This window comes from Pteronotus mesoamericanus, unplaced genomic scaffold (assembly GCF_021234165.1).
Source record: "Pteronotus mesoamericanus isolate MK-2021 breed Mesoamerican mustached bat unplaced genomic scaffold, CSHL_Meso_final scaffold_533, whole genome shotgun sequence".
NCBI lineage: Eukaryota > Metazoa > Chordata > Mammalia > Chiroptera > Mormoopidae > Pteronotus > Pteronotus mesoamericanus.
The window spans coordinates 2,643,711-2,765,606 of record NW_026555320.1 but is presented as its reverse complement, the minus strand read 5'-3'; the positions used below and the strand labels follow the sequence as shown (position 1 = coordinate 2,765,606).

The 121,896-nt window shown below is 54.5% G+C and overlaps 8 protein-coding genes across 11 annotated transcripts; 6 read left to right on the top strand and 2 right to left on the bottom strand.

Annotated features, from left to right (window-relative positions):
- The first annotated feature begins 11,119 nt into the window (after positions 1-11,119).
- On the top strand, positions 11,120-14,360 carry LOC129087652 (putative serine protease 42). Its single transcript, XM_054594597.1, has 5 exons — positions 11,120-11,327; positions 11,643-11,799; positions 12,145-12,407; positions 13,263-13,423; positions 14,124-14,360. Exons 1-5 carry the CDS (start codon positions 11,120-11,122, stop codon positions 14,358-14,360), a joined length of 1,026 nt encoding a protein of 341 aa, XP_054450572.1.
- A 3,808-nt stretch (positions 14,361-18,168) lies between these two features.
- LOC129087651 (serine protease 44-like) lies at positions 18,169-21,569 on the top strand. The gene is made up of 5 exons (XM_054594596.1): positions 18,169-18,511; positions 18,809-18,965; positions 19,608-19,896; positions 20,619-20,750; positions 21,336-21,569. Exons 1-5 carry the CDS (start codon positions 18,169-18,171, stop codon positions 21,567-21,569), a joined length of 1,155 nt encoding a protein of 384 aa, XP_054450571.1.
- A 2,423-nt stretch (positions 21,570-23,992) lies between these two features.
- Positions 23,993-36,333, top strand: LOC129087650 (putative serine protease 45). Its single transcript, XM_054594595.1, has 6 exons — positions 23,993-24,083; positions 30,347-30,373; positions 33,924-34,071; positions 34,501-34,775; positions 35,601-35,764; positions 36,100-36,333. Exons 1-6 carry the CDS (start codon positions 23,993-23,995, stop codon positions 36,331-36,333), a joined length of 939 nt encoding a protein of 312 aa, XP_054450570.1.
- Positions 36,334-43,206: 6,873 nt separating this feature from the next.
- On the top strand, positions 43,207-50,279 carry LOC129087649 (putative serine protease 46). Its single transcript, XM_054594594.1, has 5 exons — positions 43,207-43,288; positions 43,940-44,117; positions 44,253-44,512; positions 45,263-45,426; positions 50,025-50,279. Exons 1-5 carry the CDS (start codon positions 43,207-43,209, stop codon positions 50,277-50,279), a joined length of 939 nt encoding a protein of 312 aa, XP_054450569.1.
- A 1,825-nt stretch (positions 50,280-52,104) lies between these two features.
- On the top strand, positions 52,105-57,235 carry PRSS50 (serine protease 50). Its single transcript, XM_054594593.1, has 6 exons — positions 52,105-52,189; positions 52,268-52,549; positions 53,697-53,859; positions 54,833-55,116; positions 56,407-56,573; positions 57,005-57,235. The coding sequence occupies exons 1-6, from the start codon at positions 52,105-52,107 to the stop codon at positions 57,233-57,235; spliced, it is 1,212 nt and encodes a 403-aa protein (XP_054450568.1).
- A 2,300-nt stretch (positions 57,236-59,535) lies between these two features.
- On the bottom strand, positions 59,536-66,121 carry TMIE (transmembrane inner ear). The gene is made up of 4 exons (XM_054594550.1): positions 66,023-66,121; positions 62,860-62,977; positions 59,903-60,060; positions 59,536-59,622 (listed from the first exon to the last, which is right to left on the bottom strand). The coding sequence occupies exons 1-4, from the start codon at positions 66,119-66,121 to the stop codon at positions 59,536-59,538; spliced, it is 462 nt and encodes a 153-aa protein (XP_054450525.1).
- A 6,847-nt stretch (positions 66,122-72,968) lies between these two features.
- Positions 72,969-92,007, top strand: ALS2CL (ALS2 C-terminal like). Of its 4 annotated transcripts, XM_054594788.1 has the most exons (27): positions 72,969-73,002; positions 73,424-73,496; positions 74,474-74,599; positions 75,346-75,538; positions 75,927-75,992; positions 76,464-76,641; positions 77,121-77,252; positions 77,949-78,068; positions 79,540-79,598; positions 79,743-79,809; positions 80,255-80,451; positions 81,454-81,519; positions 81,931-82,029; positions 82,131-82,292; positions 82,974-83,085; positions 84,275-84,352; positions 85,199-85,329; positions 86,469-86,642; positions 86,756-86,852; positions 87,060-87,217; positions 87,666-87,734; positions 88,609-88,782; positions 89,768-89,810; positions 90,578-90,639; positions 90,756-90,905; positions 91,163-91,259; positions 91,656-92,007. In XM_054594788.1, the coding sequence occupies exons 3-27, from the start codon at positions 74,497-74,499 to the stop codon at positions 91,728-91,730; spliced, it is 2,862 nt and encodes a 953-aa protein (XP_054450763.1). In that variant the 5' UTR covers positions 72,969-73,002; positions 73,424-73,496; positions 74,474-74,496; the 3' UTR covers positions 91,731-92,007. The 4 variants fall into 4 exon arrangements, with proteins under 4 accessions (XP_054450763.1, XP_054450764.1, XP_054450762.1 ...); XM_054594789.1 differs by lacking the exon at positions 72,969-73,002 and having other exon boundaries at positions 73,421-73,496; positions 74,462-74,599; positions 88,654-88,782; XM_054594787.1 differs by lacking the exon at positions 72,969-73,002 and having other exon boundaries at positions 73,421-73,496; positions 74,462-74,599.
- Positions 92,008-101,244: 9,237 nt separating this feature from the next.
- On the bottom strand, positions 101,245-108,912 carry FAM240A (family with sequence similarity 240 member A). The gene is made up of 3 exons (XM_054594525.1): positions 108,855-108,912; positions 102,742-102,887; positions 101,245-101,377 (listed from the first exon to the last, which is right to left on the bottom strand). Exons 2-3 carry the CDS (start codon positions 102,882-102,884, stop codon positions 101,245-101,247), a joined length of 276 nt encoding a protein of 91 aa, XP_054450500.1. The 5' UTR covers positions 102,885-102,887; positions 108,855-108,912.
- Positions 108,913-121,896: the final 12,984 nt, after the last annotated feature.

The window sequence follows — 121,896 nt, the reverse complement described above, 5'->3', positions numbered from 1 at the left end:
CCCCAGCTCCCAGCTAACTGGGATAGGTAGTGAGAACCCTGTTCCAAGGGGTGTGCAAGCAGGGGCGAACCAATTCTAGTCGGGGAGGCTCCAGGATGAGTTCTTGCTCTGGGAGAGATTGGAAGCACTTGGGCACCCCAAGGTCAAGGGCCCCCCTGGGAGTTTTCATGAGAGGAAACTAAGGTCCATGTTGTATGTTTCCATGAAGCTCAATTTTTATGCATCTTCAAGGCCTACCTGTCTTCTGAGATCACATTCTGCCCACTTTTTTTTTTGCCTTGAGATTTTCCTTTTGTTTTCAAAACAATGAAGGGATAGCTGATGGCTCTTGTTTTCCATGTCTTTAAGTGGCAAAATGAGGTCTTAGAAGTCAATTTTTAAGTTTTGAGGAAATGTCTGTTTTGTCCAATCAACATCTTCCCAAAGCCCTGGATACAGACTCTTGGATGGGGCAGACCCTTCCCAGGCCCAAGACTCCTTGGAATCAACCCGTCTATCCACACATCCAGACATCCATCCATCTGTCCATCCGTCCATCCATCCACCTACCCGCCCGTCCGTCCGCCTGCCTGTCTGTCTGCCTGCTCATCTAGCCACCCATCCAGCCATTGTGTAATTATCAGGTGCCGACTGTGCTCCATTCGTGATGACTGGACAACGCGGGGCCCTGCCTGTTAGGATGTTAGGATGGCGCAGGGGGCAGCAGGGGCGGTGCCAACGAGCCCCTGGGATCAGCAGTAACCGGTGAGGTCAGGGCTGGGGGGCGGGGCACGCGGGGGAAGGTGCCCCTCTCCCTTCGTTGGAGTACCTGGGATGCCGGAACTCTAAGTGTCCCCAACCTCGGGATGCCCATTCCAGTCCCCACCTCTGGAGCCTGCAGTGGAGAGTGGAAAGCCAGTGGCGGTGACCTCTGGTCTCTGGGGACAGCACCGAGGGTGGGATGGCACTGCTGGGCCACGAAGGCAAACCTTCAAGGGTTTCTGGTCCAGGGAGAGAAGCAGTGCTCGGGGCTGAGGGACGGGAGGGGAAGCGGGGCGCCTCCCAGGAGCTTCAGGGGTGTGCTCTGCCTGGCCTGGCCGGGGCGGAGGGACCCTGGGCTGGAAGTTCCCAAGAGGGAGGCACACCCGGGCCCCACATCTTTGGGCCGAGGGAGCTGCGGGCCAGCCCGGAGCAGCTGCCTCTCTCAGGGGCCCAGGCTCTGGGCAGCCCATGTCACATGGGCGCCTTCCTTGTGGTAAGGGGGCTCCCTGGGGGTAGACCTGGAGGTATGGGCAGGCCCTGGGTCCCCGAGTTGGCTGTGGATGGCGAGGACCCTCCAGGACCCCATCACAGGACACCGCCTGTCCTCCTGGGCACCTGAGGATCCAGCAGTCAAGCCCATACTCAGAGTGGACAGGCCTGGCTGTAGGGTGAGCAGGCGCAAGATGGTAACAGGGTGTCAAGAGTGACCTCCCAACTCAGTTCCCAGTACCACCAGGTTGCCTGCCTCACCTGGGCTCCTGCCTCCGTGTCCCCTGTGGTCAGAGTCCCTCCCCGAGGGGGAGGCCCTGACTCCTGCAGGCTGCTTTCTACCCCCGAGCCGCACCCAGCGTAACCCATCAGCCCACAGTGATTGTGTGGCGACGATGCTCCCAGTGCTTCTCCAGCTGCCAGGGCACTGCAGTGGCCCCACCGGGTCTCGCTCCGGCCTCAGGCCAGCTCCCAGGCCCTCTGTCCTTGTGCCTTGGCCCGTGTGTCCAGACCTGTCTAATGGCCCCTGAGAGTGAGGAGGCCCCTCATCTCATTCGCCAACAGCGGGTACTGTGCCTGCTGGCCCCAGACTCTGACCTCAAGTTGGGCAAAGGGGCCTTAGAGACCTGGGCCGACCTCTTTTCCGGGCCAAGTCTGACGAGCTGCTACTGGCTTGAACGCTCCCTGCGACAGGGAGCTCACCCTCTGTTGCCCCAGGCCCACTGGTCGGGGCAGCTCTCTGACGTTGGACAAACTTCTGTCCAGGGCCTCTCTAGCTCCCCAGACTCCGGAAGCAGGTCCTCAGACCTGTTTCTCCCTGCGCCCGGCCCCTCGGAGGCCCGCTAGGCTGACCCTCGTCCTCCTAGTTTCTAGGTGGGCCTTGCCTTCTGTAGAACCGCTGACACAGTGTGGGGGCTCGGTTTGTTAGGGCCCTGAGCAGGCCAGGGACCCTGGGAGCTGACTGAACGCCTGCTCCAGGAGCGGGGAGACAAGGACTCCCTGTGCTTTGTGGAGGGGGCCCCTGAGGCCACCTGCGTGGAAGGCGGCCGAGAGGGGCGAGGACGGCAGTGTTGTGGGAGGGTGACGAGGGGAGCACGGGAAGATCTGAGCTTGAGGGGAGGTGAGTTCAGGTGTCGCCTGTGAGAGGAGGCCCCTGCAGGAGCCCCGGGGCTCTCTCTCAGCCTCAGTTTCCCTTCTGTGCTGGGCCGGAAGAGTGGGAGCCCCTGGTGTTCTGAGCCCTGGAAAGGCCCCTTCTGGACTCTGAGCTTCCGGCTAGGGGTGGTTGGGGGAGGCGACAGCTGCTTTGAAATGTGGAGAATAATAACGCGAGGAATGTCTGAGCTCAGGGGAAAAATAACCCCCGCAGGCCTCCCACCCAGGCGGAGTGTAATGAATTAAGTACAGGGAGGCACGTTTCATGTGGGGTGGGGGAGGCCAGGAGGCCCCTAATGAGAAACAGGGTCCTGGGTGGGGTCCCTGGGAGCTGGGGGTTTGGAGCCACCTGACTCAACCCCTGTGGGGTACCCTTACTCCCCAGAGGCTCCCCCTCAATCTCCCTTTGCTTGTATGGGTGAGGGGGATGCAGTTCATAACCTCTGACCCCCCGTGCTGCTCCCAAAAGGCCAGAAAGAGAAGCAGTGGTTGATTTGGAGGGAGAGCTCCTCATTCTCACCCTTCCTCCAGCATTTGCTGAGCACCCACTGGGTGGGTGTCTCCTGCTTGCAGGGTGATGGGGCCAACGCTTCCCCCTGCTGGGCCGATCAAATCTGCAGCCCCAGCCATCAGCCTCTGACCAGTAAGCCCCCTGGCCTCAGGCTACCTCCTGCCTCCAGCCTCCACTGCCTCTTCGCTCCCTCTGCCAATCCCTCCCTTCTACCCCTGTGTTCCTGGCCCCAGCTCAGCTCCTCACCCCTCTACCCTCACCCCATCTCCCCAAGGCTTGGACATCTTGGCTCAGCTCTACCCTTCCCGTCCACAGGTCTGGGGGATCTGGCTTTTTGACGGGTCACCTTCCCCCACCTCTTGTCTCTCCCTCCCCAGTAAACTCAATGTCCCCCCACAAGACCCCCACTCTCAGGTCTTCCCTCATGCTGTTCCCTCTTATCTGCCTGGTGGAACCCCATTCATTTACCCCAAAGACTGCTTTCTAAAAGCCCACCCTGTCCCAGAGGGGACCAGGGGACAGTGGGTGAGTAATTAAACTGTCAGCAAAGGGGCAAATTCTCAGCGAGGGTGCTGGAGAGGGGTGAAGGCAGGTGGGGTTGTTCCTAGGGCTCCCCAGGGGTGCTGGTCCCCCAGCCTCTGCTGGCTTGAAGCTAGGCTCCCACTTTATTTTTAGGAAGTGTGGGCCCCGTCTTGGAGCTCCTTGAACTATTCTCCCCCACCATCCCTTCTCTCCCCCACCCACTTTAATTAAAACCATTGTTTTTCAAGCACATGTTAATTAAAAAGCAAACATGTTTTGCTAAGTAATTTGGAGGCTCTGGTTATGTAAACCAGAGTTATTCCAGTTGAAAAATCCCTCACCCAGCTTGCCCCAGTATCTCGGGAGCTGAGGATCCCGGTGGCTATGGCTGATGCACATCCCTTCGGAGTTAACACTCCTTGGACAGGGCACGCTGTCCTCTGTCTCACACGTGGGGGCACCATGGAGGCATGGAGGCCTAGATTCCTAGGCAAGCTTCCTAGTGAGCTCTGCCAACGTGTGCTTTGGGCCCTGGGAGTAATAGCTGGTAAGGAAGGGTGATGGACCCATACGCCACACCACATCTTGCAGGCATGATCCTTGTCTCGATGCTTGTCTCAGAGCCACCACCCAACTGTGAGGTGAAGGGAGGAGGGCGGGGGCATGTCATGCGAGTTCAGTCAGCCCAGCCAGGAAGACAGGCAGGTTCTGGGTGGCCAGCACCACCTCCCTGAGGTCTCCAGCATGGAGCTGGAGCTAGGGCTACGCGAAGTTGGTACAGTAGGTCCCTGAGGGGGAGGGACAAAGTAAGGACTAGCCTAATGGGTGGGGGGAGCCCTGGATGCTCCTGCTCCGGTCCCGCTCCCCACTTCGGGTCTAGATATGCTCCCAACTCTGTCATGCCGTGTCTTCCTATATGATCTGTGAAGATTTTACCCATTCAGAAAGATGGGAAGGGAGAGAGAAAGAGAGGGATAGAAATATCAGTGTGTGGTTGCCTCTTGCACCCCCGCTACTGGGGACCTGGCCCACAACTCAGGCATGTGCCCTGACTGGGAATCGAAGCAGCGAGCCTTTGGTTCCCAGGCCAGAGCTCAATCCACTGAGCCACACCAGCCAGGGCTCTTCTTCCCTTCTCAAGGAAAAGTGCCCAAGGTCCTGAGGAAGGAGAGTGTGGGTGTGGGGGCACAGTGACCAGGGAGCTGGGTTTGTGCATGGGGGGAGGGGAGGTGGGCCCCAAACACTGACCCCAGCACGGTGGAACGTGTGGGCTGGCTCGGAGCTTCTGTACACACGGGGACACAGGCTCAGGGTTAGATAGCCAGGAGCCCCAGCCTTGTGCCACGGCCCTGGCCCTCTCCCTCTTCTGCACTTGGCCTTCTTTTCTGTAAAATGAGAGGTATGTGCTGGGATGTGTGCAACTTATTACACGCAGTGTTTCCCCCATGGGGACAAACACACCCTCACAAGCCACGACACACGGTGACACACAGCGACACATGCTGGCGGCAGGCTCCCAGGGCTCAGCCCACCCTGGGCGACGGGCCAGTGACACACACACTGCCGCCTCCCCGCTCACACCCACATCCCGGGAGGAGTCGCTGCTCCTGCCGCGCGCCCCCGGCCGGCCCGCGGCGGCGCTTCTGTGCTCCGTTCCCCTCGCCGCGCCGGGAAACCGCAGCGGGGCGGGCCGGGATGAGCTCACGCCACAGCCCGCCAGGCCGCCCCGGCCTAACTCGCTCCAGATGCCGCGCGGCCCTGCCGGGCCGCGCCGGCGGATGGCCCTCGGGCGCCCCCTGCAGGGCCCTGCGCCGGGATTCTTGGAGGTGGGGCGGGCAGCTCTGGAGGAACCCGGGCTGGGGGCCGGGAACCGGGACTGGGGGCCGGGAGCCGGAGGCCGGGGGCCGGGGGCTGCCCGTCCAGGAAGGGGAGGGGCTTAGCCCCGGCTGGCTTTCTCGTAGGCCCTGCTTACTGCTTGAGTTTGGTGCCTGGTGCGGGTCTCTGTGAAGGCTGCCCTGCCTGCCCCAGCGTGGTTTCCAGGCCACAATCCGCGACCCCTCCCTGGTCAGCTCAGTTCCACGTGCTGTGTGGCGGTCCCCCACGCAGGTTGCCCTTTCCAGGACGTCTGGGTATCCCCGCCCGGTCTTTCCCGCCATCCCGTTTCCCCGGACGTCCTGACCCACAACCAGGTACTGCCGCTCAAGCCTCCCGCCTTCGTGGCCCTTGCCAGGCCCTACCCACTTTTGTTCCTCTCGGAACAAACACCCTAGTTTCTACTGGGAAAGCAGCAGGGGCCTGACCACCGCCTGTTTTTAATCAGGAGCTGGTATTTCCCCGAAATCGCGGGCCCGTGGCTGACCTCACGGGGATGACGGCTGGCCCTGGGCCAGGGGGCGGAGCCGGCTCCCGAGAGAGCCCCTGACGCCTGGCCTCGGGAAGTCCGCAGAGAGGAGGGGCTCTGGTCTCCAGTCCCAGCTCAGAGCTCGCTCGTGCGAAAAGTTGTCCATCTGTCTGCTGTGTTGTGTGCCCCGGGCCCCTTCTCCCTAGGCTTGCCTCTGCGTCGTGTGATTGTGGAGAACTTACCCTCTCACTTCTCATTTCCTCCCCTGCGGGATGGGAATAGAGAGGGGATCAGCGCGCGGGGGGTGGGGGGAGCAGACAGACTCCAGGAACAGTGATTTCCAGAAGGCAGGAGGAGGGGGTTCTCGATGGAGCTGAGGGACCAGGCAGGGATCAGGCCCTGGGCTTCCTCGGGCAGAGTTGGGGAGGTAGGAGATGCAGCAGGCAGGTAGGTAGGCAGGTGGTGGACGCGTCTGGTGGGTGGAAGATTTTGTTTGTTAGCTCTAGAGCCTGCACTTTCTAGATGCTTGGGGTCCCTTCTGAAAGTAACAATAACAATGATGAATACTTACTGAGCACAGTGTGTGCCAGGTAATGCTCTAAGCACTTACAGATATTAACACATTCTCTCTTCATTACAATTCCATCTATCCATCCATCCATTCAACAGATATTTACTGAGTGCCTACTATGTGCCAGATATGTTCCAGATGCTGGAAATACAGCAGTGACAAGACAGACGAAACCCCTGCCCACATAAAGTTTACATATGGAAGGGGAAGACAGCCAATGTATGCACGCGAAAAGATATAGTATGTCAGATTGTGAGAAATGCTGCAAGGTATGTTAGAGGGGGATGAGAGGGATTGAGAGGGCAGAATTATGTGGTGGGACAATTTTTGAGAGGGTGTCCTGGGGAGCCTCACTGAGATGACATTTGAGTATAGATCAAAGCTGGCCCTCCATCTCTTAGCTGAGAATGATTTTTAGAGAAGGACATTTGCAATCAATTTCATGATGGGGAACACTACTTTGATGTTATTCCCCTGAAAGAATTCCATTCTTGTCCTTAGTTGACCTGTATTACCAAAAAACAAAAACAAAAAACAGTACTCAGTTCTTATTTTTTAAAAATATATTTCACATTTCATCAATAAACATTTTGCGGAAATATGTTTTCTTTCTTATTATATGTAAGTACCTGCATAATATCTCAATTTTGTCTCTCAACCCACCAAGCCTAAGATATTTACTACCTGGCTTTTACAGAAAAAGTCTGTTGGCCCTGATATAGACACAGGGGGTGAGAAAATGAGCTGTATGGATATTTGGGGGCAGAGGGAACAGCCAGTGAGGCACATCCCATTGTGGCTGGATTCCTCGGAGTCAGGAGGGCAGTGATAAGAAAGGATCACAGGAACCTGGGCACATGGTGTGAGGTCTTGTGCCAATGCCTAGGTATTTGCAAAAATGTGAGTGGCTATCATTAATAGAATATCTTTTTTTTTCCTATTGTATGTTCTAATTTGTTATTGCTGAGGAATAGAAAGCTATTGATTTTTGTATATTGATCTTTCCCTAGCCCTCTTATTTATTCTTATAGTTTTATTAATTTTTCAGTTGGTTCATTGGATTTGTTTTAGAAGGCAATTCTGTCTTTCACAAATGATGCATTTTAGATCTTCCTTCCCATATATAACTCAGTTTCTTCCTCCCCTCCCCTTCCTCCCTCTCTCCCTTCTCTATCCCCCCTTTCCTCCCACCCCCTCATAAAGATGAGATTTTAAATTTTCTAAAGAGCGTCAGTGAGAGTGCCTCCGTTGTATAATTTTGCTGACCTCCCTGGGGTAGGCATCAGAAGGCTTGGTCCTCTGGGCCTGGATGTGGATGTAGGAAGCAGGAGGGTCATATACAGACTCCAAAAGGGGAAGTTGAATGAATGTGTTGATCAGGTGCTCTGTGGCCAGGAAGAGAACACTGATATCAAGCAGCTCTAAATGTAAAGAAGACTAATAGATGGCTGTCCCTTGAGAATACATAGGGTAGGTGGCTTCAGTGAGTACATCCAGGGTCTCTATTTCACTCCTTTGTACTCGGCCATCCTCAGGATCAATAACTTCAGAGGCAGATTCCTGTGGACTTGAAGGGGGTCTGCACCAGTCCAGCGAACCCACCTGTTTCCATTCACTGTCAGGGGGATGAGAGCAAGGTTGCTGTTGGAAGGTTCTTGAGAAGAATGAGGAGGCCTCGTCTTCTGAGGTTCTGAAAAACCTTTCCTGAAACTCACTGGCTGGCATAAGATCGCCTGCTATTCGGGACCCAACAGTTACAGCCTTAGATGGGATAATGGCGAATAGCTCTACAGTTGGGCAATGGAGTGGTTTCACCTCTCAGAGACCTGTGTGTACCCAATCATGATGGGTAATTACAGAAAAGAGGAATCTTTGTCAGGGCAGCAAAAACCTTAAGACATCTGTCATTTATTTAGCCCCCACATGTAGATTCACAAATATGAATATAGCATGAACTTTCTGCTACTATCCAAATGGGAAATGGGATCATATTGTGTACATCAGTCTTTATTTCGCCTGTTTCACTCAATTGTATGCCTTCTAGAAGTCTGAAATAAGACTTAGAGGGCTAAACTCAAGGTGTCAGCAGCACCCATTCCTTCTGAAGGCCTGGAGAAGAATCTGTTTTCTTGCATTTTCTAGCTTTTGGATGTTACCTGCATTCCTTGGTTTGTGGCCCCTCTTTCTCCACCTTCAAAGTTAGCAATATTGCATTTCTCTGACTACAGCCAAGAAAAGTTCTCCACTTGTAAGGATTCATGTGATTATATTGGCCTCACCCAGATAGTTCAGGATTATATCTCCATTCAAAGTCCTTAAGGTTAATTACATCTGCAAAGTTCCTTTTACCATGTGAGATAACAAATTTACAGGTTTTGAGGATACAGACATGGGTGTACGAATACCTGTTTGAATCCCTGCTTTCATTTCTTTTGGGTACATATCTAGGAGTGAAATTTCTGGATCACATGGCAATTCTATGCTTAACTTCTTGAGGAATTGCCATATTGTTTTCCACAGTGGCTGCACCATTTTAAATTCTTACCAGCAATGCACAGGGTTCCAATATTTTCCCCCTCTTGACCAACATTTGTTATTTTCTGTATTGTTGTTGTTGTTGTTTTTTTTAATAATAGGTGTGAAATGGTATCTTACTGTGATTTTGATTTGCATTTCCCTAATGATTAGAAATCTTTTCATGTGTTTATAGGTCATTAGTGTATCTTCTTTGGAGAAATGTCTATTCGATTTCTTTGTCCATCAAAAAATTTTTTTGTTATTGTTGAGTTATAAGAGTTCTTTATATATTTTGGATATGAGTCCTTTATCAGATATAAGATTTGCAAATATTATTTCCCACTCTGTGGGTTTTCTTTCACTCTATGGATAATGTCCTTTATAGCACAAAAGTTACTAATTTTGATCAAGTCCAATTTTACCTATTTTTTTCTTTTTTGCCTGTATTTTTGGGGTCATATCCAAGAAATCACTGTCAAATCCAATATTTCCCTATGTTTTCTTCCGAGACTTTTATAATTTCAGCTTTTACATTGAGATCTTTGATCCATTTTGAGTTAATTTCTGTATATTGTGTATAGGGTACACAAGGTAAGGGTACAGCTTTATTCTTTTGCATGTGGATATCCAGTCTTCACAGCACACTTTGTTGAAAATACTGTCCTGCCCCCATTGAATGTTCTTGATATCCTTATTTAAAATCATTTGACCATATATGTAAGGATTTTTTCTGGTTCCTCTATTCTATTCCATTGGTCTAGATGTCTGTCATTATGCCAGTACCACAACGTTTTGATTACTATAGCTTTGTAGTAGGTTCTGAAATCAGAAAGTATGAGTCCTCCAACTTTATTCTCTTTTTCAAGACTATTTTGGCTATTTTGGATCCTTGAGATTCCATACAAATTTTAGAATGGATTTTTCTATTTCTGCAAAAGAAATCAGTGAGATTTTGATAGGGATTGCATTGGATCTACAGATTGTTTGGATAATGTTATTATTTTAACAAGATTAAGGCCATGAATATATGGTGTCTTTCCATTTACTTAAGTCTTCTTTAATTTCCTTAAGCCATGTTTTATAGTTTTTAGTGTATGGGCCTTTCGCCAACTTGATTAAATTTATTCCTAAGTTGTTGTTTTTTTTTGATGCTATTGTAAATGGGATTGTTTTATTAATTTCCTCTTTGATTGTTCACTGTTAGTGTATAGAAATGCAACAGATATTTGCATATTGACTTTGTATCCTGCAACTTTTTTGAATTTATTATCTGTAACAGGTGTTGTGTGTATATGTGTGTATCTTTAGGGTTTTCTATATATAAGATCATGTTGTCTGTGAACACAGATAATTTGACTTCTTCTTTTCCAATTTGGATGACTTTCTTTTTCTTGACTAATTGTTTTGGCTAGAACTTTCAGTAACATGTTGAATAGAAGTGGTGAAAGTAGGCATCCTTGTTTTGTTCCTGCTTTTAGGGAAAAGCTTTTAGTCTTTCACATTGAGTATGATGTTCACTGTGGGTTTTTCATATATGGCCTTTAAGATATTGAGAAAATTTCTATTCCTAGTTTACTGAATTTTTTTAATCATGAAAGGGTGTTAAATTTTGTCAAATGCTTTCTTTCATCAATTGAGATGGGTGTATAGATGCACATATATGTATACCATATAGGTGTATGAGCATAATTATTTTTACTTCCTTGAACATATTGTATTTAAAATAGCTATTTTGATGCACTAGTGGAGTCTCTCCAACACATGGGGCCCCTCAAAGACAGCTTCTGTTATCTGCTTCTTTTCCCTATGTACTGGTCCAAGTTTCCTGCTTCTTTGCATGACTCGTAGTTTTTTTGTTGAAAAGCAGACATCTTAGATCATATGTTGCAGCAAGTCAGGATACTGGAGAACTGAGTGTTCCTCAACCCGTTTCCAGATCGCCTCTTCTCGCCAGCGCCAGGCCAGCTACCACACCGGGGAGGGCACGGGCGTCAGGAGGCACCCGCCTGGAAGTGCCCGCACCCTCCCTCCCCACTCCAAACTGGGAGGTCCCTATCCTTTCCTCAGAAGTACCCTAACCCCTGGGTGCTGCGGCTGGACACAGTGTGAAGCGAGGATCTGAGTGAAACGGAGAGTGTGACATTTTCTCGCTCAGGCAAGGAACCTTGCCTTGCCAGGCCCCGCCGTTTCTGCCCTTTGGACGACCCGGCGGCCCCCGGTTTGACGCCAGGCCGCGAGGGGGCGCTCCCAGAGGGCCGAGGCCATTGGCGGTGCCATGGCGTCCCTGGGCGTCCTGGTCTGCCTCCTGCTCCTTCAGCCCTGGCTCCAGGACGCCGGTGCAGGCGGGGAGGGGGTGTACGACGTGTGTGCGGCGCCCTCACTCCCTCCCACCCCCTCAGAGGACGGCCTCCAGGACCCCGGGGCGAGCCCGTCGGAGCATCTACCCACCGCGGGAGGCTGCAAAGTGGTGGACTTCACCCCAGGTGACTTCGTGATGGGAGTCACCAGGCGAGGGCTGAGGCGCTGGACTGGGACGTGCGGCTCCCTGGGAGTCTGGGGAGGCGGGGGACCAGGCTCCGCCCTCGGGGGTCCGAGTGACCGCAGCCGTGCCTGTGGAGGCCGAGAGGGACACGGTTCGGCCTTAGAGGTCTGAGGGACATGGCCTGGGGACTTGAAGCGCGTCCCTGGAGCCCTAGAGGACGCGGCCTTCAGGGCTGTCTGAAGGGAAGCAGGGAGCTCTGGGCAGACAGGCCCTGTTTATTGAGGCTCTTCTGCCTACACCACGGTCTCTGGCGCAGTGTGCGGCCGCGTGCTCCTGAAAATCGTGGGCGGCCAGGAAGTGGAGGAAGGCGAGTGGCCGTGGCAGGTGAGCCTGCGGGTCAGCGGCAGGCACGTGTGCGGGGGCTCCCTCATCTCGCAGCGGTGGGTGCTGACAGCCGGCCACTGCATTCTGAGGTGAGGAGCGCGGGCGGAGGCGCCAGGCTTCCGGCCTCGGGCCTGCCTGCCTTCCTGACACCTGCCCAAAAAAGCCGGAAGTGCAAGCTAAAGCGGAAGCTTGTGAAAGGAAGGCGGGAGGGCTTCTGCGTCGGCGGCCTCGTGCTCTGGGGTGCTGGTATGGCGAGCGAGGACAACCATTTGGGCGAGCCGACCAGCTCGGAGAGTCATTAGGAGGGACTTGAGGAGAGGGTAGTGGGAGCGAGGTGAGGAGGGGAGTGGGGGCTGCCTGGGGAAACACCTGAAATGTGGGAAAAGTGGGTGTGTCCTAGGGTCTCCACCGGGGGCCTGCGCTTCCTCCCGCAGGCGTCACCACTACAGCGTCAAGATGGGGGATCGCAGTGTCTACCAGGAAGTCACCAGCGTGGTGGTCCCTGTCAAAAGCATGATTGTCCACCCGCGATTCTCCACGACTGGAACCATTCGCCACGACCTTGCCCTTCTGCAGCTTCACTACCCTGTGAATTACACCGGGACCATCCAGCCTGTTTGCATCCCTGATGTGACTTTCAAGGTGGCAGCTGGGACCAGGTGCTGGGTGACCGGATGGGGCAGGACACAAGAAATCGGTGAGACTGGGAGGCAGCGGGGCAAGCTGGGGTCAGGGGAGGCAGCCTGTTCCCTGGGGGACACAGGGGGGCCGAAGGGAGGGACAGGGCGGCTGACGGCCTGGCCCACAGGGAAGGGGGCAGCGGTTTAGCAGCCGTGGGTGTGTAGTTCCCGATTGTCTTGAGCCCAGAAATTGGGTCACTTGGTAAAAGTACCCGTCCTGGGAGCCAGAGCCACTCTCAGGAGAAGAAATACATGGAGGAAGTTTCCTTCTGCAGATATGTGGGGAAATCGTGCCTGGCTGCTTTGGGAATATTTTTTAGGCTCCTTGAGGACAGAGCCAGATGCTATGGCTCTATCCAAGGTGGATTTCGGCTCAGGGTATCACATGCTCTCTACCAGTCACACCTGTCCCTCACTGGAAGTACCTGTCTTGGTGGGTACCTGTCTGTGGGTCTGGGCAGAGCCAGGTGAAGCTGGTGAGCCTCCTGTCTCTGAGGTGAGGCTGGATTTAGTACCTTTGGGGCACTTCCAGTCCGAGAGTTTGTGATCCTGTTCCAAAGTAAAGACACTTTACTAAAGCACAGGACACTTGTCTCTATTACTGTTGATACTCAGAGTCACAGACGCTTAGTTGTCATTTCTCAGGCCAGTAAGGCCATGCCTTTTTCTGTCCTGATCTGTTCTCCCTTCTCCTGTTTTGGTTTTGGCTCTTACCTTCTCTTCTCTCAATGTTAACTTGGGGCCTCAATTTCCTCTGGCGTCAAATGGGGACAGTGCCCACTATTCTGCCTTCTTCGGGGTGGATTCTAGGTGCTTGGGGACTTACTGTCCCCCATGCGGGTCCAACCACTGCTGAGTTTCTTTACTTGAAGGTGGTGAATATGCTTCGTATACTCTCCAGAAGGTCGACCAATACATCACCTACTACAAAGAGTGTAATGAGATGATCAAGAAAGCCATGCGAATGACTAGGGACATGGTGCTGAAAGGGATGCTCTGTGGCTATATAGATGCAGGAAAGGATTCTTGTCAGGTAAGTTCATGGACCCTTTTCTACCTCTGCATTAAGGTGGTCACCTCAAAGCTACTTCATTCCCAAATGGCAGGGCCTGGGTTATTTACTACCTTGTCCTTTCACCCTTAGTTAAGGAAATGCCTGGGGAGAAACCCTCATGGCTCTCCTGAGCTGACCTCACTGTCTGGGGGCACTCTGGGGTGTGGGAAGATGGGGACAGGTAACGCTAATAATATAAGTTCCCTTCATTGAGTTCCTCCTACGTGGCACCAACTGTGCTGGTGGGGCGGAGGCTGAGTGTTTCTGGCTGAGCTGGTTAGTGGTGGGGCTACCAGAGCAGCTTTGGGAAAGGACAAGAAGAGCTCTGCTTGAGCAGGGGCGTGTATGGGGTGTCTGGGGGTGGGGCTCGCACTATGGAGGCAGCTGGCTGTCTCGGTTAAGACCTCTAGAGAAATGTTAGGCTAGATGAAAGGATCTGGGGGCTCTCATCAGAGGTGATAAGAGTGTTTCACAACCACTACAGTTTGGGAAATAACATGTCATAATAGCCTGGGAGGATATTAGTGTTTTCCCATTAACTTTTTGATTCTTAGTTCTCACATGCACAAGACCTGGGGCCTGGTGGGAGCCTGGGGAAGGCTCTCCGTGCAGTATGACCAGTTTTCTCGGACTTGGGTACTCTCCCCATCCTGCAGTTTGTTTCTTTCTCCTTCTTCAGGGAGATTCTGGGGGCCCCCTGGTCTGTCAGTATGATGACACATGGGTCCAGATGGGGATCGTGAGCTGGGGCTACGGCTGTGGTCGTAGAGACACACCTGGAGTTTATACAGACATTGCGGACTATGCTAAGTGGATAGTCGAAGTGGTGAACAAGGCTACCATTTTGTATCCACTGGTGTTCCTCATCCTACCCTTGTGGGTGGGGCTGCCCCTGGGTATCCTGGTGAGCCCGTGATCACTGTGGCACGTTCCTCTCCTGTTTTTGAGGCTGGTATGAGGCCTCCCTTCCCATTCCTCAGCACCCTCCCCTCACATTCCTGTTGGGACCCACTGACCCTGCGGAGAGCCACACAACAGAGAGTAGAAGCAAGACTGTGGCCCTGAAAGTGTCCCTGCCTGGCGCTGCAGGCTCCTGCCTCGGCCACGCCTCCACCCTGGCTGTGCCCCGCGGGCAGTGCTGGAAAGGAGGGGTGAAACCGTCCCAGCTGGCGGGCCAGTTGACCTGCTGGGGGGGTGCAGGCCCTGTGCAGATGTCTTGGAGAATGTCTACCAAGGAAGAGACATCATCAACAGTGGACACCATTTGACCAGACACTTCGTGAAACCTGTCATCTTGGTGATTGTCCAGAGAGAGTGAATGAGGTGTCACCCTGTCCCTGCTGTGGTGTGGTTTCCACAGGACTCAGGTGTCTGGGGTGGAGAGAAGCTCCCTGCACCCCAGTGCAGATCCATCTGGTGAGTGGCCAGCCTCTGCCACGCAAGCTTCCTGGTCAGCCCCCTTCCTCAGTGTCCTGATGCCCATACCCAGGCTCAGTCCAAGTTGTGTTGAGGTGTGAAGGAGCATGGAGATTTCTGACATCAGTTGAATAAATGTTTGGAGACTGGCTTATGTGTTCTGCATCTCTACTGGTCTGGGATGTGGGGCCACTAGAAGAACTTAGCTCACATTTATCTTAGGAAGATGTTTATGATGCTCTTGAAGTCCTGCAGTGGGAGGGGAGGGCCTTGCCTACCCTGATGGGAGTCCCACAGGTGGGTCTAGCATGAGGGTCCTGCTGTTGCTCTGTGGCTGTTAGCATGTCTGCAACGAGCTTTACAGCCAAATTGCTACCATTGCATCTGGGAAGGAGGAAGTGAGAGAGCCTGGAAGCAAGAGGAGTCAGGGCAGCGAATCCAAACTGCAACCCCTGCCTATCCCAGGAAGTCCCTGTCTAGGTATGTAGAACCTTGAGCACCAGATTGCCTTGGCCAAGCTATGTGAAGCAAGGTCGAAGCCCAGGGGAGAGGACAGGTTGGCATTCGCTGCATCTGTGCTGGCTCCTTTGCCCCGACTCCCCTTTGGTCCCAGAGTAGCTCACTGCCCCCCATTTCCTTTCCTGTTCATGCAGGTTTGAGGCTGCCTTCTTTTAGGAGGAGATTTGTGAGTTTTGCCTATGAAAAGATTCATGTGAGTGTTTAGGTGGATAAAGAGGTGCACAGGGGTAAAGATTGCTAATTGGCTCCCCTGGCACCTTTCATCCCCTTCCGTCTGGGCATATGTTGATCAGGATAACGACTGCCCTTCTGGGCCTCCCATATATCTAAATGTGACACTAAGTTCTGGATAACAAAGTATAAACAAGTGTTGAGTATGGATTTTGGGAAATGTCCTTAGAGATAGGACAAGACCTTCTTCATCACTTTCTTCTCTTCTGGCTGGAATGTGTATGTGGTGACTGGAGCTTGAACAGCCATCTTGGGATGTGAGGAACATGCTGAGGGTAAGGAACAGGAATTTAGGAGAAACTTGGCTTCCTGGAATGTGTAGGGCTGCCGTTACAACTCTTTTGATGCAAGAGAGAAATACCTTCTCTTTTGATTAAGACACTGTCATCGTTGGTCTCAGTTATTCACAGAAAAACCTCATCCTGCCTGATTCAATTGGTGTTCTCTGGGGCTTTATTTCTGAGTGGTTTTCGTATAAGTATTTATAGCCATTTATTATTAAGAGTAAATTCCTTTTATTTCTACTTTGCTATATGCCATTGCTTTCTACTGTATTCATTTAAAAAAATTGATAATGTTAAAAGCTTATGTCAATGAATGGCTATGATCTCTTAGTGAATTTTTATATTTTCTTCGTCAAGATGTAATTTATATGTAGTAAAACATGTACATTGTCACGTATAATTTTGCGAGTTTTAACAAATGTATACTCCATGTCAATGTCACACAAATTATAATAGAGACTATTTCTATCAAGCCAGGGATATTCCCTTGTATCCCTTTTTAATCATCCTTTCCCAGAGGTACACACTGTTCTGATTACTATCAGATCAGATTTGCATGTAATTGAATCACATATTAATACAATAATATAGTAATTACTCCTTTGCGTCTGGCTTACTTTCCACATACTGTTTTTTTTTTTTTTTTTAAGTTCTTTTCAGAGAGAGGGGAGAGGAGAGACACATCAGTGTGCAAGAGATACATTGACCAGTTGCCTCTCATAAGCCCCCCACTGGCATGCCCCCAACTGAGGACCTGGCCTGCAACCCAGGCAGGTTCCTTGAATGGGAATCGAACCGGCGGCCTTTTGGTTCTCCTGCTGGTGGTCAATCCACTGAGCCACACTAGCCAGGGCTATCTGTGGATTTTTCACCTGTGAGGGGTGTTGGCATCCCTAACCCCATGATGATGTTCAAGGGAAAATTGTGCTGTGTTTTTTCCTTACACATACATATCTAAATACATTTAATTTATAAATTAGGCTCAGCAGGAGATGAACAATAATAACTAGTAACAAGAGAAAAAAATTATAACAGAACGTAATAAAAGTTATATGACTGTGGTCTCAAAATATCGTGTAGCGTACTCACCTTTTCACTTAAGGGAAGCACTTTTCAGTTTTTCTTAGGCATGTCCCAACTGCCAGTATCCATCCTTACCCTTGTGCTTTGAGGCCATTATTAAGTAAAATAAGGGTGATTGGACAGTTGATCTGATAATGGAGGTGGTTACTAAGTACCTAGGGGGTGGGTAGAGTATAGAGCATGGAGGTGCTGGACAAAGGGATGATTCACAGACCTGGCAGACAGAGCAGGGCAGCGTGCGATTTCACCACACTGCTCAGAACGGAGGGACGTTTAAAACTTAGGAATTGTTTATTTCTGAAATTTTCCATTTAGTATTTTTGGACTGCAGTTGACCAGGGGTGACTGAAACCACGGAAAGCGAAACCGTGGATAAGGAGGAACTACTGTATTATGAATTTAGCTACTATAAACATTTGAACAGTTATTTTTGTGTGTGAACATAAATCTTTATTTCTCTGGGATAAATGCCCAGGAGTGCAATTACTGGGTCATATGGTAATTGCATATTTTATTTTTTAAGAAACCACCAATCTGTTTTCCAGAGAGGTTGTAATATTTAACATTCCTACCACAATGTATGAATTACCCAGTATCTCTCTGTATCCTTGTCAGTATTCGGTGTTGTCACCATTTTTAATTTTAGCCAGTCTGTTAGGTGTGCAATAATATCTCATTGGAGTTTTGATGTGCATTTTGCTGATGGCTCTTTTCATGTGGGTGTTGATTTTTTTTCTTAAAGGAGCACTATTATCTCTAACGCAGTGGTTAGTAAAGTGCACCATTTATGTTTAGTTTAAGTTTTTTATTGTAAACAAGTAGGAGAGGGAAATGCTGAGAAAGGCCTAATCTAAGCACAGCTGATTCTTGTGGATGGATCTGCGTGAACATCGGGTGTTGGGGTGGCTGCCGCTCTCTGCGGCCAGGGACCTGGGCCAGGGGACACTGAGTGCGAGGGAAGCACCCCATTACCGAGTCCAGGCTGAGCTGGAAAGAGAGAAGGCTCACCTGAGTCACGCAGGACTCCGCAGCCAGTGGGCCCAGACCCTGACCTCCAGAGGACATCACAGAGCGAGGTGGGGCGGGGGGAGGGGCGCGAGGGATCCTGCCGCAGGACCCCTGCTTCCTGCCAACACGGGCAGAGGCCGGAGCCGCTGCGAGGGGGTGCCACCATAGGGCCAAGGCGGTGCCATGGCTTCCCTGGACCTCCTGCTCGGGCTCCTGATCCTTCAACCGTGGCTCTGGGAGGCCGGCGCCGTTGGGGAAGGGGCGCAGGCTGCGTCTGCGCTGCCCTCACGCTCTCCCACGCCCCGCTCCGGGGGCGGCCGCCAGGACCCCGCTGGCGCGAGTCTGTGGAAGCTGCCATCCGTAGAGATTCAGGGACCCTCGGAAGCCCCCGAATCCCCTTCGGCTTCAGGGTCCCCCGACTGGGTGGCGTTTACTCGGGGGGGCTCTGGCTCCGACGAGGCTCTGGCCGCTCCACAGACATCACCCCCAGCAGTGGAAGCCAGAGAAACGGGGATCATTTCTACAGGTGAGGTGTCTGGGCCCTGCCTGGCCACACAGAGTTGGCCAGGTCTGAGGGCCTTGGGGGAGGAGGGCCTCAGGAAACACAAATTTTCCCTGGGGGAGGGGGCCGGAGTGGACCCAACCCTGCCCTTGAGACCTGAGAGTCCCTGGCCATTCTCAGAGGAGTCAGAGAAAACAGGCCTGCGTTGGGGTCAGAGAGGCCATGGCCTTGCTCTGAGGTCTCTGAGGATTATGTGATCCTGGTGGTAGTGGTGTCATGGCTTTACTTTCTCTGTCCCCTCCCTTCCTTGACCTGCCCCAGGATGTGGCCATCGGGCTATGAGGATAGTTGGTGGAAGACCTGCGGCGGAGAAGAAGTGGCCTTGGCAGGTGAGCCTGCAGATCAACGATGAACATGTGTGCGGGGGCTCCCTCATTGCCAATCGCTGGGTGCTGACGGCGGCACACTGCATATACGGGTGAGTGTTCCAGACCCGGGGCATGGGCTCCGGCTCGGGCTGTGGGACCTGAGGCCGGTGCTGTCTCTTCCTGAGCTTTCTCTTCCTCACCTGAAAAAGGGGATCACAGTCCCTCCTCTTCAGGTTGCAGGTTACTATTTGGGCCCTTGGAGGCTGGAAAGTCCAGATGCAAAATCAGTTTGAAAGCCACTTCTTCAGAGCCAGTGCTGATTAGCCTTCACCAAGTGGCAAGAAGGGGGAGAGATGCCAGTGGGGGACAGTGTGTGGGCAAAGACTTGCAAAGGGAGTGGGATGTAGGAGACCAATTTGGCTAGATCGGTGGTCTCAAACTTTAATAAGCCTAGAAAGACCCGCGGAGCTCCTTAAAACACAGATTGCCTGACCCCGGCCCCAGAGTTTCTGACTCAGTAAGTCTGAGGGGGATCCAAGAATTTGCATTTCTGACAAATTCCCACATGATATTGATGCTGCTCGTCTGAGGACCAAACTTGGAGAACCAATGGGTAGAGCGGCCAGGGGTGAGGGAAAGGGATGTGGTTTGGAGGGAGGGAAGTGGCTGATGGCTGGCATTGGAGATAGGAGGCTGGGAAGAACCTAGAACGTGTAGAAGGGGAATGCGGACCCTCCGGGCTCTCCCTGCAGCCTCATGGAGTACACGGCGAAGATGGGAGACATCCACGTGAGGCATTCCTCCGCGACGGCTGTGTCGGTCCCCGTTCGCGATATTGTCATCCACCAAGATTACAGTACTCTTAGAGTAATGGAAAATGACATTGCTCTGGCTCTGCTCGAGTTCCCCGTGAATTACTCCTCATACATCCAGCCTGTGTGCTTTCCTGAGAAGGCTTTCCCGGTGCAAGCTGGTACAGAGTGCTGGGTGACTGGGTGGGGAAAATTACACGAGAAAGGTGAGACTGTGAAGCAAATCCAGGCCAGGGGAGGGGCTGCCCCGCGCCCTGGGGTTGGCCTCCAAGCTAAAGGGAGACACAGGGAGGCAATTTTCTAGCCAGTGGCTAAGGGAAGAGGGTGGAGGAGGTGCTGCAGGGGGAGTAACTTGATGATGCTGCAAGTTTCTGTTAGTATGTCAGGACCTAGGGGTTTGGGCGGCAAGCAAGGTGGGCTTTAGCTCAGCGGGAGGGAGCGGGAGGAGGGTGTTGATTTGTTTGCTAATCTGAGCTGTCCCAAACAGGAAGTCCCTCCCTTGGTGTTGAGGGAGTTTTCTGCAAATGAGAAGGGGCCAGAGAAGGCCTCAGTGTGAAATTGTAGGCCTCCTATCCCTGGGGGGAGGCTGGATTCGGTACCCTTGGGGCACTTCCTGGCTGAGAGCCTGTGATCCTGCTCCAAAGTAAAGATACTTTCCTGCTATGTAGGACACTTGTCACTATTACTAATGGTACTCAGAGTGGCAGATACTTGGTTTTGATTTCTCAGGCTTTTAAGGCCTTGCCTCTTCTGGTCCTGAGTCTGGGTCTCATTTCTTCCAGTGTCAGGCGGGGACAATATCCACTGCCTTCAGAGGGTGTCTGTGTGTGATCACGCTGTATGAGACCCAGAGTGGGTGGGGGGGGATCCTGTCCTGGCCCACTGATCAGATCTGCCTTTTCCTGAACTGTCTTTACAGATTCCAAATCCCAGGCTCCAGTACTGCTTCAGGAGGCTGAGCAAAGCCTTATTTACTATGAGAAATGTAATGCAATATTTAAGAAAAAGTTACGAAGTTCAACAGACTTCGTAAAGAAAGGGGCTGTCTGTGGTTACAATGTTCAAGGAAAGGATTCCTGCCAGGTCAGTTCATGGGCCCTCTGCTGCCTCTGAATTGTGGTTGTCCCCTCAAAGTTTCTTCATCCACAGGCGGTAGCACCGCATCACCTGCCAGCCCCTCCGTTCATCCTTCATTCAATTTAAGCGGACTTAGTGGGACAGGCTGCTGAGCAGGGTGGCCTGATCCAGTCTCTCAGTAGAGAGGAGCTGACGCTGTCTGGAGGGGGACGGGGGGGACGGGGAGGACGGGAGGTTCAGGCAGGAAACACCAATGATACGGGTCACATGTTTTGAACCCCTCCTATGTGATGGGCAGTGTACTGAGGTAAGGACTTTACTCATGATTGTTATCTCAGAATATGTACATTTTCTCTGTTTATTGTCAATATTTTCAGTTTTTTGAGTATACATACAAATGCTGTTTGTGGAAAATGTTCAACTTTTAAAAAACATTTCTTTCAACTTCTAAATCTCTTTCTCAGACCCCTGGGCCTCTTTCTCAGATCCCAGGAAGCCCCCAACACAACCACCTGCCCAGTGCCCTGCTGGGAGGGCAGCCTGTTCTGATTGTTGGTCTTCCTCCATTCCTGTTTCTCTCTCTTTCTTCAGGGAGATTCTGGGGGCCCCCTGGTCTGTGAATTGAATGACACGTGGGTCCAGGTGGGAATTGTGAGCTGGGGCTATGGCTGTGGTCGCAAAGGATATCCTGGCGTTTATACAGAAGTTAGTTTCTACAAGGACTGGGTCATTGATCATATGAGTCAGCCTTCCCGAGACTCAGCCAGCTTCCTCATCCTACCCCTGTGGCTGGGGCTGCCCCTGGGCCTCCTGGAGACCCTCTGATCACCGCGGCATGCCCCCCTCCCACTCCTCAGCACCCTCTCCTCACATTCCTGTTGGGACCCACTGACCCTGCGGAGAGCCACACAACAGAGAGTAGAAGCAAGACTGTGGCCCTGAAAGTGTCCCTGCCTGGCGCTGCAGGCTCCTGCCTCGGCCACGCCTCCACCCTGGCTGTGCCCCGCGGGCAGTGCTGGAAAGGAGGGGTGAAACCGTCCCAGCTGGCGGGCCAGCTGACGTGCCAGGGGATGGGGGCAGGCGCTGCACGGACATCTTGGAGAACGTCTACCAAGGAAGAGGTGTCATCAACAGTGGACAACTTTCGGCCTGACGCTTCGTGATACCAGTCAGCTTGGTGATTGTCCAGAGAGAGTGAATGAGGTGTCACTCTGTCCCTGCTGCGGTGTGGTTTCCACAGGACTCAGGTGTCTGGAGTGGGGAGAAGCTCCCTGCACCCCAGTGCAGATCCATCTGGTGAGTGGCCAGCCTCTGCCACGCAAGCTTCCTGGTCAGCCCCCTTCCTCAGTGTCCTGATGCCCATACCCAGGCTCAGTCCAAGTTGTGTTGAGGTGTGAAGGAGCATGGAGATTTCTGACATCAGTTGAATAAATGTTTGAAGACGCGTCGATGTTCTGAAGCTCTGCTGTCCAGGATGTGGTGGGGTTGCATATAACATACTGTGTGGTGGGCTAGTTTCCCATGGAGATTAGGAACTATACAGGGTTCTTATTATGCCCTTAGAGGGAGCAGTGACTCCCTACCAGCTCAGATGTGATTCCTTCGGATGGCTGGGCCCTGCTGCCTCTGCTCCTGTGATACTTGTCCGCGGGTCTGCAGGGAGCTTTGTAGCCTAATTTAATAGCTTCTACAGCTCAGAATAGAGGATCCAGAGAAACTGGACGTGGGATCAAGGATAAAGTTGGGGCATGAGGAATATCCCTCTTCTACTGCTTTTACTATCTGCTTACCCCCTCCTTTGTTACTGAAGATTGGCATTCTCCCAGGGAGCAGGGCAAGAGAGAGTCACTGTATTAAGATCCAGTTCTTTATCCTCATTCCAGGGCCCAGTGTCCCAGAATTTCTCTGTCTAGCTGCTGACCAACTCCCTTTGGATCTTCTATCCCCTGCTCTCCCAGGGAGTCAAGGTGTCCCTCTGTATATCTGGGGACTTCAGAGGGCAGTCTGTGTGAGTCCCACGTGTTGCCCGAGGAAGGCTGGGGTTGAGAGACAGAGCTTGCAACCAACCTATTCTCTTCATACACATCCAACCAGCTGCCTTAAGAAGCCACTGAGTATTCTTCAGTTAATAAAGTCAATTCTTCTTCATATAACTTGGTCCTCAGGTAGCTTTGCTCCTTCTTATGGCTCCACTCAGCCCCGTGGTCATGCTTTGCTTGTATCGGCATTCCCTGGAGGCCTTGGTAAAATGCAGACCACCGGTTCCACTCCCAGAGTTCCCAGTCCTGTAGGTCTGCAGGGGTCCTGAGAATTCTCACCTCTAACAAGTTGCCAAGTGATGCTGCCGCTGCTCTGGGGACCACGCTTCAAGAAGTGCTGCTCTGCAGTAACACGGGTACAGAAGGCATCTCCTCTTTGTGGGGGAGTGACAGACATCACCTCTACTCCCTTCCTCTTGGTGGGAACACACAGGAACCCCTTCAGATGCCAGGCTGGGGAATGTGGTCTCCAGAGCTGGAGCCTTCACTCTGGATAAGACGTGCAGGAATCTTTGTGGTCACCTCCCAATCTCTACCTCACCAGCAGATTCAAAGACGTGATCCCTTTGCAGAACACCCTGGGAAAGCCCGAGGCCTTCGTGTCTTTAAGCTACACCCTCCGGGTGGTGGTCGGTGAAAGAAGAGGAATCTCAGCTCCCCAAGACTCTGTCCAAGTCTTAGGTCCAGCTCATATGTTGCTTTTTTCAAAGACATCATCCCTGGTCCCCCAGCCTTACTGTTCTTCCTTGTGCTTTCTACAGCTTTCCAGATTTTCAAATCCATTTAAGTTGTGAAACTCCAGTGGACGAAGCTCAGAGGACCAAGGCTGTAGTCAGAGGCTGGGCGACAAGGTGCCATCACTGGTCTTGGGATTTGGGTGTGCCTTCACTGGACAGGTTCTGGGGGCACTGCCACCAATTTAAGGCACTTGGGGGTGATTTCATGGGATGGGGAATCGGGGAGGCACTCACAGATCCAGGGCTCTGAGGTCAGCTTCCAGGAACCGGCGCGAGGTCGGGGCACAGGGCATGTTCAGGACGCCGTAGTGTTCTCGCACGTCGTCGTTAGACGCCTGCAGCCGGCCGGGCGGTCTCGCGCCTGGGAATCCGTCAGGTGACGTGCTAGAGCCGCCATCGTGCGCCAGCGGTGCCGTCACGCTTCGGGGTGCCTTCGAGGCTGTGAAGTCGCCAGGTGACGCCTCTGCGCCTCATGGCTGCCTCGCCGTCAGGCCTCAGTGCTGGGCCTGGAGGCCTGATCAGCAGCCTCCTGCTGCTGCTGCTGCCGCCTCTGCTGAACTTGGGTGAGGCCCCAGCGGCTGTTCCCCGCCTTCTTCCCCAGGCCCCGCCCCCTCCTCTTCCTACTTCCTCCTCCTCCCACCCCTTCCCCTCCACCAAACCCTCATTGGAGACAGGACAGGGGCTGGCTCTCGGCATAGCGTCCCGCTGGACTTCTGTGACCCGCCCACTCCAGAGTCAGCTCGCCAGGACGATTCTAGGAATGCTGAACTCCTGTCCTGCCTGGCCTCCTCCCTCAGGCCCCACCGGCCCTGCAGCCTTCTGAGGACCCCTGACAGGTCCCCTAGCCCGTCAGCCACTTCCTTCCGCTATCAGCGTGGGTGTTATGGCAAAGACCCCAACCGCCCTCTTGACGGCATCCTCAGGCCTCTCAAATGCTACCCCTGTCTCCCCAGACTCCGACCTTCCCGGGCAGCCGGGCTCCCCTGCAGACCCCACTCAGGCACGCGGTCTGGCCCACACAAACTCCTGGTCTCCATCTACTTAAACAATATTCTGCAATTCATCTCCTACCCAGACCCCCTACCCCAACCGTGTGCCTCACTGGCTGCGCTTCCTTCACTCAGCGGATGCGGCCTTCAGGCGCCATCTCCCCGACTGCCTCCAGCCCCCGGGGCCCCTGACTACTCAACACCATCCTCGCCCACGTGTTAGGAATCAGAGACAAGCCTCGTGCTCAAGGTGGGCCCTCCTGTGCTGCCTCCATCAGCCTCGCTCACAGACCTTTATCCCTCCCCGCCCCCTTCATATTTGCTGTGTGTTCCCTCTTTCCCTCACTGCAGGAGTTCTGGTAATTACAGTGTTCACTTCATGCTTCCTTCCAGTGCCTCCTCATTTAATCCTTAGCCCATTCCTGGCACGTGCCTGCTGCACTGTCCCCGACGTGTCTACTACTACTTCCTTTTTCATTTTCTCTGGTCCTCTGGCACCTCTCCTGAATCTGTCACTGGCCAAGAAGTTTTTGTCCCCACCCCAGAACAGAAATAAAGAGAGGAGGCAAAACCGATTCAACAGGCGGTTTATTGGAAACAGGAGGGAGGGAAAGGAGGAAGGGAGGGAGCCCGATGCACCGACGGAGCCCACACTAGCAGCAAGCATGGCTGCGACTGCTCTGGGGTCGGGCTTATGCAGCGCTGGGTTTCTTCACGCAGGTGCAGTGGGTCTCCGTTCTCCAGGCTCCTGCTGTGGGCTGGCATTGACTAGCACAGCTGTAGACACATTGATTGGGGGAGGTCTGAAGAGAAAGTTTAATTTTTTTTTAAATTTTTATGTTTCAGTTACAGTTTACATTCAATATTATTCTGTATTAGTTTCAGATGTACAGCACAGTGGTCACACAATCATGTACTTTACAGAGTGGTTCCCCCCATCCTCGATATTTCCAGTACCCACCTGGCCCTATGCCTAGATATCATGATATTATTGACTGTATTCCCTATGCTGTACTTTACATCTCGGTGACTATTCTGTAACTACCAATTTGCACTTCTTAATCCCTTCTTCTTTTTCACAAAAGCAAAACGTAATCTTTTTTAGGAGAGGCTCAAAAAGTAACTGAAGGAGCTTGCCATCCACCTAAGAGAGGCTCAGCCTCTCTCAGTTCTCCTCTCCCTCAGGGTAACTCCCTTGTTCCTCTGCCTCCCTCCCAGCTACCCGGCTCTGTTCATCCCTGATGTACTGGAGTTCCCTAAGGTGCTGTCTGGGTCCCCTCTTTGTTGCTCCCTGGGTGAAATTATGTGCCCTGGGCAGTGAGCTGCCATTTAGGTGATGCTGCTTCACATGTCTGGATGTGCATCCACCTACTGGACATCACCTGAATGACCTAGAAACACCCCAACTTCTTGGGAGGCTCTCATCTTCCTACAGACTGGTTCTCTTACTCTGTTCTCTAATTCAGTGGAGAGCAGCCACTTGTCTCTAAAATCAAATGGGTAGGGGGGCCCTGGCCTGTTGGTGGGAACATTGTCCCATGATTGAAGAGTTGCAGGTTTGATTCCTGGTCAGGGCACATACCTAGGTTGTGGGTTCCATTCCCCAATCCAGGCACATCTAAGAGGCAACCAGTTGATGCTTCTCTCTCACATCAGTGTTTCTCTCTCTCCCTTCCTCTCTAAAAGCAATGAAAATATGGCTTTGGGTAAGGATTAAAAAAATAAAAATAAAAAAGAAATGGGGAGGAAATCAAGATGGTGGAGGAGTGAATGGAAGTCATACTGACCTCCTCCCAGGACCAATCTGGAATTACAACTAAATTGTGGAGAAATCACCTGGAACCAACAACTGAACAATAGTGAGAGAGGAGCCTTATAACCTCGGACAGGTAGAAGGGTCAGCTTTAGCACAACCTAACTGGTAAGGCATGCGGTAGAGACTCGAGAAGGCAGGCGGGGTGCCCACGGGTGGCAGCACCAGAAGGATATTGAAACAGCCAGTTGGCTCCCCCTGAGAAGGGTGGGGTCTAGACCATAAGCAGGGATCTCCAGCCTACAGCACCAGAGCCCAAAAAGTACACAGATAACATCCAGCTGCAAAAAGCAGCAGGGTTGCTCTCTGCCAGAGACAGGTGGCTGGAGATGCAAAGAGCCTTTTAAAGGGCCAATGCATACATTTTTATTTGCAGCCACTTACTCTGGACTCCAGCAAAGGTAGGGCAGAGTGGGCTAGAGGTGCCTGAGGAGAGACTGGGGAAGGAGGCTTTGGCGGGAGAATGGAGAGAGTAGCCGGCAGGATCCCGGTGCCGACTCATCCCCTATGCAGCAGCAGCCATCTTGCTCAGGCAGTCTACTTCCCTGAGCAGCAACATTGTGAGCAGACACAACAGCCCTGCCCCAGGGGGACTCTGCCCTGGCCTGTTGGTGCTAAAGCCTGACAGATGACTATAGAGTGGAAGCCACAGATAGTAGATCTGGGGCTAAAAGGGGTACAGAGTGGTCTAGAGACACTTGAGGAGAGACTGGAGATGGAGGCTTTGGAGAGAGAACTGAAAGAGTGGCTGGGGGGATCCCAGTGCTGACTCATTCCCCACACAGCAGCAACCATCTGGCTTAGGTAGACCACTCCCCTGAGCTGCAGCAGTGTGAGGGACTCCGCCCTGCCCCGTGGTGTCTAAGCCTGACTGCTGAGTACAGAATGACTAGATTAACAACTGAAGGAGACAGCCACAAACAGTAGATTCCTGGAAGTCCTGAACAGACTGCCTAAGGTCAGACAGGGTCAACATCTGACATCATCAGATGCAGATTCAGAAAGAAAAAACAGCAGTCTCCTACCATAGAAGTTCACACCACAAAGTCAGGAAATCAAGACAGATCAATTTAAGAAGCAGAAACAAAAAAGAAGAGTCTCACAAATAATGGGAAGACAAAGAAACACCCCCCGGTTGAAGGGAAAAGCAGGAATCCCCAGAAAGAGAACTAAATGAAATAGAGGCAAGTAAACTACCAGATATTGAGTTCAAAACAATGGCTCTAAGGAAGCTCAAGGAGCTCAGTGAGCTCAGAGAGAATTACCAAAAACTACAGGGAAACTATGAGGGACTTACTGCAAACTATATCAGCATGGAAAAGGACATAGAAACTATCAATAAGAGACAAGAGGAAATGAAGAATATAATTTCTGAATTGAAGAACACAGTAGGAGAAATCAAAAGCAGGCTAGATGAAACAGAGGATCGAATCAGAGAGCTGGAGGATAAAGTAGAAAAAAGCTCCCAGAAAGAGCAAGAAAATGAAAAAAGACTCAAAAAGTATGAAGAGGCATTTAGGGAAATGCAGGAAAACCTGAAACGTAGTAATATCCGTATAATAGGGATACCAGGAGAAGAAGAGGAGGAAGAAGAGGAGGAAGGAGGAGGATAGAGAACCTGTTTGAAAAAGTAATGATGGAAAACTTCCCTAATTTGAGGAGAGAAAAAGTCACACAAGTCCAGGAAGCACAGAGGGTCCCATTCAAGAGGAACCCATGAGGCCCACTCCAAGACACATCATCATTAAAATGGCAAATATCAAAGACAAACAAAGAATCCTAAAGGCAGCAGGGGAAAAACAGGTATTAACATATAAGGGAGCCCCGGTATGGCCAGCAGCTGACTTCTCAACAGAAACACAAACCAGAAAGGAATGGCAAGAAATATTCCAAGTAATGAAAAGCAAAGGCCTGCAACCAAGACTGCTCTACCCAGCAAGCCTCTCAACTAAACTGGAAGGTGAAATAAGGAGCTTCCCAGACAAAAGAAGGCTGAAAGAATACACCTCCACCAAACCAGCATTGCAAGATATGCTAAAGGGACTGCTTTAAGAAGATGAAGAAAAAGAGTCTATGAATACCCAGTTCCTGTCACAGTCATCAGTACTTGATATTACCAATATTTTTAATACTTATGAATCTGAGTGTGACAGTGCTGTGTTATTTTAATTTTTATTTTATTATTTGTTGAAAGTAAACCTGTTTTTGTATATTTCTTGCCTATTTCTATTATTTTTAAAAAGCTTTAAATGACTTTTTGGTATTCTTTATCCATTTTTTGACTAAATGTTTGTAGAATTTTCCCCTAAAAAAATAAAACCAAACCCAAAACTATTAACCCTTTTTTAGATGTGTTGCAAATATTTTCCTATTCTATTACTTGTCCTTTTTTTGTATGTATGTTACTATATAGTCCTAAATGTTTAATATAGTCATATTGTCAATATTTTACTTTATAGCTGCTAGATTTGAATATTTTACCTCAGGGTAAGAAAAATATTATTTTGCATTTTCTCCTGAAACTCCTTAGATTTTATATATTGATTTTTAACTCACCTGAATATTTTTTGTATAGTGTGTAAAATAGAACTCTATATTTGTTTTATTTTAAGTCATAGTGGTTCATGCACCTTATTTATTGAATAAGCCTTATTTTCCCCATTGATTTGAAATATCAATTTAATCATATATTTCATTGCTAGACAGAGATATACATTTGTTTCTAGAATGCTCATTTTATTTCATTAATCTTAATTATTTCTGTGTTGGTGTCATATTGTTTTAATTGCTGAGACTTTATAATGGATTTAGATTTTTTAAATATTTCATAATTGATTTTGGCATTTAAAAAATAAATAAAATCAATCTGCATTAAAAAAAAGGAAGAAAGAAAGAACTCCTACCTTTTGTGACAACATGGATGGAACTGGAGAATATTATGTTAAGTGAAATAAGCCAGTCAGTGAAAGACAAATATCATATGATCTCACCTATAAGTGGAATCTATTCAACACAATAAACTAACAAACAAAATAAACCACAGGCACGGAAACATGGAGCAGACTGAAAGTGATCAGAGGGGATGGGGAAGGAAGACAATGGTGGAAAGAAGGAGAAGGGACTAGACAAAGAACATGTATGAATGGCCCATGGACATGGACAACAGCGTGGGAATTGACTGTGGGAGTGGGGGATGGGGGTGGGATGGGTGGAGGGGGGTAAAGGGGGAAAAATTGAGACAACTGTAATAGAATAAACATGATTTAAAAATTTAAAAAAATTAAAAAGATATAATCCCTAAAAAAAAAAAGAAATGGGGAAGAGGGTCACCTGGACTCAGCCACCTCCCCAAGCCCCAACTCTAGCTCGCCCACCTCCAGCTCGCCAGGTCTTTTCTCACGGCCGCTTCCTCTTTCAGACCTGCACGTTCATTGCCTGGTTTCTGCAGAGCCTCTGATGGGACCTCCCTGCCTTCAGTCTTGTCGCCTTCCTATTTGTTCTCCTTTCTGACTTCACTATACTAAGCCTGACAATGTCACATGTCCACTGGCCGCCCTCCTCCCTGACTCTGCGCCCCTGGCTTCATTTCTTGCCATTGCAGGCCTTGACCTTTATCCTCCGGAGCCTCAGGCAGACACTGCGGTGTATCTTTTGGAAGGAACGTCATTGTTACATCTCATTTTTGTTTCCCTCTCATCTTGAAGACCTGGCACAATAACCCCTGTTTCCACTACTTCTTCCGGGCTCACCTGACCTCTGCGGCCTTGTCTCTGCACTATATCATGTCAGTGATTGTGTTTGCTTCTGTGTCCCCTGCTGGCCAGCATGTTTCTCAGGGCACATACAGCATGCATCTGTCTGATACCTTGGACCTCACCGGCTCTGGGCTCCAGGCTGGGAACGGAGCCAGACGTTAGAAAATATTTGGCGAATGACTAAATGAACGAATCAATGAAAATGCACCCCTTCACTGTCACCCTGCCACGATCTCTTGCTTCATCTCTGTCCTCCTTTTCTCCTCCAGGTTACAAAGAAAATGATACCGAACCAGGTGAGTAGGGTGAGCCCCCCGCTGCAGGGAAGCCTCAGTTCCTGGGAGGGTATGTTCTGAAGAGGGTCACCTGAATGGTGCTTGTGGGTCTGGAGGAAGCAGGAATTTCATGTCAAGGGTTTACTTCCTAAAGAAGGATAGTCCGTGGCGGTCAGGACATACAGCCCCAGCAGCGTGGGGGAGAGTGCAGCAGGGCAGCCCGTGGGACGCGGAGCCTCTTTGAATTCAGCCCAGACTGTATCCCATCCGGGGGTGTGTCCCTTTTCTACACAGAAACCTTTGGGTTCTAAACTGTTTCTTTGCAAACGGAGCACCTGCAGAGCCTGGCACTTCTGGGTCTTCCTGTCTTTATCCTTAGACCTCAAGGGTGGACGGCGGGTTTATTCTGCTTATTCAGGCACCTCCCCTGTGAAAGGTACACTCTGATTTGTTGTGAATCATTTGACTAAGTTAGTCATCCCTGCTTACGTCCCTGCTCCACCCTCATTCCCTCTCTCTACGCTCTTCCCAACCTATTTTATATGTTCAATATGTATCTTTCTCTTGGTGTGTTCTCATGAAAACACATATTGCAGTTTTGTATGCATGTGTTTTTAACGTACAGAAATGGCATGTGCTCTGGGCCTCTTTCTGTTTCCTACTCTTTTCCTTCAGCCCCATTAAAAAAACCAGTTCATTTGGCAATGATTTTAAGCTTACAGAAGACTGAAAATGCCAGCAGTGCAAAGAACACACATACACACAACATTTTCTCAGAATCAGTTACGCAGGACATAGGACATGGTTCTTTATCTCTAAATACTTCGGTGTGTATGTTCTAATATTCTCTCAGATAACCATAGTGCACTTACCAGCTTCAAAAATTTACACTGATGCCATACTTTTATTTCCTGTCCATATTTCTGTTTGGTCAGTCCTCTGCATCCCTACCAGCAGTTTGTGAAGCTGTGTGTATTGCTACAGGTCTATCAACCTTTGATACAACCCATCTTTTACATTTTTTTGCTAACCTAATAGGTTAAAAAAATGACTCCTTGATTAATTGACATTTTTCTCATTACCAATTAGTTTAAGCATGTTTTAATGTGCTATTATTGGCCTACTGAGTTTTTTCTTGTAATAAATTGCCTGTCCTTATAATTTTCATATTGTCTGTTCTTTTTTTCTTGTTGATTTTCTTGTATATTCCTAATGAAAGTCTCTTACTGATTTTAGACATTGGAAATATTGCCTTCCCATCTGTCACCTGTCTGTTAACTTTGTTCCTGGGCTCAGAAAGCCTTCATTCTATGTCATCAGGGTTCCAAATTTAATGCTTTATGGTGTGTGTTTTGAGGTTCTGTTTTAGGAGTCCTTTCCTACCCCACATGGCATGGTCTGCTGTTAACTACAGTTTGACCTTTTTTGATTAGGTCTTCCAGTGCTAAGAGACAGGAATCCAGTTTTGTTTTTCTTATTTCTTCTAGAGTGAACTGGTTTTCCCAGCACTATATGCTTAGTGAGCTGCCCTTTACCCCCCAGCTGTGGGTACCGCTGTGGAACTTATCTTTACAATAAGTTCCTGTAGTCCATGGAGCAATCTCTTATGTTGGCTATTCTTTTCCTTTGGTCCTCGTCAGTGCCACGCTGTTTTTATTACTATGGCTTTGATGTGTGCCTTAATGTCTTCAAGGACAAGTGTCCCTTCTTTGACCTATTTTTTTAATGTCTGAGCTATTCAGGAAACTTTGTTTTTCTATTTCAATTTTAGAGTAAGCTTATCAAATTTCTTAACAATTCTAACTTGGAAAGTGACTTTATAGAATTAATTTGGGGAAAAATTGTCACCGACGAAGGGCATATTGCCCTCCCTCCTCCCCTACCCAAGATAGAAGTCAAAAGCAGAGATGAAACCAATTTGAAAGGAAGTTTACCGGAAACAAGAGGGAGGGAAAGGAGGGAGGGAGGGAGCTCGGTGCACCGAGGGAGCCCCTTGTGTGTTCCCTTGCTGAGCATGCTCCCCATACTGAGCATGGCTCCCCGGCTGCTGCAGTTGGGCTTATATAGCTCTGGGTTTCTTCCCGCAGGTGTGGAGTGGGCCTCTTTGTTCTCCAGGTTCCCACTGTGTGCTGGCGCAGACCAGGGAAGGCACAGACATGTCGGTGTGGGGAGGGCCTGAAGAGAAACTTTAATCTTATCTAGGAGAGGCTTAAAGAGTAACTGAAGAACATTCCCATCCATCCTGAGAAAGGTTCCGCTGGTCTCAGAACTACATCTGAAATATTTAGTTGTTCTATATAAGAGCAACAGATGTCTCTCCATTTATGCCAATTAATTTTGGAGTCCTTTATTCAAATTGTAGATGTATTGACACAGAAATCTTGTGTAGTGTGAGATAAGTTAATTCCTTGGTGCCTTATACATTTTTGCTATTGAAAATGTATACTGATTTTGAATCTATTTTTCTGTTGGTTGTGCTGGGATAGAGAAAAATTACTGACTTTAATAGTAAGTTGTCGAAGTATTATATACACACAAAAAGTGCGCAAGTTATACGTGTCCAGCTCCAGAAATAATCAACAGCGAACACACCTGTGCAACCACCAGCGAGGTGAGCAGAGCAGCAGCAGCAGCACCGGAAGGCCCCCGGTGCCCTCCTCACAAGAAGTGCCATTATTCCCGAGTCTCGCGTGCAGCCGATCTTTCTCCTGTTCCTCAGGGTTATATGACATTTTATGTAGCTTTGTGGCATATAATGTTTATAAAGTCAATGATTTCCTCTCTATTCCTAGTTTGCTAGGTAAGAGGTTTGTGTGTGTGTGTGTTTAGGTACAAATACGTGTTGAATTTTTCCAGTGCCTTTTTCTGTGTGTATTGAGAAAAGCACGGGGTCTTTTTTGTAGAGAATACACCCAGGGCTCCCCCATTGAGAGACCACCCTTGTGCTCCTGGGACAATCTCTTCATGATTACAGTGCAGTATTTTATAAAAATATGATGTTGGTTAATATTTTATTTATAATATGAGCATCTTTGTCCATTCATGGAGCCGTAGAACTTGACTGTTGGAACTACGTGCACACGGAGAGTGTAAGCTGTGAGGGGCGGCCCCAGGCTGGGTTCCTTCTTGAATGGCCTGGGTAGGATCAGAAGTCTGCAGCTTGTCTGTGCTCTGAGCCTCGCGGGCCTCTGAGAGAGGCAGCCAGCATTAGAGCCGTTCAGGAACGTGGCCTAGGAACTTACTCCAGACACGAGAAAATGCAGTTTTTGTCCTGGGGCTTCTTCCGTGCTTCTCCCTTGTTTTGAGGTTCTGTGCTGCCAGTGTGTCTTGGTATCTCTCTCTTCCCTCCTCTGATGTCTCTATCTTGATGCATTTTGTCTCTGTCGCTGTCATTTTCTGCCTGGCTCGGTGCCTTTGGGCAGGCCGCTGCCCTTCTCTGCCTCTTACGGAAATGGGAACAAGACCCGGGTTTACAGCCTTGTGCGAGTTGCCCCGGGGGGACCTTGGTCTCAGTCATTCTTATCCTTCTCTGTGTGGTCACTGTGTCTCCTTGGCACACTTGTTCCTAAAGCTTGTGGCAAACCCTGGTGGTCGGAGGATTTGGATGGGACCCGCCACTGGCCCTGGGAGGTGAGCCTCCAGCTGGAAAGAGAACACGTGTGTGGAGGGGCCCTCATTGACCACAAATGGGTGGTGACCGCGGCCCACTGCATCCAAGGGTGAGTATGGCCCACGTCCCCAGGGCCTGGGACCGAGGGCTGCAACAGGCCTGGCCCAGCTTCCTTCTTTCTCCTGTGAGGCAGCTTGAGAGTAGGGAGCGGGAAGCGATGTTTGGAACAGAGGAGCCACGCTCAGGATCTACCGGGGACCAAGGACTGAACTGGGACAGGAGCTCCAAGCAACAAAGGCTGCATCCTAAACAGGGCAACAGACTGACTCAGTATAGAATCCCCAATCCCCACGTGAGAAAACATACATGTAGACCAACACCTACATACACAGCACATAGACCAGGCCACCTTGCATCAACCTGAAGGACAAATGGGGAGGCAGTCGTATCTAAGGGAGAGGGCCCTTGGCGGGGGTTGGGGGCATCGTGCTGCTTGGGTCCCTGCCATCTACCAGGGGGGGCTCTGTGTCCCCTGTAGCACCAAAGAGTACTCGGTGACCCTCGGCACCTCCCAGCTGAAGCCCTCGGACCCCAGGAAGGCCATCTCGATCCCCGTGAGTGACATCATCCTGCACCCCAAGTACTGGGGCCGGATCTTCCTCATGGGCGACCTTGCCCTTCTCCGGCTTCACACTCCCGTCTTCTTCAGCAAGTACGTGCAGCCCATCTGTCTCCCCGAGCCCACCTACAACCTGAAGGTTGGGACACAGTGCTGGGTGACCGGCTGGGGCCAGGCTAAGCAGCGCTTCTCAGGTGAGCAGGATGGGGGTGGGTGCGGTCAGTTCCTCCAGGGCCTTGCCTGTGGGACCGCCGCGTGGTGCCTCTCAGGAAGCCCATGGCTGCTCCCTCCAGCCCCTGATTCTGGGGTGGGTGAGGACTGCCCCTTGCGTGGGAACCATTGTCCATTGTTGTGGGCACCTCATCCCGGCCTAGTCTTGCCTGGGCTGGGCAGGATCATTTGCCTCACAGAAGCTCAGAGCCAGGGAGCCACCAATTCACTCACTCACTCATTTGTTCACTTGAACTGTAAGCATCTGCCCCACGCTCGTTGCTGGGAGCATAGGCCCTGCCTGTTGGGAGCTCATCCCTGAGCTCGGAGCGGGCACAGGCTGACAGGGAAAGACGTCAGGTGACCTTGTGCTGTAGCCCAGAGGGGTCTGGGAAGAACACTGGGCAGAGGATCTGCCTGAACTGCCTGTGGGGGCAGAGAGTTTGATTCAGGTGGCACAGCCAGTGCAGCGGGTCAGGCTGCACAGCAGCGGCGTGTGGCTGGCATCCCCGTGCGTCAGTGGTAGCGCGGCAGCGTGGATTGTGGCCTGCTTGGTTCAGAAGCCAGAGCTTCCCAGAGAAAGGCATCCTGAAACACAGCTGGTGGGGGTGAAGGGGGGGGCGAGTGAAGGGCTGGCCAGGCCCGGTCCTCACGGCAGCGGGAGGGGCCCAGGAAGGAGGGCAAGGAGGCATCAAGGGACATGACTTGACCGAGTCTCCAGGGTAGAGGTGACAAGACACTGGGAAAAGACCAGGGCTGAGTGGAGTGAAGCATTGGTTCTCACCCCACTGGGCTGGGCTCCTCCACAGTCAACTCCACGCTGGCCCCAGAGCTGCAGGAGGCCGAGGTGTTTATCATGGACAACAAGAGATGTGACCAGATTTACCGCAAGAAGTCCCGCATCCCCCGCATTGTCCCCCTTGTCTTGGAGGACATGATCTGTGCCACCAATTACGGAGAAAACTTGTGCTATGTGAGTTTCGGGGAGGTCCGGGGAGCTCCCCTTCCATTGGGGACGATGCCCTGGTGCGGGGGGAGTCCCCAGGGAGGGGTCTGCTTGGCCTCCCTTCTGTCGCCATCACCAGGCAGCACTCTGCTCCCATCTTTCTTCCCCTGTGACTTTGATTTTGCCTAGTATTCTGGGAAGGGGTCCCCAACAATGAAGCTAAAGGAGGACCCCAGGTAGCGAGATCCTGAAGGAGTGAAAGAATCTTCCAAGAGGAATGCAGAGGGTGGGCACTCCGGGTCCCCTGTGTCCCCTGGGTCCCAGCTGAGCCCCGAACCTGTCACTCCCCTGTCTTTGCCTAGGGGGACTCTGGGGGCCCATTGGCTTGTGAAGTCGAGGACAGATGGACCCTGGCTGGAGTGTTGTCCTGGGAAAAGGCTTGCGCCAAAGCACAGAATCCAGGGGTGTATACACGTGTCACCAAATACAGCAAATGGATCAAGAATCAAATGAGCAACAGGGCTCTCTCAGGCCCCTGCACCTCTGTCTGGCTTCTACTCCTGTCCTGGCTGCTGCAGCCCCAAGTGGGCCCCTGATCTCGCCCCCTTCCTTTCTTCTTCCTGCTTTGCCTCTGCTGAATGGAGCCAGATCAAGGACAGACCAAGGCCACGTGTCCGTATTCGGCAAGAGTCAATGTGGGGATAGAGCGGCCCCGGGACACCTGGTCCCAGTAGGGAGGGATGTGCTGGATGGCTAGGCCTTGGTCGACTCAGAGAAGGGAAGTATGGCCTAGCAGGGCTCTGGAATTGGGGCCCAGAAGAGCAGGGATTAAATTTGTGTAAATGTGACCTGGTTCTGTTCTCTTTTCTGCGTGGCCTTGGTTGCTGGGGGTGGCTGGGAGGGCAGGGTCCCTTGGAATTCATTATACCAGGTGCCTCCCCAGAGCAGCGGCTGATGGTTTTCCTTCATCACCAGGGCTGGGGCACAGGGAAAGGGCTTGAGGTCTCAGTTTCCTCATCTGTGAAGTGAGCATGCGGTAAGGGGGCAGCTGACAGCGGGAGGGACCCCCATACAGTGCTCCAAATCAGCTTTGACTTTTTAAAATGGCATTTAAAAATACTGATTACAAAAGCATTACATGTTCATGGCTAGTTTTTCTTTCACTTTAAACAAAAATTATAAGCAATGTCGGAATACATTCCCCCAATTTACTTAAAAAATTCAGAAATACACGTAAAGATCTCCCCCTCTCAGCCACCCGACCACAGTGCTGTTCTCTTACCTAGAAGCAATCACTGGTAGCGTCCTTAAAATAATATATCTTTATGATTTTAAATAAACGATTTTAAACATATGTATTATTAATAACCTACATTTAAAAAAATTGAAAACCTATGTCAGTACATAGAGTGATGCCTAATTTTACATGACTGCCTGTATTCTGTGCGAGGTGACAGAGGTCACCTAACCAGTATGCTTTTTAGGCTGTTTCTGGCTTGTCAGCATAGTGGCCGTCGTGAATACCCTCCTGCATGCACAAGGTGTGGTGGGGGGACAGTCCAAAGAAACACAAATTTAATCATTTCAGATGAATACTATCAAATTCACCTGTGCCCAGAATGGAACCAGTTTATATTTGCACCCATTGTATACAAGAATGAGTTTCCCCTGATGCTAAAAGTGGGTATCATTAATCTTTAAAACTCATGTCCATCCAGTGGTAGAAAGTTATATCATTGCTGTTTTAATTTGCATTTTCTTGATTGGTAAAGTACTTTCTCATGTGTTTATTGGAAAAAAAACACGTGTTCCTTTCCTCAAGTGAATCCTCTGTTCCTATACTTTGCCTGTTTTAACAATTGGGTTGCTTATCTTTTCTGATGGGAAGGTCTTCAGCTTTTCTGAATATTAAGCCTTTGTCAATTTTACAAATATTTTCTCCAGTGAGCCACTGGTCTTTTAGAAATATATGGAATGGATGGGTAATTTTTCCATAAACACTTTTAAAATTATTACAGTCACGTCAGTCTTTACTCTCCTTACAAGTTTTGTAAAGCTTTACTTAAGATGGTCTTCTCCACCTCCAGAGGACAAAAGCTAACTTCCTATATTTCTTTTAATGTTTTGATAAATTTATTTTGTATGTGTAACTGTGTAAGCCATTTGAAATTTCTGTCTATATGTGGTGTGAGGTGGGGATCTAACAATTTCCAACTGGAGGACCAACTCTGTTGACACTGTTCTCTGGAGAGTCCATCCTTTTCCTGCTGATTTGAATGTCTACATTTGTAATAATGAAATTTTAATATATCTATGGGTATGTTTTTTAAATCTCTATTATTTGCCCACTGATCTGTGTCCCTGGGTTAGTCTGTCCCTGGGTTAGTGCTGTACTGTTTCAATCAGCTTTATGTAATGTTTTGTTAAGTGATAGCAGAAACTCTCCTTCATCTCATCTTCATCTTCATTGTTTGTCTTTCATTTGTCTTCATTGTTCATCCTCATTGTCTCATCTTCAAAGTTTGTCTTTCAGGCCAGCTTTAGAATCAGTTTGTTTCTGTTATTTCTGTTAAAAATTCTATTGGTATTTGAATTGAAATTAAATGCACAGACTAATTTGGGGACAACTGTCATTTCTGCAGTATTGATTTCTTAACCAGGGATATGGTATTTGTCTCCATTCATTCAGCACTTCTATTCATGGCTGTCTGGAAAAATGCTGAGTTTATTTTTAAGTATTTTATAAGCTTTGGCTATGTTTGTTGTGGATAATATCTTTTCCCAGTACATTTTTTTGTAATTCTACATGTGAAGTATTTTAAAATTGTTGGTGGATTTAAAAAAAAAAATAGTGATCTTGATTCCTGGCCATTTTGCAAAACTATCTTATTTAATTCACTAGCTCTTCAGTGGATTATCTTGGCTTAGTTTTGGGGTCATCAAATTACTTAAAATGGTGACAGTTATATCTTGTCCTTTTTGAAAGCATATCATTTCTATTTCTTTTGTTATCCCATTGCCAGAGACCCCCAGCACAATGGGAAGTGGTGGCCATGATGCTGGGAGTTCATGTGCCATCCTGGCTTCATTCTTTCATTCACTCCACATACACTTACTGGGAGTCTTCTCTGTGCCAGGCACTGTTTTTGGCCCTGGTGACTCAGTAGTGAATTATTGAGATGATTATATGGTTTTTCTTATTTATTCACATAATAAAATATACTACTAGATCTCAATGGGTTTCTTAGGTGAATCCTATGATACAATGTAGACTCAGTTTGGTGGTGTTATGTTTAGGATTTTTGTCCCAATGTTGGATTGGCCTATAGTTTTCCTTTTTTTCCACCCTTTGTTCAAGTTTGGTGTCATTGCTATACTAGCCTCTTAAAACATGTTGAGAAGTCTTCTAGTATCTTCCTATGGCTTAGAGCAGTATGTATAACACAGCATTATTGGTACGTTAGGTTTGGTGGATTGTGCACATAAAACTCGCTGGGCCTGGTGCCTTTTCTAAAAATCTTTGACCATTTAAAAAATATCTTTTATGATTATTGGCCTGGTTGGGTTTTTCAACCTCTTTTTGCATTAATTTCTGTATAGAAAAATCACTTAATTTAACTTAGAATTTAAATTGCAAACTGATGATGTATAAAACTTGAACTATGGCCCCTTTATTATTTCTAATATTATTTATATGTGTACTCCCTTTCCTTTTTTTCCTTTTTAATTGTTTTCTTTTTTATTGGTTCCAGAGAGAAGGGAAAGGGAGGGGGAAAGAGAGGGAGAGAAACATCGATGTGAGAGAGACACATCTATCATCTGCCTCTTGCATGTGCCCCAACCGGGGACTGAACCCGCAATCCAGGTATGTGCCCTGACTGGGAATTGAACCTGAGACCCTTTGGTTTGTGAGATGACAGCCAACCAACTGAGCCACTCTGGTTAGGGCCCCTTTTTCTTAAAGACAGAATCACCAGATTTTGGTCTATTTCATAGATGTTTTCAAAAAACCATCTGGTGCGCTTTTGTCAGTCAGTTTTTTGGTATCCACCCTGTCCTCATGTTACCCCAGGTCCCGGTCAACAAGCCACCCCCTCTGCCATGCTGCTCATGTGCTTCAGGGGGAAGCAGTCACACTGCCAGCTCCCAGGAGGGGTGGCACACAACTGCTACATGCAGCTGGCATGGCCCCCTACCCCGGCCACCTGACCTCAGTGGGTTATCCCTGTCAGCATCAGGCCCTTCTAAGCCAGAGCCACACCCCCTCCCTCTGCGTGCAGAGGAGGAAGCAGGAGCAGGTGGGCTGTTGGCAAACATTTTTCAACAAGGGGACCATCTCAGAATGCAGCTGCCAGCACTGAAGAGAGGAGACAGAAATGTTAAGCCTGTCTGAGTGGAAGTGTCTCTTACTTGGGCACTCCTGAATGGTGCAAACTAACTTTTGGTTTTAGTGATCAAATCTGCTCCTGCCTGTTCATTTTATTTCATTAAAGCTCATTTAGCTTTAGTAATTCCAAGCATTTACGTTTGAGTAATTGTTTTCTTTTTTATTGATTCCAGAGAGAAGGGAAAGGGAAACATCTATGATTTATTTTATTGTTCTTTTTCTAACTTCTTGAGTATGCTCAGTTCATCATTATAGACTTCTTTGGTTTCTAATATTTTCACTTAATCCCATAAAATTCCCTCTGAGTCTTACTTTGGCCATATTTCATAGGATTTGATATGTACTGACCTCATTGTCTTTCATTTTTATATTTTCAATTTCATACTCTATTTCTTATTTAACCCGAGTTAAATAGACGGGTATTATTTAATTTCCTGATGGATAATTTGGGGAAAGGGTAGAAGCTTTTCTTTTTTCTCTATTAAAAATTATATCACAATAAGGACTTAATTATTTCTGTGTTTTGGAATTGATTGAGGTTTTATTTGTGCCTGTTTCATGTGCATTTGAAACAAAAGTGTTGTGTGTTTTGAAACAGAGTTCTAGCTATAACTTGGATCAGGCGTGTTGATTGTGTTATTCAAATCCTCTCAACACTTCCCATATTTTATGTCTGTGTAATCCGCTGACTTCTGAGAGGTTTACCACAGGAATTAAGACTTTGTCTATTCCTTCTTGCAGTGATAATAATTCTTACTTTATGTTACAAAGCTGTGCCATTGAGAGAGCAAGGTTTGTGCCTACTATGCCATCTTGAGGGGGTATATGCCCTATCATTATACAGTATGACTTTGTTCTAATTAATATTTGTGTGCATTTTTCAAAGATCTGGCTCATATCATAGAGTTCATTTCTAATTATGCTGTTCTAATGGATTTGGGTATAATTTTATATTTTGTACATGTTTACTACAGATTTTCCTTGGGTTTATTTTGTACCTTTAATAGCGTCTTTATTCAAGCATTTAATTCATTTATTTTCATTTTTGATACACAAAAATAAATACATCTATGGTAATGGATTTGCCTTGAACACACACAATAATTTTTTTTTACTCTAATTATTAGTATTTTCTAAATAGTTTATAGGATGTTTTTATTTCCTCAAATAAATTAAGTTTATTTAAAATTTTCCAGATAACTTGGTTTATTTATCTTACTCTTTTATTATTAAATCCTTGTTTCATTGCATCATGGTAAAAAATGTGGGCCAAACTAGGTCAACTTTTAGGGAAGTTATTGTGGTTTCCTTAGTAGTCTAGTGTGTGGTTGATTTTTATAGATATTTCATTCCTCAAAGACATAGAGTTGAAGACTCTCCCACTACAAGTGAGGGTTCTCAATTTCTCATGAATCACTGGTTGATTTTGCTTTATATGTTTAATGTTATTTATGAGCAGAACTTTATGGTGTTATACAGTCATAATATTTATCATTTTCCAACATAAATTAATTTTTTATGTTTAAAGCTTTTATGACAAGTCGCATTTTTAGAAATTAACATTGTCATTTTTATTTTTGCTTACATATACTTACTATTTTTTGCCCATCTTTTTACTTTCAACTGCTTTATGTCACTTTATTTTAGGTGGGTCTTTAATAATTATCATGTGAGTAGATTTTTTTTCTACCCAATAAAAGAATCTTTGACTTTTAAAGTTTTTTTGGTCTTCACCTTGGTGGTAATAATGGATATGTGTTTTTATTCAATTATCTGGCTTTGTTTTATTGATTGTTCCCCACAACATATTTCTCTCTCTCTCTCCCCTCCCCCTGCCACTTCCCCCTGGAGGAAATTTGATTGTAGGGATAATCATTTCCTTGATTGTCTACCATGTATCCCTAAAAATAGTTTGTTTTGCTTGTTTTTGAATTTCATAAATTATGTGCCCTTTTGTGTCTGGCTTCTTTCACTTGAAAATATGTTGATAAGATTTACCATGTCCCTTGTCCTCGCTCTTGAGGACTCTGTGCTTCCACCAGGCCTTTGAAGGCACTTGTGTGGCTTCCGCTGGGGCTCTGCCCTGCAGCGCTGTGTGTCTTTTCTGCTGCCTCCGGCTGGTGCGGGCCGGGACCAGGGCATGCAGCCGGGAGCGGAGCGGCCCTGTGTGGGGTCGGCGCGGCGCCTGCTTTCCTGCGTGATCCTGAAGCTCTCCATAGCAGTGGCCCCATTGCATCTCCTCAGCAGCGTGTGAACAACCTCGGTGCTCCGTGTCCCCGACGACACTGGCAATGGTGTGGGGCAGGAGCCAGCTGCCCCCATGGAGAGTGTGAGGAGCATGAGACCATTGCGAGGGGACCTCAGTGGAATGAGGTGGGGAGGAGCCCCCAGATGCCATTTATTCTGCTGATTCATGAAGACCCAGGCCTGCGAGCTGCCGCCTCGCGCCGCCTTCCTAGGTTCGGAACTCCGGCCGCCCTCCTCCCAGGACCTCTTCTCCTGAAACTGTGAAACCCCGGGGGGAAAAGGAAAACTCTAGTTGCAGCTCAGTCACCGCAACAGGAACTAGCCCTCCCATTCTCCATGCCTCAGGCCCCATCCTTCCAGGGGCCTTCAGAGGGTGTCAGAAAGGAGCTTGGACCAGACATGAGGGATGCCTCATGGGCCAGGCACCAGGAGCCGTCACCAGCTAGACACGGGGTGCTGTCACAGCCTCGGGATTGGGCATCCAGGGATGCCTTCAAGACTCAGGCTAAGCCCAGGAGGCACTGCCACGGGCCAGACACCGGGTGCTGTCACAGGCTTGGGGCCAGGCACCAGGGGCACCATTCTAGGCAGGCGCGTGGTGGCAGCGTCACATCGTGCCCCCGTGGGGCCCTGCCATGACCACATTGTCTCCTTTTCAGCAGTCCTGATGCTGCTCCAGCCGGGAGAGCCCCCAACCGTGGGGCAGAGGCTGGCTCCTGGCTACCCTGAATAAACAAATCCTGAGTTCTAGAATTCTCGCACATTGGAGATGCCCAGCCACTGCCTTGTCCCCACATCCCATTAGTAGGGCCAGGTGGCCGAGCACCAGCTTGCCATGGCGTGTGGGCCAGGAGATCTCCAGGGCTTCGCATCACCGTTTTCTTTTGGAAGACTTGGGACTTCCCTCTTTGTGGAAGGTAGGGCTTTGGGGACATGGACAGGGGCAGGAGGGGTCTGTTTGCCTGGCTGTCTGTGTCCGCTGCCCTCATACCTGATGGGTGCATCTTCACTGGACTTCATGGTGTGCCAAGCCCGGGGACCCAGACAGTGCCGAGGCCGTTCCAGTTTGCAGGGTAACATGAACACAAGGGGAGAATCATATTAAAAGCGGGGCACAAGCTAACATCTGTGGAGCAGCTGAGCTTGTTTGGGGGGCACACTAGGATGACTGTGTGGGTGACTGCTGACCCTCTGTAAGGCACCCGTCAGCTGGCTCATGTCCTGACAGCCCGGGAGGCGGGCTTTGTTAGCACCCCCTCCCCATTGGAAGCCAGAGAACTCAAGTGCCCCGTGGAGTCAAGATCCAATACCAGCCTTCAGTAGGCTCTTTGGGGATGAAAAGTTTGGGGCCCCAGGTGACAGAACGTCTCTGGCACCCCCCTAGCTCTGTGTGGCGGTCCTGGCTCAGGGTCACCTGCCCACTGTGTGGAGTGGGCAGCTGCTTGTGGCTGCTGCAGGGTGGCCCGTCTGCCTGCACGGTCTGCCATGGGCAGGGCTCCGGGCGCTGCCTTTGCCGCCTGAGAGTCTGCACAGGCCTGGCGCGGCCCCTTCTCTGTCTTCTTCCTCAGAGCCCTGGTTCTGGGGCTGCGGTCACACCAACATGTCCTGCAGGGTGGTGAAGGGGAAAGTGGTGGAGGTTGGCAAGTGGCCCTGGCAGGTGAGCATCCTGTTCCTGGGTGCGTACATCTGCAGCGGTTCCCTCATCCACCACCAGTGGGTGCTCACGGCCGCGCACTGCCTGCAGAGGTCAGTCAGGGTGGCAGGCGGCCCAGGGGCTTTGCTTCCTGGCCTGGGGGGCTCTGGGGGGCCCTGGTGGACCTGGGACCCCTGGGAGGAGCAACCGTCCTGCTGATGATCCGCCACCTACCCACGGCCCTGCAGGTCCATCGATCCCAACCAGTACTCCGTGATGGTGGGGGTCCAACACCTCCCAGAAAACGGCACTCAGCTCCCACTCTCTCGCATTGTGGTTCACGAGAATTTCAAGAACCTCATGTCCAACGACATTGCCCTCCTGAAGCTCAGGGACCCCATCTACTGGTCCCCGCTCGTCCAGCCTGTCTGCCTGCCTGCCATCAAACTCGTGCCATCTGTTGGAACCTTGTGCTGGATGATCGTGTGGGGACGTCCTAATATACAACGTGAGTGGAGGCAGGCCGGGTTTCCAGAGCACAACTCCACCATGGGCTCATTCCTTCCTTCATCCGCTCACTCCACCAGCAAATGTGTCCTGAGCTCTCCCGCACCGTGCCGCACCCTCTCCTAACCTCTGTCAATAGGAAGACACACACGGTGCTCTAGTGTAGAAGAGACACGTGGCCCGTGGACCTCAGCTTCCAAAGTTAAATCCGATGCCAGGCCGTCACCTTGCGGCATGGTAGGAAATTAATCCTTGACCAGTAATGGGCTTCCCTGTTGACAGGGGGCGCTGAGGCATTGGGCAGCCGGACACCTATTGCCTCAAGACACCTATAGTTTCTGCAGTTTTGCTGCCTGTTGGTGGCACTCTGGGGTTCTAGAATCTAGAAGCCTTTGTGGGGTCCTGTCTCCCAGAGGGTGGCACACCCTGGGCTCCAGGTTCCTGCCCCATTGTCAGGGAGCCACGGAGCAGTGATCAGCCCTTCACTCTCACGGACCCTGAATTCCTGGGGTAACCTCTCTCCTTGCCTTCATTTCAGTGCCTGGGCCTTGCTCTAAGCCCCCTGAGAGACTTTTGCTTATTCTTGTTAATGAGCTTGGGCTTTTCCAAAAGTCAGGCTATGGGCTGGGCCTTATAAGTCGTCACCCCAGAAAATGGCCCTGCCTACCACCTCAGGGAATGTGGGTAACCCCAAGGTGGAGTTCCTTCAAATTGTTGAAGAGATGCCAAGACAAGCTTTCTCTCTCTTTAGAGACCCCAAAGGCCCCCTACAGTCTTCAGGAGGTGGCTGTCAGGATCATAAACAATAGGATCTGCAAGGAGCGGTACCAGTTCCTCTTCCTGAAGGACCGGAAGACATTCATTGGGAAGGACATGCTGTGTACCAGCTCAGAATTGGGTGTAGACTCTTGTCAGGTGTGGCGTGTGTGGCCCCGGGGCAGGGAGGGGGCTTTTGGGACCCTGCCTTTTTACATGACCCTGGGAGACCATATGCAAACCTCCTTTCTCCAGGGCTCAGCTCCTAAGTCAGTGAAACTGGGGTGAAAATACCCTGCTCCTGTCCACGGTGAAGATCGTAGTCATTTGAGTGTCTGAACAGCAATCCGTCACATGCCTGGGTCTGAGCCGGGCACTGGCAGGGCCAGTTTTGCATAAATGGCCTCATTCTATAAACAGGCTTCTGCCTCTTGCATCTTCTATTCAACATCGTTTTTGAGATTTAGCCATAGTGATACATGCAGCTCTAACTCATTAATTAGCTCTGTCTACCATATACTCTTTGGTGAATATGTCTGAGTTTAGCCATTCTACAAATCTTTTTGTACAATGTATGTGAGTATGCAAAATACAAAGTTAATTCTCATACTATTACTTATTAATTATTGTATTATTTTCCATATAGACAAGTGTAAACCTACTTCTGCCCCACCCTATAGTTGGTGAGGCAAGTCCTCCTTCATTATTCTTCCTTTAGAAAATTTACCTTGCAGTTTTCCCACATTCATTCTAATTGAACAATTGTTGTGCAATGTAAAAAAGAAAATCATGTGACAATTTTAGAGGACATTAATAATTTTAGGGAAAATTCACTTTTTATTTTGCTCCATTTCTTTATGTCCCTAGAGCAGGAGTTTATGACTTTATGTAGTTACTGCATGCTGCCTCTTAAGTTTATTCCTAGTAGTTTTCTATCTCTATTGTGAGCAGTATGTTTTTTTTAATTGCATTTTGTATTTGTATTATAGATTGATTTTTTAATTTTCTTTTATAAATAGCAACCTTCCTGGGTCTAGCTGATTCTCTTTAATTTTGAGAGTTTGTATGATATATTTGCCTCTTTCTTTTCTATGTGTATGTCCTGTATTTCTTTTTTCCTTTTGTCTGTTACAATGTCAAGAACTATATTCTAAAACAACTTCTTGTCTATCAGGAGATGCTGTGCCGTTTTGTTTTAGGTATGTCTCTTATAAACAGTATAAAACTAGATGCCATTTTTCAGCACATCAGGGAGTCTTTCCTTTAACAGGAAGAATGCTCTTTTTGTTCCCCCGCCTTACAATTTGCTTTGATTTTTTTTTTCCCACTCCACTGTACCCCCTGTACTGGTTTAGAAGGTGTCATATCTCAATTTCACTCTGCTACTGATCATCTTATATTTTCCACACACATATTTAAACTTGAATTAACAGCTAGAGTTAATGTCTCCAGCTTCGTCTTTAGCAGAGGGAGGACTTTTCTTCATTTCACTTTCTACAGGTCTATCCCCCAGACTCATCCTCTTATGGAAAACATCTGGGGGTTCAGCTTCCTGAACTCTTTCATTAGATCGAAGAGTTTTGAGTTGACTCTCTTGGGCTTTCCAGTTTTACACACCTATGAGCTGCAGTTAGTAATAATTTCATCTCCTGCCCCGCCCTCCCCCATGATTTTTACTTCTTTCATTAGTTTGGGTACCTCTCCCCAGAACAACCTGAAATCACAACTCTTCTTTTCCTTGTTGCCGACCACATGGGAGTGCTTCTGGCGCTCTGTCAGGAAGCGTGGTGCGATTTTGGCACCTCATCTCTGGGGAGAGAGCCACTCCTTTCTGTTCTGTTGTGGCGTTTTATTTCAGGAGAGAGCGCCCTGCTTTGTGAAGTGAGTTTTCTGCAGCTGTCTAGATGACCGTCCGCTCTGACTCAGCGGGCGCAGGCTTTGGGAGAACTCCTTCCCCGCGTCCGGCTGCCCTGCGCGCCAGGGCCGTCCCTCCCTGGTCATGGTGTACTTCTGTTTCATTCATTTGATAGATTCAGATTTATAATATCTTTTTTTAAAACATGTTTAATTTATTTATTCACCCAACAGACAGCCTGTGCTGGATCCTGGGTCCGGCACAGTATGACGCTGGAGCGCGGCCCAGGAAAGCTACTGGCCTGGGAACGAGCAATTCCGTGTGGCTCGGTCCGCTCGGCACGGTGCACACAGCCTCTGTGTTTTTCTTGTTTTCTTCCTCCAGTGAGGCCGGGCTCCATTAAGGTGTGTTGAGGAAGGCACCCTCTTTGTTAAGTTCTAGAATCAAGATTGCTTCATGTGATTCACTAATGTACCATGTTCTGGAACATTTGAAATGAATTATCTTCTTCTTGAACTCTGGATAGAAGTTGCTGATGAAACCACATAGGCCTGTTTTCCTTTGAGGGGGTAGTTCTTGGGCCATGTTTCAGGATACCCATGCTTATTGGACTTACAGGATTTGCATTCTCTTAGAAACTATTCACTTCATCCAAAATTTAAATCTATCCAGAGGAAGTTTTAAACATTCTTCAGATTCTGAGAAAATATACTCTCCCCGGGTGTGGTTCTCATCTCTTTTCTCCTCACACCATGTAATATTTGCATTTTCCTTCTCTTCCTGTTTTTCCTGGTGAGACTTACAAGGTGCTTATCTATTTTGTTGTTTTTTAAGAACAAGCTATTGGTTTTATTTCTCAGGCCTATGACTTTTCTGCCTTCTAATCATGGATTATCCTCTTCTGGTCTTTATGAGTTCCTTTTCTAGTGACTTGAGCTAACTGTGCAGTGGTAAAGAATCGAAGATAATAAATAGTTTATTTTTAGTCTCTTATTTGATATCAAAAGTATTTAGACCAGGACTCTGTGCAATTCAGGCCCGCATCCCATGGACTTCGTGATATGCTGTGTTCTTATCTTTCTACACTCTAATTGTGGATTTTAATTTTGTTTTTACTTTAACATTTTTGAAAGTCAATTTTTTTTTTTTCCTGTGATGAGGTAGTTCACATTTTGTTATTGGGCTCTGGCTTTATTTCACTTTGATGAGAGAATGCCCACAAACAAGCATCTCTCTCTCCCACCACCTCCCATTCTCTCTCTGAGTTCTCGGGGCCCCCCGAGGCCTCTCACCGCGTCCCTCAGGGAGAAGGACCCTACGCTGTCATCGCTAGCGTGGTTATCACTGGCTTGATTTCCCCTTCAGCTTACAGTTTTTCTCCCTGCAAGAGGCTCCTGCTCCAGCCTGTTTAACACGTGTCTTTAAAGATGTCTATATCTTTGAAAAATACATAGTGTTGCTATTGGTGTATTTTAATTTGCATAAATGATACTGTGCTACATATCTGTTTGTCTATTCATTTGCTAAGATGTCTCAATGTGTTAGAGAATCCACATTAAGCGGTTTTATTCACTCAAGTTATTGCCCCCACGTGCCCTGTGTCAAATCTTTTTCTCTCCCTCAGACATCATCTTGGGCAGAGCCCATACGTTTCAGTCACTTTCCATTAATAAACACCCTGTCCTAGTAAAAGGCTCAGTTTGAAAATTGGTTTGATTTAAACCTCACTAAGCCCTACCCACCTCCTTCCTCTGGTGTGCCTGATGGATGGGGTACCTGTGCTCCCCGACTGTCAGGGAGCTGCGACTGGGTGAGCCAGACAAGGAAACCCTTGGGCCTCCTGGAATTTCTAAGAGAATACTCTCTCTAAGAAGCCTCTCTCTTTCTCTGCTTACTATTCAGGGTTTCCTTAGATGTGCTAAGTGTTGACCTCTAGTTGGTTCTAAACAGAACAGATGCTCTGGGTTTCAGCCTTCTCTTGAGTGTTAGACTCTGAGGAACCTTTATTCTCTTGCCAGCTCACTCATGCATTTAAAATGATAATCTCAAGGATTTAGTTATCTTCAGCAAGGTTGGGCAGGGTAGCAAGTCTCCCATATTGTAAGAAGCCAAATGCTGAGAATTGATATTATTCCATGGTCTTAAGTTGACTCAGCCAGAAACAATGGTATGCTTGTACAGGCATGTAGGTCTTCTTTTATGTTTTTAGGTCTAGTTTTATTATTTTTTCCCTTTAAGTGTCTCATTAGATTATGTCCTATAAATCTTGGTTTGCATGATCTTATAAAATCTATATCATCTGTATCTATATCTATAGAGAGAGAACTGTTTTTCTGCTTTTTCTAATTTATTACTTTCCAATGATACAGAAGAATATAAAGAAAGTTTTTAAAAGATCATAAACCCACCATCAGCAGAAATAATAGCCATTACCTTTTTTTTTTAATTTTTTTTTTTTTTTAGCCATTACCTCTTGATTGATCTATGCTGTGGTAAACGCTATTCTTACACTTGCACCTGCTTTGCACAAAAAGATAGGGGCTGGTTTGCATTTCAAATAGCTCACCCTGCAAGCAGTATTGCAGGAAAGAAAAAGGTCAAGGGCACCACCTGGGAGGCCCTCCAGGATATAAGCAGAGGGCACAGGTTGGGGCCAGGGAGCAAAGGTCAGAGAGTTAGCGGGAGAGTGAAGGCAGAAGCCAGCTGGGTCCCGAGCTTGGGCCCCAGTGCAGAGCTCCCGTGTCCCAGAGCATATTCACAGCCAAATCGCATTGTGAGGGACAGCGGAGGCCTACCATAGCTCACGCTAAGGCTATGGCCCGGGACGGGGCACGTTCATCCAGGGTCTGCAATGAGACCCTCCTGCTACCCCCGCTTATGGCACCCTTCCTCCGCTCCACAGAGTAACTCCGGCAGCTCCATGGTCTGCCAGGTGAACAAGACCTGGATTCAGGTGGGGGTGGAGAGCTGGAGCTACAGCTGCAAACAGCACCACTTCCCGGACATCTACACCAACACAGCGCACTTCACCCAGTGGATCCAGAAGCAGATCACTGACGTGAGGTTCATCAGCAGGGACAGCCTCGCCGTGCAGAGCCCCGGCTTCCTCGCTGGCTACCTCCTGCTGGGCTCCTTGGGCTCCCTGTGGCTCCTGTGAGCGCTGTTTCCAGGTGGCCTTTCCCGGAGGAGGCAGCCTCTTCCTGCCCGCCACCCGCAGGAGGAGTGGAGACGGGCAGCGGCTGCTGGGCGCTGGGGCGGGGTGCCCTTGCGGGAGGCTCCCAGGGCCGCTGGTTTTTCAGTTGTTCAATGAAGATGCTTTTGAACTTTTTGCCACTGAAGTCATCACCTTTCTTCTTGACTCTGGCTGGAACCCTTCACAGACGGCGCCACTTGTGGCTCCCCAGGGCCCCTCTCCTGGGTCTCTGGCCAGCAGTTTCCCTCAGCAACTTCCTGCAAGGGTTGGTCTCTTCCCAAGACACAAAGACCACGCCTGTACTTGTGGCCCTTGTTCCAGAAACTGGAGGCCTCTGCCAGCCCCTCACATCCCCCTGAGGGTCTACAGAATCTAACCAGTTTCTCTCTCCTCCCCAGCAGGGGCGGGCGATCATGCTGGTGGGGGAGGGCAAGGCAGAGCGCCCGCTTGGGTGAGCTGTGTGAGGTGACTGCCCCCTGAGCTCCTGAGCTGGTTCAGCGACCTCCCTCAGACACTGGAGAGCGAGGACAGGCTGGCCCAAGCCTGCCGGCCTGCGAGGGCAGAGTCGTGCCCCCGTGTGGAGGAGGGAGCGTGGGGGTGCCTCAGACCTGGCGGGCCGCAGGTTCAGAGCGGGCAGCGACCCTCGCCCTGCGGGCCCTAGAAAGGGAGTGTGATTTGCTGTCTTCTCAGAGAGGGGGCGCAGAATGGCTGAGCTGGGTGTCTCTCCCAAGACGGCAGGCTCTAGCAACAGTTAGAATGTCCTGGTTTGACTGAACTTTGACCTTATCTTTTATTAGGCTGCAGTTTTCCAACAGCTTTGAACCAAAGTTTCTCATCGGCTCTCCCCCACACTGCTCTTTAAATGTATTATCCAGCGATGTCACTGAGACATCAAAACATTCCCCAAATCCCAACAGAGTGGCCTTCAGCTCCTAGGAGACCTGGTGGTCACTGCCACTCTTTCCCTGTGAATGGAAACCTCACCTGTGCCGTCGTCCCTAAGTAGGTGGATCTGTAAGGGAAGAGCCTTTGCTGAATGGAGGTTGGATTGGGGAGGGCGGTGTGCTGCTTAAAATTATGCAATCTTTTAAAAAATGTTTATTTATTGGTTTATTTTTAGAGAGGGGGAAGGGAGGGAGAAAGGAAGGGAGAGAAATATAGACGTACGAAAGCAGCATCGATTGGTTGCCTCTCACGCACACCCCTACCAGCTACTGCACCCGCAATCCAGGCGTGTGCCCTGACCAGGAATTGAACTGGCAACCTTCACTTTGTCAGACGATGCAACCAAATGAGCCACATTGGTCAGAGCAAAATTATGCAGTCTTTAAAAATCTTTATTGAAAACCTTTCAATCTGCTTAATTTCAGTAACCAGGGGTTGGGCCATCTCACCAGGGGAGGGATGGAGGCATGAAACCAGTCCAGGGCAGTGGCCGTGGGAGCCAGGAGGTAGAGGAACTGGTGAGGTTGGCCGAGGGGCTCCAGGAAACTATTTGGCCAAGCGGTGTGAGGAAACCAGGGGGCCGGAGACAAAACCAGAAACCCGGCAACCGGCGGGCGCCCTCGGGCCAGACATAAGTCAGGCAGGTATGACGGAGGCCAATCACTAGGGGGCGCCCTCGCGGGCGGGACCCAGGGAGCACCATCGCGGGCGGCTGCTGGCGGGCGCCGCGTGCTCTGGGACCAGGGACGCCTGCACCCACCACACACCAGGAGCCGTCTTGGGTGGCCTCTGCGGGGGCGCCATCGCAAGAAGAACTGCGGGGCGCCGTTGCTGCTACCCCGGAATGGAACCCTGGTGCAAGACCCCAGCCCCTTCCCTGATCCAGGCTGGTCTCCTGCTGCTGCTGCCGCTGCTGTTCAGGCCGGAGGGTGAGGCCGCTTTCCCGCTCCCCTTCCCCGCTCCAGGGCCTTCTGTCCCCTTCTGACCCTCTCTGCACCCTTCGACAGGTTGCTTGGGCGCAGGCGAAGTCTTGGAGACACTCTACACTGCTGTTCCCCGCGACTCTGGCTCCCCCTGTGCCCCGAGTGCCACCTGCCCCTCAGGGGGTCCTCGCCTCCCCAGGCAGGTCCCTGCCGTGCCGACCTTGACCCTGCCTCCCTCGACCCAGCCTCCCTCGACCCAGCCTCCCTCGACCCCGCCTCCCTCGACCCCGCCTCCCTCGCAGAACCCGGGTTCTCCAGTCGACGTTGACCTACTGCCCAGTGAGTACTGTGGACTCACGCCATCGGGTAGGGCGAATTGCAGGAGTCTTCAGAACCTTTGACCCCCCGGGACAAGTGTTTAGTAGTGAGCACCTACTCCTGGCCAAGCCTCCCATCCCCGGGAGGTAGAAGGCACAGGAAGTACCCCTGGCTCCTAGACTCCTCCGACTGCCAGGGGGCGGGACGGGGGCGGGGCGGGGGGGGGGCGTGGGGAATGGTTCTCCAGGGAAGCTTTCAGGGAGTCCTCCTGTGGGTGTCCTGGGGCGCCCATGCAAGTGTTGTCTTGAGCAGCGGCTTTCAAGCAAGCTGAGGCCAACTTGGGAAATACTTATCCTGGAAATCAGTTCACCCAATTTAACTGCCAGCCTCAGCCTCACACGCAGGACCAGCAGCACTTTGCCAATATTTCTCCTGTGTTAGCCTTACAAATACTGGTTGTGGCCCACGTACCCTGGCTTCACAAGCCACTCATCCGTTTGGAAAACACCCACGAGTGGAGCTTCTGTGATGCTGGGTGTGTGCATCTGCGGTTCAAAATCTTTTCCAAAGTATCTGCACCCACTGACGCCCCTCTGGCAGAGTGAGCCGTCCGAGACGAGAGTCCCCACCACCACTTGGGACCAGGGACGTTTAGTTTTGCCCAGCATGTGTGTGGAGTGGAAGGAACCTCACTGAGATTCAAGTTGGCCTGTCCCCAAGTACCGATGGGGCTCCGTGTTGGCCTGCGGCTGCGTGTCCTCCCCGGGCTGTGTCTGTTCGTGCACGTGGCCGGTTTTTCTGTTAAGTCATCTGCCCCCTCTCTCTGCATCACTGGAGGGGGTTCCCGGAAGAGGGAGAGGGGTCTGCCTTGGCAGAAGTAGGGGAACCAGGTGGGAACACGGATGAGTGTGTGAAGGGTCCGGCCCGAACACTGGGGCCAGTGGGAATGCCCTGGGGCCCGGGCAGGGGGGACAGGGAGAGGGACACCTGGGGAGTGCTGAGGCCATTCTGAGTTGGATACCCCAGCCCACATGGGGACAGCATCGTTCTATGATGCGAAGTGGAAAGGGGGAGTTGTTGGCTGGTTTTGGGCCAGAGGCTGGGGTGGTGGAAGACCAGGCTGATGGGGGGGAGAGTGCCATAGGATGTGGCTGGAAGGTCCCCTCCCTGGCCAAGTTCTCCCCTTCCTCCTCAGCCTGCGGCATGTCCCAGGAGCAGGACCCCACCCTCAGGGACCCAGAGGCCGTGGCTCGGCGGTGGCCATGGATGGTCAGTGTGTGGGCCAACGGCACACACGTCTGCGCAGGCACCCTTATTGCCTCCCAGTGGGTGCTGACCGTGGCCCACTGCCTCATCGGGTGAGTCGGGGCCTGGGTGGGCAGCTGGAAAGGCGTTTGGAACCACATGGGGCCCAGGCCCCCTTCTGGCTGGCCCATCAGTGGCAGCTGCACCTATGGTAGAGCCCCGCAGTCCTAGCCCAGCCTCAGCCCACTCCCGGCGGGGGCGCCGAGTTCTACAGATTCTTTCCTGGGAGCAGGGACCTTGCCTCCCTCCCCTGGCCCCTCGGTCCTATGCAGTCTGCCAGATAGGAAACAGGGGCTTGGAAGCCATTGTCGGGGCCTCCTTCCTTCTATCCATGGAAAGAGGGGCCTGATTCTTTCATTCCACACCCTTTGCTTCACTTAGTCGTTCCTTCCTTCCTTCAGCTAACAGCCTTTGACACTCCTTGGAAACCAGGCCCTGGACTGGGCACTAGGGGCAGAGAGGGGACAGATCACTTCTCTGGGGTTGCTGGGAAGACAGACAAGAAAAGAGGCACTCGATGTGGGGAAAAGAGAGAAGGCATGCCCACGCTCCGGGGCCAGGGGAGCGGCCTGAGGGCACCGTCTCTGTCGGCCGTGAGGGCGGATCAGGGCAGAAGCATGATTCGAGCCTAACAGATGACACACAGGCTGCAGGGCCACGTCGGGAAAGGCGGCCAGAGGGCGAGGCTGGGCTGACTGCACGGGGCCCTGGACAGGATCCAGAGTTTGGACCCAGAGAGAGCTGGGTCCACATCCTACCTCCCCCGCTTCCTAGTGGTGGTCTTGAGCTGGTCACTGGGCTTCTTTGAGCCTCGGTTTTCCCTCCATGAAAAGGAAGGGTTGTTGTGAGGACATGGCCGCACGGCATGTGCAGAGCCATGACCCACCGTTGGGAGGTGCAGGCTCTGGGCTTACAGCGAGGGTGGGGGTGGGGGTGGCCGGCCTGCGTGTTCTCAGAGCGCACCTGGGGGGTGGAGCGGGCGGGGTGCCTGCGTCTGACGGCAGACTCCCTTGGTGGTTCTCCTAGGCATGATGTTACCTACTCAGTACGGGTGGGGAGTCCCCATATTGACCAGGTGGCTCAGACGACCTCCGATGTCCCGGTGCGCCAGTTCATCGTGAACAGCCGGTTCCGGCCCCGTCGCTTGTGGTCCTGGGTCGGCCAGGCCAACAACATTGCCCTCCTCCAGCTGGAGTGGGCCCTCAAGTACAGTAAATACGTCCGGCCCATCTGCCTGGCCGACATGGACTACGTGGTGAAGGACCAGTCCTTCTGCTCTGTGACGGGCTGGGGACTCCCTAAGGTTAACGGTGAGTCACAGCCTCCCCAGACCAGTAGGTGGTGTGGGAGAGGACCTGGGCCTAGGCTGGGGTCTGCCGACGTCGGGCGTGTCTGAGGCATTGTTCCCATCAGCCCTCGCCCTGACCTTCCTCTCGGGCTTTCGTGTGCAAGGTCTTCTTCCCTTGGAGGGTTTCAGCGGTGACTCCTCTGTTACGGTGACCAGCATGTAACGGTCACTTAGGGGACAGAGGCTGATCACCACAAGCACCGGGGCCCGGGCCGAGGCTTGTAAACAGGACGTCCTTGAGGCGGAAGTGGCGCAGAGCAAGCTCGCATGGCCCGCGCAGTCCCAGGGCGCCCGTGGCTTGAAGCAGGTCCTCTGAAGTGAGAGGAGCGGGGCTCCATGCCTGTGAAAAGCCCCCCAGAGGTGCCCCCATGGCTTGCCAAGGACAGTCTTCACCCGGAGGTTGGGAACCACTCTGGGTCCCCCCAGTGGTCCCCAATTCCACATCGTCCCAATTGAGGAGCCACCAAGCCTGAGCGGGGCCCTTGTCCCACAGGCAAATGGCCTCAGTCCCGGGCCATTCAGGAGAAGGAAGTCACCGTCCTGAGCAGGAGTGTTGTCCTGGTCATCTGAGGGTCTATTTCCTCATGATCCCGGGAATGTCCTCTCCCTCCAGGAACCCCTATCCTTCCCCAATGGAGAGCTGCCCTCCCATGTAGCCTCATGGAGCCGACTTACCTAAAAACACCCCACAGGGGCGCCAGCCCAGGCAGGGGGGTGGCTTTTTGGTCTCCCCTGTCATGGCCTGTCTGGGGAATGGCTGGGAATGGTCTCCTGTACCCTGGAGTGCTCAGGCTAGGGGCAGAGCCAGCGGAGGGGAGGGGCGTAAGCAGAGCCTGGGACCCGGGTCGGGGGGCACGCCTGGCAGGCTCAGGGAGGGGAGAGGCCTTCGGGGAGGCCTCGGAGAAAAGGAGGGATTGGGCCTGAAGGGCCTGGCAGGCGTGCGGGGTAGAAGGAAGGGCCAAGCCAAGACGCTGGGGCAGGAGTGGGCGCCATGGAGCAGAGCTGCAGCGTGAGACCAGGCCCAGCAAGGCCGGACGGTGGGCAGCCTGCTCCGAGGCCTCTGCCTCCGGGTGCTTGGGGAAGGCAGCGGGAGTGGCAGGTGGGCCGAACTTGGAGAGACCTCCGGGGCCGCCGTGTGGCAGGCAGAGGAGCTGGAGGAGTGCGAGGAGCCGAGGGAGGTTGGTGACGAGGCCAGCGGCAGTGGGCAGCAGCAGTGGAGCCACCAAGCCTGAGCAGGGCCCCTGTCCCACAGGCAAATGGCCCCAGTCCCGGACCATTCAGGAGAAGGAAGTCACCATCCTGAACAGCAAGCAGTGTGACGGCTTCTACCACAAGTTCTCCAAAATCCCCTCGGTGATTCGGATCATCAATTCCCAGATGCTGTGTGCGGAAGATGCCGACAGGGAACAGTTCTGCTATGTGAGCCTCTGTCCCCTTGCTCACGGACTTCCAAGGCACCTGGCCAGGACGGGGCGAGGGGCGCGGGGGAGGAGCGGGGGAGAGTGGGGGGTGAGCGGGGGTGATGGAGCAGGAAGAGGGGAAGAGGAGAGGGGATGGAGGGAAGGGAGGGAGGGAAGAGACGGAGGTCTGATGGGAGAGGGGCCGTGGGGTGGTGGGAAGATGGAGGAGGGTGGGCTAAAGAAGGGGGTTGGATGCAGAACTGGCACCAGAGAGAGGGGAAATGGAGCCCTTTGTGGAAGGTCTCCTGGGTCCCTCTCAGCCTTGTGACACTTGGGGGCTGGGGGAAGATGTGGTGTCGGGGCACCCTGGGCGTCCCTGAGCTGGGTCATGTTTCCCTCAGGCCACATCCAGCCTCCCTGACCCTTCTGTCCTCTCACCACCCCCCACAGGAAATAAGTGGGGAGCCCCTGGTCTGTCTAATGGAGAACACGTGGTACCTGGTGGGAATGGTGAGCTGGGGCCCTGGCTGCGGGAAGAAGGAGGCCCCGCCCATCTACCTGCGCGTCGCTGCCTACAAACACTGGATCTGGGAACGTGTGAACGGGCAGGCTCTGCCAGCGCCATCCGGGGTCCTGCTGCTGGCACTGCCGCTGCCCCTCAGCCTCCTGGCTGCCCGCTGACTCTCCCGGCTGTCCCTGGGGGCGCCCTCCTCACTCTCTGTGTCCAGAACGCTGCAGGTGCCGCTCTCCCGTCCCCCCGAGGCAGGACAGGGACTAGGTGCTCAATTAAACAGTTCTCTTCCCCGTGTCACCTCCTCCTTGAGCTTTGGAGGCCCCTCGCTCCCTGGGCTCCCTCCAGTGGGAGACGGCTGAGCCAGGAGGGGGCGGGGCGGGGACTCCGGGCCCTGACAAGCGCAGAGGCCCAGGGTCGCCTCCTTCCAGAGGTCCAGAGGGCAGGGAGGCTCCTGCAGCAGGTGGAGGGAGCATGTGCAGGGATGACACCGGGGTCAGTGATGATACTGCCCAGGCTGAAGGGGGTGCTGCCAGGACACAGTGTGAGGCGGGGCGAGGACCTCGCTCTGTGTGCCAGGGAGCCGAGTGTGTTCTTCCTGTGATGCGTCAGTGGGAGTCGGGCTCTGCTTGGCTCTAGCCCGTCTACTGGCCAGTGGCTAGAAACACACCCTGTCTTTGCCTTGAAGCACCATAGTGAACTCTGACCTTCCAGCGCCACCCCCTCCCTAGCAGGTGCCCACCGGTCATTTCTGACCCCCAGCAACAGCAGCCATGCCCGCCCGTGAAGGGCTCCCGAAAGTCCAGGTCAGAGGTCAGGGAGCCTGGGCCTGGACTCTCCCAGGCCGTACCTCTTTTTGACTTTCAAGTGGCCCTTGCCCCTCTGGGCACCCGCTGCCCAGCCACACAGGAGGGGTCTGGCCTGCATGGGTAGAATGACCTTTGCCACAACCCTTTGCCCCCTCACTGCTCCTGGTCAGGATCCAGGTGTGACTCTTGTGTGTCCCCAACGCTGGACTCAGGCCATCGAAGGCCTATTGAAAGCCAAGAGGAGGAAGGGAGGGGAGGGAAGAGCCGGCCACTCTCCCCGCACCCCCCGGCCCGGATCCTGCCTCGGCTGCGCGCAGCTGGCAGAAGCTGCCCCTCAGGCCCTTGGTCAGCATCTCTCCCTCCAGCTCATCCTAATTCAGGCTTGGAGAAAAGTCAGGGGAGGGAACTTCGGCCTGGCCTCTGGCACCTATCACCTGTGGCTGCATCAGCCTTCACAGAAATGCTCCGGGACGGGGTGTCCTGAGGGGTCACTCCCGATCATTCACTCACTCGGGTATGAGAAGGCACTAAGCTTTATTTACAAACCTCTGCGGGGCTCAGGACAGCGGGAGCTTTTCCAGCAGCTCCCCGGCTCCGAAACCTCTGGTTACTCCTTGGTCTCCAGGCACAGGTCTGAATGCCTCAGCTAATGTCCGCTGCCACATGGCAGTCCCTCTCTGCACCTCCCATCGCAGCGGATGCTGTCTCCCGGTGGCCTCTGAGCCTTTCTGTCAGCAGTGCTGCTTTTAGGCACTGTTGTTGAGAATGGTGCAATGGAAGAAGCTGCCTCAACCCCTGACTGCCCCCTCTGGGGACCCCCCAGCACCTTCCACCAGAGCTGAGCAGAGAAGGGGTCATGAAATAGCCCAAGGGCTCCCTGGACACTCAAATAGTCCCTGGATTCCTAAGATAGGGCCCAGGTGCCAGCTTTCTTCCCTCTCCCCCTGGCCCGCGGGCCTCAGCCTTCTGCTCCCGTGACGCCCCCGCCTGGCAGCCCCAGCCCTGAGCCCCCAGGGCCTCAGGTTGGCCTCCTAGAACCTCAGCTCCATCACAATGTATAAACTAAGTGCCTGCCATTGCCAGGAGCTTGGTCTGCTGGGCTGGGGATTCTCTTGCTTCTGGCCACCTCTGCTCGCCCCACCAGGCCAGAACCCCCACCAGGCTTGGGGCAGACTCCTCGCCCCCAGGACTGCCATCTAGACAAGTCTGAGAACCTCCTGCTGCCATAGCTTCCCATTGTCCATCCAGTTCATGGGCCTTTCTGGAAGTGAACCCGCATCCCATCGCCCCTTTAAAGCCACTACTATTTCTGGCCAAGGGGTGGGACAGAGAGAGGCCTGTTTGGGGGTGGGGGTGGGAGGAGGCTGCTCAGGATCTGCAGAGGGACAGTGGCCCTAGGCCAGCTTTGCTGAACGGCCACGAGGATGGGGTAGAAGGAGCGGAGTCCGGGCGGGGAGGCAGGACACCTGCAGTCTTGTCCCTGCCCTTCCTTGGCCATAAGGACATGGTCATGGGCCCCAGCAGCTCCCTCTGAGCGGAGAGGGGTGGTTCTGCAGCCTCCGTGGTCCATGAATAAGCTCGGAGTCCAAGATGCGTGGACGCTGCCAGGACGTGAGCCCCAGGGCCTGTCCGCCCCAGCTGCCACCTCCAGGACGCTCTCCTCATTTCTCTCCCTTCTTGGCTTCGTTCTTCTCGTCCTCCTCTACCTTGATGGCCACTGTGTCCACACTGTCCTTTTTCTTTTTCTTCTTCTTATCATCTGTGTGGTAAAGAGATGTGTGACCGGAGTGAGTCAGCGCCCTAAGGCTCATACCGGAGCCGTCCAGTCCAACCCTTCCCCTCCTCCTTCCTTCCATACCTCTCCCACCTGCACAATATGTCCTTGTTTTACCTGCCTCCCTCTGACCGACTTCTGTGCTCTGGCGGCCAGGGACAGAGCTGGGTCCCCTCCCTCAATCTCCTAGGTGGTAGGTCTGAGGAACCGGCTGGCTCTCCGGGGTCGGGGGGCGCGGGGCGGGGGGCCCGGGCCTGCTCACCTCCGGGGACTTCCGTGAGCTCGTCGAGGGGTGGCACTGTCTCCAGTTTGTCGGTGTACATCTTGGCTGCCTTTCGCTGCAGGTACCGGGCCTCGATCTCCTTCCGGGTCCGTGGCACACGGCAGTTGAACACACAGCACAGAGTGATAACTGGAGGGGGACAGAGCGGGTTTGGCCAGAGCTGGAGCTCGGACACCAGGGAGGTGCCCGGACTGCAGGGGTGTCTCCTCACCTACTAAATGTGTCTCCCCGGAGAGGCTCGGCCAGGGGTCCCCGCGTTGTGACTAGGCCTGGTTAGGCCTCGGGACTTGAAAGCGTTTCCACAGGCCCCGCCCTTAGAAGAGCCTGGGGCTTAGGTTAGTGCTCGGCTCTCACTGTCTTAAAATTCCTAATCGTTTTTGAATGGGGGTCTCGTAGTTTCGTTTGGCACTGGCCCTGTCACTGGGCCTGGTCCTGAGGGTCCTCCCGACTAGGTTGAGCATTCCTGGAGAGCAGGGCACACGGCTGCACCATGACACAAGCCACCGCTTCCTGGAGGTGCCCCGTGCCTCTGACCCAGGCCTCTGGGCTCCATGTGGACCCTAGCTTGTCCTCCCCTGGCGCCTCAGAGCAGAGCCTGCGTGGCCGCGGACACCCGAGGACGGACGTGGCTGCGTCCTCCTCAGCCTCCCGGAGGCCCAGCCTGGGCTCCGCCCGGCTGTGACAGCTGAGAGGGCTCAGACCCTGCCCCGGGGCGTTCACCTCAGACAGTTATTCCAGGAGCGGTTTTCCTGCTGAGGGTGGCTGCGCCCACGCAAGCTGGGCCAGGGCACGGAGCTGGCCAGTCCGGTGATGGCACGGCTGGGCAGGGCTGCCAGGGCCTGGTTGGACTGAGTTTATTTTTCTGAGCCGCCCCCTGTCCCCCAACCCTGAGCCTGACCACCTTGGCCCCAGCCTGAGGAGAGGGGATGGAGCTACTTCCTATTATAAATCAGATGACCAGACATGACTTCTTGGCAGACTCCTGGGGACAGGAAGGCCAGGCAGGAGAAGCCAGGCTTATTTTGGGGAAGATGGATCAGACCTACGTGGCCTGGGCTTGAGCACTGTCTGGAGTCATCTTGTGCAACTTTGGCCAGATATTACAAAGTAAAATATAAAACAAAGTGAAGGAAAGAGAGAGAGAGAGAGTGAAAGAGAAAGAAAGAAAGAAAGAAAGAAAGAAAGAAAGAAAGAAAGAAAGAAAGAAAGAAAGAAAGAAAGAAAAGAAAGGAAGAAAAAGAAAGAAAGTCTCAAAGCCTTTGCTGCTGAGGACAAGCCTGGACTCCTGAATGCGTGGATGGGGTGGGCAACAGCATCCGGGAACACACTGGGGAGGGGGCTGCATGAGGCACCCCATCCAAGCCCAGCCCCTTTCCACAGGGCTCTGGGGGCGATGCTCCTGTAACAGCTGCAACCGGGCCCATGCAGACCAGGGAGCGGGAACGCCGTCTCCTCCCCAGGAGAGAGGTCGTGCCATCCCGGCTCCCTAGAGCCCTGCATGGAGGCAACCAGTGCCGCTCTGCTGCTCAGGGGCCTTAGGGGCCGCCCCGTACCCTTCCTCGGAAATGGGGTGAGGAGCAGGGGTCGGTCTGTGTGGTTGAAGTCCACCACGCGGGGCCTAGCAGAGGCCAGGAGAGGCCATTGTGTGTGCTGAGGTTCCACAGTGCCCTCACCCCGGCTCCCCAGGGCGGCCCAGAGCTGCTCCCTGCCCCTGCACCCTAGGCTGGCGGGTGCTGCCCCCACCGTGCCTGTTGGTGCAGGGAACCCCCTCTGTGGACTCCTGGGCTGAGGCTGAAGCCGCACCTGTCTGTCTGTAGGCCTCCACCCGGACGCCCGCCGGGGCCTCAGCCTTGGCTAGGAGCACAATGCAGCCTCTTGCTCAGATCCTGGTCACACCCTGGCTGTCGAGCAGTGGCGGGGGGTGCGGGGGGAATGTTTTCTTGCAGGGAAGGCACTTCTGGTGCCAGGAGAAGCACATGCAAATCAGATGTCCTGTCGCCCTCGGAGTCCTGCATCTGGAGGGGCCTTCTGCCATCGGCTCTGCCCTCAGGGGACCTCATCTGGGACTGCTCCCCCTAGAACTTAATGCGGCTTTAGCCCCCACCCAGGGTGCCCTCTGTAACTGTAACAGAAGGGTTAGCTGTGGCCCCGCCATCCCTTCTGCCCACCTGAGCGCCTTCCCAGCAGTCCCCCCGGAAGCCCCGCCTTCCCCCCCCCCCAACTGTGCGCTCACAAGACTCCTCCTCTCTGAAGCCTTTGCAGGGGGCCGCTCCCTGCTCCCTTGGGCCTGTAGGAAACTCCCGCAGACTCAGGGCAATGGCGGCCACCCCCACCCAGCTGGCACCTCTCTGTCCGCATTCCCCCAGCTCTAGAGCCCCACCTGAGAAGGACGGCTGAAAGGGGGTACCCAGGCCCGGGAGAGAAAGGGGTCCTGCTTTTAATTGAGGTGGGTGTGAGTCATTCGGGGCAATGGTGTTTGACAAGGCAGGGTTTGCAGCCTGGGAGACGCATCTGCTGGGCATCTGGGGAGCCTCTGGGCTGAGCGGCGGCCAGGGTGGCCTTGCTGGGGCCCCTGGGTGTGGGCCCTTTAAGCTGGCCAAACGGCAGGAAAAGCATCAGGAGGCCTGCTATAGGGAAAAATGACACGTCCTCGTCCTGGTTCCTGGAGTCCCCTGTAATTACCGTAATTGCCCTGTGGCTGCGTCCCCAGCTGGGGAGAATACTTCAGGTCACCACCGGCCTGTCAGCCTCCACAGGGACTTTGTGTGGATCAGGAGGTGCCAGAAACCACAGCAGGCCTCCTGCGGGCGCCTGGCCTGCTTGCACTGCCCGGAATTGCTGCCCTGCGCCCCGGGGGGTGGTGCCGGGGACGCGAGCGCTGCGCTCTCACTGCGTGCGTGGTGGGGTGGGCAGGGGGCAGCTACTCACTGATGGACAACACGAAGAGCGAGAAGATGCCCACCACGTGCCACAGGCGCATGTCCCAGAACACCACCGTCTCCTTGGTCAACGGGGGCGGCTTGGGCTTGGGTGGGGCCGTGCTGGGCTGCGGATGGGGAGAAAGGGGAGTGAGCCAGGTGGAGGCCAGGGGTGGGGCTGGGCTGAGAGAGACCCAGGTCTCAGCAAGGACTCAGCCCAGCTGTTTCAGAATCTCCTAGAATCACGACCAATGCCCTAGACCTTGAGAAGTTCCTGATTTAAAGCAAGAGAAGGGAGCAGAGCCCCATGGAGCCGGGGCTTGGACTGCAAGGGTGGTTCATGCTTAGGGAAACCAAGGCCCAAAGGGACAAAAGGGGACAGGCTATGCCCCTCAGGTTCAAGGCCCCTTCAGGCAGCCTGTGGGCCTCTCCTCCTGCTCATCCTGGGCCCCCACAGGCAGATGGGGACTCAGGACCAAGGCCAGAGACAAGGCAAGGTCTGCGCTGCCCTCTGGACTTCCCTCTCAGTTACCCTCAGTGTGGGGTGGGGTGTGGTGCTGGAGGCAGGGCCAGAGACTCTGCCACCTGGCCAGGCCCCCCACCAGGTGGCCCCCACCGTCGCCTACCCTACCAGAGTCACCTCCTTTGACCAGAAGACTAGCTAGGACAGAGTCTTTACAGGGCAGGACCGGATAAATGATTTGTTCACAATACGACAGCGACACCTGGAGGCCAAAAGTTGTAAGCACAACTGGAGCAAGTCTGAGCAGAGCTGACCCAGTCACCTCCTGCCTTCCAGGTGGGATATGGCCCTGTCCTGGGGGTCCAGAGGACGCGGTCCTGCCCTGGGGTCTGAATAGACAAACCCCTGCCCTAGGGTGGTGCTGGGGGTGTCTGGTCAAGACTTGTCCCTGACTTGTGGGACTGACAGGGATATGATCTGTGTCACCAGGTTTGACTGAAGCGTGTGGATAGGAGCTAATGCTTAGAGGGAGAGGGGACCCTGGGACATCTGTGCAACATGCTGTCCTCTGATTAACCAAACAAGGACACGCCTGAGGACTTTCTGGCTCTCTGGGAATGAAAGGCAGCCCCAGGTCACCACCCGCCCAGTCTTTCCCCTGGGCCATCAGCATGGACTGGGTACCCCCCACATCCAGGCACTTCCTCATCTAATAAACACCCTTCAGCGTGTGTTGGGGTCACCTGGAGATGATCGGTCCCTGGTAACCCAGAGGATCTTTGGGCCAGGATTGGTACATGATTCCCAGCTCTTTTCTCTTAACCAGGGTGAACTGGGGTGGGTACCACATGTACATGAGGTCAGGCACATGTGTGGGCTCAGGGTGCACGTGGGGGGTGGGGCACACATGGGGTCGGGCACACATTTGTGGTACAAGGCACATGTGTGGCTGGAGTGCGCACGAGTGCGGTCAGCACACGTTGGTAGCGTCGGGACCAGGGACTGGGCAGTGGCGGATTTTGGGCCGAGGGTGATGGGGGGGCAGCCTGGCATCTCCTTGTGGCGGGCACTGCTGGTGGCCTGCACTCTGAAGCTGGGAGCTTCCAGCCTCCTTCAGAGCCTCACAGCCTGGAGGGGTGAAGCCTGTGGGGCTGGGGCGGGCGGCGCCATGGATCCCAGCGCTGCCATCTTTCTGGTGCTTCCCTGGATCCCCGGGGCTCGGCCTGGTTCTTGCACAGGCTGTAGGATCGTGGCAGGCAGATGGACCCCAAATGCAATTTCCCTTACTGAGCTGGGAGAGGAGGTGCTCCTGGGGGTTGGGGAAGAGTCCTTGTCTCAGAACAGACTCAGCCCCCACCCATCCCCAGCCGCCTCTCCTGCACCCGGGCCGGCTCGGTTTCTGCACCTGAGGCCTCCGGGCAGCCTGTGAGGGGCCCAAATACACTCCATGGGGCTCAGGCCAGCCTGGCTCCCCTTACAGGGACACCGGAGCTGACACCTGACTCCAGCCCAGCCTTCTGGTCACACCCTCTGGTCAGCATCAGGGTCACTAGCGTCGGGGCTGCAGGGCTGTCCCCACCCATATCCCTCAGACCCTTCAGTTCAGGGCTGTGTCTCCTCAGACCCCCAGAATAAGGCTCTGTCCTCCTTCTCCCACCTGTCCCTTTCACCTGTCACTTCAGGGCTCTCCCCGGTGCCCCCCGCCTTACCTAGGCCCCATCCCTCACCCCTCCCAGGCCCTCCCTCTTGGCCTCATGCTGCAGAATTCTGGGTCTGGTCTGCCTCTTTGGCACCCCTTCCTGGCTCAGCAGCAGCGGGGTACAGAGGGGCCAGGGAGGCTGCAGCGGGCTGCGAGCCTGCCCCTCCCAGCACCCCCGGCCTCAGCCAGGTTCCTGGCCAACCACCCAGCCACCTTCCTCCCCTCTCCTGGCTCTTCAGCAGCTCCTCCTGGCTCTCCCAACGACATGCCCTTTTCTGATTTGTTCTCTTCCAGCCAAACCAGGACTCATCACGATTCTCCCCTTCTAGAAACTTCTTCTAGCTCCCCGTTTTCACCAGGACCAAGACAGACCCCAAGGCCCTGAGTCCTGCCCAGCCTGTCCCTGGCTTCCAGCGCCCACTGCTCAGCAGGCAGGCAAACTCAACACGTGGCTGCTCTGTACAGGGTCTCCCTGCCTTCCTGTCCCCGGTCACCAGCTTGGGATGTTCTCACCTCCTTCTCAAGGCTGTGTTGGCCCCATTGGACAGGGGACCCTGCAGAGTCTTGAGAGGCAGAAGCTGTTTCCTCCAACAGACCCTACGATTAGGAACTAGGTCTCCCCTATCAGCCTAGGGGACCATGCTCCCCCTCTTCCAGGGCCCCCATCAGACCCAGAGACAAGAGGAGGGGTGTTGAGTGACCCCATCAGACCAGCACTGGGGTATCCCCCAGTCAGACAGGGAACCCTGGAGATCAGGTCTGGGCGAGTGTCCTCCATCAGAGTCACGACCTTGAAATCAGGACCTGCGTCCTCCCATCAGACCTGGGCCCTCAGATTCGGGGCTGTCCCCCGACAGCCTGCAAGCGTTTGGGGCAGGTCACCTCACTAAGCCGGGTCTCTCATGGCAAGAGGCACGGAAAAGGCAGCTCCCGAGCGGGAAGGCTCCCCGCCCCTTCCTCGGCCTGGACGGTGCCGGCCCCCCTGAGTCCCCGCGCGCCGCCAGGCCTCACCTCCACCAGTTGCCCGGCGACCCCTGCGAGGCAGACCCCCAGCGCAGCGCCGCCCAGCGCCCAGAGGGGCCCCGCGCCCGGCCGCCGCCCCGCCACCATCTTCGCGCCGCCCGCCGCTCGGGGCCGCAGGTCCGGGAGCCCAGCGATGCCTGGAGGCCCGGCAGCCCGGCGACAGTCCCCTGGCCAGCTGGCGCTCGATGGTGGCGATCTGGTCGCAGGCTGCGAGTGAGCATCATTTATTCATCGTTGGTGTCTGGTTGCTGTGCTGCCTGCCCCCACAGCACGGCGGGTGAAGGGCCCGCCCGCCTCCGGGAGGATCGGACTCCAGATCCCCCCACCCGTCACCCCCTACTCCCAACCTGGACCGACGTGAGCCCACCCTCCCCTCCCCACTGGGCCTCAGTTTCTCCATCTGGGATCAAGGGAGGGGCTTGGATCTGTTGATCTAGGAGGCCCTTCCCATTCTGACGTTCTGAATTTGAAAAACTGTGCTGGACCTAGGTGGACGGGGGCATGGCAGGCAGGTTGCCATGGTGACAGGCGCCCAGGGATGTCCTGGGCGTTCTGGGCTGGCTTCCTGCCCGGAGGCAGCTCTGGTCACCCTGGACACCAGAGCTGGGGGTGGGGGATGGGGAGCGGGGATGATAGCAGAGCTGCCAGCTGCGGGTGCTGTGGAAGGTTCCGGAAGGAGCCGGCATCTGCAGCTAGCAGGACAGGGTAGGCTCCCCTGGAAAGGCTGACTCTGGTTGACCCTCACCTCGGCCAAAGCCGAGCCCTGACCCTGACCTCACACTGAACTGGTCCACACCTCACTCTGGTCCTGACCCCAGGGTGAGCCGTGACAACTCAGGGGTGGAGGGGAGGAGGGAGGGAGGCTCTGAGGGGCTGTGGAGACCCAGGAGGACTGTGGAGGAGGAGTGGGTAGCCTAGGGGAGACGGGTCCGGCTTATCTTCCCTCCTCTCCCCCCTCCCCCTCTTCCTTCCTTCCTCCTTCCCTTCCTTCCTCCCTCCCTTCCTTCCTCCGATTATTATTAATCTCCTGCCTGCTGATTGCTGGTGGAGCAGCTCAGGTGTTGAACCCCTGCAGGCTGGGGTGCTTTGGGCCTTGGGCCCACCCTCAGAACTGGGGACCCTACAGTTCAAGAGCCTCGTGGGGCTCTTGCTGGGAGGTGCCATAGATGAGCAAGGACCAAGGCAGGCTGTGCAGAGGGCAGGGGGCCAGCCTCAGATACCACGGTGTCAGGACTGGGAGGTGGCAGGGCAGGCGGGAAAACAGGAGCGCCACTGGCAGAGCACGGCTGGCCCCAGACACCCCTCAAGGGGACCCCTCAAGGAAACCTCAAGGCTGGGCCACCCCATCCTCCCAGGCTTGCCCTGGCCAAGCCAACAGGAAGTCCACTGCAGCTCAAATCACTTGCCACAGCTCTCCGTTCGCGCCCCACTTTCTTATGCCATCTGTCGTGGGCCAGGTTGGGAAAGCCAGAAACAGGGGTCCCTCTGGGGGTCTGGAGTCAGAGGAGACTTGGCTGGACTGGGTGGGGGTTAGTGGGCCTAACAGTGGCCTCAGGCAAACCATTGCTCCTCTGCGCTTCGTGTCCTCCTCTGTGGGGTGACGAGGGCAAGACTGTCCTCACAGGGCAGATGGAGGGTTATATGAGCGAAGCTTTATGGGGGTGCTGGCTCTCCTCCGTAGGAGGCTCGGCCCAAGAGGGGCAGGGTGTCGCTGTTTTCTGTACACTTTGTCTTCTTTCCATCCGAGCATTTTTGATGCTTTAATGCTTAGAACTAGGACTTCTGGGGCACAATCACATCCACAGCTGTGAGTCCTCAGTGGGCGACCTAACCTCTCTGAGCTTCAGCTGTCATCTGCAAAATGGGTATGACTGCAGTATCGTGGTGCCTGCACATCACCAGCCTTCAGTAAACGCGAGCCATTGTAATTATTGCTGTCACTGTTGCTAAACGCAGCGTGATAGTGCACTGCAAAACACCCAAGAATATCTTTGTTCAATAAATGCTCTATTGTCAAACATTTGCATTATTTCCAATTCCCCAAGAGTAAACACCATGCTGAAAGGAACACCCTGAAAGCTAAGGCCTTCTTCATCTTTTTATTCCTCTTCACTATTTACTTGTGAAAAATTGAGGCCCAGAGGGGGTTTGTGTCCTGCCTCAGGACACTCAGGAACAGGGGCTTCAAACTCTGTCTTCAGCCCCTAACCCAGGGCCCCATCCACTGCCCAGTACTGCTTCTACTTCTGAGGCTCCTCTACCCACTTGCACCTTGCACCCTGCCCCGGGGTGGGGGGGCCCATCAGGTCTGGGGTGGTGGAGCTCTGGACTCCCAGACTTCTAGCCTGGCTTCCCTGGAAGACCGTGTCCCCTCCATGCATGGTAGCATGGAAGCTGGCCTGCAGAACCCTGTTTGTCCCTTGTGTGCTATTTTTAGCTCTTGTGGGTTTCCTGTAGGAACCCAGTCCAGCTTTCAGGGCTCTGGGTTGGAAGCCATGAGCAGAGTCAGTTAGCAGTGGCCAGGGGACACTGTGGAGAGTTCTCTTCTGGAGCCTGAAACCTCAGAGCTCTGGGGGAACAAGGGGGAGGAAGCAGGGACCCACCCCCCCAGTCAGAGTCAGGCTGGGCTGGGACATCTTGAACTTAGCCTGGACTGGGGGTGGGGGCTGGGCAGCCTGGGCCTGTGACAAGCGGCTGGGGCCTGCTGGGAGCTGGCAGTCTCCGACCTTGTTGGCCCCACGCCTGGCTCAGAATAGCTCTGGGGCTGGGCCGGGCCTGGGTGGTACCTGTGTGTGCAAAAGCATGCACTTGCGTCCCAAGGCATTTGTATACACAAGAGTGCACGTGCACTTGGCACTCGCTTCCCTTTGTGTCTGGGGGTGAGTCTCGGTGTGCATGTCATGGAGCAGCGTGTCAGTCTGCGTCCGTGTGGATGTGGACGTGGTCTGCACACACGTGCAGGGCTGCCCCCTGACTTGTGCAACACTGAGGCCCTACCAGTGAGTTCAATCGTAGACGAGTTTGTCTGGCACAAGTGAGTGTATATGTCGCCTCATTACTGTGGTCCCGTATATGTATGCAGGGGGTGTGGGAGTGGGGTGGGATTGGGCAGGGGCCCGTGGCTGTGTGTTGTAGGTGGCCAAGGGCGGGTGGACCCAGTGGAGCTTGTCCTTTGGGCACTAGCCGGGGCACTACAAATTACCTGGCCCCAAGCCCAGGATGAGCTGGAAGAGAGGATGAGCAGGTCTCATCCCATGTAGCAGATGATAAAACTGTATTTGGCAATACCCATGAGGTCACCCAGTGAGTGGGGAATGGGCGAGCGGAGACTGGCCCCCGCAGTCTTCCAATTCCCTTAGATGTGGCTAAACAGGAAGTCTGAACTCTGGGGAGGAAGCCACCGGGGCCCTTCCCTTCCTGCTTGAGCCTGGGCAGCACTGCCTTTCCTCGCCTACAGGTACAGATGAGGAAACTGAGGCCCAGAAAGGGGAAGGGCTATCCCAGGGACACCCGCACAAGACAGATTCCTCCTGCTTAGGGCCCTGCCTACGCCATTTGTCACTGGCTCCCAGATGACCTTGCTGTCTCCCCATGTGACCAGGGACACTCTTCAGCCCTTAGCCCTTCGTCCTAAGCCCCAAGACCCCCTTGCCTGCCCACTCTCGTGTGCCAGGGGACCCATGGACCTCCCAAGACCCTGCCCATCCGCTAAGGAACCCCTGGAACTGGTCATGCACTCCTTCCACCAGGGCCTCTCTCCAGCCTGGCAGGATGGGACATGCCTGCCACCACCTCAGACTTGAGTAAGGGGTTGGTGGGCCACCATTTTTGCTCTTGCACTGCTGGCCTCTGGACAGGTGGCCCAGTGTTGCCAGTCACCCCCTGGAAACTGTGTGCTACAGGAAGTGATAGGGAACTGGCCTAGCAGCCAGAGGGGGACCAGTTCAGACAGCAGGCTCCTTTGTTACAGGCATCAGCCATGGTCCCTCCCCCTCCGGGAGGCCCTTGGGACTAGGCTTATGCCACTCTTTCCAAGGTCGCAGGCCCTAGTGCGGACAACCACTGGCTTCATGCTCTACCGGGCCATGATGAGACCCAGGAGCCGGGGGAGGGACTCCCCCAAGGTCACAGGCAGGAGTGGCCGCTCGGCCCAAGGGGTGGTGGGGCAGCCTCAGTTTACCCCACTCACAGCCGCAGGTTTCACAAACCTACCCAGCGCTCCACTGGCGCAGGCCTCTGTGCCTCGATGAGGGTTGAGGTTATGGGCTGCACCCCAGGCCGGCAGAGCAGCAGGATGTGTGTGGGGCGCGGGGAGGGGAGGTACTGGGAAGGCCCTGCCGGGCGGAGAACACCGAGGCCCCTTCTGGCTCTCCCCAGAGCCATTGCCCTGGGCTTGACTGGGTTGAGCGACCGTGTGTTGGTAGGGGGTGGAAGGGTCAAGTTCACCTCCTCCTCCTCTTTGGGTCCCAAGAGCCTTCGGACCCGGAAGGATACCAGAGGGAGACTTCAGGAGAGACCTAGGGCGCAGGGCGGACAGACGCCGCGTCCCGTCTCCTCCCAGGCGGCCCCCTACCTCGCGCCGCTCCCTCCTTAGCGAGCAACCCCGGGGGCGTGGCGAGTGGCGGAGGGGGCGCGTAGCGGCGGGGGCGTGGCGCGGAGGGCGTGGCGGGCGGCGGCGGCGTGAGGGCGCGGCGAGCGTAGAGCAGCCGGCTCACGCCACTGGGGGCACAGCACCGCGCAGGTAAGAGCGGTGGAAGTGCGCGCCTGTGGGCGGGCTCTTCTGCTCCGCGCACTCCTCGCTCCAGGTGGGCCCTTCGCCTTCGTGCCCCCTCGGGCCGAGTGTCGTAGTCTCTCTACGGCTCTTCGGTCCCGGCGACACGAGTTTGTCCGAACGTCCCCTCCGACCCCTCGGGGGTTCAAGCTTCGTCCTCCCTGCCCCGTGGTCACCCGTGTGGGTCGGGTTCAGGGGCAGCTCAGGGGCAGCCCCACCCTCTCTCGCCGCCCAACTTTCGGGGCTGGGCCCCGCGCGGGAGCGCATCGTCCCGGGACTTGGCCCGGGCCGCGGTGCAGGGTCTCGGACCTCACGTAGCCTGAGAGACTGCCCGGAGGAGGGGACGCCGGCTGGTGTAGCCTGCGGTGAGAGCCGCGTGGGCTCATGCCTGGTGGTTGGAAGAGGAGCCCATGTTTGGGAAACTCCAGTGTGTCTGCGTGTGTCTGGGCAGGGAGAGGTGGGGAAGTCGTGAAGTTTGTGACCCGACCAAGGGTGAAACAGTCTCTAGGACAAGAAGCTTCGAAGCATGGAGGGGCAGAGCCGGGTGCTGGGAGAGCTGGGAGGGGACGCCGAGGGGCCCGCTGAGATGGCTCAGCGCCCCCTTCCTTGGTCAGCCCCTGCCTAGCTCTCTATCACTGGGCTTGCTGGTTGATCAAGGGGGCCGCAGGGCAGCCCAGGAAAAATTTTCCACAGCAAGTAGAACTTCTTTGCTTGTCCAGACCAGGAAATACCAGAATGGGTGCCCTGATGGGGTGTGGCCGAGTGGCCAGAGGGGCCAGGCTTTGGAGAGGCAGGGGAGCCCTCAGTGACCTAACCTGGGAGGGACCCATTAAGGACAGAAGCCAGGAATGCAGGAAAGAGAGCAGACCTAGCTGCTGGTTAGACTGACCGGGGACAGGCAGCTGACTCACCTGGGCTTGCCTAGACTGGCCAGCGCTGTGCTTGCTCCACCCCTTGGTGAGCGGTAAGGCTGCCTGGGGAGGCAGGAGTCTGGACCCTGCCAGGAACTTGCTGTGTGCCCTCAGGTGAGTTGCCCAGCTTCTCCAAACCACCAGCTCAGGTGAGCTTGATGGGACTGGGAGCCAGAGGCCTGCAGATAGTGTGTCTGGGCTCTCCTGTTATTTTCCCCATATAGACATCATGTGCAGCCAGCTCTAAGGAACCTTAGACCTGGATGGAGAGAGAGGGGAAGAGGCCATGCCCTTGACCAGTGAGAGGTGAACCGCAGTGGGACTGGGTGAGAGAGGCGAGAACTCCTGCTGGGTCCCTCTCCTGGTAAAGTTCAGCACCGCCCCCTCCTCCCCCACCCCGGACATACACATTCCTACATCCTCCTGCCAGGCCTCACCCCTGCCCTCATAATGTCCTCATCATCTTCCAGAGGAAAGCGAAAGCTTCCTAATCTGGGAGCCACCAGACCAGACCCTCAGCCTCAGCTGCAGCCTTCCCCACCCACGGCCTCACCAGCCCTGCTTAACCTCTGGCCTTTTCTCTGGGCAGTGTGACTCAGTTTCCTAGGGTTAGAGACCCCTTTGGGGCCACAGACCTGCAAGGACCCCAGAATAGTGCCTGCAAACCAGGTCTGGAAGACTCATCCCAAGGGGCCCCAGGCAGCTCTGAGAGGTGAGGGAGGCTGATGACCAGGTCCCCAAACCCAGAGCCACTCTCCTACACCAGTTTACCCTTTTTAGGGAGAACTGAATATTTGAAGAGCTCTGATCGAGGGGACCCCCATTTTGTAGAGGAGGTGACTGAGGGCCAGAGAGGAGCAGGGCTCTGGATAAGAGAGGAGGGCGTGGCCTAGGCTGAACAGCTGGGCGGGGCCCCAGCGGTCCTGTGGGAGTAGCTGAGGTCTGGGCCTTAGCTCAAGGGAAGGGGAGCCCCTTCCTGCTACGGAGAGGGGACCTAGAGCTCCGTTTCCTGAGTGTGGCATTGGTGGGGAGTGCTGCCAGGCCCCCAGATGAGTGTGTGGGGTACTGGTGTTCAAGGCATCCCGCCAGGGAGTGATTTCCTGCAGGCTTTTGGCTCACCCTAGTCTGGTTTGCAGTCTGCACCTCCCATCCTGGTTGTACCCTCCTTCTTCCACCTTTAACGACTGTCCTCACCTCTCAGCCCGGACCCCAGCTGCCTGCCAGCTGAGGGTGGAAAGGTCACCGTCCAAAGGGCCTCTCCATTTCATCAGTTCCTGGAGATGTGGGTGAGGGTCACATGAGTCGGGCTGTATTTGTTGCACTGCTGACTCCGTGGCTGGACTCTGCTGGTCTGCCCGAACTGACCCGGAGCAACCTGCCTCCCTCCTCCTGGGGCTGGGGGAGGGGGCTGGGGGCTGCTGCAGGGCCAGCAGAGAGATTAGGCTGCAGCTGGGCGTCCAGCCGCTTCCTCTTCCTGCCCCTCCCTCCCGAGGCCTCGCCCTCCTGAAGCAGCAGGAGCAGGAAAGGTGGGGCAGGAATGCCGGGCCCCGCGCCGGCCCACTCTGCCTCAGAACCAGTGCCCTGGGAGTTGTAGGCTATTTGGGTCTGGCTGCAGGGGGATGAGACCCCTTTCCTCTTGCCCGCTGGGTCTGCCTGTGTCACCTGCCCATCACTGGCTGCTTGAATTATGTCTCTTGCCCGACCCAGGTCAGCTAAGTCCAGAGCCTCAGAGTGCAGCGCGAAGGAGAGGCAGAGCTGGGCAGATGACCTGCTTTGCCAGGTGAGGGCACCAAGGGCCGGTCAGAGAGGGCTGTGTCCACTTGGAGGCTGTGGCTGGGCTTGAGCCCGGGTCCGGTGCTGCCCCTCCCTCCAGGCGGGAAGCCACATTCCCAGGTGATTGCTGCCTGCTTGGAGGGTCCCTTATTCCAGGGCAGGAAGTCCACAGGCTCAAGCCCACCTGCCCGTGCCCATGTCTTGAGCAGAACGCAGCCAGCGGGGCCAGCAGTTTGGGGGGCAGGGAGAGTCGGGCTGCCACGCACCCAGACCTCACCCTCCCACTGCTTGGCACCATCTCCTCTGCTGCTGTCCCCAAGTCCGTCTCCCCCGGTCTGACTGACACTACTCCCTTGCTCTGAGGTCCCCCATGATCCTTCTGTTGGCTGTTTAGGGTGCTCTTGGTGGGCCCCCCGCAGAGCCGGGGCCCTCGTGCCCCACGGGCCCCTGCTCTTGTGGTCCCCTGCGTGCATGCCTTGTCCTCCTCTTGGCCTTTTTATTTCTTGCCCATGCTCCATGGCTCCAGCAGAACCCTTCCCCCTGCCCCAGTCCCCTGGACGTCTCCTTGCTTACCCAGCCCTGTAGGGCGACAGGGAGTCCGGAGCCATGACTTCGAGAAGGGCTGGGCTCTCCTGACAGCATGGCGTTGTTTCCAGAGACTCCTTGGAGAGAGGGCTCGGTCAGAGCCCCTCTGATGTCACTCTGAGCCCTGGGGCCGCGATGGGTGTTGGAGGCCTGGAGCGAGCAGGCCAGGGATGTTCCCCTTGGCTGCTCTGAGTTCTGCCTCCCGCTCCTTCAGGCTGCCTACAGCCGGGCCCAGGTGGAGGGTGGGGCAGGGGGCAGCGGCCAGTCCAGGAATTTCTCTCCAAGGCCACCCGGGTTCACCGCTCCATTCTGATGGGGGGTGGTCACGAGCCTCGCCTCCCGCCCACGCCCATGGACCGGCCCTGAGCCTGTTTCTCCATAACCTAGGCCCATTCACAGGCCCTGAGGCCGGCACGCTGGCCATGTGCAGCCCGGAGGAGGAGGCCCTGCTGCGGCTGGAGGAGGTCTTCTCGGCTGCCCTTGCTCGAATCAACAGCGTGGTCCTCCAGCCCCTGCTCAAGGCTGGTGAGTCTCGGTTCTGTGATGGGGAGGATGGGGAACGCAGGAACTGTCCCTGGGATTTTTACCTCGTTGGGCCCTTTGAGCTGCAGCTTCTGATGGGGACTGGGGTCCTGGCCCCCAGTTGCTGGCTGCTCCTTCCTCCAGGGGACCCTGAGGGGCCAGGCCGTGAACCCCGTCCTAGTCCAGATGCAGCGGTGCTTGGAGATGAAATCGCACCTCCTCTGGGGCACAGGCTGGATTCTCTGGCTGAGTTCTTACCTTGCTGACCCCCAGACCATGGCAGGAAGGCGGGTGTTGTTACCTCCAGTTTGGGTCTCACTTGTGAAGTGACCTGGGGCAGGTGTCTTCCTCTGGGTGGGAGGCGCTGTCCCTGCGTCTGTGAGTGGCAGGAACTGCAGGACGCTATGGACTCCACGTTCTGGGTCCGAGGACGGCGCGACCCAGGGCATTAGTGTACTGGGCGCCCCTGGGTCATTGGGCTGTCCCTGTTTGGTGAGGAAGTGGGCAGCGCCTGTGTTCATGCCTCAGGGTGCTGCCCACCACTCCAGCCTGCCCGTCCCCTGCTGAGCTCAAGGGGACACGTGGGCTCCCAGTCTCGTCCCAGGGACCCCAGGGATGCAGGGCCCACGCTGCAGCTCTGGGCCGTGGGGTGCTGCTGGCCCTCAGGTGAGCGCCTGGGGCCGGTGTGCACCCCTTGGAAGGGGGGCAGCCCTGTGCCCCCTCACAGTGTGGTTGTGGCCCTGCCCCAGAGCCCTCGGATCCCCGGGGCAGAGAGTGCCAGCGGCTCCTGCAGCAGCTGCAGAGGAGCTCCCAGCAGCTCTGGGAGGTGACGGAGAAAAGCCTGCACTCGCTGCGGGAGAGGCTGCGCCACCCGGACACCATCGGTCTAGAATCCGTGCTGCTGCTGCGTGATGCCGACCATGTCCTGCAGGTCCACATGGAGTAAGACAGGGAGGAGGCACCTGGAACTGGGCTCTCGTGGGTCAGGGCTTGGGCGGAGGTTTGGGCCGAGTGGGGGTGGGGCTCGCCTGGGGCCAGCCTCACCTGAGGCGGGACCCACCCGGGCTTGGCCTCCTTGGGCTTGGGCTTGGGCTTGGGTGTTAGCCTGGTGCGGGCTTGGACATCCCAGACCGGAGCTTTGGGGCCTTACAGGGAAGGAAGATTCTGGGAGTTAGAATTGTCTCACTGGGTCAGTTGGGACTCAGGGTTGCCTGTCTAGGTCCTCAGGGCTGCAGCCACTCATTGAGTGGGGTTTGGGGACCCCAGAAGGACAGGGGCAGAGTCTGGAGTGCGGGCCAGGCCTGCAGGGTGTCCCCTGTGTTGCTGGCAGGTACATCGAGTCCTATACGAGCTGCGTGGTGGTGCAGGCCTTTCAGATGGCAGCGAAGCTGAGGAGGTGGGCACGGGGTGCTGCCGTGGGCCTCTGGGGAGGTGGGGTGTCTGGGAGGGAAGGGCTGGGGTGACCCCACCCTGGAGCAGCGAGTGTCACGCTCGTGACTCATCCTGAGCACTCTGGGCTCTAACAACCCCCTGCTCACCCACACCGGAAGAAGCAGGCAAACCCAGTGAGGCCAGACTCCGGGAAACCATTAGGCAGGTGACCCTGGGGCCGGGAGCGGGGGCACTCCTGCTCGGGGTGCACGGTTGTGATCACTAATTCACTGAAGCCCTGAGATAGCGCTGCTGAGTCTCCTGGAGGGCCACTCGGGCTCCGCGCCGACCTGCTCGGAGAGAGGTTTGGGGTCTGGCGCTGCTGTGGGGACCGGGGCGGGGCTGGGGTCGTAGCCAGGGCAGGGAAGCGATGGTGGTGGGTGCAGGGACGGAGGAGGGGAGAGTGACAGTGGCTCGCGGCCCTCCCTCCACTCAGTGAGTACTGGCGGAGCCAGCGGAAGGCACTGCGGCAGCTCCTGTCGCAGCTCCTGTCGGGCGTGAGCTCCGAGGGCTTGGGGGGCTCCGCGCTGGTCCGGGCCCTCTGCCAGCCACTCACCCACCACGTGCAGCAGTACGCGCACCTCCTGCAGAGCCTCCGGAGCACCGTCGGGGACGTAAGTGGGCAGGCAGGCGCTGCTCGCCAGGCCTGTTGCCTGTGGGGAGGCGGGGCGGGGGGAGGGGCACGGGACCCTCTCTCAGGACACCTGCCGTCCTCAGGAACCCTGGTTTGAGAGGGACCTGGCCACGCTTTAAGGACATGGCCTTGTACTGGAGGGGTTTTAAGGGACACATGTTTGCCGTGGGGTAGCTGAGGTTCTGGGCCCTGCCCTGGTGGAGCCGGCAGAGACGTGGAACCCTGCTGTGGGTGTGAGGGCCCAGGGGGCAGGCCCAGCCGGCGGAGTCATGGAACAGTCCGGACTCCCCAGCAGGTACTTGCGTGCTGGCTGCGCCCCGGAGGAGCTAGTGGGGAGAAAAGATGAACTTGGGCTTAGATGTAGAGCCAGGGCGGCCCTCACCCAGTGGGGGAAGGTTCTGATAAGACCCCTGCCATGGCTGCTGTGTCACCGCGCCCCCCCCCCCGCGCCCCGCGCAGCATCACCCCGCCCGGGAGCTGGTGGTGCGCTCAGCCACCCTCTTTGAGAACCTACAGCCCTTCCTGAGGCAGGCGCTGGACCAGGCTGTGGACACGCAGACCCTCTGGTACACCCTGAGCAGCCGGCTGAGGGTGAGTTCCATCGGGCCGGGGCCTGCGGGGTTGCTCGAGCTGCCTGCTGTACTCTCAGGGCCTCAGCGTCCTGACCTGGGAGCGGGGTGGTGGCTAAACCAGGTGGCTGCGCAGTCCCTCTGTCTGCCCATCTTCATCTATTTGCTGAGCGCCTCCCGGGCCCGGGCCCTGACCTGTCTCTGGGCAGGAGCAGTCAGCAGAACTGGCCCTCTCTCCTGGGATGTCACCGCATGGGTGCATCCCCACGTCCCTGCCTACCATGGCACCTGCTGTCCCTGTGGGCGGCACCGTTCTCTGTGTCCTGAGAGGGTGTGACACGCTCAGGCGCCCTGGGTAGAGTCAGGAGAACAGGGGTCTGAAGAGCTGCCGGGGGGCGGGGAGGACGAGAATTGCCAGAGGGAGGCGGGTGTTGCCGAGCCCCCGGGGAGACCTGATGGGCTTGGGTGGGCCCTGGCTCGAGGCAGGTAGGGGAGGACACAGTGAGGCTTCACGAGAAAGCGCGCTGCCCCATTGGGAGTGTCTGGGAATGGCCCTCCAGACCTTGGGGCCCCAGCACCGTCCATCAGCGCCTGTCACTGGTCCGGGGGCCTCCAGGAGGTGGCGGGAGTGGGAGGGGCGTGTCGGGGGCGCAGGCAGGCAGCAGAGCGCGGGCTGCATCTGCGATGGGTGCCTGAGCCCGCACCCCCCTCTCCCCAGGATGCTCTCTACGCCCCTGCTCGCCGGCTCTTGCAAGACAGCAAGGACATACCCGTGACGGTCACCCCGCTGAGGGCAGAGCGCGTGCTGCTCTTCGATGATGTCCTTGTCCTTCTGCAGGTTGGGTGGGGCAGACCAGAGGTCTGGGGGCCATGTGGGGCCCATGTGGGGGCCTGGAATCTGGCTGAAAAAGAGGGGAGAGAGACCAGCAGGTGGGAGTGAGAACTTGGGCTCGTGCGGGAGGTGCCGGGCCGAAAGGCAGAGGGCCGGGTGCGGGTGGCAGGCGGGAGCGGTCCAGAAGGGGCCTGGGCTGTGCAGAAGGGCTGCCGGGGTCTCTGCTAATGTCCTGCCTCTGGTTCCGCTCCTGGGAAACGGGATAATTGTGGGTGAGCCTGTCCTTTAGCAGGTGCCGCGCAGCTCGGGTTTCTTCCTCAGATAGGAGAGGAACCGTAGGTGGCGGGTTGTGGGTGGCCCGTGGTGGCTGAGGAGGGCTGGAGGACCCGCCCAGGGTGTGGACAGGCTTCTAGAGAAGGCTCCCATGCAGCAGCAGGGCCTGGGCCCCCGGCCTGCAGACGCCAGGGGGAGCTGGGCCTGGGCTTGTGACGTGGCCGGGAACCTTGACTTTGCTTTGTCCCCTGAACTCATATTGCCTTTGTGGCGGCCCAGCACTCGCTTCTCCGCCCCCTGGAATGTCAGTCTGGGACTGTCTTGCAGACAAGGGGAGATGCCACTTGGGCCGCCCCAGTCCGCATCCCCTGAAGCCTGGTCTGGGGGCTTGTTCTGATTCGGTTTGAGTCCCCCCCCAACTCCTGACTGTACTCTGAGCTCCAGGTACACTGAAGGGGTACTGTCCCTTAAGTGCAGTGAACCTTTTCCAGCCTCCGGACCTTTGCACGCCCCCTTGTCTCTGCTGCACCCCCTCTTGTCCCTGGTTGTGTCTGGTCCACCTTCCTCCCTCAGCCCTGGGCCCGGTGCCTCCGCTCCCCCTCCAACGTGGCAGCGGGGCCAGGTCAGCCAGCCTGGGCCCGGCGGGACGTCACTGCACAAAATCTCCCGGAGGAAGGGACGCCCAGTGTGGTTGTCAGAGCAGGGATGGTAGAAGGAACACCAGGTGGAGGAGAGCGTGGGGCCAGCTCAAGAGGGTGCGAGTGGAGTGGCCGCGAGGTGGGGCTGCGGAGAGGGCGGGGCGGGGCATGTGAGCTGGGAGGGCTCTGTGCGGCCTTGGGTGGGGGCTCCCCAGGGAGGCCTCCGTCCCCCAGGCAGCAGGATCCTTAGAGAGTTTTCCAGCAGAGGCTGATGGGCTGGAGCTGTGTTTCCAGAAGAGCCCTCTGGTGGCCGTGATGGGGCAGGATTTGGGGGTTGGGGAGGCAGATCCCAGCTCTGGCCAGGCCCTTGGTTGGGAAGGGAGCTGCGCTGGCGGAGGGGAACAGGCAGGGTGGCGAGGGACTCCATGCTGTGCACGCCGGACTGAGCAGTCTGGGGACACCGGGGGTGCGCCAGCAGGCCGGCGCGGGGCCAGGCCAGGCCAGGCGAGCAGGCGAGCGTCTGGGTGGTCTGGGCTCTGGACCACACTGGGCCTGTCTTCTTCTAGGGCCACAATGTCCACACCTTTGACCTGAAGCTGGTGTGGGTGGATCCTGAGCAGGACGGGTGAGCAACCTCCTTCAATGACACCCCAGGCCTTTCCTCCCTCAACCCCATGAAACCTGCCCGCACCCCAAGGCTTCGACTGGGGCCCTCCTCAGCGCCCTCCTGGATGGAACTGGGGCCTACACGTCACTTCCGTCTGTCTAGGTGCGCGTTTCACCTCCTTACACCTGAGGAAGAGTTCTTTTTTTCCTCCAAGAACCCCCAGGACCAGGTGAGTGTGAGCGAGCTGTGAGTTAGGAGGTGGGGCCAAGGGAGTGAGGGGAGGAGACAGGCGGGGAGAGGAGGGCACAGGTGTGCCGGCCTGGGGGCTCTGTGGGGCTGCCAGGCCTCTGGACGCTGGTCAGGGTAAGCCAAGGAGCCCGGGGCCACGCGTCAGTGGCGCAGAGGCAGGAACTTTGCGGTGCCCACAGTGGGGCCTGTGCGGCTCCGTGCCCGCGGGCAGCCCTCTGGGCAGGCGCTGAGACTGCAGACCAGGGGCTCAGGCCTGGGTGGAGGGCCCCGGGGGCAGCTGCCGCAGGTGGCGCCTCCTCCGAGTGGCGCAGCGGGGCTGGAGGTGGGGGCTAGGGGGCGTCATGCTGGAGTCACCCTGGGAGGCTTCCTGGAGGGGCCGCCTCCAGCAGCGGCAACCTGTCCTGTGTTTCCCCTGTCCCTGTCAGGCGGTCTGGCGGTGGAAGGTTACCCAGGCTGTGTGCCAGGCTCTGCGTGGGAAGAAAGACTTCCCGGTGTTGGGGGAAGCCCCGGAGCCTTCCGAGACTCCCGCCTGCCGCTCCCTGGCATACACCTTCCTCGCAGAGGGTCGGCTCTGCCGGGCCACCTACGAGGGCGAGTGGTGCCGGGGCAGGCCCCATGGCAAGTGAGTGACCGGGGCCCCTCCCGGGAGGTGGGGGGTGGGCAGGCCGGACCCACGTGGACCTAAGGGCCTCCGGGCCTGAACCAAAGGCTCTTATTCCTTTGGTCACTTTGTCAGTTCTGTTTGTCCCCTAGAGTTTCTCTTGGGTCCTCGTGGCTAGGACCTGGCCTGTACTTGGTGTATGCCAAATAGTCTTGGCGCTGGTGACAAGAGAGCATGGGGCAGACATCGGGGGCTGGCCCGCAATCTATTCCCAGGGACAGGGATATAGTCCTCGTACCTGGCACCGCGGGGCGCTAGAGAGGGCTTGCGGACATCCTGTCTTCATCGGTCCTTACAAGAATGCTCTGGGGGAACTGAGTCACCCGTTTTGTAGGCGCAGAAATTGAGGCCCGGGACGGGTGTGTCGTGCCCGAGGCCTTCAGGGCAGGGTGTCCGTTGAGCCTGGCCGCATTTGCAGGCCCGCCTGATCCCACAGGCAGGCAGGCTCTAGGAGAACGCGTGGACCCTGTGCTACAGCTGGGGAAACTACGGCTCGGCAAGCAGAAGGGATGCGCCAAGGTTACGCTCGCGAACATGTCTGTTAGTCCTGATATCCCGATACTCTCAGAAAGGGCTTGAGAAAGCCTAGGAGCAAGAAGACAGACAAAACAACACTGCATCCAGAGAGGATGCCCCAGGGATGAGCCTTTGGCCTGAGCTTAAAGTTTAGCTCTTGAGCTTCCTGTCAAGGGAAAAAGAGACCCTGGACATTTCCAGAGCTCCTCCTGCAGGGTGTGGTGACCGTGCCCCTTGAGGCTGCCGGGGCCCGTGTGCCAGGCCAGAAGAGGGCCGAGAGCCCCTTGGGTCCCAGAGCCCAGAGAAGAGGGCTGGCAGGGGGCAGAGTCAGGTCTGAGGGGAGTCCCGGCCTCCGAGAGAGTCGGTGGCGGACGCTGGCGGGGGTACCCCTGTGTGTGGAAGGATGGTCTGGTGGCCTGATGCCCGCGGACCTCGCCTGTGTTCCAGGGGAACGCTGAAGTGGCCGGACGGGCGGAATCATGTGGGCAGTTTCTGCCAGGGCCTGGAGCACGGGTGAGGCTGGGCCCGTGGGGGGACGGGATGTGGGCAGGAGTGTGGTTTTCGCCCCTGCCAACGGCCCCAGCCCGGCCCCATCCTAAACCCCCAACCCCAGCAGCACCTTAGAGGCCATCAGGTCCTGGTCTGGTCTTCGTACAAAAGGGGAACCAAGGCCCTTCGGAGGGTGGGCCGTGGCAGGAGTAGTCCAGGGCCAGAAGGCACGCCCAGGGTGCATGGGGGCAGGGTGGAGGGGATCGTCCTGAGAGGGGCCCTTGGGGAAAAGAGACAGGCTGAGCACCTGTGAGGCTGTCCTCATCGTCTGAGGAAGCCCCTGGGGGCTGGGACTGTCCTGGGTGATGGAGGGTGGCAGGGGTCAGGGCAGCGGCCCTGGTGCTGACTCCCCCCCCGGCCCGCCCAAACGGACAGCTTTGGCATCCGCCTGGTGCCCCAGGCCTCTGAGGACAAGTTTGACTGTTACAAGTGCCACTGGCGGGAAGGCAGCATGTGTGGCTATGGCATCTGTGAGTAAGTGACCCTTGGCCTGATGGTGGGTGGGCTCAGGGTGCAGGCATGTCCCCTGGGCCGAGCTCTGGGAGGCAGGGCCAGCCGTTGGTGACTCTCTCCAGGCACAGCACTGACGAGGTGTACAAGGGCTACTTCCAGGAGGGCCTGCGGCACGGTTTTGGGGTCCTCGAGAGTACCCCGCAAGTCCCTCAGCCCCGCAAGTACACGGGCCACTGGGAGAGGGGCCAGAGGAGCGGATACGGCATCCAGGAGGACAGTGACAGGTGAGCACTCCACGGTCACCCCCCGGATTGGGGGCCAGAGAAGACCCTCACAGAGCAAACAGCCTCAAAGCACAGGCCTCCTGAGGGCAGTGAGTCCGTTCCGTTTGTCCCCCTGAGCCCCTGTCTGTTTTCCTTGGCTGTCTCTGGGCTCAGGAAGCTACTCCGTTCCCTCCTTGTGCGACCTGGAGGGAGTTTCTGACCCCCTAAGCTGGTCCCATCTGAGCTGGGCTCTCTGGACTTTGAGATGAAGCTCAGGGTCCTTGCCTAGCGTTGGAGGCTTCGCCTGCTCCTTGGACCTCACTCCTGCCAGCATGCCTGTGCACCCCTCCAGCCTTCTAGACCACTGAACAACCCTACCTAACTGTTGCACACTCCTGCCTCCGTGGCTTTGCATGTGTGTGAATGGCACCCCACACTCCGTCTCTCCTTCCTGCCACCTCCCCCAGGAAGCCTGCCAAGATGTCCTCCCCCAAGCAGGCTCTCTCCCTCCACCTCTTGGGGGTCCTGACTTCACCTGCTCCTTGTCTGAGTTGAATGGGTTCAGGTGATATCATTGATCCTTATCTCCCCCCCCCCCCCCGCCCCACGCACACACGCATGCACACACATCCAGCAGCAGAGCACACAGAGGAGTATGGGAACAATTCTGACTCAACCCTGGCTGCTCTCCTACCTCCCCAGGGGTGAGCGCTACATTGGCATGTGGCAGGCTGACCAGCGCCATGGCCCGGGGGTCGTGGTCACCCAGGCTGGAGTCTGCTACCAGGGGAACTTCCAGGCAGACAAGATGGTGGTGAGTGGGATGACCCGCATGTGTCCTGAGCTACCCTCTCCCTGCACGCGGACCGAATTCAGGAGCCCCCCGTCCCCGCCCCGCCGCCCGGCTCCAGGGACTCTGAAGCTGAGCTGAGGCTGGGAGGCGGGCCAGGGGTGGATGAGGTGGGAGCTGGGCTCCTAGGTGCTGGATAGAGCCGGAACCTGGGCAGCATTCCAGTTCTGCCGCCCACCTACCCTGGCCTTAGCTAAGTCTCCGCCCCTCCCAGCCTCAGTTTCCCCATCAGCAATTCAGGTTAACTATCGTAAAGACTCAGTGAAAGAGTAAGGATGAAGCGTGTGGTAACGAGATGCCAGCAGGCCACACAGCCAACACGGAGGGACCCCTAACTGGATGCCCAGCTCCAGGCTCCGCCTCCCAGCGTGATCTTGTGGGATCCCCCCCGTAGCCCTGCCGGTCACGTCATTGTCCCTCATGTATGAATGACACATGTGAGGCGCAGAGAGGGCAGAGAACCTGCCCACTGTCACATTCCACTGAGAGGCAGAGCTGAGACTCTGACCCGGTCCCCTGAGCCCGGGCACCCAGCCCTCCACTCCTGCCCACCGGCGCCCCGCCAGGGCCTTAGAACCTGGAGGGGCTCTGGCCTGATGGCTGTTACTGCTGTTGTGGCCTGTTTGTTTTTCGTTTGTTTTTACTACACTTTGTTCTGGAAGGGAATGAAAGAGGAAGAAAAGACAAGAATGGGCGTATAAAATAGACTCAGAGATAAGCAGAACAGAAATTGTATCCTGTTTGGCTTGGAGCTTCCTGGCAGCCAGTGCAGCAAGGGCTCCTGCTCTGCCCCATTGTCCCCTCCCAGAGTGTGACAGGGCAGTGGGGGTGGTTCAGGAGAAGCACAGGACCTCCTGGGCCATGGGAGCAAAAGGCGGGCTCCCCAGGAGGCTTCCCAGGGAGGCTCCTGGGGAGGAGGAGCCAGGTCCCCAGAGTGCTGTTCAGGGCAACCAGGGATGAGGTCCTTGGGCGCACGCTCAGCGCGCAGCAGGCCGAGGCTGGCATCCCACCTCGCTCAGTCCAGGGAGGCGCGATGGGGCTCAGGACCCTGTTCCCCATGAGTCAGTGCCCACCTCCCCCTCTCCCACCGTTGCCCTCCCCCACGTCTCCTGGCCCTTCGGAACCCACTCCTCCTCCCTCCTTCCTTACCTAGGGCCCGGGGATCCTCCTCTCCGAAGATGACTCCTTGTACGAGGGCACCTTCACCAGGGACCTGACCCTCATGGGGAAGGTGAGGGCCAGCTCCCCTCCCTGCCAAGGCCAAGACTGGCGTCCGTAACCTCCCCCTGGGGCCCAGGGCTGAGGGTATAGGCAGCGGGGGGGGGGGGGAGGCAGGGGAGGGTCTCTCCCATCCCCACGCATCCCAGGGACCCTTCCACTGCAGAGGTGTGATTTGATCCTGGTGGGAGTCAAGAAGGGGGGGTGGGCTTGCTTTGGGCACCGTGGGTGCTGTTGGTCCCCTGGCTGTGTTTGCCCCTCCAGGCCCCCAGTTGGGACTCTGCCCCTCCACCCCCATTGTCCGCGCTTGGCAGGTACCCCGCAGTGACTGTCTTTCCTGCCCAAGCAAAAGGCAGCCATGTCCCTGATGGGGCCTTCGGAGACGTGGGGGCTGTTTGGGTTCCCTTATGGTTGGCATTTGAGTGGTGGAGACCAGGAGTGCTTGGAATGGGGCAGCCCCACGCAGCAAAGAATTGCCCCTCCCCAGGGCCGGCGGTGCCCCATGCCCTCCCCAGACCCCGGCCTACCTCTGGACATGCCCACCCCAGCCCCACAGCAGTGGTTCTCCCCACTCTGAGCTGTGAGTTCCTTTGTCTCCATTCTTCTCCCTGGATTTTTCCTCAGAGATGATCCCCTGGGAGATGGGCACAGCTCTTGCTCAGGGAGCTCCTGCAGAGGGGCGGGGCTTCTGCAGGGGGCAGCTCCCTCAGGGTGGGGCAGATAGAACTGGGAGGAGGGAAGGCTACCTCTATCACTGGGGATAGACAGGCATGAGGCCCGTCATAAATGGTTGTAAGGGCACCTGGGCAGACAGACAGACTGTGGGCAGACATCCCTGCTTCCCTCTTCCGACTTCCAGGGCAAGGTCACCTTCCCCAATGGCTTCACCCTGGAGGGCTCCTTTGGCAGTGGAGCCGGGAGAGGGCTGCATACCCAGGGCATGCTGGACACAGCGGCCCCTCCGCCTGACCCAAGCAGCACCTGCAAGAGGTGGGAGTCTCGCTGTCTGGCCTGGGGTTTCCGGGGCCTGTCTGCGGGCATCTTTGTGTCTGTGTTTCCACCCCAAGGACTCAGGTCTCACCAGAGGGGCTTTTCTGTGTGTCCTCTTAGCTCTTTGGAGAGTTCAGAGAGGCCAGGACACACAGCACTGAGGTCGGAGACTCTTGGAATCCAGGGCCATGTGACGATAATGCCACATGCCACAAATCGGACAAAAATATTACAAGTAGGCTTTGCTTAGACCCTGCATTTTTTCTAGGAAGGGTACAAGACAGCTTACAAAACAAAACAAACAAGAATAAAATAGAAAATAAAAATGTGAGTTGAGCTTAAAAGAAAGGGAGGAGCAGATAGGCCTTACAATGGTTATGACTGAGCATTCGTCCAGCTCCAAGTCCCCTGGCAGCAAGGTGAGGAGGGAAGTTTGCTACGTGGAAAAGGAAGACTTGGTTTTGCACTCACGAGGGCATCTGAGAGAGTGGGGGTTCTAATGGGGCGCAGCACCGGACAGCATTTCAGATGTGGGGAAGGGTGACTTCCTGCCCATCCTCCCTGCGTGCTGCGGCTCCCGGGCAGGAGGTGAGCGCGATGGCACACCCGAGGGCCATGACCCAGCCCGGGGGGTGCAGGCGTAGGAAAACCTGTGAGTGTGACGTGGGAGGGCAGTGGTCCATTAGACACACACACAGAGCCAGGCCCCCAGGCCCGTTGGCCAAGACGGGATCGAGCCCAGCGAGGCACCAGGCGTGGTGGGAGGGAGGGCAGCGTCTCATGGCCGAGGACTCCGGGACTCCGGGCACGGGTCTTTCTTAGGCCAGAGCTGCACTCTCTGGGCTGGGCCTCCCGCTCTCCGGATCTTTCTGTCACCTTTCCAGGGCTGTGTGTGGCCCTGTCTTTATTCTCCACCAAAGAGTAGATTCTCTCTGTCCCTTCCTGGCCTCTCCTTTCTCCTCCTGGAACATTGGAGGTAGCCTCATTTTTACCCCCAGTTCACCCACCCTTCCTGGGCCCTGAGTCTGGACCACACTGGCTACCCCGACCTCTCCAGGGGCCTGGACAGGGGCCTGCCAACCACAGCTGCATTTCTACCCCCCACCCCCCACCCCCCACCCCTACTGCCTCCATTGCAGGCAGCTGGGCCTGGGCGCCTTCCCCGTGGAAAGCCGCTGGCGGGGTGTCTACGCCCCCTTCCGGGACTTTGTACGTGCCGGCTGCCCCGGGGACCTGCAGGAGGCTCTGCTGGGCTTCCACGTGCAGAGCTCGAGAGAGCTGCGCAAGTCCCAGGAGTACCTGTGTGGTGAGAGGTGAGGCCCGGGTGTGCGTGTGCCTGTGTGCCCACGGGAACACCAGGAGGCTCCCTGGAGGGGTGGGCCTGGTGCAGGCGTGGCTGAGACGCTTGTGCATGGTGGTGCCTCAGGACCCCTCTGGATGACAGCGCCGGCAGAATGGAGGACATCCTGCAGGAGGTGCTGCAGCACCGGGAGCCCGAGGCCCTGCAGCAACACCTCAGGAAGGTGAGGGCCCTGGGGTGGGGCCCAGGGGGGGACCTCCTCACTGCCTCTGGTGCTGGCGAAGAGGACAGGTCGGGGGCCCTTTCTCCTCAGAGGGCCTCCGTGTTCCCATGTATGAAACGGGAGCAGTTCTGGGGGTCTCGTCTGGGCCTGCCAGGCTCCAGCCCCCGGCCCTGAGCATCACCTCTTTGTGGCCTACGTGCCGGCCAGGCTCTGAGCAGCTCGCTGCACCCCCTGGGAATGCTGCTCCGGACGCTGATGCTGACCTTCCAGGCCACGTACACAGGCATTGGGGCCAACAAGCACCTGCAGGGGCTGGCCCAGGAGGAGGTGAAGCAACACGCCCGGGAACTCTGGGCCGCCTACAGGTGAGCTCGGTGGCCGGTGAACAGCCTCTGCCCTGTGGCCCCAGGGGAGTGGGCTCTGCCCTTTCCAAGCATTGGCTCTGTGTAGGTGGGAACAGTGCCTCCCCCTCAGGTCTGGAGGGAGAAAGAACCCGAGGGAGGGTGCACCTGGTGTGCAGAGTGTGGGGAGAGGATGGTGAGGCCTTCGGCTGACCCCTGACCCCAGGGGAACTTTAACCCCATCGCAGGCTGGGCTGCGCCCCCGACAACCATTACAGATAGGGCCTGGGATGCTGCGTACCCTCTGTTGCGGGGTTCCAGTCTCCCAGCTGCTGAGGTTCGGGAGGCTGCGCAGTGCTGCTCAGGCTCCACAGTTCTGGGGGGTGGGGCCACCCACCCTTGGCGAGAGGCAGGTGGGGCTCCAGTTCTGTGGCAGGTGGCAGCCACACTCTCCTTTTCTCGTTGGCTTCAGGGGTCTGCTGCAGGTTGCTTTACAGCGGAAGGGCCAGGCCCCTGAGGAAGAGGAAGGCACAGAGACAAGGTGGCTACCCCAGGCCCCCCTGGGGTCTGCGGGGTACCCCTCTTCCCTCCGGGACAGCCAGGCTCTGGGTCCAGGGAGGCCTCACAGCTTTGCTCCTTGGGCCTCCGCCGGGGAAATGTTGGGACTTAAGGCTATTGACCAAGCATTGTTCGTTGAGCATCCAAGGATCAAAACGATCCCCGAGCTCTGTTGCAGGGAGGGGGTCAGTGCATCACATGTCTCCGTTCAGAGTGCATTAGCGCCCAGCCTCAGCTCGGCAGTGCGCAGAGGTGAGCCTGGCAGGGGCCAAGTCTCAGGTCACACAGCAGGGGTTACATGGACCATTGAATCTGTCTCCCCAGTCCCCTGAGATCAAACCTTCATAGTTGCCTTCAGGTTCCAGGCTGAGAGATGCTGGCAGGGTGTCCACGACCTGGAATCTGAAGATCAGAGAGACCTTTCTATTACTGCATTGCAGGAGGCCCGGGGAGGGGGGTTAGACATTAGGGAGAACTTCCCCCAGAGCCCCAGGAAGCACAGAAAACTAGGAGGCAGGACTGGGCTGTCCTGGAAGGGCTGCTGAGGGCTTCGCTGCCAGTCCCTTGTCCATTCAGGGCCCTGGTTTTGCTTTCAGTCACATGGGATCAAAATTCTCCACCTGCCATATGGGGTCTCAGAGTCCAATGAGACAATGAGACCACAGACATCCCTCAACTGTGCTGTGCCTGAGAACAGGCTTGCCAAGGGTTTCCTTGGGAGCAGAGGAGGCTGGAGGCAGGGACACTGTTGTGGGACAAGGAGCAATAGGGGCTCATTGGAGGGCAGCTCAGGCAGTGATCACCACCCCCAGCCCGCCACCCTGCTGACCCCAACCTGTCCGGTCACTGTCACTCAGGGACCTGCAGATGCATGGATTGATGCTGCCTCTCATACTGCCCAGCTTCTACTCGGAGCTCTTCACTCTCTACCTGCTTCTTCATGAGAGAGAGGACAGACTCTACAGCCAGGGCATCACCAACCTGAGCCTCTTCCCGGACACCAAGCTTCTGGAGTTCTTGGATGTGCAGAAGTAAGCCTTCCCCCCGGGCTACGTTTGCCAGGGCTCTTTATAGCAGAGGCTACAAACTCAACTCAAGTTGTCATTAGCAAAAAAAGGGGGCATTGATTGGCCATGTAGTCATGAAGTTCTAGGGTTATGCTGGTTGCTGGCTTCAGGTATGGCTGGATCTAGGGGCTCAACTGCACAATAAAGGGAAGCAACTCCTCCCGCTCTCTGTTGGTCTGTCTCTGGTGCCCGCTTATGATGACAAGCATGGTACCAGCCACTCAAGGTCTATATTCTCCCAGCTCAGTCCCCCCACTGTCCCCACAGGGAGCTGGTGTCTCCTCCCCAGCAGCTCCAGCAGAGCCTCCGCAGTGCCTCCCTGGCTGCGGTTTAAGTGCACCCTGAATGCTGGCGGTGGCCCAGACTGGCCAGGCCTGACCCAGTATCTACTGCTGGGGCTGGGCCAAGGTCACCTGCTCCTGGCTCTTGGACTGGGTGTGGGGGAGGGGAGATCCTCAAGGGGAAACTGAGACCTGTGACAGGGGCAGGTCAGGGCCTGCCTTCTGGGCTCAGTTGCCACAGTAGCTCCCCCATTAGCGCCCCTCTGATCCATTAATGCTGCCCGTGACCTGGACTCTCTGTCCTATACCTGGTCTTTGTTGCTCAGTGATGGTGTGTCCCGCTCATCCCCGGGAACCCTTTGTTCCCTCCCATTGTGGTGACTGTTTCCTGCATCCGACCAGTCTCCAGCCCAGAGGCTTGGTAGCCGATGGCTTTCCAGGTGTCTCTCCTCCGGCTGCCAGGTCACCTCCCTGTTTGGGGCCAGATGGATGTCTGCCTTCTCTGGGGAGCCCTCTCCGCGCCCCTTGCCTTGGGCTCCATGCACGTGCCCTGGTGCCATTGTGGACCCATTTCCTGCACTCAGCCCTCTGGGAGGAATTTGCCCTCTGACCTCAGACCCTTCCCCCTCCTCTTGGCAAAGCTTCCTGTCTCATTATTTAAATTTCAGGCACTTGTGGCCCCTCAAGGACCTCACCCTGACCACCAATCAGGTGAGAGAGTATGTTCTTCCCCTGCCCCGGGGTGGGGGAGGCCTGGGCCCTAAGCTGGACCCCCTGATTGGCCCTCTGCCTCGTGTTGCTGGCCAGAGGCTGCAGAGGACGGGGGAGGGGCAGAGGTGGGAGAGGGAGGAGATGCCAGGCTTCCCGAGGGTGTAGCTGGTGCCCACAGTGACCAGGTTCGAACACAGGTTCCACCTGTTTACTGGCTCTGCCACTGTTGGCATGGTTTTGGTCTCCGTGCCTCAGTTTCCTTATCTGTGCGAGAACCCCTGCTGCAGGACTGGCGCACCACACAGGATGGCCATTCGGAGGAGGCGGGGTGGGCTGGCCCTCCCCAAGCACTCCCAGCAGCCTCAGCAGCCCCCGGGAGGACGACAGGAAAGCAGATTCTCAGACCCGCCCCAACTTCCTGAGGCAGAAACTTGCGGAGGAGCGGGAGTGGGTGTCTCACCCAGTTCTTGGGTTTGAGAGCCATGGACACAGGCAGTCAGAACGGGGCGGCACCTGGTGGCCCTTGGCTGTTATGATTAGTATCTTTATTCATTTTGATTCTCCCAACCTCCTGCCGAGGATTTACCCCACTTTACAGTTGAGTAAATTGAAACTCACAGTGCAGCTGTGACTTGTCCTGGGTCACTCAACCCTCTGGACAAGGCTGAGCTGAAGCCACTAATGGGGATGGGGTGGGTGGCCGAGGAGGAGGATGTGACAGAGCTGGGGGACCGTGGCCTCACCAGCCTACTCCCCCTGCCACACAGAGACACTCCCTGGTCAAGAACAAGTGCTTCCTGTCAGCTACTGAGTGCCTGCAGAAGATCATGTGAGTCCGTGCCCTGGGGGGGTGGGAGGGTGGCAGGAATGTTGGGCGCCCCCCCCCCCCGCCCCGGTTGACGCTGAACCCGAGGGCATTGACCTGAACCAGCCACCCCGCTGCAGCACCACGGTGGACCCCCGGGAGAAGCTGGAGGTGCTGGAGAGGACCTACGGGGAGATCGAGGCCACTGTGTCTCGGGTGCTGGGCCAGGAGCATAAGCTGCCCATGGACGACCTGCTGCCCCTGCTCATCTACGTGGTGTCGCGTGCCCGGTGAGCTGCAGCTGGGCGGGGCGCTGGAGCTGGGCCCGCCCGGCCCGGCCCCGGTGGACGCTGCTTTTCCTCGTGCAGGCGGGGATGCTGAGGCCCAGAGAGGAGGGGTCCCAGGCTCCCACCGGGGTCCCATGGGTGTCAGAAGCCGAGCGGGGGCCTAGCCCCAGATGCCCGGCCTCCCGGCCAGAGCTCCTCCCCAGCTGCTCGGTGCCTGCCCCGAGGCCCCTCCTCTTCTCACGGGCATGGTGGTTCTGCAGAATCCAGCACCTGGGAGCCGAGATCCACCTGATCCGTGACATGATGGACCCCATCCACACGGGGGGCCTGTATGACTTCCTGCTCACGGCCCTGGAGGTGAGGGACAGAGATGGCCTGGGCCCTGGGGCAGATGCCTTCCGCCGCCCGCCCAGCCACCGTCGTGGGGATGAGCTCACCCACATTCACAGCTTGTGTGCCTCCACAGGAGGGGTCCCCGCAGAGCCCTGGTCCTGCCCTTGTTAGGAGGGGCTGGAGGGCAGCGCGGTGCCTCCCAGCCCTAGGGACCGCAGGGCCCCGAGTGTGTTCCAGGCCACATCCTGACCACACGGGGAGAGGGGAGGCCCTGTTTCCTGGCAGGCTGTGGTGAGGGCTCAGTTGGAGGCGTAGCAGTCCTGGCGTGGGGGTGGGTGCACGCAGGTATGGGCCCGGAGCCTGTGCAGGCGGCGGGGGAGCAGGCAGGGCAGCGGCGTCAGCCTCGCCTCTCTCTTGCAGTCCTGCTACGAGCACCTGCAGAAGGACGACATGCACCGGCTGCCCAGCCGCTGGGGCTCCAGGGAGGCTTGGTAGCTCGGCCTCTCCCGGACAAACTGTGGAGCTGAGGGGGCCGCCGTGGACTTCCTCTGTGGCGCATGCGGCCCGGCCTGGCCCTCAGCGCCCAAAAGCAGGGGCGGGACAGGCCCTCGCAGGCGGCTCTTGGAGGAGATGAGTGTCTCTCAGGAAGATGCTGCAGCAGCCCCGACTGCGATGAGACGGGTGACAAGTGTGGCCCCAGAGCTGGGGTTTCCCTTCCCCTGCCACTAGACCAGCCTCAGATGACTGTGACCTGCAGGAGCTCGCGCGCTGGGGGTGAGGAGCCGCTGGCTCCCGCATCCCTGAGCCTGAGTGGTGGCAGTCTGTAAAATGGGCTCGGCAGTCTGTAAAGGACCTTTCACTCATCTTGCTGGAGTCCTTCTGGGAGTCCTTTGGGGCCATCTCGGAAATTCTACCGTCGCTCTCGGTGTCGTTCCGTTTCCTCACTCCCTGTGAGAGGCTCTGAGCTGCTGGTGACCCCTCTGCCCGCTGGCCTGCTTCCCGGGAGCAGCCTCCTGGGACCTCCCTCCGTCCCGCCTCTGCTCGGGGTGAGGCGTGGGAAAGGGGTGGGTTTACACAGCTGCCGGGTTGCCCTGCCGCTCTGCCTCCTACTGAAGCAGGTTGGTCACCGTTTCTGGCTCTAGGTGTGCTACCCCCCACAGCACGAATGAAGAACACACCTCAGCCTGTGAGGGAAGGGCTGAGGGAGGCTCTGAGAAAGCCCGGCACACCAGAGCCGAAGGCTGGATCCCCACCCGGAGCCTCGGGGTTGGGGTTGCCTGGGGGGCGCCCACGGACCGTCAGATGATGTGGGGCAGAGGGCGAGAGACCCCGGTGCCTCCCTGCACCGGCGCCAACGGAGGGAGTGGTGAAGCTTTCTCTAACTGGCCTCGCCCTCTGTGGCAGCCAGAACAAAGGGTCTTGGGCTCTGGTTTTGCCAGAAACCCCCGTGGCGTCCCCATCATATTACTGGTGAGTGGCAGGTGGGGGCCTGCTCGCCACCTGTCCCTGGACCCGTGTCCACATCAGTGGGAGATGAGTGTGGAAACAGGCTGACCCAGGAAAGGCCGGACTGCGAAGGGCCCTGGACGCCAGGGCAGGTCTGTGGTTAAGACTGGCCAGGGCATCTGTGTCAACAAGCCGCTCACGTGTGACCAGGACAGGCACGGACCCACAGGGAGATGGAGGCTGGGCCAAACTTGGGCTGTAAACAGACAGGATGTCGACGTCACAGCCTCAGGAGAAATAAACAAGACAGCCGCCCTCTTTGTCTACTCCAGGGCTCAGGTTGACCTCGCCTGGGCGCCCGGGCCCTGCCCACAGCTGACAGCGATGATGCCAGTCTGGGGTGACGTCTACGCGCCCTGACCTGCTCCAGGGCACTGAGATCCTGCTGCAGGAAATGCCCCGCGGTGACCAGGTTAAAGCCTTTGAGCCAGTTGTGGTTGGTGGAGATGGGGTCCTGGAAGAGACAAGCACAGGGCGGCCCCCTGAAGTGCCCTGCAGGGGTTGCGTCCATCCCTTAGTCACCAAGCCTTCTCCCGGGCGCGCCCCCCGTGCCACGCATGGATGACAGCCTGGAACACAGCAAACGGTCCCAGCTCTCCGCAGGCAAGAAGGGGTGGCTTCCTCGCCCCAGCAGGCACCAGCGGACTCCCCACGCTTGCTAGGCAGAGAGAGGAAGCTGGAGAAATGGGTCTACAGCTTGCACAAGCGGGAGCTGGTGGTGTCCTGAGGGACCCTGGTCCTGACCAAGCCTCTGTTGATTCAGGTCACCCCCAAGGGTGCTGGAGCCCGTGTTCAGCAGTGCAGCCCCCTGCCCACAGCGCATGTTCCCTGAGCAGGGACCTAAGTGAGGGCCACATGGCCTCGGTGGCTGGCTCTTCCAGAGGGAGGGCTGCCCACCGTGGGGCCACCAGGGGGCAGGGACTGCCCCCTTGGAAAGGGATGTCTGGGGTCAGGGTCAAGGTCAGTGTTAGGGCTAGAGTTAGGGATTAGGGTTAATCCAAGGGTGGCTGGCAGAGAGCGGGGGAGGGGCGGCGGTCTGGTTGGCGGGGGTGTGGGGCGGTGGCAGGTCTCGCAGTTTGGGGGTGGGTGGCAGGTCTCGCAGTCAGTTGAGAGCAGTCGCGATGGTCTGGAAAACGCACACGGGAGCGGTCTGGGCTGCGCTTGGCCTGTCCGGCAGCAGGGAGGGACCCCAGGGCACTGGCAGTGATCACGGGAGGCCACGCGAGGGCAGTCGGGTCTAGGAAATTTGTCCTGGGTCGCCATCCTGCCTCCCAGGTTGCTAGGCCTCAGTCGGAAGTCTGAGAGGACGGGGGTCCAGGAGTCGTATTGCGGACAGCAGTGACAGTCAGGGACAAGGTTATCACGACCTTCTGAGGTGACAGGCTGGGCCAGGTGTCCTGTATGGGAGCCGAAAGATGCTAACGGTCCCGTCCACCGTGTCTGACCTTCGGCCTCGCTGTCCGCGGTCTCCTTCCCCACCAGCCACCAGCGGGACGGCTCTGCTTCCCCGCGCCTGCTGCACCCGGGCTTCACCCTCTGAAAGACCTCGCCATTCCTAGCCCGCGCCCTCTGGCTGGGTGCATCCTGAGGTGATTGCGATGTGCCGTTTTAGAACATTGCCCACTGCATGCTCATGATCGATGTCACCGGTGTCCATAGCTGCCCCCATCCGACAGGTGTAGGCAGGAGGCAAGAGGAGCCGCGGGTGGGACTCTCCCACAGCCAGCTCTTCTCTGCCACCGTAGGCCCCAGTGGCCTGAGTTCTTGAAGGGCTCATTCCGTGGCTGGTGTGTCTTGCAGCCAATGTGGGCCTTTCCTCACCCCACTCCCCACTTCGTAATTAAACTGTTAAATGGGTGGTACATTTCTGGGGAATTACCACCATTTGGGTCAACTTATTTTTTCAGTTTTTTAAAAGAGTTTTATTAAAACTCTTCATTTTATCTTTTTTTTTTTTAAGATTTTATTTTATTCTTGGAGGGAAACAGATGGAGAGAAACATCGATCAGTTGCCTCTTGCCCACCCCCAGCTGGGGGCCCAGCCTGCAACCCAGGCATGTGCCCTGCCTGGGAATGGGGCCGGCAACCTTTCTGTTTGCGGGAATAGCACCCAACCCACCAAGCCACACCGGTCAGGGCCATTTTATCCTCTGATGGCACCTGTTGTCTTTGGGGGCTGTGGGGCGTGACATGTCCTATGAGTGCCCAGGTAGCTGCCCGCTGCTGGTCCTCGGCCAGGAGGGCGGCAGCGTTGTCTGATGCATTCAGGGAGTTCCGATACATAGCTGGACATTTAGGAGTTCTGAATAGTATGGCCTGCGTTCACTCTGCCAACGGGAGTGGTGTCCTACCCAGGGAACACATCCACTGCAGTCAACGCCCAGTGGCACCCTGGGAGGGGGGTTGGAGGGTCTTTGCCAGGACCAGAAGGGTGGGGGCACGGGACTCTGCCCCCTGTGCACCCTCTGTCACTTGCTGGTGGGGCTGGCAATCGGGCACGGCAGCGCGGCTTCCTTGGCTTGTGTGCTGATAGCCCAGCTTTGATTCGTAGCCTGGTGCCGTGCCCTGTGTGATGCCGTATCCAGGCGGCCGTGGCCTTTACCTGGGTGACGCAGAATCGGTCAGCTTGGCGGGCCCATGATGTGCATGGCCACCGTGTTCTTTTCCACGGCATCTGTATGTGCCATGAACAGAGGGCATGGGGCCCGTGCAGTCTGCTGCCACACTGTTTGTCCCTACCTGGGTTAGGACTCCATCATCCCGTAGTCAGGTGCCAGGCTGTGCTGACAGCCCATTGGCCACTGACTACAAGTGGGAGAAAATGCAGCAAGGTGCACCGTGGCGGTGTTTTCCCAGACCAGCGCTGTGGTCTGCATCTGTCCATGGGGCAGGGCCTTTTCTTCATACACGGCTTTAAATAGTCCTTCCCCTGCTCGGCCAGCTGCAGCGGGACCTTGGTGCACTCAGGCTCCCAAGGAGTCCGAGGTGCTGGTCCAGCCCCCACCTCCGGGGTGGCTGCGCCTGGCGGGAGGGGGCCTGTCACCTTCCCAGCAGGGAGGAGGTTCCATCGGTGGCTGGTTTACTCCTTTCTTGGAGGTTCCATTTTCATTAAATAACGTGCCGGCTGGGACGCCCCACTTTATCCATTATGGAGACGCCAGGGAGGGACGAGGCGTGGGGCGCTGCTCTCCAATTGTCTACCAGCGCCCAGTCGCAAGCTGTACCCCGATGGGGGGTGCTGAGCGGAGCCTGTCAGGCCACTGCCACAACCAAAACACCAGGGGTCGCCTTTGCTGATTGCCAGCGTCCCTCCTACCTCCGACCCCAGTCTGGGCAACTGTCAGTCGCTGACACCTGACACCGGTCACTGCAGATCCCGCTTATCACCGCGCGCCCTCGCAAGCCCCCCGCGGCCAGCCCAGACGCACCCCTTTCTCAGGGTCCTGGGTTCCTGCCCCACGGGGCCCATCTTCCACGCTTTGGGGTTTTACTGTGTTTGTCCTCTTCCATTGCTTCCCTCAGCCCCAGGGAGACGAAGCTGCTTCCTCTAGTTGTTTAGGTCGTGTTTTGCCTTTTCAGTTTTTAAGTTGCTGGGGGCAGTAGGCAGAATAGTTGTCCCCCAGAGATGTCCATGACCTAATCCCTAGGACCTGTGAATGTGTCATGCTGCCTGGCAAAAGGGACTTGGCGGATGTGATGAAGCTGAGGACCTTGAGGTGGGCAGATTATCCTGGACTGTGTGGGTGGAGCCTGCGTGGGCCCAGTCTAATCACATGCGTGTCCTTTGGGTGGAAGAGGACCGGAGGGAGTGACCGCAGAGGGACGGCCCCAGAGAGGCCATGTTCTTGATGTTGAAGGTGGGGGGAGGGGCAGGAGCACAGGAATGCGAAGCCTCTAGAAACTGAGAGAGACACAGAAATGGGTTCTCCCTAAGGCTCCGGTCACCAGTTCTGGAGCATGTTCCCCTCCACCCCCTGCCACCAAGCAATTCTCAGACACCAGGCAGGTGTCCTGCGATTTAACTCAATTCCAACACCGCCTACCTGGAGGGAGCGTCAGATCCCACAGGTGAAGGGCCCGTCCTGCAGGACGGCCCCATGCCTGTCACACACCTGTCTCCGTCCTTTCAAGCCTGCAGGGCACTTGTACCTCAGGGTTGTTGTCATAGGGACCGCCAGTGGATCCTGTGGCCCTCAGACAACATCGAAGACCTCAAAGTGAGGCTGCTTTTGTTCACCAGACTACGTACGTAACCATGAGGGCATTTTCCCTGTAAGGGAAGTCCGCCAACCAGGAAAGATGGCATGAAATTTCTCCCTGATTTTAGCTGAAATGATCAATGACACCGCCTGGGCTCTGGACAACATTGGAGGCAGCCTCAACTTGCTGGCCAGGGCTGTTAGGGATGACAGTCTCCCAGACTTCCTCCTCGCCTGCCAAGGTGGCTGGGCAACTGCTAGGACGTTCTGCCACACCTGGGTCAATCCCTGCAGCCAGGAGAAAGCCGCCGGGCTCTCTAAGGTGGAAATCCCTGATGGTTGGCGATAGGACTAGTTCAGCTGGTTGGATCCAGGACCCTGCGTGATGGGGCGAAGGTCCGTACTGCAGGTTGGCTTCATCTGTGGTTGGCTTAGTTAGATGCTCTGTGAATCAACTAAATGACTTTGGCTGGCCTCTGTCAGATGAGTCAGATCAAGAATGAATTCTACACCATGTGCAAGAATTTTCCCAAGAAACAATGCTCTCCCTCTCTGTGTGGGTATTTCCTCAGTTTTGTATCCTTCCCTCTTCTTTGTCTCAAGTCCTTTGTTGACTTGGGAGTTGTCCTTCAAGACAGACACGGGGGCTGGGAGGAAGATGACCATGGGACAGGGATCGCCCATCCCTCAGGCCACCCGAGTGCCAGCGGACAGTTGTGTTTGTCAGGGCAAAGCTAGAAGCAGAGGGGCCGGGAGCACAGCGGGAGTGGGCCCGGGCGGGCACAGCGGCCCTGGGCACGCCGGGAGAGGGTTGCAGAAATGCCGCACCCCTGTAGCCCCCTTCATTTTATAGGTCAAATGACCACACTGGGACAACTACGAAATACTGAAAGTCTCCTGGTCAGGAAGTGGCCTTGGAAAAAGGAGAAGCCTCTGAGGCTTAGCAAGTGATATCATTCTGTTTCGTGTTGACTAACTCAGACAGGCTGGGCAGACTCTGCTAAAAGGGGGAAGAAATAGGCCCCTGGGAGAGCTTCATTCAGTCTCCCGGGCCCTGCTTTCAATGGGGCATTGTTTAGGAGTTCCTCCTTGAGCAGTGTGCTTGTGCTATAGGCAAACCCTCCATTCATTCATCCAACGGCTAAGTTTTGTGTCTCATAACATGTTAGAGATGGTGGTCCAGACCCGAGGGCTGTACCGGATGCCGGGACAGCCAAGGTTTCTGCCTTCACGTTCCGCCTCTGGGGCCCCAGAAGTGGGTCCAGGGTCTTCCTGGCCCTGCCCTATCTTATCTCACCCTGGCCCGCAGCTGGCCCAGGCGGCTGGGGCCTTCTGCCCAGGGCGCTCTCACACTGCAAGCTGGCTCCGTCCCACCAGCTGGTGACCCTTCCATAGATTAGAGACTCTGTTTCTTCTTTAAAAGGAAAACTATTTTCTCTTTGTTGTTCAAAGGAGATAATTTTATTATCTCTCTGCAAGTTCCCTGATGTGCTCTGTGTTCCCCATTCTGCTCTTGAGCGCAGCCAGTGTTATTTTTGTTTGTTTACTGTGGTTATTGTAGCTTTCATTTTTGAACTTTCCATTTGGTTCTTCTTGGTAACTTTTATTTCTTTGCTGAGATTCTTAAAGGATACTTTTTAAATTTGCTTACAGAGTGCTTATAATTGCTTGTTAGACCATGGGTAGAACTGCTTGAATGTCCTTGTCCAACATCCCTGTCTGTTCCTTATCCTTTCTCATTTGAGTGGAGCTTGTCTTGGCCCTTGGTATAAGTAATTCTGGGCTGTCCCCTGGACATTTTGAGTACAAGGTTATGAGACTCCCTCCTTCTCACATACCTATTTTAGCAGGCAGGCAGTCTATTGGTGTTAAGAAGGCACATCCTGGCCTATGTTTGTGGGCTCTGTTTTACATGTCAATTACTTGTCAAAGCCTTGACCATGCCGCTGTGGGCTACCCAGAGGCCCATGTGAAACCTGGGCCGTGTTCCACGGATCGCAGGCTTTGCTCTGTTGATCCCAGTCAGTTTTGTAAGTGTGACGCGTCCAGGACTTGCTACACGTATTTCAGGCATCCCATTCCGCTGTGGCCTGAGTTGTGTACTCCCCTCCCCACCCAGATTCACATGCTGAAGCCCTAACCCCCAGCCTGATAGTATTTGGAGCCTGAAGCCTTTGGGAGGTGGTTGGCTTTAGGGGAGGGCATGGGGGTGGGGCATTCCCTCGTGGTGGGAATAGTGCCTTTATGGGAAGAGGCATCACATAGCACTCGCACCCCCATGCCATGTCAGGACACAGTGAGAAGGTGGCCGTCTACAAGACAGGAAGCTGAGCATGCTGGCCTTTGACCTTGGACTCCCAGCCTCCAGGGCTGCGAGAAGATGGCCTTCGTGCTTCTCTCCCTTTCCTCCCCCGTCTGGCTGCACAGCAGTGCCTGAGCGTGGGCCTCCTTGCCTCTCAAAGGAGGCATCTGTGGACGCTCCCAGCTGGCCTTCCCACCTCTGTCCTCCCACCTGTTAGTGCTGGACAACCCCCCAGTAACATGGCCATGTGGCAGCCCCCTGGCCAGCACCCTTCGGTGCCTTCTTGTGCCAACAAGCCATGCACGCCAATTTCTGCAGATTCTGCTCTTGCTCTCCCTCGTCCTCACTCCTGTTCTACTTTTGCTGAATGGGGTCCCTCAGAGCTCCTGGGGCTTGGGAGCCCTGGGCCTCACCTTCACCTGTATGGTGATTATTTGGGTTTAACCGGCCTGTCCTTAGGGAGCCGTCCCTAGGCCAGGGCGCCCATTATCTGCTGTGTGTGGCTCCCAGTGCTGAAGTCCCTTACTCTAACTACCTTGGCTTTTCTGCTGCCTTCTCTGTAGCCTGCACAGCCAGGGCCTCTGGTTTTCTTCGCTGGGTTCTGGTTGTATAGCACAGTGCCTGGCCTGCAGTGAACCAGTGAACAGGCAAAGAATCTTCACCTACATTTCCAGCCTCGCTCCTCTGCACGAGGTTCCAGCAGCAGCGCCTTGTGTCTTGCAGTTCATGATGGCTGACCTGTGCTTTGGAGAGCCTCCCAGCCTGCAAGGCCTGTCTTCTCTCCTCCCTCCATTTAATTCCTGTTTTCCTCCTATACCCAACTAAAGTTCCTCTTTCACCAAAATGTCCTGAAATGAACCCGGCTGGAATTTATAGTTTATTAGTTGATTTGAGTCCCAGATTGCATGAAGGACCATAGCAGGTGGGAGGGCGCTGAGCTCTGCGCCCTGGATCACGGAACTGTGGGGCCTGCGCAAATGCCCCCCAGCGCTCCTGGCCTGCTGGTGGCTCCCGTTGCCTCAAGGAAGCCTTCTGGGCTCCCTGGGGGCGTGGATGGAGCACTTCATGGCGCATCAGGGCGTTTTGAGGACTGCAGCACCACACTTGCCACTGTCCGGAATCACCCCGGCCTGGGTCTGCCCGTCTCTTCGCCCCTGTGTGTGGAGGGCGTGACCTATGGCCGTCGTGTACTTCGCCGCATGCACCTCTTTGCTCCCTTGCCCTGGTTGGAAACCGTTGCCCCAGGCCACATCCCAGTTTGCACTTTTAGAGTCAGCAACCCTGAGCTGGGGACCTGAGGGATGTCTGGGGCATGGTGGTGACATTTCCCAGTTCAGAATCTGTAATGCAAACACTTCGTTGGGGTGGCCAGGTATATTTTAGCTGAGCTGACAGGGCACTCAACAGTCCAAGCAAGTGGTGATTTTAAATGAAGCCATAAAACGAAGAGCACACACACCGGCGAGGGCCAGGCAGCCAAGTTTTATTAAAAGTACCCTGATCGTATTGAATGGGTCTAGGTAATCATGTTTCTGAATAAGCCAAAGTTAATTTCATATGAAGAAAAAAATAGCATTAGATCAATTGATTTGCGGTCCTTATTGCAATGATTATTTACAGTATTTTTATTTCTGCAGGTAGATGCCTTTCTCTTCTCATAAAAAGAAAACAAGAGAAAGGATTACATGAAACTGTTTCCTAGGAGAAAAATGTGAAGCAACACTACTGTGCAGTGTTTCAAGTACGGCCATGAAGCTCAAACCCCTACTGTGCTGAGAATTGAAAGTATTTGGATTTCAATACTAGACATGGAGCTTTGGAATTAAACAATCTCATCTTTCGAGATATGCACAGAGGACTAATTTGGCTGGTAATTCCATCTACCGCTGGGAAAGGATATTCAGGTAGACCCCTCCCAGGTGGGGGAGGCAGTAGCATGAGATCTGTTTGGCGTAGCAACGGGACTCAGCCACGTGCAGTGGCTTCTCCCAGCAGAGCAGCCTCAGTGCTTTGTGTCCTCTTGTGTCAATGAAGCAAGAAGCTCCCGGCCAACGTTTGTCTGCTTTTCAGTCTCATCCTGATTGTTCCGCAGCCTCAGCTTGGTTTCCAGTCTCTGCTTCCATTCTTCTCTGAGCCTGAAAATAGAAACAAAACCCACGCAAAGGGAAGATTCATCTCCTTGGCTCTTGGTTCAGGGAAAGCTTCCTTCCTTTTTTCTTCCTGAAGGGGTATGTGCGCGTGTGTTTTCAGGTTGTAAAACATATGCGGAGGACTTGCACATTTAACTATATACATATTTTAATTTGCACTTTGGTTCAGAGTATTCTAATCTTAATCCTCTAAATTTTTCTTTGAAAGTGCAATATCTTTAAAGTATGGAGGGGAAAAACTCTGTCAGTCTAGACTTGTTTACCCAGCAAGATTGTCTTTCCAAAAGCAGAGGTTTTCAGATGTGCAAAAACTGAGAGTATTCCTCGCTGGCAGGTGTTCAAGGCGGCCCTTTCAAGCAGAGGGAAATGATGCCACATGGAAGTCAGGATCCCAATGGAATGAAGGCCTCTGAAAAGGCGGCTGTGTGGGCACATGGTAATAACTGTTCCTTACTACGTCAACCTCTATTAAAGATAACCAGTGGTTGAAGGCAAAACTATTAGCTACGTAGCATGGGGATTATAACACATGTGGAAGCCAAAATGTACTTGGCGCAATAGCACGAAGGCCAGGCGGCGGAGAGGTGGGACTGCACCACCGAGCGGCCCTCACACCCCGCAGGAAATGACGTGTCCTGAGGGGAGACTGTGATGGGTTCAGGATGTACATGTGGGTCCTAAAGCGACCACTAAAACACCACCAACAGGCAGAGTCAAAAAGCCAACAGAGGAGATAAAATGGAATCATAAAAATACTTTATCTGAAGGAAGGCAGAAAAAGAAAGGAAATAAAGAACAGGGGAGAGAAATAGAAAGCAATAGCAAGATGGTCGATTTAAACCCAATCAAACCATTTAATTTCAATGATGTAAACAATCCAACTAAAGTGCAAAGATTGTCAAATGGAATTAAAAAAGAAAAACGTTCTCCAAATATATGCTCCCCAAATTTGGTGTAACCCTCGTGCGTTAGAACCAGTGACAGAGATTTTTTTTTTCCCCGTTTATAAAAATAAGTATACATTGGTTAATTTAGAAGAAGTTTAAAACTATAGGTGGTGGCAGCAATGTATGCAATAGAAAATTAAAATAATTTCGTCCTCTGAGATGCCCATCTGGCATTCTGTCGGGAAAATCAATTTATGCCTAAAGAAATAGACACACAGGGACGCCAGTGCTGCGTCAACATGTGTTCGCGGCTGAGGCTGTTGAAGGTGGGGAGGTTGTGCGTGGAGGGAGGGGTATGTGGGAACTCTACTTTCTGCTCAGTCTTGCTGTGAACCTGCTCTAAAAAATAATGCCTATTTTTGAAAATTAATTCATTAAAAAATAGACAAACAAGCCACATACTTCCTCAGTGCGCTTCTTCCCAGGCGATGTTCCTCCGACTCCCGATAGTAAGTCTGTTTGCCAATCTCCCTTTCCCAGAAGCGTTTGAGCTCGTGACAGGTGTTCCGGCAGAAGACCTCCCGGCGGACGTACTGATTGTTCATCCCCTGAAAGAGAAAACACCAGCCGAGCCCTGGCAGACTACCCTCCCTCAGACTCCTGAGGGCACTGACACCGGTCCCCCGAGGGAGACCCTGGCCAGGCACAGACCCTTGGCAGTGGGGATGGCAACAGTCGCAGGGTCCAGTGATGCGAACGCAGAGCGTGGCAGGTCACAGGCTCCTGGCGAATGTCTGTGTCCTTCCCTCCTCCCTCCGGGAGCATGGCTTCTCAACTTTTCATCAGCAGCGGAGGGTGCAGGCAGTGTACACACCTACTCATCACCACGTTCCCACGAGCGGCCATGGCCGCCCCCGTGTCCAGGTGGGCCCCTGGGGTTACGAACTTGACCCTGCTCCCACCGCCGTAACCGGCAGAAGGTGGACTGCAGACCTGGGGTGTTTCCAAGCCCTTTACTAAAGGGGTCGTCACAGAATATGGTCCCAACGTCTGACGCACGAGAGCAAGCAGCACGTGTGGGCGCGGACTAACACACGTCAGACACTCAAGAGCGCTCAGTGGCTTTACATGAGGAAACTCTGCCCAACTCCCAGGCCTCAGTGGGTCCTGCAAACAGGTCAGAAGCAGGGACTGGAGGGCGACAGAAAGGGGTTAGGGATCACTGGACGTGACCGGGGGAAGCAGCGCCCAGGCGGGAGCGGCAAGGATAAGGACGAGTGAACGGGGTCACAACATATTCTGGAGGTGTCAACCGGACCCCTCGCTGAATGGAGGTGAGGGGGTGTCGGTGGAGCCTCCAGCAGCCTGCCTGCGCGAGGATGGGAAACACCAGAGCTGGGCTGGTGGGAGGTGGCCTCCAGCGGGGCCATGGGGCCGGCGGGGGCGGGGGGCTTGGAGCCAGTTGGTGACTCCAGCCCCATTTGTGCGTTAACTTGATGCACCTTCTGCTTGTCAATCCATCCTCCGGGCCTCAGCGTCCTCAGCTTTAAAATGTCTTTCAAGATCAAATTTGATCACGAAGGTGATTTCAGGTGTAACAGGGAGTAAGCCGGGCCCACATTCATCACAGGCACCAGATTTCCCGCGACAGGAGCTGGGAGGGGGCCAGGGCACAGGGAGAGTCACTTCACGTGGCCTGAGGGGTTCAGGGTGCTTCCTAGGAGAAGGGACATTGGGGATGAGTGGGTGGGAGCACCCAGGGTGCGGAGGCAGCGTGAGCCGAGGCCCGCGGCCACAGTCCTGGGAAGCAGAGAGACGGAGCAGGTGGGGGGGCCCTGGGGTGGGGTTGGGGAGGGGACTGACTGCAAAGCAGCATAGGGGACGTTAGATTATGAGAACAACCTGTATCTTGTTTCTAGTGATGGTTGTACAGCTGTATACCATTGCCAAAACCTATCAAAAGGCTGAGTTCTCTCACACCTAAGACACGCCTCAGTAAGAGCAGAGAAGAAACCTCTTCTGTGTTTGGACTAGGGATTCATCCAAGTTCCCAGCTCTCGGCTACTGGGAGACCCTGTGGATGTCTCATTGTTAAGGGTCATTTCAGCCCGTTCCTTTGCGGGTAACACGTGATTCTGTGAGCGTTTGTTTTTTAGTGTCCGGGCTTCTAAAACGAGGACAGTACTCCACCTTGCAGAAATGCGAGGAGGAAAATATCAATAGTTGGAAAGCCCTTTGGAAACACAGGGGATTGTCCTTACTACATAAATGGCTCTGTTCCTCCGTATCTCCTCGGCCAAGAATCCAACCACCAGATTACATGTCCGCAAAGGAAGAGGTACCACTGCTTTCAACCAGTTGGCGCCTCCTTGGGAAAGGCATAGCTTCTATGACTAGTATACACTTTACAAAATTAAGTTTTGCTTAAAGAGAACAGCATGTAACACCTTTCCATCGATTCAGTTAAACAATATGTTGAGCTTGTACGACCTGTGAAGCATCCACACAGCTAGAGGGGCCAGCAACGTTCAGTGAACCGACTATACAAAACAAAGGCACCCTTGTCTGTCGTAAGTCCCGACATGGTGCCAACCATTTAATTTTCCAAGTCTCGGGTTACTGGGAGTATTAAAGCCAAAATGAGGAAGGTGCAAGGTGGTTTTTTTTGTTTGTTTGGTTTTTTTTTTGTTTTTAAGAATTTTGGTTTATACTGCTCATCCTTCGGAGCCTCTCGTTCTAGAGTGGCCCGTTTGACGCCAGCTGGCCGTGCGTGCCACCATAATATTTCCTGTATATCCAATGCCTTTTCAGAGCAACTCTCTTGTGACTACTTTTCACAACAATTTAAAAGGCTTCATACACATTACAGCCTGAAATAGGCCAGAGGGCTTGTCTCCAGCCGCTGCAGCTGCAAAGCCTGGACAGACTGTGCGCTGCAGCCGACCGGGGACTCGGGCGGGGAGCCGACGGAAGCGGGTGCGCCGAAGACTCGGATTCCAATTACCATTGCATGGGGTTACATGTTCTGTTTCTTTGTTCTGCTACCTCCTGTTTAGACTCAAGGCAACCCGCAAGTGAGAACGCAGTCAGAGAGAGCACCAAGAAGTCCTCCGATTCTAGGGAGGAAGGAGACTCCTAGCGCTCAGGGAGTGAGGGGAAGCACTTGCTTTTCTTTTCTCCTGCCTCCTGGGTCTCCAGGAAATTCCAAGGCGAGGGGGGCCTGGCAGCAGCAATGAAAGTGGCCGATCAGTGATGAGCGGGGCCTGCAGACACAGACTCCTGCAGACGGCAAAACTTACTCCAGCAGGAGCAGCTGCGGTCCTGTCCTGTGGAGGGGACCCTCGCTGCCTTGTCCCTCTCTCAGTCCGCTGGGCATTTGACCCCAGGTATAAGTGCAGCCACTGGAAGTGCATGGCAGAACAGGTAACCATGGCAAAGCCCCAGGTTTCTGGCAGAAGGGCCGAAAAAGGGGAGTTCAGGGAACTAGAAATCACCAGAGATCACAGAGGTGGATGGACCTTTGGAAAGAGACTCCTTAAAAATTGCTCCCGAGTGCCTAGGCTGCTTCCGGGCTGCGTGGGCTGACTCTATCCCAAACAACGAAACGGGTAGAGAGAAAATCTTTACAAATACAGAAAACCTGAGCAACATCCTCAGCCAGCTAGATTGAAGTGTAACTTAGAGATCTCCCCACCCAGCAACGGCAGAACAGATTCCTTTCCAGTGCACGTGAAACCAACCACAAAGAAATTCGTATAACTAATCAGTGAATTTAGCAAAGAGGCAGCATATGAGATCAATACACAAAATTACTATATGCCAGCAATGAGCAATTGGAAACTGAAATTAAAAATGCACTACTGCCCTGGCTGGGTGGCTCAGTTGGCTGGAGCATCATCCATTGCACCAAAAGGTTGTGGGTTTGATCCACAGCCAGGGCACGTACCTAGGTTGTGGGTTCAGTCTCCAGTTGGGGGGCGGAGGAGAGGCAACCAACTGATCAATGTCTCTCCCTCTCTCCTTTCCTCTCTCTCTGAAATCAATAAACATATCCTTGTGTGAGGATTAACACACACACACATACACACACACATTACCATGTATAATAACTCCTCAAATGAAATATTGAACTATAAATCTTCTGTGCAAAATGTGCTGAAAACTGCAAAATGCTGATGAACTAAATGAAAGACAACATCAGCAAATGGAGAGACATTATCATGTTAATGGTGGGAAGTCTCAACACAGCAGAGATACCAGTTCTCCTAAAATTAACCTGTAGATTTATTGCAACTCTAATTAAAATTCAAGGTGGATATTTTTTATAGATAAAGGCAAACTGATTCTCAACAAATGGTGGTGTAATAACAGGATACCAATATGCAAAAACCAACCAAACAAACAAAAAAACCCTGACTTAAACCCCATACCTTATACAAAAATTAACTCAAAATGGATCACAGATCTAATTCAAAATGTAAAACCTTCCAGAGAACACATAGGAGAAATTTTTTTGTGACTTGGTGGGTAGGCAGAGTTCTTAGACATGACAGCAAAAGCACAATTAAAAAAAGAATAAAAATAATACATTGGGCTTCATCAAAATGAAAATGTCCTGCAAAAGACACTGTTAAGGGAATGAAAGACAAGACACAAACTAAGAAAAAATATTGGCCAATCACACAGATGACAAAGGATTTGTATCCAGAATATATCAAGAACCCTCTGAACCCAACAATATGAAAGCAGACAACCCAGTTACAAGATGGGCAAGGCCCTCCAGACAGACACCGCACCGCAGAAGGTACACGGGTATCAACACGTCAGAGATGATGACCATCGTTAGCTGCTAGGGAAATACAAGGTAAAGCCACATAGAGACACCACTTCACTCCTCTAAGAAGCGCCAAAAAAAATCACATGCGTGTGCATACACACACACACACACACACACACACACACACACACACACACACACACAGAGCCATGTGCTAGAGAGGCTGGTGCGGAGCAATTGGAACTCTCATGGGCTGCTGCCGGGAATGCAACAAGGTGCAGGGATTACTCCAGAAAACAGTTTGGCAGTTTCTCGTAAATTAAGCGTATACCCAGCCCTCCCACTCCTCGGTGCGTAGCCTAGAGCAAAAACCTGTACACCTTACACAGTTCTAGGTGTAACTGCCAATTGTAAGTGGAAACAAGCTAATAGTCCTTCAATGAGTGAATGGGTAAAAAGCTGTTAAACATCCATACAATGCAATACTGTGCAGTAATAAAAGAGAACAAACTACTGATACATTCAGTGACTTGGATGAATCCCAAAGGCATCAAGCCAAGAGGAAAAAGCCAGTCTCAATAGACTGTATATACTCTTTGGCTCCATTTATAGGACAGCCTCAGAAAGACAGACCGTAACAACTGCCTGGAGTGAGAGATGGGGGAGCTGAACCACAGAGGCACAGCGTGCGGGGATTTGGGCGAGGCCACGGCAGTGTCCTGTTTCCTGACTGTGGGACGGTAATAACCTGGAGCTGTAGGTGTGACAAATTCATAGAACAAAGCACACACACGGGAGTCGTTTTTTACCATATGCTCATACAAAAATAGAAATTTAAAAATAAAACAGAAATGTTTTTAGTAGTATATTGACTTAAAAAATATTTTATTTATTTATTTACTTTTAGAGAGAAGAGAAGAGAGAAAGAAAGAGAGGGAGAGAAACATTGCCTGACACATGCCTGCAACCGGGGACCTGGCCCACAAGCCAGGCGTGAGCCCTGACCGGGAATCGAACCGGGACCTTTCCGTTTGTGGGCCGACGCCCAGCCCGCTGTGCCACACCCATCAGGGCCATTTTGACTTTTGCTGATTTGATAAGATTCAACCATTGAAAAGCCTAAAGATTATTTACTGTCCCTGAAGTGTCACCGGACCCTGATAGCTCTGGAAACCAGTAGCATTGGAGTTGTTATGAAGGCAGATTGATCGGGACCAAAACCTGAATCAAAATCTGCATTTCAACTAGACCCCCCAGATGATTCGTGTGCCTGTTGAAGCGGGAGGGGTTCTGCTTGGTAAAGGTGAAAGATTTACACGATCTGAAGAGAAACCACAGTATATTGGACATGTTCTGCTTGGGAATGACAAAGACCCAAGCCTAGCTCCTCCCCTTTAAGCCTTAGTCATCCGGCAGCCCACGGTGGGGGCCCTTCCCTTTGTAAAGCTCCTTGAGGCCGTTGGTCTGGAGTTAGCAACTTTCCCCCAAAAGGCCCTGTTTTCCTCGCAGAATCTCACCTCCTCAGAGCCTTGTCACCTGAACCCTGGCACTGACTTCTCGCTTCTGCACCGAGCTTAGCTTCTTTGGAAGGCTTCATCTAAATACACAAATTAGATGTGAAAAGCCCTACTGAGATGTCTAAGTTGCTCCCAAGCAGACGCAAGGTGAGGCGTTCAGAGGGGAAGATGAATTTCGGAGGCTGAGGAGGACAGGTTTGCAAGCCTGACATCTGCTTCACTTCCCCCAGAAGCGCAAGGTGAACTCCCATTCCCAGCACCCGCAAGTGCACACCCTTTACCTTGGAGATGAATCTGCTGCTGTCACGATGGGGTAAAGGAGGGCGGGAACCGCAGCTCTGGGCTGGTCCTGAAACCTCAGGGTCTCAGCCCTTTATATGCGGAGTGGAGAGGTTACTGAGATGCCCCAGCCTTTCGAGGTTCCATGCACCGAATTAGGATTGGAATCACAGAGGTCTCATTCCAGGGACATGGTGGCCTCCTTCCTGGTGAAAAATAGCCCCCAATGCTCTGCTCCCCTGCCCACCCCGGGGCCGGGGAGCTCTGCTCTGGCAGAGCCCGCAGTGACCATGACTTGGCTGGAAGCAGTTAGTGCTCAGAACATGCCCTGGATTATCCGTGAGCACGAACCTGCTGTGCCTGAGGCACAGCCGCCCTCCGCCCCTGGGGGTAAAGGAGCCTTGGATGGTGTGACAAGTCACACTTCGGAGTCATTTTACAGGATGACTTAGAGAGGCCTGTTGTCCTTTGGAGCCGCTAATCTGCACACGGAGATGGTGAAGACGTTTCACAGCCCGCTCATTTCTCCCAGCAGACGCAGGAACTGGCCACGGTGACCGTCTCCCAGCGAATGGCCTCCGCCCCAGGAGGACTTCTCAGTTGAAAGCAACATTCAAGCCATTTTAAGAGTGCGCTGTGATCTCGGGTCAACATCTGGGATGGCCCTTCGTCGGGGGCCGTCAGGTGGTCCTCAAACCCTGCGGGGCCATGGCTCATGACTATCGATGCTCAGGCCTCCCCGTGGAAGCCCGGGGCAGTGAAGCAGGTGCCATAGCTGATTTTGAATCTGTGGGGCATTTTAATAAACCTTTTCCCGCCCTGATCGATGTGGCTCAGTTGGTTGAGCGTCGTCCCGCACAGCAAAGGGTTGCCAGTTCGATTCCTGGTCAAAGCACATGCCTGGGTTGCAGGCGGTCCCAGGTTGGGGCATGTGCAGGAGGCAGCCGAATGATGTTTCTCTCACACAGCGATGTTTCCCTCCTTCTCTTTTTCCCTCCCTCCCCCCGTCTCTAAAAATAAATAAATAAAATCTTTTAAAAAAAAAAGCCTTTTTACTCCTAATGAACGAGATTGCGCAACTAAGGGTTTTTTTCATAGGGAAGAGTGGGAAGTAGATTTGGGGGCCACCTCTCAAAGCTCCACCTATTCAAAATGACACCCAAAACCGGAGTATATTTTAAGGTAAAAACACCCGTTTTGCTCTAGTGTCTTCTGCGGATGTTATATGCAAACAGAGAGGATAGGATAAAATGGTAGTAAAAATTTTGAAAGTACCCTTCTCTTCTTTAAAAGAAATCCATAGTGGAACTGAATATTTAATAGGTGAAAGTTATCTTGAAGGATTTTTTTTTTCTTCTCATTGACATGCTAAACGTTGGGAAAGCCTTTGGGGTACATGAGATTCCTCAAATTTCATTGAAGCTATTAGCAAGTCCTTTAAGAAAAACATCAAATTGAACTTCTTAAGTGTTGCTGCTCCCCCTGGGCTCTCAAGGGATCCAAAAAAACCTCCCTAATCTCCCGGCATGGAATTTCACAGTCTCCATAATTTGTCACGTCAAAGGACAAATGTTTATAATGTTCCCATTTCGACTGAAATTTGAATCGACAACCTTCTGAATTTCCAAATTTTCATTTTGTGTTTAAAATGTATTTAGTGGGCAGGGATTCCTCCAGGGGGGTCTTCTCAACTAAGAGACTCTGCTGAGAAGGCAAGTACTGCCCCTCAGCAAGGTTATGCCTTTTATAAGCAATTTCACATTTCATGTGGCAGAAACCGGGGCGTCCACACGCTTCCTGAGCCAATTCCAACGTCTTACTGACAGTGGTTTTGCGACACCTGGAGAACTTCCACGGGGTGCGTGGTGTTTCTCGCCTTCATTTGGACGCTCTTCTGGGATAAGCTGACTGGTCCAGGAAAGGCTGGGGGCACAGGGCCTTCCTATGAACATGAGATAACCTTTCCTTCTAACAAGGAGCTGCACCCCTGCAAAAGCTCACCATGCTTCACGCATGCAGGCCACGCTGGTTATGCCATTGCTTCGTAGTCAGCAGGAGTGGGAAATGACCGCAGGCCAAAGGTAAAATGCTTAAACGTAAGCATAGGAGACTAAGTTTCTACCGGCGGGGTGGGGAGGGAAGGAGAAGATAAAGTTAATATTTATGTGTGTTATATGCGAAGCATTTTATGTTATACTGTGGCTCTTCACTGACGGTCCTTGCCTGGGTTTATGGTGTGATGTGAGGGCTGCGGCTGAAAAAGACTAAATAACGTGTCCATGATCCCCAAGCTGCCAGTGGCAGAGCTGAGACTCCGCCCTGCGTTGGTCTGAACTCAAAGCTGCACGCAGCCTTAACGTCGTGTGTTGTGTGTATGAAATACAATGGTAAATGCCCATGTGAATCACGGCTCACATGGTGTGCTTTGAGCCACCCTGACTAAGGGATGTCCACATCCCTGGTCATTATTTTACTAAGGAAGAAGCAGGGGATTCAAAGTTAAATCTTCTACATGTACATAGAAAATAGCTATGGCCAGCCCTGGCTGGGTGGCTCAGTTGGTTGGAGTGTCATCCCTTACACCAAAAGGTTGCGGGTTCGACTCCTGGTCTGGGCACATACCTAGGTTGCGGGTTTGATCTCCAGTCAGGGGGCCTTCAGGAGGCAACCGAATCGATGTTTCTCCCTCACATCCATGTTTCTCTCTTTTTCTTCCTCTGTCCTTAAAATCAATAGATATATCCTTGGGTGGGAATTTAAAACAAAAATGTGGTCAATGTGGTCAGTTAAAAAACAAATGACCAAGCCCTGGTCAGGGAGCTCAGTTGGTTAGAGCGTTGTCCCAATACGCCAAGGTTGTGGGTTCGATCTCTGGTCAGGACACATACAAGAGTCAACTGATGAATGCAGGAATAAGTGGAACAACAAATCGTTTCTCTCTTTCTTTCTCTCTCTCCCTTCCTCTCTCTTTAAAATCAATAAATAAAAATTAAAAAAAAACAGATGACCAAGTAAATGGCCAAATAAAGTTGGATTCTTGGGGTTTGGTCAATAGAAAGTGAGGGCTTGGGGCCTAAGAATGTGGGCTCTATGATTCTGTTGACTTCCTGTGATTCCTGAGCGTTCACCTATACTGGCTGGTAACACAGCACAGGTGCTTAACCTCTGTTACGATGCGGCAAAGGGCTAAGTGGAAAACAAGAAACCCCCCTGAGCGTCCCTCCCCAGGGAACTACACCACCAAGCCCAGACAGCTGGAAGGTGCCCATGACCAAGGTTGCAATGGTGTGATGGCCTCCCAAGCAACGGCTGAGGACACTCCTGATTGCAGATACCCTCTTCACTCTTGAGGATGCTACTGCTTGGAAACCACAGCATTTCTTTTTTTGGTTTGTAAAATAGGGTCACCCTAAGCTAAGCGGCCTCCAGACGGCTGGGCCTACGCCGAGGGAAGTCCAAAAGTCGCAGGGGCGGTGTACTCCCGGGCTGGGCTCCTTATGCTGCCGGCTCCGCGTGGCTGTAACTTTAGGCGAGCCTGTGCTCCTCCCCCAGGACCCCTTGGGTGCTAAATAGGAAGCAGTTGAGCGTCTGGCTTCTCCTTCTGTCTTCTCGCAGTGACTCCTTTCCCAGCCCAGCCTCTTATTCCAGACTCCTCTTGACCCTGTGGAGGGGTCAAGTGTCATGACTGAGTGAAGGTAAAAGTTTAACAGGTAAAGTTGGCAAAGTACTCTTGATTACATTATCTAATTTAATGAGTTATCAATGGGGATAATGGAAAGAGATAGAAGTGCCACAAATACGACAGAACACAGAAGACAAACATGGGAAGCCCCCCAGGCGGTCAGGCCGCTGCTGTTGAGGGGCGGTCGGGGAAAGGAGGTCTGTCGGTGCACCGACCTCTGAGGGCCAGGCATCCCTGGAAGAGGCGGCACAGGGCTAGACAGGACGGCTGACCCGCAGGCCCTGTTTCCCAAGCAGCCCAGGTCTCTGTCCGCTGCAGACCCCGGCTCACACGAAGCGGAGAACTGAGGCTTCTCGAAGACGTCTCTGCAAATTCTGCCAGAAGCTTCCCTCAGAGGCTTCTAGTGCCTTTGTACGGCCAGGGGCACCGGGCCACTTTGCAGTGCACTAAATCTGTAGGGAATTATAATCCTGTTCTTCTGGAGACTTCTCTTCAAGGACTTACTTAAAATCGTGCTTGGTGAGAGATAAGAGTTGCGAAATTGGCACGGCCTGTGCTCGCGGCTCCGTCCTGACCTTTCCCACTCCTTTGTGAACCTGATCCGCATTCCATGACCTTCTGGTAAGCCGGTCTTGCTTGGTGGGGAGGGGACGGTGGTTCATGAGCCGCCCCGGATTACACCAATATTTGTACTGGAATCTTTCCTGACATCTCTAAAGAAAAATGAGAAGGGGGGCAGATTCTCCAGCAGAGTTCACGGAGGAGATTATTTTGGGCAAGTAATTTTTTGGGGCCTTTCCAGGCACTAGGATTGAGGCTGCTGAGTCCAGGCACGTCTGGCCCAGCACGTCCTTAGTTTCAAGGGTACAGCGCGGGAAGGGTGGGTGGAGGCGGCCCGCAGAGCAGCTCTTCGGCCCGCCCGAGGCTGGCTGCGTGGGGCAGGGGTGAGGCTGAACTGGCCATGGAGCGCGGCGGGGCTCCTCCCTCACTCTCCACCAGGCCCTGGGTGTCCGAGAACATGCGTGAGCAAGAGCACAGGTACCGGTCGAGGCACGCAGCACCCTGAGCCCGGACTGTAGCCGGTGATCTGTGAGCGACACGGCACCCAGGCAGCGCTGCTGCTGCACAGCCGGGGACGCCAGCGGGCACACTTCAGGTACCCCGCTGTCTGTCAGGACGTTGTTCTCGCCAGGCTTCCGCCTGATGGGCAAGGTGCTTCCAGGGGCAGCCTGGGGTGGGGTTGGGGGCTGGGAGAGTCCAGAGGCTGTGTTAAGACCAAGCTATGCCCTGTCCAGTCTTGGAGGCTCATCATTCTAAATCCTCCTTTCATTCACCTGTGAAATGAAAGGGTTCAAGGTCATCTCCTGCTTGAACACACAATGGCTTCAGGGCGGGTCTGATCTTGAGGTCTGCGGATCATCAACAGATTTCGAGGGCCCTCATGTGCACCTTCATATGTGCATTTCTTTCTGAACAGAGTCCATAACTTCCTTACATCCTCTAAGGGCTCAATGACAATGACACTTAGAGAGTGTGCCTTATAGGCCAAGCACTATTCTTACTCTTTCTATGAATGACTCATATCAGGAGCACAGAGAGCGTCAGTAGGTGCCCAGGGTCACGCAGTGGGCCTGGGGGCCCTGGAGCCCAAGCCCTTGACTACGACCCTGTGTGTGGGTGAGGAACGACTCTCTAAGAGCATCTGCAAAAATCCCTCTCTCTTCCGCTGAGGTGAGGTTATAGGGCTAATATGGTATCTTAAGGCTGAATTTCTCCCTTGATTTAAATCATCAGTGTTGATTTTAATCAGCAATGATTTAATCAGCAGTGCTAACTTCAGTCAATAATAATCATAAATAAATTGTAATAAATCAACAACAATGATTTAAACCATGAAAGCAAAGCTTTCCTAATAGCTATGGGAAAAAATCGGTGCAAAAATAATAGGATGGATGCATGAATTTCACAGTTTGCATTTCATGCAGGTGACTGATCTCAGCCAATTGCTATTTGTAATTGTCTTATAATGTCCTGTGTAAACCAAGCTGTTGTTATTCCTCCCAAAGGTGTTTAAAGGGATTCCCAGGTCTTGCATTGGCTTATTAGTGTTTCAGTGGAAACAATATGTTGGACTATGGTCTGTTGTTACCCAAACATGTACCGCTAACAACAACAAAGAGAATAAAAAGATAAGGGGGACGTAAAAGATGACTCATTCTTTATAAAATGTTTCTCTGTAGAACACCCAACATAGAAAAATTATTTCACTATAGTCAAGCTTAACAACCTCTCTTAATTTTATGTTTTTGTATGTTTATTCTGGAGACCAGGATGTCTTTAAGCAAAGGTTGTGCCAGGTGACTTTACTTTGGTCCTTGGTTCAGGAATAGTCTGTCATTCAATGATGGTGGCTTTCTGGTCTCAGGCTATGAGTCGAAAGTGGTCTTGCACTCAGTTCTGAAACGCTTTGCGAAATGTGCAAGGTCAGAGGCAGAGACGCTGTGGAGCCAGCGCGTTGGCCAGACTTGATTCCTGAGATGTGACATGATGTGCCCTGGGCCCCATGTCCACAGAGGGACAGAGGGGACATGAACCCTGCCTTTGGAGGCATGACCCTGGGCGCTGCTGAGCACGTGGTCCATGCTGTGCACTGTCCTGAACCCCGACTCTGAGAGAGGTATGTGCGCCTCACCTGACACACAGGTGGCCAGCAGCCCCAATCACTTCCTAAACTCACGCAGCCAGATGGGTGGCCAAGCTGTCCCTGCATGCCCATCTCGGCCTGCAGGGACACTTGGCCAATGCCGCTGGGCAGGTGTGACGTGGCTGGCCCCTACCTCGTGCTGGACTCAGCCCAGCAGGACCCCCGATGTTCTCATGCCGCCCTCACGGGGATCCTCCCAACCTGGGTGTCGATACCATCCCCACTGCAGGGACGGGGGAGGGAGACCGAGGGAACCCCTGGGCTTTCTCCACACTGAACTCCACGGCTTTTCAGTGGTGTGTTTTGTATGAAAGTCTCCATACAAGGCCGTACAGACCGAAAATTCCAGTGCAGTCACCGTGGCCGGGCCCCTTGGTGACTGAATGTCCCCCTGGCAGTGTGCCTGGTTCTATATTTGTGATGTCACACATTTTACTCATGGCATTTGCCTAGGAAAGGCCGGGCTCTGTGCAGTGGGGATGCAGCTATGGCAGCTAAGTCACCGAGGACCTCCAGCCATGCCAGGCGCCCCCCTCATTTCTTCTCGTTCTCACGCAGGCTGGCGGGCCAGCTCTTCCAGTCATCCCCTCGCAGGTGACAGCAGCAGCTCCAGCATCACCTGGAGTCACTCTGTCCAGAAACAGCAGAGGCTGGGCGGGCACTGCTGCCCGGGTGCAGCGCAGGGTCCGGTGGGCCTCACCCGCCCCCGCCGGTGCCTGGCCCAGGCCCCTCTCGGTCCGGGCTGTACGGTGGTGACGGCAGCAGCTTTGGGGGCGGTAGCGCGGTGACCCTGCGTGTGACCTTCGGCCACCTGCCTTCCCCCTTCAGCTTGCTGGGGCTCTGTGGGGGCTATAACAAAGCTGAACAGAGAGCTGAAAACCTGACCAAAGGAGCCAGAGCTCTAAACAGGAAGCCTTTCAATGCAGCAACAGGAGGCAGCGCTCCTTCGCTTCCACTTCTAACAATGGTTTGTTGCTCGCTGACCCGTGCTGAGCATTGTTCTAGATGCGGCAGTGAACCAGGCACATGAGGCCTCAGCCCTCACAGAGCATAAATCGTGGTGGAGGGCCCAGACAACACACAGGCAGGACGGATGCTTTCATACATGACCCATGCAGGGATGCAAACAAGACCTGTGGCAGGTGTCCGGCACAGGTGACCTCAGAGCAGTCAGAAGCTGTCTCAGTGGGGCGCTCCCTGAAGGCACCCCCACACACGTCAAAGTGCGGGAGCCCGCAGTCTGGGGGTCAGTTCAGGGAGGGAACGGCAGGGCTTTCAGACTCCCGGGCGTGGGGCTGCTCTCCTGGCAGCTCGAAGAGGCCAGCTGCGGCACGGAGTGGAGTCCCAGGCCCAGCCTGGGCGCCAGGGGCCCAGAGGTGGTCCTCACCTTGGAGACGGACAGACCCCTACTTGCTGGGGCTGCCGGCCCGGGGAAGGGGCAAACCTTGTTTTCAGGCAAGAGCAACAAAAGTGACATGGATACACCTGAAACATTCAGGAAAGTCATCTGTTGGTTTTTAGGCCTAACATCTACCGCAGGGGAGGCTGGGCACAGAAAAGCCCAGCCAGGGTAGACCGGCCACCTCTGGCCATGCCTGATGTCCTGCCCAGGGGTGGGGCTGAGGGGCACTGAGACCTGGGTGAGCTGCTGAATTGCTGAACTCGAGTGACTGAGCACTGCTCTGTGGGTGGCACAAAAATGTTTGCAAAAACATGCCCTGGCTGGTGTCAGTCAGTGGACTGAGCACCAGCCTGTAGACCGAAAGGTCGCTGGTTTGATTCCCAGTCAGAGCACACGCCTGCGTTGCAGGCCAGGTCCCCAGGTGGGGGTGTGCAAGAGGCAACCCATCCATTCTCTCACACATCGTTTCTTTCCCCCCCTTTCTTCCTGTCCCCTCTCTTTAAAAATAAATAAAATATTCTTAAAAATGTTTCCAAAGACAGTGGAAAAAATAATACAGAGAAGGAAAAAGAAAAGAATACAACCCTCTTAGTAATGCAGTTGAAATGAGAACCTTGTCAGCCTGTTTCCTAGAGCCGGTGAACCAGGGCCATGCTGGATGCCGCCCAGGACGTGGCCGGGGCATCGAGCACACACAGTGGCAGCGGGGAGAATGGGTGGAAGAGGCTCACAGGAAGAGAGCTGAGGATTGCTGGGCAGCGCAGCGGTCGGACCTTCTCCACGCCGCCTTTCAAAACATTTAGCGGGCGCCACAGGCATGGCCTGCATTGGCTGAGAGACCCCGATGAGCACCCTGCCCTGCCCTCCTCCTGCCAAAGGGCAGGCTGTTAAGTGACTTGCCAGTAACATGCAGGGCTGACATTTGCTTTCAGCCTGTCCGAGTCTAAAGTCAATGTACTGAGGAAAAAGACCGAGGTTTGGACCGAGCCTCGCTTGGCAGCCTGAGAGGGTGCGTCTGAGGTTTCCTGGCCTCCTCCATCCTCTCTAAAGGCCCTTCTTTCGCACCGTCCTTGCTCTTCCCAGCAGAGGTCTGACCCCAGAAGGGCTTTCTCCCGAGTGTCAGGAAAAGGCTGGCTCGGCCTCCTCCAGGCCCCCGGGGAAGCTGGCCCTTCAGAGAGGAGGCAGAAATGGCCTGCGCTGGCGCCTGGTCTCCAGGAGCACATACGACTGGGTGTGTGTAGGCATGCACGCATGTGCGTGCACATGGGCCTCTCTAATGAGGGCCCTGAGCCTCCTTTTGGCCATTTTCAAATGGCAGGTAGTTAGGACAGCGCTGTGAGAGCACCTGCCCCCGGGACCGACAGAGGCCAGGGCAAGAGCCATGTTCCTTTCCAACCAGAGGCCAGTCAGCTCCGCCCACCAGCATATTCAAGGGGAAAGAGGCTGGGAGGGGGACATGGCCATCTGGGGACAGGGTCAAATCGTTCCAAACCTGCGTTCTCGGTGTGGTTGGTGGCTTCGGAGACCAGTGGGCACCAGGGGGCTGTCCCTCTCGGTCCTAAGAAGTGAGAGGAGGTCAGCTGGATTCAGAACCAGCTCCAAAGAGCTGCTCTGAGTGACCTCGGCCCTGAGCGCCTGCATCTTTCCCAGGCTGGAGGGAAAGGTGGGGATGGGGCAGGAAGTTTCGGGAAAGAGGAGGGCATGTCACCAGTGACTGTCCCCGATGTTTCTCCCTTGGGGCTTTTAGGGGCTTATAGAGTCGCAAAGTCATTGAACAGACCTCCCTTGGTGGACCCCGCTCCTCCTTCCCCTGCCCAGACAGGGAGGAAGGAGTCTTGGACTTGGGGTGACGCAGGCCGCTGGCCAGGCGGTGGCTGGGCTGCATCTAGTGGTGGGCGGGGTCACTGTCAGCAGCTGAGAGAGGAAAGAGCTTTATGCCTGGAGGGACAGTTCTTAGGCAAAGGGTTGAACAAAGGCCATCTTTTGCCCACGGGCCTAGCAATATTTCTAACTGATGTGTTTGTGACCCAGCGGCCCCAGGGCTCCTTATAGAGAGGGAAAGCGCTTTCTCTCAAATATCTCCAAGTCTAGGAAAAAAAAATCGACATCTGACTTTTCCCACTACTGCCTGAGATTTGTTTTTGTTTTCATAGCACATGGGTTTTGTTTTGATGTCCTGTAAATGCAAAGTCAGTTTTGACTTTTTTGAGGATGAAATCCTGTAATTTTTTCCTGATTGATATGATTACATGCTGATTTATCTATTCCATAGTCCTTGCCTGCCATTCCTCCCTTCCCCCCCACCCCCCAATTAAAAGAAAACCTGAGTGATTTGGAATTAGATGACTTCTCGCTCGTCTTTGGGTTCCTAGCATTGGCATCTGCGAGGGAGAGTGCGCTACAGAGGTGGGGCTAAGCTGTGAAGGGTTAATTTACATCGTCCCTTCAACAGAAGGAATTGTGTGGCTTAGAACGGCTGTATTGCTTAGGAGAAGAAAGCAGAGGGATTTTTTTCTTTTTTTGCCCCCCTCCCCCCCGTCAGCACAGGGAGCTGGCAAGTCTGCAGGGAAGTGGAGATCCCCGGAGGCGCCAGACGCTGATGCAGACGCCTTTGGTCAAATGGCGCTGCCAGTTCTTCCTTCCACCGCCTGGCGCAACGGAATGCAGGCGTGGTCTCAAGTGCTAATTGTCTTATCACCTGCAGCTGCTGAGGAGGACGATAGGGAAAGCTCCCTGCTTGCCTCCCTCACCCCTTCTCCCTTCCTGCATCTACACAGCATCTAAGGATGCTACCCAGCAGCAGCTCCAGGGTCTCCAGCAGTTGGCACCCAGGTGCTGAGCATCCTTACATTGCAGTTGGGGGAACAGTCGAGGAGACAAGTCCGCAGTGGAGTGTTACGGGATCTATGAGCCCCGTCGCGGGTTCAGCTACGGGAGTGGCCTCGCCCCCACGGTGGTCTGGGCGAGGGCGGGGAGACGGAAGCGGGAGGGGGAATGCCAGCCACAAAAGGACGTGCCTTGTGTGACTTCATGTATGTGAGGTCCCTGGGACGGTCGAAGTCACGGGCACAGAAAGTGGCATGGCGGTTGCCAGGGGCTGGGGGAGGGGCGACGGGGGCTTGTGTTTCACGGGGAGAGTCGCCATGTGGGAAGACCGACAGGCTCTGGAGACGGATATACGTGCAGGTTGCCCAATATTGTGAGTGCACTTAACGCCACTGACCTTCGTCCTTAAAAATGGTTGGAATGGTAAGTTTCCTGTTATACCTTATTTTACAATGAAAAAAGTGCGTTGATATAAAGAAAAACATTAAATACAGATGATGTGGCCCAAAGCAAGGGGGGATGTGAATGCCCAGGTTTGGAAAACCCTGTCCCCGGCTGCACACAGTGCGTTTACTGAGCAGCCTTCTTTCAATACTCTAGAGTTTTCCTTCCTTCCTTTTGTAAATTTTCCATTTCTGAGCAAAAAAAAGTTTTAAAGCCCTCTGTGGTAAACAGGCAGGTAGAAAGAGAAGAAATGTTCCATTTGTTGAAAACAATTTGTGTGCCCGTGTTCCATTTTCTTCCACAGAATTCTAACAATACTGGGTGACCCCTGCTTCACGGACTGGAAACGGCCCGTGTGCCAGTTGCGTGGCGGGACCCGCCCTCCACCCCGGGCCACCCACCTTCTGCTCTGAGCTCTGGGGGATGTCCCCCGCTGCTTCTTGCTTAGTCCATTTCACCTTCTGTCCATTGGGCACTGCAAAGGAATCCCACTCGTCTGGAATTTTGCATCTGCAGGACATTTGGTTGGAAAAACACGAGTGGTAGATCAATCAGTACCTAAATGATGGGAACAAGTTTTGTCCCTCAAAGCAGAACACACGAAAGCCAGAAACAACACTGGCTGCCGCCTGGAACTCCCGGCTCTTCCAGTTCCTCAGCCCAGAAGTGAAACCAGATGGGACACGCCCTCACCACGCAAAACACCAGAGCCCACGGAGGGAAGGAAACCCACCCACAAAGCACTAGTCACGGCACTGCCGAGAAATGGCCGCAGTTCACGTTTGGGTTGGTACACTTCCCGTCTTTACTGGGCATATGCATATACACAACCTATTTTATTTTTGTTTGCACAGCATGTTCTTTATTATAGTCCATAAAGTGGAGAGAGTGAGAAACCAGTGTTCTCTGAGCACACGAAGGAACGAAACATCTGTCAGCTCTGAGAGATCAAGACCTATGAAGTCAGCATGGTTTCTGGTGGAAGTCAGAAGGTGAACTCAGAGCCTGAACTGGAAAGACCATTAATCTTAAAAAAAAAAAAAAAAAAAAAAGTCAAAATGAGATGAGGGCCTCACCATTGAAGAGCCTTTGACATGTGGAGAGGGACAAAAATTTATTATCTTTTGCTTTGCTTTAGTTTCCCATTGAATGTCATTAACTCATTTATTGTGAAAACTCAAGCACTTCTGTCACTCCTATGCTTTCAAAACACTGCCCCCCCCTCCCGCCCCCGTGACTGCTACCGCCCCCAGTTGGGAACCATGGAGTTTAACAGGATGGATTTCATTCAGAAGAAAGCCAAGGACCAGGGGTCAGTCAAGAACTCAACACCCTTGACTTTCATGGATCTTGTAAGCATGACTCCCTACTCTTTCAAAGTGAAACAAAGATCTCTAAGACCTTGTAAGTAATTTGTCATGTTGCTGAGGAACGTTTTCAGGTCACGCTTGGTGTGAGGCTGCTCTGTAGGGATGCTGAGTAAGATTAGCTTACTTCATTCTTGCCTGTACACACAACCTACTTCAAATAGGTGTTGCAATATGCAGCTCTGTCCCTGGGTTTACAACTCAATACATTGGGAACATTTTATTTTCTCTTTTACAACAGTTAAAATAACTGCCTGGTATGGAAAAAACCATTACTGATTAAGCACTCTTGTTGGGGAAATTTAGATTTTTATTTTCCCCAAGGAGCCTTCATTCTCTTCACAATGCCTTAAGAGAAAATGGGTGTCCTTGTCTTCTACAGCTTCCTATAGAAATCTGCCCTCGACTTCACTTTTAACCTGTTTCTCTGTGCCGACTGAATCATCCACTTTGTTTGCCCCCTCTCCCTACCTGGTCTCCCTGAACCCTCCCTCCCGCATCTGCGTCCAGTCCTTCTCCTCTTGTATGTGCTCCGCCCCCTCTCACCTGCTCTCCTTATAGACACTTCCATTCCGTTTCTAGATACTGTCTTGATTATGATCAACTCTACCTACTCAAA

What these genes read in the sequence shown, in the direction of transcription:
- LOC129087649 (XM_054594594.1), top strand. Translation starts at nt 43,207, where the DNA reads ATGGCGTGTGGGCCAGGAGATCTCCAGGGCTTCGCATCACCGTTTTCT. An exon ending in GGGACGTCCTAATATACAAC is followed by an intron (nt 44,513 to 45,262) that starts GTGAGTGGAGGC and finishes CTCTCTCTTTAG; the next exon opens with AGACCCCAAAGGCCCCCTAC. An exon ending in TGGGTGTAGACTCTTGTCAG is followed by an intron (nt 45,427 to 50,024) that starts GTGTGGCGTGTG and finishes TCCGCTCCACAG; the next exon opens with AGTAACTCCGGCAGCTCCAT.
- ALS2CL (XM_054594788.1), top strand. Translation starts at nt 74,497, where the DNA reads ATGTGCAGCCCGGAGGAGGAGGCCCTGCTGCGGCTGGAGGAGGTCTTC. An exon ending in CCAAGCAGCACCTGCAAGAG is followed by an intron (nt 85,330 to 86,468) that starts GTGGGAGTCTCG and finishes CCTCCATTGCAG; the next exon opens with GCAGCTGGGCCTGGGCGCCT. An exon ending in GAGTACCTGTGTGGTGAGAG is followed by an intron (nt 86,643 to 86,755) that starts GTGAGGCCCGGG and finishes GTGGTGCCTCAG; the next exon opens with GACCCCTCTGGATGACAGCG.
- LOC129087651 (XM_054594596.1), top strand. Translation starts at nt 18,169, where the DNA reads ATGGCTTCCCTGGACCTCCTGCTCGGGCTCCTGATCCTTCAACCGTGG. An exon ending in AACGGGGATCATTTCTACAG is followed by an intron (nt 18,512 to 18,808) that starts GTGAGGTGTCTG and finishes GACCTGCCCCAG; the next exon opens with GATGTGGCCATCGGGCTATG. An exon ending in GCGGCACACTGCATATACGG is followed by an intron (nt 18,966 to 19,607) that starts GTGAGTGTTCCA and finishes CTCTCCCTGCAG; the next exon opens with CCTCATGGAGTACACGGCGA.
- FAM240A (XM_054594525.1), bottom strand. Translation starts at nt 102,884, where the DNA reads ATGAACAATCAGTACGTCCGCCGGGAGGTCTTCTGCCGGAACACCTGT. An exon ending in GGAAGAAGCGCACTGAGGAA is followed by an intron (nt 101,378 to 102,741) that starts GTATGTGGCTTG and finishes TTCTATTTTCAG; the next exon opens with GCTCAGAGAAGAATGGAAGC.
- LOC129087652 (XM_054594597.1), top strand. Translation starts at nt 11,120, where the DNA reads ATGGCGTCCCTGGGCGTCCTGGTCTGCCTCCTGCTCCTTCAGCCCTGG. An exon ending in GCCGGCCACTGCATTCTGAG is followed by an intron (nt 11,800 to 12,144) that starts GTGAGGAGCGCG and finishes TTCCTCCCGCAG; the next exon opens with GCGTCACCACTACAGCGTCA. An exon ending in CAGGAAAGGATTCTTGTCAG is followed by an intron (nt 13,424 to 14,123) that starts GTAAGTTCATGG and finishes CTCCTTCTTCAG; the next exon opens with GGAGATTCTGGGGGCCCCCT.
- PRSS50 (XM_054594593.1), top strand. Translation starts at nt 52,105, where the DNA reads ATGGAACCCTGGTGCAAGACCCCAGCCCCTTCCCTGATCCAGGCTGGT. An exon ending in GCTGCTGTTCAGGCCGGAGG is followed by an intron (nt 52,190 to 52,267) that starts GTGAGGCCGCTT and finishes ACCCTTCGACAG; the next exon opens with GTTGCTTGGGCGCAGGCGAA. An exon ending in GGGACTCCCTAAGGTTAACG is followed by an intron (nt 55,117 to 56,406) that starts GTGAGTCACAGC and finishes CCTGTCCCACAG; the next exon opens with GCAAATGGCCCCAGTCCCGG.
- TMIE (XM_054594550.1), bottom strand. Translation starts at nt 66,121, where the DNA reads ATGGTGGCGGGGCGGCGGCCGGGCGCGGGGCCCCTCTGGGCGCTGGGC. An exon ending in GCTCTTCGTGTTGTCCATCA is followed by an intron (nt 60,061 to 62,859) that starts GTGAGTAGCTGC and finishes GTCCCCCTCCAG; the next exon opens with TTATCACTCTGTGCTGTGTG. An exon ending in AAGTCCCCGGAGGTGAGCAG is followed by an intron (nt 59,623 to 59,902) that starts GCCCGGGCCCCC and finishes GATGATAAGAAG; the next exon opens with AAGAAAAAGAAAAAGGACAG.
- LOC129087650 (XM_054594595.1), top strand. Translation starts at nt 23,993, where the DNA reads ATGGCTGCCTCGCCGTCAGGCCTCAGTGCTGGGCCTGGAGGCCTGATC. An exon ending in AGAAAATGATACCGAACCAG is followed by an intron (nt 30,374 to 33,923) that starts GTGAGTAGGGTG and finishes TTGTTCCTAAAG; the next exon opens with CTTGTGGCAAACCCTGGTGG. An exon ending in GCGGCCCACTGCATCCAAGG is followed by an intron (nt 34,072 to 34,500) that starts GTGAGTATGGCC and finishes TGTCCCCTGTAG; the next exon opens with CACCAAAGAGTACTCGGTGA.